The 117760-nt window shown below is 41.7% G+C and overlaps 1 protein-coding gene and 2 pseudogenes across 2 annotated transcripts; all 3 read left to right on the forward strand.

The window, feature by feature from the left end:
• Positions 1 to 113, forward strand: part of LOC130841010 (spindle and kinetochore-associated protein 1-like) — a 586-nt pseudogene extending 473 nt beyond the window's left edge.
• A 13667-nt stretch (positions 114 to 13780) lies between these two features.
• ABCA6 (ATP binding cassette subfamily A member 6) lies at positions 13781 to 79416 on the forward strand. 2 transcript variants are annotated; one of them, XM_057716163.1, is made up of 39 exons: positions 13781 to 13965; positions 15251 to 15351; positions 16806 to 17010; positions 18437 to 18598; positions 19872 to 19975; positions 20382 to 20608; positions 24454 to 24595; positions 25381 to 25566; positions 28353 to 28500; positions 29874 to 30042; positions 33841 to 33899; positions 36873 to 36983; positions 37369 to 37544; positions 37734 to 37853; positions 40414 to 40552; positions 41256 to 41346; positions 42207 to 42346; positions 47073 to 47189; positions 48398 to 48581; positions 49443 to 49609; positions 53817 to 53950; positions 55496 to 55633; positions 57882 to 57989; positions 58817 to 58990; positions 59212 to 59325; positions 62328 to 62447; positions 62740 to 62817; positions 64221 to 64312; positions 64997 to 65114; positions 65708 to 65825; positions 66942 to 67033; positions 67284 to 67462; positions 68284 to 68359; positions 68464 to 68558; positions 69726 to 69845; positions 70025 to 70165; positions 71990 to 72069; positions 77409 to 77464; positions 77597 to 79416. In XM_057716163.1, the coding sequence occupies exons 2-39, from the start codon at positions 15256 to 15258 to the stop codon at positions 77696 to 77698; spliced, it is 4878 nt and encodes a 1625-aa protein (XP_057572146.1). In that variant the 5' UTR covers positions 13781 to 13965; positions 15251 to 15255; the 3' UTR covers positions 77699 to 79416. The 2 variants fall into 2 exon arrangements, with proteins under 2 accessions (XP_057572146.1, XP_057572147.1); XM_057716164.1 differs by lacking the exons at positions 70025 to 70165; positions 71990 to 72069; positions 77409 to 77464; positions 77597 to 79416 and having other exon boundaries at positions 69730 to 69802.
• Positions 79417 to 96045: 16629 nt separating this feature from the next.
• Positions 96046 to 98382, forward strand: LOC130839654 (ATP-binding cassette sub-family A member 9-like; annotated as a pseudogene).
• Positions 98383 to 117760: the final 19378 nt, after the last annotated feature.

The following is a 117760-nucleotide window of genomic DNA, read 5'->3' on the forward strand; positions in this document are numbered from 1 at the left end:
ATTAATGCTGTTATTAAAGAAATCAGCAAGGCAGTAGTTAGTAGACATAAGAGCCTATATCAACCAAAAAAATCTATGAGTTCCTTGGCCAGAAATCTCTATCACAGATTTAGTGATAAAGAAAGGATACCAAAGGTCTTATTTTATAGTGGAAGCTGACACACAGGACTTCACAGCTTTGAAAATCGACAAGAGGTTTCCTGTTTTAGTGAATATTTCATGACACTGACAGAGGCTGTGAGAGATCTGGGGGTGGGGGGAGGACTTACCTATTACGTCATATCCTGAAGCCCTTGTGAGCTTCTGAACTGATCAGTAGTAGAGTTTAAAGGCTGTTCCTACCATTTCCTTATGCATACAACATTTTAGGATTTTTTTTCTTGTTTCTTATAAAAAATAGAACACTTTTTGATGAAGCAGCTATATTCTAAAGTTCACTTCATTTCACCATGTATTTAACCACCTACCCTGTGAGCCTCCGTGCCAGGCACGTCATGCAGCTGAAAACGTTCCTGTCTAGCTTTTGTGCTTAGTGGCGATGCCGCAGACTTCAGGGAGATGGGTGTGACAGTAGTGCTGGAAGAGAAAGATCAAAACGTGAAGGTCAAGGATACCCAGGCCCTTTGTAGTTAAAGGTCGCTAGTGTCTAACTTCCATCAATGACATTTCAGCGCGCAGGCCAGCCCTAGAAGTTGGACCTGGACGCAGTTTATCCATCTGATGATTCTGCTTTTCCATATGTCACTAGGGAAGAATTTACATGAAATGCATTCAGTCTAAAGCAGACGGTAGGGGCTTCCCTGGTGGCGCAGAGGTTAAGAATCCGCCTGCCAATGCAGGGGCCATGGGTTCGATCCCTGGTCCAGGAAGATCCCACATGCGGCGGTGCAACTAAGCCCATGCACCACAATTACTGAGCCTGTGCTCTAGAGCCCACGAACCACAACTATTGAGCTCATGTACTGTAGCTAATGAAGCCCGCGTGCCTAGGGCCTGTGATCTGCAACAAGAGAAGCCACCACAATGAAGAGTAGCCCCCGTTCGCTGCAACTAGAGAAAGCCCGTGTGCAGCAATGAAGATTCAACACAGCCAATAAATAAATGATACATTAAAAAAAAAGTTAAAAAAAAATCAGACTCTAAACTTCAACCTGTAACGAAGCCATAATGAAAGTACTGAGATGAAAATGGTAACGTGTGAACAGTTGCTAGTAGTCATGGAAAATGGGTGGTTGGATTGTTGGAACTTAGCTAGGTTTCTCTTCTGTGCCCGGGGAGACTGGTCTATCTATGCTACATCATCTGCTTGGCCGGGTTTATCTAGCAGAGAGAAAAAGTGTCTCACCAGTGAACACCCTCACTGTGATGACCACAGAGAACATTATGGACGCTGGGAAAATAAAAAAGGAAGAAAGAAAAAAGAAAAGTAACGTCGCCCTAATCAGTTGTCAAGAGCGTCCATGATGACTTACTGTCATGCTGGGCGATCCAGACCTTGGTACTACGTACAGGCCATTAGTGGAAAGCCCTTACTGGTCAGGTGAGGAGAATTCAACTATAGGACGATTGAACCTTGCTAGAATAATCAGCAAAGTTCTCTAAAGAAAGTAACACAGTTAGCTCCAGAAACAGGGAAATTCATAAAAAGTTCTGTTTAGAATCTGTATGAGTCACATCTGGAAGTGCTTGCTGAGCTTACAACAATTTCCCCTTTTCTGGAGACAGCTTTATCTCCTTTTGGCAGGCGCGCAGGGTGGGCCTCTAACAGCTGTACCTACATCATGTGACTCCAGACCAAGGATAACACCAGACTGGAGCTGGAACGGCGCCAAACCCAGACGAGATCGTTCGTGCTCTGCCCTGAGGTCTGAGTGAGCGCTGACGTGCTGGCAGCTGGGCTAGCTCTATAGAGACATCTACAAACCCCTGGTGCTGAAATGTTGCTCTAGGGCAATCCTGATATCTGATCCTAGTCATTCTGGCCACAGATTGATGTCTGTACATGTTCTTCATAAAGCAGATAAGCAAAATATAGAAGCTTGTAAAAGAAAAGCACGCAAAAGGGGAAGAAATAGATGGTTAAAATTACTGCTGCAGCTAAAACCCCAGAAAACTTGTGGCCAGGTCTAATATACGGCCAAGCTCTGAAGTTCTGGTTTACTTGAAAGTTTCTTTATTTAAAAAGTGAATCATGACCACATATTTTGTTTTACCTCATTAAAGCTTGGATATAATCTTGGACAGCCAAGCTACCCAAAGTTCACCATCTTTCTGGACACAGTGAGAACACACTCTACCATGGACTTGAAAGCATAACCTAGGAGCCAGTGGAATAAATCAAGTTGGCAAAAACGAAGGGGTATCTTCCATCTCCACCTAGGGGTCATCATCCAGGAGCCCCTCCCTCATGTATCCCTTCAATGCTTGACCTTCTCACCCTTCATCATAATTGCCTGGCAAAACCCCCATCTTGGTTAAACTTGTGTAGGGAGCGCAGCATCGGTAGAAGACACACATGCAAAATGAACAAAAAGTCTCACTTTATGTGAGTGAACACTGGCTTCAGGTGGAGCTATAGTTCTGCCTGACAGCTCCACTGCACCCCCCCCCCCAATATGTTCACTCTTTTGCTGAGTTGGGTAATTAATTAAATGACTTAGCCAAGTACATTGCTTCTCAGACCCGAACACCTCATTCTTTTTCTTTCACTCTCAGGAGAAGACCTCGCTTTCCAATTGACTGTGAAATGGAAGCAATGAAAAGAGAATGTCTTCAGGAGCTTTCACAACCTCAGCAACCAGCCAAGTTTCACCGGACCCATACACTCTGACTTTCTTCCCATGAATGTGAACTTCGTTCCCATTAGTGTGAATGGATAACATTCCTCTCTATAAGGCCAAGATCCACACCTGTGCTCTTGATCCCACCACCATGCCCTCCCCCTTATTCAAGAACATTCTCTGCCAAATGCCTGCCCTCCCACAAGGGTTCATGGGGGCTGCTTTTTAGGTGAGATGGGAGATTTCTAGTGACAAATGGATGAGGACAGTAATTCAGATAACTTTGGGCCCCCACAACAAACTCTGGGGTAAACAGTGGCATAATACACATGTGAAAAGCCTAACATCCATTCCCATGCCAAGTCCATCTATGTTCTCAACTAGCAATTAAAGCTCTACAAAATTATAGAAATCTCTAAGACTTCATCAGCAGAGACTGAAGAAATGTGTAGGTTGATGGGAAGTTCTGCTTTCTCTTTCACAAAATTATTTACATTAAATGAATACTTAGTTTTGACAATTTACTTGCCAAACCCTCCTGACACTCAGCTCTTTCTCTCTGAGCTCAATTTACTTTTAAAAAAACTTATTATTTTATTTTAAACTACACTACATCCTTTAGTATTCTTTCAGCCTGCTGTGTAGGATAAGTGAGCTCTAAAGATATCATTATTTCATGCACATTTATCTGGGTATAGAATTTGAGGTTAACAGTTCATTTTCTCTCTGCTCTTTGAGGGTATTATTCCATTGTTTTATGACATCTTTTGGCTGTTGATCCTGGGTTGATAATCTGTCTTTTCTATTTTATTATTTTTTAATATTTCCCTTTCTCCTCTTTCTTTCTATCCCATGTTTTGAAAGCTCACTGCAAAAATAGTTGTTGTATTTTTGTTTGTTTTTAACTCTGCACAGGATACATTGATTTTCTAATCCAAGGACTCATGTCTTCAATTGTGCAAAAATCTCATACCTTTTATCTTTGAACATTCCTCTTATTTATTCCCTTTATTTTCTTACTATAAAATGCCTACTAGATGTGCTGGACACCCTCATTCCGTCTTTCATGTCTTGTAATCTCTCTTCAATATTTTTCCATCTTGTCCTGTCTTTGCACTAAATTTCATATGATTTCATCAGAGGTATTTCTGGTTTGTTAATTTTCTCTTTAGCTGTGCCTAATCTGCTGTAAAACTTATCTAGTAAGTTTTTGATCTTAACTATTATTAATCCTTATAAGAGTCTAAAATTATAATGGGTTATTTTCCTGTTAGTCTTCCTTTTAACCGTCTCCTGTTTTAACTAACTTATATTACTCCTCTAACCTTTTAGTTTTGTATTTTACAATCTGTCATAATTTTTATTATCTTCAGTATTTGAGATTGCTAATAGTCCCCTCCCCCCCCCTTTTTTGGTCTGCTGATTCTCTTTCATGGTGGACTTTTGATAATGAGTTTGTCTTCCAGGAGGAATATTTACTTTTAACTCTGCTGCTTTGTGCCCTGGATTCTGGACATATTTTTACAGAATTGTTTGCATCTTCTCTGTGGGGCTCCAGGATAATAGGAGGAGGAAGAAGGGAAAGAATGTCAACAGCAAGTAACATTTTTTTGAGCTTTTACAATTTTCCAGGCATTATTCTTTATCGTTGTTGTTGTTTGTTTTATTGTTTAGGTTCCACATACAAGTGATAACATACAGTATTTGCCTTTCTCTGTCTGACTTATTTCACTTCACATAATGCCCTTTAAGTCCATCCATGTTGCTGCAGATGGTATTATTTCATTCCTTTTTATGGCTGAGTAATATTCCATTGTGTATATACCACATCTTCTTTATCCATTCATCTGTCGATGACAAAGATTGCTTCCATATCTTGGCTATTGTGAACAATGGTGCTTTAAACATTGGGGTGCACATATCTTTTTGAATTAGTGTTTTTGTTTCCTTTGAATGTAAACTGAAGAATGGAATTGATGAATCAGGCATTGTTGTATAAACTTTTCTTATATTAATGAATAAATTCCCCCAAAACTATATATCTGTAATATCAACTATATATATAATATTAACTATGTATAGTATTAATTATATATTATTAACTATTTATAATATTAACTATATACATTAACTATATACACACACGTACATACTGTATACACACACACACACACACAGCATTATCTCCATTTTTATGGATGAAAAAGGCTGATGGAGAGGGATGTTAAATATGAAGGTGTCAAAAATTATCTGCACTCTGGTTGTAAAATTTACTTTAATTAACATTTAGAAGAGACAAATACATCATTTTCTACATAATCACCTTGCTTCTCAATACACTTTATCCATCTGTCAAAAAGATTTCATATTCCCTCATTAAAAAATGTTTTAGGCTGAGCTGCGAGCCATGAATGCATGCTGTCTTCACTTCTTCATTAGAAGTGAATCTGGCTCCTTTTTTTTTTTTTTAAGCTCTTTATTGGAATATAGTTGCTTTACACTCTTGTACCAGTTTTTGAGGTACACCAAAGTCAATCAGCTGTATTTATACATATAACCCCATATTCCTTCCCTCCCGTGACTCCCCCCCCACCCTCCCTGTCCTGGCCCTCTAAGGCATCACCCATCATAGAGTTGATCTCCCTTTGTTATACAGCAACTTCCCACTGGCTATTTTACAGTTGGTAGTGTATCTATGTCTATGCTACTCTCTCACTTCATCCCAGCTTCCCCTTCGCCCCCCGCCCCCCCAACCTCGTGTCCTCCAGTCCATTCTCTGCATCTGCATCTTTATTCTTTTCTTGTCACTGGGTTCATCAGTACCATTTTTTTTTTTTTGTTAGATTCCGTATATATGAGTTAGCATACAATATTTGTTTTTCTCTTTCTGGCTTTCTTCACTCTGTACAACAGACTCTAGCTCTATTCACCTCATTACATATAGCTCCATTTCATTCCTTTTTATAGCTGAGTAATATTGCATTGTATATATATACCACATCTTCTTTATTCATTCATTTGTTGATGGGCATTTAGGTTGCTTCCATGTCCTGGCTTTTGTAAACAGTGCTGCAAAATAAACATTACGGTACATGTTTCTTTTTGGATTATGGTGTTCTCTGGGTATATGCCCAGTAGTGGGATTACTGGATCATATGGTAGTTCTATTTTTAGTTTTTTAAGGAACCTCCAAACTGTTTTCCATAGTGGCTGTACCAACTTACATTCCCACCAACAGTGCAGGAGAGTTCCCTTTTCTCCACACCCTCTCCAACATTCATTGTTTCTAGATTTTTTGGTGATGGCCATTCTGACCAGTGTGAGGTGATATCTCGTGGCTTTGACTTGCATTTCCCTAATGATTAGTGGTGTTGAGCATCTTTTCATGTGTGTGTTGGCCATCTGTATATCTTCTTTGGAGAAATGTCTATTTAGGTCTTCCGCCCATTTTTGGATTGGGTTATTTGCCCGCCCACTTTTGGATTGGGTTATTTGCTTTTTTGGTATTAAGCTGCATGAGTTGCTTGTATATTTTGGAGATAAATCCTTTGTCTGTTGCTTCGTTGGCAAGTATTTTCTCCCATTCTGAGGGTTGTCTTGCTTATGGTTTCTTTCGCTGTGCAAAAGCTTTTAAGTTTCATGAGGTCCCATTTGTTTATTCTTGATTTTATTTCCATTATTCAAGGAGGTGGGTCAAAAAGGATCTTGCTTTGATGGATGTCATAGAGTGTTCTGCCTATGTTTTCCTCTAGGAGTTTTATAGTGTCTGGCCATCCATTTAGGTCTTTAATCCATTTTGAGTTTACTTTTGTGTATGGTGTTAGGAAGTGTTCTAATTTCATTCTTTTACATGTTGCTGTCCAATTTTCGCAGCACCACTTATTGAAGAGACTGTCTTTTTTCCATTGTATATTCCTGTCTCCTTTGTCAAAGATAAGGTGCCCATATGTGCTTGGGTTTACCTCTGGATTCTCTATTCTGTTCCATTGATCTTCCTTTCTATTTTTGTGCCAGTACCATACTGTCTTGATCACTGTGGCCTTGTAGTATAGTTTGAAGTCAGGAAGCCTAATTCCACCAGCTCCATCTTTCCTTCTCAAGATTGCTTTGGCTATTCAGGGTCTTTTGCGTTTCCATACAAATCGTAAGATTTCTTGTTCTAGTTCTGTGAAAAATGCCATTGGTAATTTGATCGGGATTGCATTGAATCTGTAAATTGCTTTGGGTAGTACAGTCATTTTCACAATGTTGATTCTTCCAATCCAAGAACATGGTATGTCCCTCCATCTGTTTGTATCATCTTTGATTTCTTTCATCAGTGTCTTATAGTTTTCTGCCTACAGGTCTTTTGCCTCCTTAGGCAGGTTTATTCCTAGGTATTTTATTCTTTTTGTTGCAGTGGTGAATGGGAGAGTTTCCTTAATTCCTCTTTCTGCTTTTTCATTGTTAGTGTATAGGAATGCAAGAGATTTCTGCGCATTAATTTTGTATCCTGCTACTTTAATAAATTCATCGATTAGTGCTAGCAGTTTTCTGATAGTCTTTAGGGTTTTCTATGTATAATATCATGTCATCTGGAAAGAGTGACAATTTTACTTCTTCTTTTCCAATTTGGATTCCTTTTATTTCATTTTCTTCTCTGATTGCTGTGGCTAAAACTTCCAAAACTATGTTGAATAATAATGGTGAGAGTGGGCACCCTTTTCTTGTTCCTGTTCTTGGAATGCTTTCAGTTTTTCACCATTTAGAATGATGTTGTCTTTTGGTTTCTCATATATGGCTTTTATTATGTTGAGATAATTTCCTTCTATGCCCATTTTCTGGAGAGTTTTTATCCTAAATGGATGTTGAATTTTGTCAAAAAGCTTTTTCTGCATCTATTGAGATGATCATATGGTTTTTATTCTTCAACTGGTTGATATGAGGTATGACATTAGTTGCCTTGCGTATATTGAAGAATCCTTGCATCCCAGGGATAAACCCCACTTGATCATGGTGTATGATCTTTTTAATGTGCTGTTGGAGTCTGTTAGCTAGTATTTTGTTGAGGATTTTTGCATCTATATTCATCAGTGATATTGGCCTGCAATGTTCTTTTTTTGTGACATCTTTGCCTGGTTTTGGTATCAGGGTGATGGTGGCCTTGTAGAATGAGTTTGGGAGTGTCCCTCCTTCTGCTATATTTTGGAAGAGTTTGAGAAGGATAGCTGTTAGCTCTGCTCTAAATGTTTGATAGAATTCTCCTGTGAATCTATCTGGCCCTGGGCTTTTGTTTGTTGGGAGATTTTTAATCAGTCTTAATTTCTGTACTTGTGATTGGTCTGTTCATATTTTCTATTTCTTCCTGTTTCAGTCTTGGAAGATTGTATTTTTCTAAGAATTTATCCATTTCTTCCAGTTTATCCAATTTATTGGCAATAGTTGTTTGTAGTAGTCTCTCATGATCTTTTGTATTTCTGCAGTGTCCGTCATTACTTCTCCTTTTTCATTTCTAATTCTGTTGATTTGCGTTTTCTCCCTTTTTCTCCTGATGAGTCTGGCTAATGGTTTATCAATTTTGTTTATCTTCTCAAAGAACTAGCTTTTAGTTTCATTGATCTTCGCTATTGTTTCCTTCAATTCTTTTTCATTTATTTCTGATCTGATCTTTATGATTTCTTTCCTCTGCTCACTTTGGGGTTTTTTTGTTCTTGTTTCTCTCATTGTTTTAGGTGTAAGGTTAGGTTGTTTATTTGATATTTTTCTTGTTTCTTGAGGTAGGACTGCATTGCTATAAACTTCCCTAGAACTGCTTTTGCTGCATCCCATAGGTTTTGGGTTGTTGTGTTTTCATTGGCATTTATTTCTAGATATTTTTTGATTTCCACTTTGATTTCTTTAGTGGTTTCTTGGTTGTTTATTAGGCTATTGTTTAGCCTCCATGTGTTTGTATTTTTACAGTTTTTTTCCTGTAATTGATATCTAGCCTCATGGCGTTGTGGTCTGAGAAGATGCTTGATATGATTTCAATTTTCTTGAATTTACGGAGGCTTGATATGTGACCCAAGATGTGATCTATCCTGGAAAATGTTCTGTGTGCGTTTGAGAAGAAAGTGTATTCTGTCATTTTTGGATGGAATGTCCTATAAATATCAATTAAGTTGAGATGGTCTAATGTGTCATTTAAAGCTTGTGTGTCCTTATTTATTTTCTGTTTGGATGATCTGTTCATTGATGTAAGTGGGGTGTTAGAGTCTCCTGCTATCATTGTGTTACTGTCGATTTCCCCTTTTATGGCTGTTAGCATTTGCCTTATGTATTGAGGTGCTCCTATGTTGGGGGCATAGATATTTACAATTGTTATATCTTCTTCTTGGGTTGATCCCTTGGTCATTATGTAGTGTCCTTCCTTGTCTCTTGTAATAGTCTTTACTTTAAAGTCTAATTTGTCTGATATGAGTATTGCTACTCCAGCTTTCTTATGACTTCCATTTGCATGGAATAACTTTTTCCATCCCTTTACTTTCAGCCTATAGGTGTCACTTGGTCTGAAGTGGGTTTCTTGTAGGCAGCATATAGAAGGGTCTTGTTTTTGTCTCCATTCATCCAGTCTGTGTCTTTTGGTTGGAGCATTTAATCCATTTACATTTAAGGTGATTATTGACATGTTTGTTCTTATTACCATTTTCTTAATTGTTTTTTTGTTGTTGTTGTTGCTGTTGTTGTTGATCTTTTCCTTCTCTTGTTTTTCCTACTTAGAAAAGTTCCTTTAGCAATTGTTGTAAGGCTGGTTTGGTGGTGCTGAATTCTCTTCACTTTTGCTTGTCTGTAAAGCTTTTGATTTCTCCTTTGAATCTGAATGAGATTCTTGCTAGGTAGAGTATTCTTGGCTGTAGGTTTTTCTCTTTCAGGACTTTCAGTATATCCTGCCACTCCCTTCTGGTCTGCAGAGTTTCTGCAGAGAGAGCAGGTGTTATCCTTATGGGTTTTCCCTTATATGTTATTTGTTGCTTTTCTCTTGCTGCTTTTAATATTTTTTCTTTGTGTTTAATTTTCATTAATTTGATTAATATGTACCTTGGTGTATTTCTCCTTGGGTTTATTCTGTATGGGACTCTCTGTGCTTCTTGGACTTGATTAATTATTTCCTTTCCCATGTTTGGGAAGTTTTCCACTATAACCTCTTCAAATATTTTCTCAGACCCTTTCTTTTTTTCTTCTTCTTCTGGGATGCCTATGATTCGAATGTTGGTGTGCTTAATGTTGTCACCAAGGTCTCTGAGACTGTCTTCCATTCTTTTTATTCTTTTTTCTCTTTTCTGCTCTGTGGCAGTTATTTCCCCAATTCTATCTTACAACTCACTTATTTGTCCTTCTGCCTCAGTTATTCTGATGTTTATACCATCTAGAGCATTTTTAATTCTGGTTATTTTGTTGTCCATTACTGTTTGTTTGCTCTTTAGTTCTTCTGAGTCCTTATTAACTGTTTCTTGTATTTTCTGTATTTTCTTACTGAGATTTTGGATCATCTTTACTCTCATTACTCTGAATTCTTTTTCAGGCAATTTTCCTATTTCCTCTTCATTTATTTGGTCTTGTGGGTTTTTTTTCCTGCTCCTTTGCCTGCATGGAGTTTCTTTGTTTTCTCATTTTGTCTAATTTATAGGATTTGCTGTCTCCTTTCCCTGTGCTGCCTAGTAGTAATTCCTCTTGTTTCTGCCTTCTGCCGCCTGTGGTGGGGTTTGTCCAGTGTCTTGAGTAGGCTTCCTGTTGGGGGGTCTGGTGCCTGTTTTCTGGTGTGTGGCTCTGTGTCTTTTCTCTCTGATAAGCAGGGCTGTGTCAGGAGGTGTGTTTTAGGGTATCTGTGAGGTTAATATGACTTTAGGTAGGGTGTGTGCTGATGGGTGTGTCTGTGTTCCTCTCTTGTTTGTGGTTTGGTGTGAGGTGTCCAGCAGTGGCAGTCGCAGACAGTCGGATGAAGCCGGGTCTTAGACTCTGATACAGGGCTCTGTGAGAGTTCTCTGCAGTTACTCTTCTCTGTGTCTGAGGACTCCCTAGTAGTCTAGCATCCTGGATTCAGTGCTCCCTCCCCAGAGCCTCCTACTTGACTTCTGATGGAGTAGTCCAGACTTCAGAGGTTGCTTGTCCCAGTTGTGTTGGGATCTTTGCAGTCCTTTCTGGTGTCCGAGGTTGTTTGCTGATGATGCACTGGTTCTCTGTGGGAATTATTGCGTCTTTTGGTGTATTCCTGATGCATCTGTGGAGAGGGATGCATTCCACGTCCTTATACTTCGCTGCCATCTTTCTTCTTTCCTCTCTTTTTTGCATTTGTTCAAGTTGTGTACAAACTCTGGAGGTCCAACTGTAGGGGATTCCTTATATGCTGATCAAAGCTACAAGAGCAATGTTGGAACTAGACTGACAAGAAGGGCCAGGTCATCAACGTTATTTTAAATAGCGTACTTGGCCCATGAAGCACCAGTCCCAAGCAGCAAAGTCCTCAGATAGGGCTGTTTTACTCACAAGCCTCCCTTGGCAAATATGTAAATGAAGAGGCAGCAGGAGCTTGTTCTTCAGCAGCTCACGTGACTGTCTGCTCACGTGACTGTCTTCTCACGGAATCGAGCCCAAGATACTGCCGCCTGCTCTTCCCAGAGGAAGCCCGATCTCTCCGGCTCCTTCGTGACCGCTAACACTTGTGCGACCTTCCCTGAACTTCTCTATCCATACACACTTCTTCACAGCAAAACACTTTCTCCATACTGTGCACAGAGTCTTCGATAAATAATGGCACCAGGTACCACAAAAAACGAATCACTGCACGCTACTCTTCTTTCGTGCAAATCACAAGTAGTGCATTCAATTTTGCTTGCACCGTAGGTACAAAGGAACCGATGTAACATGTTCACACCTGCACGGCAGTGACTGGGGAGACAGTAGCCTTGAATGGAAAGTGCTGATAAGACCATGCGGCCAACAGAAGTTTTAAAATAACAGGAGTGCGGTAATTTTTGACTCACCCTTGTAGATTGTGCAAGGTCACACAGCTAAGGCAGAGCCAGAATTCAAACCGGAGCTTGACTCCAGAGTGCTTAGTACCAACTGCTATGATGTTCTTAGACATACAGCAGTGCAGGGAGAATAAATTCAGATTTCTCTCCTGTGTCCTGTACCTGATATGTGCTTCATACACTTGGGATTCTCATTTTTTTGCGGGGGGGGGGGGGCGGAATTCTCATTTTCTATGGAGAAAACTTTTTTTTTTTCAACCCAGAGATTGGGCAAAGAATATGTATCCTTACCTTTCCTTGGGGCAGTAGATGAGGTTTTTCTGGTCTCTCTTTCTAGCACTGAACAGTCCTGTGAAGCTTCTGGATTCAAGCAGACGTATGAAGCCCAGCTTTATAGCCTGTCAAGGACCGAGTCCAGGTCACAGGGTATTGAAACACCTGTTTGCACTGTTGTGTTTCTGACGTAGCACTCATCGTTCTGGCTTTAATTTCTCTTTTCATTTTTAGCCTCTGGCAGTGTGCCTTCATTTCTCTTTGTTTCTTCCATTGATTCTTCCTTTTTTTCCTTTATTTTTTCTTCTTCCTTTTAAAAGTTTGGTTGTACATCCAAACATCTGTGTTAGATATATTTTACTCACTGTTATTCAACGTGCTCCTAGCTGGAGGGCAGGGCTGGCATTTCCTCATCATATTAGGTCACATTTGTGGGGAAACCCTCAGGTTTAAGTAAAGAAAATAGCCACCAAAGTAAAAATAAATCAGAGTAAAGAAGTCAAGAAAGAGGAACAGAAAGAATACACAAGAAACAAGGATAAGAAGTGAAACTAGGAAAATATACTTAACTAATTATTGATACTGTAATTGTGAATCTTAATGCAATTATAAGAAAGGCAAAGTGGAAATGATTCCTAAATAGAGTCTAAATAGGGTCTAAACCAAGTGTAACAACAAAATTCATAAAAACCTGAACTATATTTCAGGTGATTTAAAAGAAACTTGGAATTTTCATTTGGGCCATGGACCTTTAGTTGATATAAAACTTTAACAGTGTGTATGACCTTCCACTCTCCCCCCTTTCCGTAAGACATGTAGAACACCTTTTTTACTCTGCTTTTTGCCAATTTTTAATGTAAAAGACATGCATTATTTCGCTGTTAACTATTTTTAAAAACAGAACTATTTACCAAGGAGAGAGACGTCTGTACAAAACATCACGACTTTGAGTGTTTGTTTTAAAATTGTCCCTCTCTTCTGCAGAGCGTCTCTCAGCTTCATGATTATCAACATCTGGGGACTGGGAGTCCTGTCAAATATTTGAGATTTCCCCATTCACGGACTTTGGTTTCTTGTTTCGCAATTGACTTTGGCAGGTCAAGAGACGTTTGTAACTCTTTACAGAGATAGACGATGGGATGGGAATTGCACACATTTCAGCTCTTTCCTAGTCTTCATGTATGAAAAATGATCTGAATCCTTTCTTGTGTTGTTTTCAGTCCTTCGCCATCGACTTCCTTTTGTTTTGTTCGGATGCCTCGTGAAAGCCTGCGTGCACAGGGAACGGAGCGGGAGACAGGAATTCGCTGGTGACTCTTCACGTGTCCGGCGTGGGTGTTTCTCCCAGGCAGGCTGTGGATTGCTTAGCTTTTTTAGGCAAAACCCAAAAACAAACAAAAGCCTCAGCTCCAGCACATTCCGGAGCGCCTCTGAGTTCGTCGTGTATGTCAGTGGTAGTTGTGTTTAGGCGTTAGTAGTGACAAAAGACAGCTAAAGGTTTCTCATACGAATTTACCCGCTTTGTGTGGTTCGTCACTCTCTTACTGCCCTTCACCCCATCTTGGTCGCATCACGTCTGAAGAGCTGATTCCATTTTCCTTGTTTACTGTTTCTCCCCGTATCCCTGGAGTTGAAAGGCCAAGTGAACAAACACAGGGTTTGTTTTATTCCTGACCAACCACGAAACAGTCATTTCCCTGCAGAATAATTGGCTTAGGGAAGAGAGAACAGAAAGCTCATCATGCGCGGCTTGCTCTGGCTGCAGCCCTTCTCAGAAACCAGCCTGGGTAAGACCTCTTGCGAGTGAGCATTCAAAGAACATGTGAAGACGTGGCCATGAAGGCACTTTAAGTATTGCCTTCGACAAAAAGAACTGTGCTTTGACAGTGTTTCCAGCGTGCCTCTTCCTTATCATCCTGACAGTGAGTAAAGCTGTGTGTTTTTCTCTGCTGTGCCGAAGACGGGTGGATGCTGCTGAAATCAGTCTAGCTTCCAGCTGTTTCCAAGTGTGCATGTGTTTTCTGTTGAAGACCTAATGAGAACATGTTTCTGTGCGTTCCTAACCAGCTTTCCTTGTGTAGATACAGCAGTAGAATATAGGACAATGGTAAAACTTGCTTCTGTACTGGCTGAGGGAGAATTGTCTCCATATTTTGATATGCAAATCTAAAAGAATTTAATTTTGAGATTGTAAACGCTGAAAAAAGTTTCTTCTGTTCGAGTCCAAACATTTGGGCAAACTTACTTTCCTGTGTGATTTCTTTCCTTCCTTCCTTCCTTCCTTTCTTTCTTTCTTTCTTTCTTTCTTTCTTTCTTTCTTTCTTTCTTTCTTTCTTTCTTTCTTTCTTTCTTTCTTTCTTTCTTTCTTTCTTTCTTTCCCTTCCTCCCTCCCTCCCTTCCTTCCTCCCTTCCTTCCTTCCTTCCTTCTTTCTCTTTCTTTCTTTCTTTCTTTCTTTCTTTCTTTCTTTCTTTTCTTTCTTTCTCTCCTTACTTTGTAGTTTGTTTCCTCAGTTTTTCAGGAACTTGTGAATTCAGCAAATCAAGATACATCATTTTATTCTTCCTGTGAATCAGGATTAAGTTTCAGGTTGTTTGAGTCTGGGCTGTTACCCGTGGCCTCAATCTTTTGATAAAAGTTGTCCCATTCAATCTGGAAGGTAAATACTGAAAGAAAGTACTTCCTTGGGATTGCTTCTAATGGACATAATTAGTTATTGAGATGAATTTAAATTATGTTAATTTTATGTTAATTTGATTAGCTCTGGGATTTCTATTCAAATTTAAAGAACAAAAATTGTATCTCATTCAGATGAGATACAATTCAGTTACTCTATTCACGTAGTTGAATTTCTATTATTAAATGTCAAAAATGGGAAGTATCTTACAGGTTCTGAATACAGTTATATCTTTTCCACTGTAACTGTAATTGTTATTGTAAAATCGTGGAAGTGGTTCACTCTAATTCCCTATCATTACTCCTCTCCCAGATAGCTTACAGTGAGCATATTTGATGTAAAATTTTACAATCATGATTATCGAAATAATATTTTAAATCCTTTTCTTTTCTTTCTTTCTTTTTTTTTTTTTTTTTTACATTTCTTAAAGGTAGGAAATATTTCCCCCAAAATATGATCAAGGATTTTCCTACTACACTTATTTTTCTAGTTTATACTCCACCATGTTCAATTCTCTTTGTTTAATGAACAGGCTGAATGCATATGAAACAGAAAAGTGTGTACCAGCAAACTCAAGCACTTCTGTGCAAGAATTTTCTGCAGAAATGGAGGATGAAAAGAGAGGGCTTGTTGGTATGTTTGACTGTTTGCCTCTTTCTAAAGGTAGCACTCTAGCTTTCATTGCCTCACGAGTCTCTTGTTTTATATTTTAAGCAGCAGACTGCATTTATTTTATTTTATGTTTTTAAGGAGCTGTAAGGATGTACTTTCCTTATTTTTCTGTTGAATGAGAAATTCTTTACATTCTGTAGAGCTTTACAATTTTCAGAAGTTTCCCACACATAATTTCATATAATCCTATAATAACCCTTTTTTCCCTCCTCCCCCTACACTGCCCCTCCCCTCCTCCCTCTCCCCCCTGGAGACCACCCGTTTGTTCTCTATCTGTGCAGACTGCGTTATGGACCTTGAATTTGTCTCTAGTTATACCTGTTGAATTGAGAGACTCACAGCAGTCTCTGAAAAGTAATGTACAATTGGAAGGAAAAACTACTGCTCATATGTTTTTAAACAGGAGAGTACCTGAAGGTCTAAGCGTGTGGTCAGTTACAGCAACTATCAAAGCTGCTGTGATGAGTCATCGATTTAGAGTTCAGGAATAGGAAACCTAGTGTCTCGTGGAAACAGAGGAATTTACTATAAATTGGGGGGACCTGTTTCAAGAGACTATTTCCAAAAATTCCGGCCGAGGGACACCACTGCTTGCCAGGGTGCCTGAAAGCGCCCCATTTCAGTGCTTAACCTGGCAAAGATGTCTGTTCCGCCGTCCTCGCAGCGCAAGCGAGGCGGGCAGGGGAGGCACGAGGGCGGGCGGCTGGGGGAGCCTTCCCCACACGGTCGCTCAGGGACCCAGGCTCCTTCATCGAGCGACGCTGCCGACGCCCTGGACGCGGGGGACGGTCACGGGGTCCTCTGCGCCCTCAGGTCGGGAGGCAGAAGGACTGAGACAGAGAGAATCAGGCAGGCCGTGCGGGGTTCCGCCAGCCGGGCCTGGCGACGGTGCACAGCATCTCTGCCCACCCCCCGCTGGTGCCACTTAACTCCCAGAGGCTGGGAGTGTAGCCCGGCGTCGTGCCAAGCAGGAAGAGGGGACTGACGTTGAGGAACCGCTGGACGGTCTCCGCCTCTCCCTCCTTTCTCCTTTGCTTTGACTTCCAATTCAAGGGACCAAACTGTCGCTCTCGGCCGTCATGAGCTCTGTCTGGGATGCTCTGTTTCTCACAGACCCTAGAATCACCTCCCCGCGCCCATCACCGTTGTCGTCCTCTTGGTGGTCCTGTTAGGCTCGAGGATGGCTTCTGCCGGAGTTCATCATTTAATGCACGAGTTTTGTTCTCGTGTTGGAGAATGACCTGTGTGACAGCTCTCTCGGTGTAGATCTTTCACTGGCTTCCCTTTGCTCTGAAGGGTGAGAGCAAGGAGAAGCCAGCTATATGGTGAAGCTGGAATTTGTCTTCAGTTGTTGTCTGGTGTTGACGGAGCTCCTTAAAGGAATACAGTCTAAATCTGTTCTCTTTTTCTTATAGGAATGGGGGTTCCCAATACTTTTGGGATTTTATATGGGCATATTTTCATATTTAAAAGAAAATATACACTTTCCTGAAATGCCTCCTCAGGACCTGGGAAGGGTGGATAAATTTAATAGCTCCGCTATGGACGTGGTGTACACACCCGTCTCCAACATAACCCAGGAGATAATGAATAAGACGGCCTTTGCTCCCTTTCTGAAAGGTAGGTGTGCTGACGGCAAAAGAGTATTACTGATTTTATTTGAGATCTTCTTCAAAAATTTATCCAGTTTTAACTTGCAGTCACCGTTATCCATTATGCTAATGATCTAGGTATCAAGATGGCACACGACTCTGGTCAGTTTTTCCTTCCTCTCATGGCAATTAACCTTTTAAACCCTTTCAGTCTGATGAGGGCCCCCCTTAGGTAGGCCTACATTTCTACTGGAATTTAAATAAAACAGTAGATTTGTAATTTCAGATTTGCAGAACAATACCTAGGAGGAATATGCTATTGATGTGTGGGTGTTTTAAACATGGAAATGTGATGATTACGATTTATAATTCAGGAAAAAACATATAAATAATGGAAATTAGGTCATGGTTCTTATACACTAGTTTCAGAACCATGAAAATTAAGGATGGATGATCTAAAGATATTCTGTCTGCATAGGGTATACTTTGTAAACATCTTGAAAGGGCTTCATTCTGAATGAGGTCTCTATGTAACTGGTATAACCAAAATGTGCATTTCACTCATGGGCAAGTTGGGTGCATTCTGGCTGTCTACTCTTTTTTTTTTAAATTAATTAATTAATTTGTTTATTTATTTATTTATTTATTTATTTTATTGGCTGCGTTGGGTCTTTTTTGCTGTGCACGGGCTTTAGTTGCGGTGAGTGGGGGCTATTCTTCGTTGTGGTGTGCGGGCTCCTCATTGCCGTGGCTTCTCTTGTTGTGGAGCACGGGATCTAGGCACATGGGCTTCAGTAGTTGCAGCACATGGGCTCAATAGTTGTGGCTCACAGGCACTAAAGCGCAGGCTCAGTAGTTGTGGCGCACGGGCTTAGCTGCTCCGCGGCACGTGGGATCTTCCTGGAGCAGGGCTCGAACCCACGTCCCCTGCATTGGCAGGTGGATTCTTAACCACTGCGCCAGCTAGGAAGCCCTGGCTATCTACTCTTTAATCCCCAATTTCTAACAGGTAAAATTGCTGGCTGTTAGAAGTCGAGGCACTTTGTGCTCTTGTTCCTGTATAAGGCAAGGACCACGTGAAGTACCTTTGCTTTAGTAAATCTAAAATCTGGAGCCCTCTGCCCACATAATAAGTGCTGCAGTGGCCTCTGTTCTTGTGCCCCGATTCTCATTTGCACACTTAACCTTGGCATGGTAGCTTTATATACCTAAAACTCTCCCTAATGGCTATCGCTATTAAAAGAAAACATTTAATGCTCATGCACGTCTCCTGATTCTAGCATCTAAAACAACAAAAAAATTCCCCGTTTGCCTTTTGGGATAAGTTTAATTTACAGTGAAAATGATTTTAGTTAATTCCAATGGAAACTATGTGATGACCAAGTTGGACATCATGTTCTATTTTGGTGAAACTAACAATCCTCTATGTCTGCTTTTTACCATACTGTTCACAGGGAGAAGAGTCATCGGGGCACCAGATCAAAAATACATGGATAAAATACTTCTAGACAATTTCCCATATGCAGTGGGAGTCATCTTTACTGACACTTTCTCTTATAAGTTAAAATTTTATCAGGGATATTACATTCCAATTTTGAAGGAAGATCTTTTCACAGGTGACTTTCCATATAAAATATCGTTATAGCATTTTTCATGTTTTTAACATAAGGAGTAGGATGGGATGGGCGGCCAAGATACTTTCGATGGTACAGGAGGAAATACACAAAACACATTTTATTGTTGAACTTGTTCCAAGGTCAGTCATGTTTTCCACTAGAGGACAGCCCTCAAAAAACCATTGAGTCATCCAACGGATACCTAGTGATTCCCCAAGCGCATATTGGAAAGGCTCAGAGGTGACCAAGATGGATAGGTCCCGCCTCAGGTGGGAGTCCAGGTTAGCACAAAGGCAGCCAGTGAACAGTTGATGACCAGTGCAAGGAAAGGTGCTTGGAGGACTTAGACCAGGTGTTCTTAAGAAGCTGTGGGGTTAGAGAAATTCTCCCTGGAGAAGTAATGTTTCACCTCTTGGGATGAGAAATTCTGTAAGAAAATATATAAGGGAGAAGAGATGTTTCAGTGAACACTAGAGGGAATGGTACGTGTGGGGTGCTGAGCACATTGCATTCCAGATAGAAGAGGGGGCTGTAGGGGGGGCCCTGGGCTGGGAAAGAGCATCTGTTTGTTGATATGGGAGAGGAGCAGTCCTGCAGAGCTGGACAGAGCGCACAAAAAGGAAGGCAATGGAGAGAAGGGAGGCTGAAGTTCCTCGAGGGCTGGATCCGGTGCCGTCTTGTAAACCTGTCCGTGGAGAGACACCGAGGTGCTTTAATCAGGGCAGACATGATTAGATTTCCAAGCCTAAGGGAGCGCTCTGGTCTTAGCCCAGAGAACAGGTTGCAGAAGAGTCAGGGAGAATCCAGTGAAACGTTACCAGTGAGCTGATGGTGGCTTAGACCAGAGTAGAGATTTTTTAAACTATGGTGACCAGGAAAGTCCTCTGTGGTGAGTTTACTTTTGAAAAGAGAGGAGGATGGAGGGAAGGAGTGAGCCATGGATCCATCCGGAGGGAGAGCATGGGAGCACAAAACTCTTCCAGTAGTTCTAGGACTGAGGGGCGTTTGGTGTTCTGGGGCACAACAGGGAGTTCCAGGATGGTTCAAGCAGAGTGTTCTCTTTCATCTTCTTTTTGTTTTCTAAGACTTTCTGTGCATGCCGTGTTTTGCATGAGTCAAATTGCTGTATTAAGGACTTGCAGTTGCTCCTTTTTGCTACGTGATTAAAAGTGCTGCCCAGTGAAGCCTCCTCTAGGTTGTTTACTCTTGTTTATTATTTTACAATGGCCTTCATCCCATAATGTTAGTTATGCTTTTTTCTTTGTGCTCATAGCTCATTGCTGGGGTGAAGGTGATGAATTTTCCTGTTCACTGGCTAAATACTGGAATAAAGGATTCGTGACTTTACAAACTGCAATTAATGCTGCTATTATACAAGTAAGAGAAGTCCTAATAATTAATGTGAACTAATTCTAGAGGCATCAAGGTTTTGATAAAAGATTCTGACTACTCAGGTTTGCATGTGTTTATATAATGAAGCAGTCATGCAAATGGTGAAATTGAATTTTAGGCAAAGGAGCACATTACATTTGTTTTTCGGTTTCTTTTTTTTTTTAACCTTTAAATTTTCCAGTAGTTATAGAATGGCAGAAAATTTCAACAACGGTGTACAGGGAGGCCCCTGCGCCCTTCATCTAGTTTCTCCTGAAAGTAGCATCTTGCATAACCACGGAACAGTATTAAAACCAGGAAATATACATTGGTACAATCCCCATACCTTACTCAGATGTCACCAGTTTCTATACTTGAAATAATACTTTTGTTCGTTTCAACCCTTGTTCAGATCACGACAAATCACTATGTAGTGGAGGAGTTGATGTCAGTGACTGCTGTAAACATGAAGACCTTACCGTTCATTTTCAAAGAGAACCTTCAAGATGAGATGTTTATTTTTTACTGTTTGCTTTACTTCTCCCCATTTATCTATTTTTTATCACTCAATGTTACAAAAGAGAGAAAAAAGTACAAGGACTTGATGAAAATGATGGGTCTACAAGACTCAGCCTTCTGGTAAGTGACTGACTCAATAGTGTAAATGAGTAAACAGAAATTCCGGAGCACTGGAAAAGTGTTAGTGTTTCAGAACACTGTGAGTTAAACTTGATAACGTTGCCTACTTTGTTGTTACTGCTGTTCTGACTTTTTGATTCAGTAGCTGTTACATTTTGCAATGGAAGATAGTGGTTATAATTCGGGGGGCACTTTTTCTGTGCTCTAAGTATCTTAAGCCAGGGCTAGGATAGAGGTACTGTTAAGGTCACAGAGAGTGAGAAAGAGTTGCCCAGTGTCAGGTGGATGCTGTGTGCAGAGTGGAGATTCACACCCAGGTGCCCTCATTTTTTTTTTTTTTTTTATTGGAGTGTAGTGGATTTACAACGTTGTGTCGGTTTCAGGTGTACAGCAAAGTGAATCAGTTATCCATACGCATGTATCCACTCTTTTTTAGATTCTTTTCCCACATAGGCCATTACAGGGTATTGAGCAGAGTTCCCTGTGCTGTACAGTAGATCCTTACTGGTTGTCTAGTTTATATGTAGTAGTGTGTATATGTCAATCCCAATCTCCCAATATATCCTTCCCCCCCACAAACCCCCGTTTCCCCCCTTGGTAACCGTTTGTTTTCTACATCTGTGACTCTATTTCTGTTTTGTAAATACGTTCATTTATGTTGTATTTTTAGATTCCACATATAAGTGATATCATATGATATTCGTCTTTCTCTGTCTGACTTACTTCCCTCAGTATGACAATCTCTAGGTCCACCCACGTTGCTGCAAATGGCATTATATTTCGTTCTTTTCTATGGCTGAATAATATTCCATTGTGTACATGTACCACATCTTTTTTATCCATTCACCTGTTGATGGACATTTAGGTGGCTTCCGTGTCCTGACTATTGTAAATAGTGCTGCTGTGACCATTGGGGTGCATGTATCATTCTGGATTATGATTTCGTCTGCTTATATGCCCAGGAGTGGGATTGCAGGATCAGATGGCAATTCTGTTTTTAGTTTTCTAAGGAACCGTCATACTGTTCTCCATCATGGCTGCACCCAGTTTTTGTTCCCAACAGTGTAGGAGGGCTCCCTTTTCTCCACACCCTCTCCAGCATTTATTTTTTGTAGACTTTTTGATGATGGCCATTCTGACTGGTATGAGGTGGTACCCCTTCGTAGTTCTGATTTGCGTTCCTCTAATAATTAGTGGTGTGGAGCATCTTTTCATGTGCTTAGGCACCCTAATGTCAACTGTCCTGCTTGGTCCATCCGTAGTTATCACTTGATATCTCCACACTTCCTCCTGGTGGAGAAAGTATGATCCTCAGAGATTGGGTAACCAAGGATATATTTTTTGGAGCGACTAAATACTGTATGTTGAAGTTGAGATGACCTATAAAGGTGTCCAGCACATAGGCTGGCATATAGGAAACTTAATAAGAGCATTTGCTTCGTATATTGATATATTTATATCATATCTTGCCCCATCCCACAAATGATTGAAAGTGATTGTAAAATATATATGTCAACATGTTTACCATGTATGTGTGTATCAATATCTATGTATGTATTTATATTATAATAAAGACAAATAATTGAGGATAGAAACAAAGATATAGGAAAATAATAAATACATAAGATTAACAGATAAATATGCAAATCATATAAGCTCTAAGCTCCTAAGAGGCCAAGGCAGAGAATTCTGCAATATCATCAGTTACAAAATTCATACTGTCTAGGAAAAGGAAGAAAAGAAAAATAACCTGTTTGCTTTACCCAAAAACAAACCTAGTGTTTTTCAATGTTGAATCCTGGGAGATATCTCTCCATCTACTCTCCATATCAAGAAAATACTCTTTATGGATGTAGTACTATCTGGAATGGATGAGCGACCATTTATTGAACAATTCTTTGCAAGGCACACGTTCCCTGAAATAAAGTTAAGGTCTAGGAAATTAAAAATTTTCTCTAAAGTATGTTTTATTAAGAGAGAGCTTTAATTCTAATATAACTGAATTGTGAAGTAGGGAAATAGGAAACTGGGTCTTGCAATAAAAAAAAGAAAGGAGAAGAGTGTTTTTGCAGTGAAATCTTGGGAAACACGAAGGAATGGATGGAGTTTTTTAGGAGGGAAGGGAGAGAGGAACTATGTAAAGATGACCATCTTTCAGCCCAGGGTTTGTCCTGTGGGACAGCATCCCTGCAGCCACCTTAGAACAGGTAGGCACAAGCCAACTCTGGACTGAAATCAGAAAGGTACTGGCTATGTAGATGAGGATTCATTCTCAGGACAAATGCTTCTTAGTATGCATGTAAGCTAAAATTTAGCAAAATGAGTATATGTCCTTAAAACTAAGAAGGAAAAAAATTCTGAAACCTTTTTATTAAGTACAAAGTGTCTACTGGAAATAAGTTTTACTCCCACCCTCTTTTTTTTCACTGATGCAATAAATGTGAAATGTAGTCAATATATATTCTATAAAGGTGATGTCTGAAATTGCTCTGTTTTATCCTGAAGATTTTCATAGATTTATTAGCGTCCCCCAACTCCACCCACAGCTGCCTGCAAGAAGGTCCCTTTTCTAGGTGATGTTTTAAATTCCTCCGTTTGTAGTTCCCTGACCCTGTGGTTTCTCAGTTCCTGCCTATGGCGGTTCCCTTCTGTACACAGGACGTGGATTCTGCAGAACGTGGTGCGCCTTCCCAAGAAGGCGGATGTTCTAACACAGTCTGAATCATTGTAATGACATAAACTTCTCAAAAGAACTCAAATAAGCAATAGTTAAACACATCCTGTTGGGACATAGTAACGCATGTGCCTGGTTTTAATACTTTTGCTGTTTTCTCCAGCTACTGAATTCTTATTAGGCAGTTTTATGTAGAAGAAAGAGCTCTGGACTGAACGAAAGCCTGCAGTTGCTCTCTTAGCTTTGTTCTTGATTTACCTTGTGGACCGTGAGTACGCCCACTAACTAGGAATAGGGACTGCAGTTCACTCATCTGTAAAATGAGAAGCTTGGACTACAGCATACTCTAGGCTTCTTAGATTGACTGCTGTTTCTAATAACCGCCTCCTAAAGATGTGAACACTAGCACATTTAAAGCAAAACAGTGTGAACACTTAAGGGTGTACCATAATCTAGATCATGAATGGGGATAGGAATGGGTTTACTGCAGTTATGAAATTTCGGTGTTCTACCGTTAGGGAGAGTGGGGGTGCTGCTGGCCGAGGTCCTTGAGAATCAGCGACCTGTCACCTGCCCCCAGTACATCCGTGGCTACGTGATGGGTCAGAAGCTGTTACGTTTCCTTCCAATTTTATAATATATATAATTATATATAAATTTATAATTTATAATAATACTGGGAATATACAATAGAGCCAAAGATACAAAAATGCTAATCTCCTTTAATTCAGCAATTTCACCCTAAAGAAATTTTTGTGCACTTTCCACAAAAAGGCAAATACAAGAATATTTCCAGCAATGTTGCATTGGGAATAAAAATTGGAAACAACCTAAATGTCCGTGGGAGATTTAGGAGAACACGGAGATACACTCACACCACGAAATATACAGCAGAGTGTCATACTGCGTGTGTTGTGGAGAACGGCGCGTTGCAGGAGAGTACAGACAGGATGGTGCTGTTCACGCGTGTTCCTAGTGTTCATGTCATGCGTGAGCACAGACCGGATACCTGGCCGTGGCCCCGGCGCTGCCGCTGTAATATTAGTCATATTTCAGTCATTAATCTAGGTGGCAGGTGCAAAGGGAATCGTTGTATTTCCATTTAGATATTTTTGTGTGTTTTAAATATTGCGTCATAAAGTTGAAACAACTAATGTTTGCCTTTATTTAGGCTCTCCTGGGGTCTAATCTACACCGGCTGCATCTTCATCACCTCCATCATCATCGCAGCTATCATAACATCTACCCAAATTATAGTCATGACGGGCTTCATGGTTATATTTACTCTCTTTTTCTTATATGGCGTATCTTTGGTAAGTTCATAATTTATTACCATTTTCTCTGCTTTCGGTCTTAGTTATATGTGGCAAAAATTAATGCCTCAGCAGGCTACTGTAGCAACTTCTTTCATGTCCTGTGTGTGTGTGTGTGTGTGTGTGTGTGTGTGTGTGTGTGTGTGTGTGTTTGCTTGAGAAAGTCTTTCTGAGTATGAGACCATGATGTAACCTAAATAAAATTGGACGCTTTTTTGCATAAAAGTCTGAATTAATGAAACAATGCATCAAAAAGAAAAAAAATTATTGTGACGATAAACCTATCTAGGACTTCTCTAGATGATTTATGGGGACGCTCTGAAGGGCTGGACCCATCTTTTTTCCCCAACGGTTCCCCATCACATGGTAGTTTTTCACATCTCTTTTCCCTCTCATACCCCACCCTGCTCTGACTTCCCACGCAACCGCCTCTTCCTTCTCTGAACAAGTCACTAATTCCTCCCACCCTCCAGGGTGTCTTCTGCAGAGCGTTTGTTACTATGTTAGTTTAGCTTCTGTCCATCTTTCCAAGTCTGCATTTCTACCCTTTCCTCAGCTCTGCCTGTAGCTTTTGCCCCACGCTTTCCTTGGCGACAAAAGCCCAGCATCTGCATAGGGTGGATGAGGATGCTCTTTAAAAAGAGGTTGAGAGAAGGACTGGCATCATTATACCTCAGTGTTGTTCATCCCTGTCTCTGTGATAAATATTTATGATGTGAAGACCCTTATTTTAAGGTGCTGCTAGTGACTGTTAGTCTCTGTAACGTCTCCTCTCTCTCTTTCAGATAGCTCTGGCGTTCCTGGTGAGTGTGCTGCTGAAGAAGACCGTCCTCACCAGCATGGTTGTGTTTCTCCTCACTCTCTTTTGGGGGGGTGTGGGGTTCACTGCATTTTACAGACAACTCCCATCACCTCTGGAGTGGCTTTTCAGCATCTGTAGCCCCTTTGCCTTCACTGCTGGAATTACCCAGGTGGGATCATAGTTAATTGGTTTATTATTGAATTTTCGAAAGAACTAGACACTTCGTGATCTTCATAATCATCACTTTCAAATTAGCAGCTTTCATTCTAAACAATTCTGCTCTAAAGCTAAATTTGAAAATGTGATTATTACATGGCAGAAAAACTGTCATCTCACAAGGAAACGTGGAGAAAAAATTCTTCCAGATTTTCCTGTCTCAGATGTGTTCTCATTTTGCAGCACTTTCTTCCAGTGTTTCTTCCTGTGTGCAAATATTTACCTTTCTTCTCTTGTCACCTAATGAAAGCATTCTGCTAGTTTATTAAGCATTGCATCAACCTCTTTTTGAAACCTCAAATATGAAAAACTTTCAAGACATAAATTTACAGTTTAACACATCATTTAAAGTGAATCGAAGGGCTCATGAACTAGATCAAGGAACAGAACGTGGACAAGACCCCGGAGCATTTCTAAACACTTCTTGCTCCGAAAGGTGAAAAGCATCATCAGAATCACCTCCTTGCTTTTCATTGCTGTCTAAGTGTGTGTTCCTAAACACACGTTTTTGTCTTGCCTATTTTTCACTTTACATAGGTGATGTTGTACAAAGTGTATTTTTGAGGATCTGGCTTTTTTCACTCAGCGTTATGTTTTTACATGTATATACAATGTGCGTGTAGCTGTAATATGGTTTTTATAGTAGCCTATTGTGTGAATACACTGTTTTCTTTTGATGGACAAAGACATTTTCTAGCTTTCGACCATTATTAACAACTCGCCAAGAAATTCTTACACATGTTTCCTAGTAAATACGGGTATTCAGTTCTGTTTGGTGTATGTCTAGGAGTTGAACAGTGTGTGTATATCTAGCCCTGAAGTGGGAGTCTCTTAATTTTCATGATTACTATCAAGTATTTTTCCAAAGTGATTGCATTTCTTTACTTTTGCACCAACAGTGTTTTAGAGTGTCATTTGCTCCAAATTCTCACCAACGTTTGGTATTGTTAGCCTGGAGAATTTTCGCCATTCTGGTGGATGAGTAATGACATGTCATTGTGGTGTTCATTTGCATTTTCCTGATTATTGATGAAGTTGCATGATCTGCAGTATTTCCTCTGTCACAGCTGAACCAGTCATGTCCTGACCCATGTCTTTATCCTTGCACTGATACACATTGTCTCCATTGTTTTGCTTTATAATATGTCTTGATATCTGGTAGTAACGATTTTACTTTCTTTTCTTTTTAAAGGAAAAGCTTATTTTCTTTTCCAAGAGGGTCTCTTCTATTCTAGGTTCTTAGAAATGATGGAAATTTTAGAATGAACTTCCCGAGTTTAATACACACACACACACACACGCACATGAGTATAATGTGGTCAAAGCCGTTGAGATTTTGGTGCACTTGAATTTTTCAATCACTTTGAGGAAAACTGACACTTGATTTTGGTCATGAACACAGTTTATCTTCACAATCATTTCTCTTTAGTAACTGTTTCAGTTTTCTGTATAGATTCTGGCACACTTTTGTTTGATTTATTCCAAAGGTTTTTTTGATAGTTTTGATGCCTTTTGATGCATCTATGTTTAAATTCTTATTTTTAAACCTTTGTGGCTAATGTAGAGAGATGCGACTGATGTCTGTATATTGGGTTGTGTCCACTGTCATTGGTATATTCTTTTGTTAAATCTAGCATTTTTCTGGGTTTTATCGTGGGATTTCCTTATGTATAATCACATTGTCTACAAAGAATGATGGTTTACTTTTTCCTTTGCGGTCCTCGTGCCACTTATTTATTTTTCTTGCCGTACTGCACAGATCGGGACCTTTTTTATACACAATGTTGAACAGAAATGCAGGGGGAAAAAAGATTTCAACATTTCACAATTAAGCATGATTTTTGGTGTTGGTCTTCCTACATTGAATTCACCAGGTTAAGGAAGACTCTTATCTTCTCAGTTTGTAAAGAGACTTTATTATAAGTGGACACTGAACTTAATTGCTTTTTCTGCAGTTATTAGATTAATTACATTATTTCTGCTTCACTCTGTTTTCTTTTGAATTACATTGATGGATCTTCAAATGTGGACCCAGCCTTGCATTCCTAGAATAAACTCAACTTTGTCATGAAATGTGAACATTTTTAACGTAAATTGAGAAGTCGTAGCGTATCTAGAGTGAGGAACTGGCCTCGGGAACTGGACTTCCTGTATTCTGAGTCCAGCTCTGTCGCTCCTTATTGTGTGATTCTGGCTTCACCTGGCTATGCTACCCAACTTCTCTGTGCCTCAGTTTCATCATATGTAAAATGCAGACGAGAAATAATAAGTCCTGTCTTACCTGGTTATAATGAAGATTAAATGGGATAATATAAAAAGCACTTAGTGCCTAAAACATGGTAGTTATTATTACATGGCAAAATATACAAATCTTTATAATAATACCTAGATAAAGAGTTAAGTTCTCTTATGTCATCCTAATAAGAAACTTCAAAGAATTCTTCATATGCATTCTAAAACTCATATTTCTTCGCTGCATGGAGTCGATATTTTGCAATATTGTGATAACCTTATGGAAAAAACAAAGGAATTATAATTTAAATTCCTGTTACTAAAATACTATATTTTAAAAAATAAGTATTTCCTTCTAATATTCCTTTGCTGTAAAATAGAAATAGTGTCACTAATAGCTTCATTATGAGGGCTTCTTGAAAAAGCTACTTAACAAAATGATAATTCTTGCCGCTCTGCTGAGTTATTTGAATTTAAATATCTATTATTATTTTGTTTGAATCTTAGATCATCTACCTGGATTATAATGCGAATGGTGTAGTTTTTCCTGACACTTCAGGAGACTCATATATAATGATAGCAGCTTTTTGCATGTTGGCTTTCGATGCTCTGTTGTACTTGGCGTTGGCATTATACTTTGACAAAATCTTACCCTGTAAGTAATAATGGGTTTTTCTCTGAGATCCTCAGATATCAAGTACATTGAATTTTTTTTCTTAAGGTTACATAAATATGTTTTTAAGAAATGAAGAATGACAAACATTTCCTGTCATAGGTGGAATGAGTTCTTTCTTTCTGCTTCTTAGTTTCAATGGTCTGAAGGAATTGTTATGTAAAAATAATTCTTCTGAATGTGATACATATTATAAGTATACAACAGTGATCACTTTCGTGCGTATTATAATTACATAGCGTTAAACAACCTTACTCTTTTCAAGGATCCCTGAAAGTGTTTTCAAAGAATGATATTTAGGATTTGTATCAGAACAAGTGAGGATAAATTCATTCCCAAGATGGTTTTGGTCAGCGTGGGGCCACTGTGCCGTGAAACTGATTCCCAGGAAGTATGTGTCCTTCTTACGAGGAGAGGGATAGATGGGACACTAAACGCGGCTGGACAGGACCTAAAGTGAGACGTAACACGTGTTTTCCTCACACCTCTCTGTTTACGGGAGGACCATTTGAGATGTGCATCATTTGAGGAGATAACAAATGAAAATTGCAGAGGACGATTTCATCGTTATTCTGAAAACTTTCCATATATTGCTTGTTTTTACAGAAGCATGTTACCCAGTTAGGTTTTCTTTATCTTAAAAACAACTGAAAATTCCACATAAGCCTAGAATTCCTGCATGCATACTAGATCAGCATGCTTTTTTCCCTTGCACAATCTTATTTATATGTCCTATTTTTTATGTTCCTTCCACTTTAACTGTATTTAAGTTTGTTGTATACATTCCTATGTATTTATTTGTATGTCTTTCTGTCACTTCTGGTTAATATCTAACGACCCTTAATAACAAATACTGTTTCATTTTTTAAAATCTAGAGGATGACCATATATTCATCCTGAACAAGTTAACTTCTCCATGTACTTTTCATTCATGTACCATGTAGATTTCAGTATTCTGTTCAGTCATATTGTGGGGTCAAGTGATTTCTTAAGTTCACAAGCATATTTAAAATGACTTTCATGCGCCATACGAAGGCTCCCCGCCACCCTGGCCAATATTTGATTTAATCATTCTTCTAAACACCTTTTAACACATTTTACTCACACCTTTGATTTATCCTTCATCAAAACCTCTATTATATTGTTTAACTTTTGTAGTAATATCTTATTTCTTTTAAATTTTCATTATTTTCTTCCCTCTCAAGCTTTCTTCTGAATGATAGGAAGCTAGAAAGCAAAAGATTTCTTTATGATGCGTAAAAGTCCAAGACCTCCTGCACTGCTCTGAACAAGGCTTCTTTGCCCGTTGGTTTCATGGTACTGAACAAACCTTTTGTTGCCTCTTGATTAAATAGATGGAAATGAGCACCGTTACCCTCCATTATTTTTCCTGAACTCAACACCTTGTTTCCAACACAAAAGGACTGAGAATGAGGTCACTGAGAAAGAGATAGATCCTGGGCACTCCTCTGATGGTTATTTTGAACCGGTAGCTCCAGAATTCCAAGGGAAGGAAGCTATCAGGTAATCGCACGGGTACGAATGCATGGCTGCAAGGTGAATGACGTTTTCAGACCTTTCATTGAAGCCTAGTTAACTTACAGTGCTGTGTTCATCTCTGCTGCACAGCACAGTGATTCAGTCATACGTGTGTATTCATCCTTTTTCACGTTCTTTGCCACTGTGGTTTTTCCCGGGATACTGAATGCAGTTCCCTGTCACCGCATCTTGTCTCCCCGTTTCTGTCTCTTGTCCCCCACCTCTGTCTCATTGCTGGTCTTTTCTTTCTCTGGATCCCTCCTCCATAGTTTCGTCTGGCTTTTATGGGCTAATGGAAGAAGTAAGACATTGGGAATCAGCATTTCTTAGAGCTTAATACCCCGCTGCCCTCTCACCCGTGCCCTCTGGGAAACAAGAGCAACATCTACTTTGCAGGGCTGTTTGTTACAGACCTAGATGAGGAGCTTTTCAAATACCTTTGCTCTCAGACCCCACCTCCAGGGACTCTAATTCAGGGGGGGTGGGCTTGAACCCAGTGTCTGTGGATTTTAACGAGCCCTGTCGATTTTCCTAATGTGCTCTGAAGTTACAGAATGAGCGTTTTAAACAGGAAGCATTTAGCAGGTGTTCACACAGTGCTTACTGTGTACTAGACACGCATTTAATTCTCACAAAAAGCTTATAAGGCAGACACTTTCGTTTTGTCCATTTTACAAACGAGAGAAGTGAAGCCCTGAGCGGTTATCTCTTGCCCAGTGTCACACGCTCGTAACAGGGCAGCTGAGGCTGGAATCCAGTCTGGCTCCGGAGTCCATACCCGTAACTTCCAGCTGCTAAGAAGGTGTCTGGAGGCAAAGGAAGATGAAAAACACAGAGCTATAGCCAGGAAGTGAGATAGTTCTAAGAGAGCACAGGTTGAACCTATGTACCTAAGCTTCATCCTTCTCATCCTGACCCTATTGTTTGTTCAGTTTTCTGAGGGGCTACAGCCCCTCCCAGTCCAGCCTCCATAAAAAGCATCCACCCAAAAGAGGAGAGCCAAGTGAGGAGAGCAGTCTCCCCAGACTCAGTGTCATCAGTCCCTCTTTACCCGTGGCGAGCACAAGATGTAAAATTATATTACTATTCAAATTGTAATACCTTTCAGATTCAGTCTCCTAAGAGAGTCTTAAGGTTAGTTTACGCAGATCCAAAGACGCTTGTTCTTCGACCTCTGAGACGGAGAGGGAAGTGACGTGTCCTCGGCCACCCGCCCCGGTCCATCCCCCTCACCCGCAGCCCTGACCAGCCTGTGCGGTGCTGATTCTGGACCTCCCGCTCTTTGCTGGATTCTTCACTAACGTGGAGTCTGGGGCCACTGACCAACAGGAGAGGGAAGTCGTCTGATCAAGGCCTGGTCACTCAAGCTTTACGCTCCGGTGGGGGCTCCTCGCCCCAGATCCACACCAAAGCAGCAGAGTCGTTTCGGTGCCGGACGGGATAGGTCTTCCGTGACGAGTGCGGCATCTTCAGTCCCTCCCAAAGCCGCGTCTGGGGCTGCAGACGGCCTGCGGTTGACCGTTACCACCCAGTATTAGATGCAGCTCCCAACCCACAGGTCTCATCGTTTCTTTCTTCACAGAACTCTGTCTTAGGAAAATCACTGCCCTTCCCACCGATGGCCAGGTGCCGAGTCTATCGCGGTCCACCCCAACATGTGAATCTGATTTTGCACGGGTACAGAAGGGACTCAGATATTAATTCCCTTTTCCCTGGGCGGTGTCTTCCTCTTTCCCAAGTAGCCCTTCAGCTCCGTGTATCTGGAAGGATGGACGAAAGCTTGCAGGGTAAACCAAAATCAAGAACTTGATTCTGTACGAAAAATAAGAATCTGTTTTTCGTTCCCCAGTGGCGCCCTCTCACCCCCGGCCCCCTCCCAGTTCTTCCTCTCTGGGGGCCTGTTTGCACGTTTGTCCATTCCTACAACTTTACACCATTCTTGCGACATTCCCAGAACGTGGGCAGGGTGTCGACCCCAAACACAAACGGCTGTCGTCATCTCTGAAGTCCAAGACAACCAGCCGCACCCAGATAGATGTTTATTTACTAAAATAAAATATTAAAGCCCCACTTCAATGGGTATCCCACTACACAAGTAAAGGCAGAAGTAAAATACCCTGTCAGATTCAGCAGCTTTAAGCCTTTTTCTTTTTTTAATGTCTTTTTAAAAAATTAGTTTATTTTATTTATTGGCTGCTTTGGGTCTTTGTTGCTGCAGGTGGGCTTTCTGTAGTTGCGGAGAGCGGGGGCTCCTCTTCTCTGTGGCGAGTGGGCTTCTCATTTCAGTGGCTTCTTTTGTTGCAGAGCGTGGGCAGCAGGTGCGCAGGCTTCAGTAGTTGTGGCATGTGGGCTCCTTTGTTGTAGCTCACAGGCTCTAGAGCGCAGGCTCAGCAGTTGTGGCACATGGGCTTAGTTGCTCCTCGGTATGTGGGATCTTCCTGGACCAGGGATCGAACCCGTGTCCTCTGCGTTGGCAGGCAGATTCTTAACCACTGCGCCACCAGGGAAGCCGTTAAGCCTTTTTCTTTTAAATCTCCAGACTCTTTGCTGTGACCCTGCCCACCGCCAGCATCCTGATTGAGTAAATGTCCTTACCTATTCTGATTCCAGTCAAAAGAGAGGGTGACTAAACTCTGTTTACCTTTGAACTCACAGACGTTGAGATGCAGCTCATAAGATGCAACGTATATGATCTTATGTAGCTGTGACATCGCTAATCTGTCTGAGCCTGGTTCCTGATTCATCCTGAATCAGTTTCCTTTGAAATTCCAATGTGCATTCAAATTTGGTAACCATTGATTTAGAGAGGTGTGTGTGTGTGTGTGTGATATTTGGATGAAGCAAACCTTTAGATGTGTGAGTCTAAAGCCCAGGGAAAAGGATGGTGTCAGCTTTAGGTTGGTTTTGAAACTGTGAGAACCAATGAAATAGCCCATCGACAGAGTCGAGAATGAGAAAACTCATAATGTTCACAGAGAACCCTGTGGAGCAGCAAGATGGTGTCGGGTGAAGGAAGAGAACTCTGCAGGGAAACAGAGAAGGAACATTTAGAAAAATCGGGGGAGCAAAAGTAAAGTTGAACGTTACCTTGAAAGCAGGCGCTTTCGACGAGGCACTTTCCTCAGTAGCGACTCTGCTCCAATAAGTAAGGATGGAAACGTTTTTGTCGCGTCTGGGAACTAGAAGGACAGGAATGGTTTCAGTAGGAAGAGGTTTGCCAGGGGAGGGGGTCAGGAGCGAGCGCGACTGAGGAGGAAGTGATGCTGAGGAAGAGGAGGTGGCAAGTTTACATTTTATCCTGAAAACAATTTTAAGGGGAGGTGAGGGAGCTGCTTGTATCTAAAGCAGAGTTAGAAGCCAAAGAGCAGCGCTCAGGGAGGAAACTACGGAAAACGCCCGTGACAGAGGGTCTGATTAATGAACAAGATGGAAGGCGATGGGAGGTGGTGATGAGAGTGCAGATAAAGGAGCTCATCTTGCACGGTGGGGGGAACACACCAAACGTGCTAAGACTAGAGGGAGAAAGTGCGAGTATTTACAGCGCATTCTACCGTTCCAAGCAAAACGCTGGGAATTTAGCTGTACCTTTCTAAAGGGACTCTTTTAATTTTCTCCCTCTGGGAAGTGTTTGATCAGAAGTAAGACTTGGTCTTTCTGAGTAGACTGTGATGTCGTCCCTTACTTCACATAAAGTTGGCTGCATCTCTCTAACTTGGGGGATTCACGATCTGTCCTAGTTTCACTCATCTGTTGGCTACACAAGCGCCCCTTTTCTCATTTCAGAATCAGAAATGTTAAAAAAGAATATGAAGAAAAGACTGGAAAAGTGGAAGTATTGAAAGGTAAGGAAAAACATGTCACTGACTTCTTTGTTATAAAAAAAATGGAGAAAATTCAGTGTGAAAAGTTAGAGAACATAGAGAAGCAAAACAGAAACAAGACAAAACCAAGCTAACCCCATCACCTGGAAATTAACCATGGTTAAGAACTGAATGTAAAATCCTTCCAGGAGTTTCATGGATCTATTAATCTACAAAAATGGAATCATACAATGAAAAATGGCACTTCACTTCGTTTTTAAAGACCAATTTGCTATAAACAATATTTTATTGTATTTGCACTATGAGGAAAGAATGTCTAGACTTAAAATGGATAAATTTTTTATACTAGCCAGGGAATTTACATAGTTTACACGTACTGGTGAGATTAACTAAAACAAGATGAGTAGCATCTTTGGCCATGGACAATAACGTGACAATATCCTACAGCAAACATAGTTTATAATTTCTAGTGAACCAACATATTTGATGTGGAGTGTTCTCACAAATGTAGTTTTCTATGACAAACATTTAAGCAAGCATCAAAGTTAGTGGTTACATTTCACAGAGGACAGGATTTTTAGGAGGAATGTAAAGTATGTTTAGAAGAGACAGAAGCCTTAAAAGTCAAAAAGGAAGATCCACGGACCTTCCCAAAAGTTGAGAGTTCTCGGTCCATTTTGTGCACGTTGCGTTTATTTTCTAACAAATGCAGATCTCTTAACTCAATTTTACTTATTCCTTTGAGACTACGTCTTTACTTTGAGAATTTAATGTGCTCGTGTAAGCAAGTTGGTTTTTTGTTTTTTTCTAGTTGATAAACATTTTTATTATTATTCACATTGCCTTCTGCATCTTTTAAAAATCTCTCCTTATATTACGTATCAGAGATGGATAAGTGGGAAGACTCCCACACGTGATTCTTTCTGGCAGTTTAAATTTAAGTTTACTCTTGTTAAATACCATCTAGATCTGTGGTTTCTTTTTTTACTTTTAGCCAAATATGTCTAAACAGTTTCAACTTCTGCAAGGATTTCTTCTATTTTTAAAAGTAACAGAATACCTTAAAAAAAATTAAAAACATTGAACATCAATAGATGTAAAAACGTATGAACCAACCAGTTGGAGTTGCTCTTTGGGAAGTGAGGATGGGAGTTGCCTCCCTCATCTTTCTCCAGCCACCCCCCCCCCCCACCAACCCTGTGATGGTTGTTCCTGTGGCCACTTGGAACATCTTTGAAAATATGCCTTTGAAGTCCCTTGTCTGCACCCTATTAGCTGAACAGCATTCCACTGTATAGATACCGCAATTTGCTCAACTAACACACTAGTGTATGAAGTTCAGCTTGTTTCCAGTGTTTTTACTCTCATAAGAAGTGCTAGAACACACATTTTTGCTCAGTCTTTGTAAAGAACGTTAATTATTTCCTGAATAAAAATTTCTAGAAGCAGAATTATTCAAATGGGGCCATATTTTTAAGGTTCTTGGTTCATATATCATTTCCTTCCAAGGCTGTAAAAACGTACACTCCCACAGCAGTAATTAACAGACACAATAAGAGCAGCAACAAACACGCAATGTTTACCGAGTGCTTTGTGCACTGGGAACGATGCTGAATGGCATACGTGGGCTCCTCCCCCTTTCCTTCCTTTAATCCTTTGAAAGCCGTAACATCTCTCCCACTTTGCACGTAAGGAGACTGAGGCTTTTATTTCCTGTTTCAGTTAATACGTGTCATTTCCAGGAGAGCTAGTGTCACTTTTCTCTTATTCTTGAAAACGCTTTTCTTTCCCGTTTCAAAACCGCAGACGTAACCTTTGTTAATGTGCTTGTTTCGTTGTCTCAGTATGGTTTAACTCATCTTTTTGATGAATTTGGGAGGTTGTTTCGTTAATCTTTATTTCTCATCTTTACTTTGTCCGTTTTCGGTTTCTGTTCTGTTCAATCGGTAAGTGTATCCGGGACCAGTAATATATTATTTTAATTATTACATTTGCTCCGCTGGTATAACTGTATTACTAATATTTTAATTATTATGATTCCCCAATATATTTTAATATCTTATAGCCAAGACAGATTTCTTACCATTCTTTATTTTTTCTTAATTATTTGAGTTTATTCTTCTGATGATCTTCAGAATCTTTTAGTCAAATTGTAAGGGAGGGTTTTAATGGATTGGATTGCAACAGGAAGCATTCCCTGTTTGCTTATAATTATTTTTGCTAGTATGTGTAATAGCTGAGTAAACCAAACATTAGAGCGTTTCATTTATCCAGGCTCATCCAGATTGAAAATAGATGAACTGAAATTTCAGATCAGTCGTTAATTAATTTCAGTAATATTAGCAAGTAGGGCACCTAACTTGAGTGAAAGGACTTCATTGTTAGATGTGATATGTTATAAAATTGTTAAGACTTTCATCTTATTCTGTTCACCAACTTTCCGTAACAAATTTGATTTCCACTTGGTGGTAAGGCAAACAAATGAAAAATAATACCTCAAAGGATTCTTAGCTAAGTGATTTTTCTATTGACATGTAAATGCAAAACATTTATAACAAAGGAACAGAAAAATGGGCTCAGGGAGAAATATAAATTTTGGGTGAATATATTTTAGAAGTAATTAATGCCATGGAAAATGTTTATGATTTAATATTTGAAAAGGCAGGCTGGGAAAAAATAGAATGTGACCAAAGTTTATAAATATGTATCTACGTGTTCATATACGCGGATGTATACAGGCTGATGCAAGCTTATGACAATGTTAATACTTGGAATTATCCTTGATTTTATCTTCTAAAGTGATTGTACTTATTTCTCAAATTTTCTACAGTAAGCATGTTATTTTAGCAACCAGGATAATATTGAATATTCCATATTTTCAACGATTGAAATGCTTCAGAATACACCATTAAAATAAATTGTCTGGTTCTGTTTTTAGAAACAGCCGTCTATCGCCCTCTTGTTTATAATGTTAATATTTTATTCTAAAAACAGGCTTATTCTTTGACGTATATGAAGGTCAGATCACAGCGATTCTGGGTCACAGCGGAGCTGGCAAGTCTTCGCTGCTGAAGATCCTCAGTGGGCTGTCTGTTCCGACAGAAGGTGGGAAAACTATTTCCCGAGGGCAGGACGCCTGAGAGCAGAATGAGGTCACATGTGTGCCTTTCTCATGTCAAGGTTTAACTGCTTAAGAGGAAATAATGTTTGTTTATCTAAATTTGTTAATCAGAAGTATATGATTTTGTATATATTTTATATTTGCTAAATATTCGTGAAAACTCATTACCTGTGTGATATTCCAGGGGAAATATACACTATTCTGAGCTTCTACTTATGTAAAGACTGATTACTAGTTGTTAGTAAATTATGAAGTCATCATTTTAGATATTTGTAAATATATGCCAATATATTCCTGAATAAGATTTCCAAACATTAATAAAACGTGCTATCTTGCCAATTTTAAATTATTTTTAACTTCTGTTCCTAGGATCAGTTACCATCTATAATAAAAATCTCTCTGAAATGCAAGACTTGGAGGAAATCCAAAAGATAACCGGTGTTTGTCCTCAATTCAATGTTCAGTTTGACACGCTCACTGTGAAGGAGAACCTCAGGCTGTTTGCTAAAATAAAAGGGATTCGGCCACAGGAAGTGGAACAAGAGGTAGACGCATGTGCTCGGATTCACTGAACTGCCAGCCACTTGCCAAGTTACATCAGTGAATTGTCGCCCTGTTATGAATAACAGTTAGGCAGTGAGGTCCTTTAAAATACACACACTGCTCCAACGAGCGGCCACAATGGCGCAGTATACATCATCTTGGATTTCCAGCTTTGTGTCTTTCTCGTCTAGGTGCAAAGAATTTTATTGGAATTGGACATACAGAACATTCAGGATAATCTTGCTGCACATCTCAGTGAAGGTCAGAAAAGAAAGCTGACCATTGGGATCGCCATTTTAGGAGACCCTGAAGTAAGTGAGATTGTACACGTGCAGGAACGCAAACTGAGCACCAGGAAAAAGTCCAGCTCTTCTGTGTGTGTGTGTGTGTGTATGTGTATGTGATAAAAACATTCTGTTGTATACACAGTACGCAGGTGATGAAAGTACACGCCCTTTTATTATTATGATTGTTATTATTATTGAAATCTAATCGACCTGCAACACTACGTGAGTTCCAGGCGCACAGCACAGTGCGTTACAGAATGATCGCCATGGTAAGTCTGGTCACCATCTGTCGTGGTACACAGTAATTACACTGTTATCAACTATATTCTCCAAGCTGGACATTTTATCCCCAAGGCTCATGTATTCTGTAGCTGGAGGTTCGTACCTCTTAATCTCCCTCACCTGTTTCACTCATCCTCCCACCCCCTGCCTTCTGGCAACCACTTGTTTGTTCTCCGTATCTGTGAGTTTGTTTCTATTTTGTTTTCTTTGTTCATTTGTTTTGTTTTTTTTTTAGATTCCACATGTACATGAGATCATACAGTGCTTGTCTTTCTTTGTCTGACTTATTTCACTGAGCATAATATCCTTTAGGTCTATCCTTGCTGTCACAAATGGCGAGAGTTCATTCTTTGTTCTGGCTGAGTAATATCCCATTGTGTATACGCACCACATCTTCTTCATCCATTCCTCTGTCGATGGACGCTTAGGTGGCTTCCATACCCTGGCAATTGTAAATAGAGCTACTGTGAATATAGGGGTGCCTGTATCTTTTTGAATTAGTGTTTGGGTTTTTTTTTTTTTTGAAAAATATCCAGAAGTGAAATTGCTGGATTGTGTGGTAGTTCTGTGTTTAATTTAAGTGTTTGAGGAAACACCACACTGTTTCCTGTAGTGGCTGTACCAGTTTATATTCCACCAACAGTGCACAAGGGCTCTGTTTTTCCCGCGTCCTCGCCAACACTTGTTATTGGTTGTCTTTTCAATAATAGGCATTCTGACAGGTGTGAGGTGGTATCTCACTGACTTTGATGTGCATTTCCCTGATGATGAGCGATGTTGGGCATCTGCTCATTGGTCTGTTGGCCATAAGTAAGTCTTCTTTAAACAATGTCTATTCAGATCCCTTGACCGTTTTGTAATCAGATTTTTTTGATGTCGAGGGGTGTGCATTCTTTGTATATTTTGGATATTAACTCCTTATCGGTCATATTATTTGCAAATATCTTCTCCCATTCACTAGGCAGTCTTTTGGTTTTGTTGATAATTTCCTTCCCTCTGCAAAAGCTTTTTAGTTTGATGCAGTCCCGTTTGTTTATTTTTGCTTTTGTTTCCCTTGCCTGAGGGGACATATCCAAAAAATATTGCTAAGATTAATGTCAAAGAAGTGAGGCTCTTCTTTTATCACTGAAAGTATTGTAGTAGCATTTTCATTATTATGTATCAAGAGAGAACCAACTATGTTTAACCTTGAGTGTAAATACAAGGGTGAGTCAAAAATTATTCGCACTCTGGTTCTATTAAAACATCTATTGGCCTCGTGGTCTTGTCAGCGCTTTCTGTTCAAGGCTACTGTCTCCCCAGTCACTGCTGTGCAGGTGTGAACGTGTTACATCAGTTCCTTTGTAACTGCGGTGTGAGCAAAAATGGATGCCCCACTTGGGCACGAAAGAAGAGCAGTGTGCAGGGATTTGATTTTTGTGGTCTGAGGGTGTGCACGTCCACACACTTCTGCCCACACTGTCAACACTCTGCAAAAACTTGGTTTTGAGGTGTTAGAGCATCCTCCCTATAGTCCTGATCTCGCTCCATCGGACTTTCACCTGTTTGGTCCCCTGAAAGCAGCCCTACGAGGACAAAGATTCACTTCTTTGTGTGTGTGTGTGTGTGTGTGTGTGTGTGTGTGATTTATTTCGTATTAGATTCTTTTTTAAATTTATTTTTATTTTTATTTTTTAGAACTTTTATACAGTTAACATACAATAAACTGCATATATTTAGAGTGTACAATTTGGTATCCCAGTCTCCCAATTCATCCCCCCCCCCAACCCTTCCTGCTTTCCCCACTTGGTGTCCATGTGTTTGTTCTCTACACCTGTGTCTCTATTTCTGCCTTGCAAACAGGTTGATTTGTACCATTTTTCTATAGTCCGTATATATGTGTTAATATACGATATTTGTTTTTCTATTTCTGACTCACTTCACCCTGTGTGACAGTCTCTAGGTCCATCCACGACAAAGAATCACTTCTGATGAAGAAGTGAAGACAGCGGTGCATTCGTGGCTTGCAGCTCAGCCTAAAATATTTTTTAATGAGGAAATACGAAAGCTTGTTGATAGGTGGATGATGTGTATTGAAAAGAAAGGAGATCATGTCAAAAAATGATGTATTTGTCTTTTCTAAAAGTTAATCAAAGTAAATTCTACAGCCAGAGTGCGGATAATTTTTGACTCACCCTCGTGTGTTGGATATGTGTGGTTGGATACTTAGTGTTTTGCTTGGTTTCAATGGTTTCCCATGCTCTAGTGTGGAAACAGTTGACATGGAAGAGAGACACAGTTTACGCACCTTCATTCTCTGTAGGTTTTGCTGTTAGATGAGCCAACCGTGGGATTGGATCCCTTCTCCAGGTACCGAGTGTGGAGCTTCCTCAAGGAGCACAAAGCAGACCGCGTGATCCTCTTGAGTACCAACTTCATGGATGAAGCTGACATCCTGGCTGGTGATTGTTGGTTTCATCTCAGTATGAGAGTGAAGAGTTTTTTGGGAAACACTTACTCCCGGGGCAAGACCCCTGCTCTTGTTTCCTTGGTGGGTCTACACTGCAGAGGAATCTGGGGGGTGAGAGGTGTCTAGTCCCACTGTAGAATTGCTCACTAGCTGGACATATGCCGCGCTGTGAGCGCTAACAAAAAACTGTGATTTTTTTCAGATCAGCTTTTGATTAATTTCAACATCCCAATCTTTCATTTGTGTTTGGTGAAAAATATCTGCTTACCCTTTAGCATCCAGAGTAGAAAATATGCCCATGGAATTTATGGGGTTTTGTTTCAAGTATCGGAGGGCACTGAAGTGGACTGGGAGACATAAGCTCTTTTTTTTTTTTTTTAATTTTTAAACAAATTTTAGCTGCACCACGTGGCATGTGGGATCTTAGTTCCCTGACCAAGGGTTGAACCCATGCCCCTTGCAGTGGAAGCATGGAGTCTTAAATACTGGACCACCAGGGAAGTCCCACATAAGCTCATTTTAAATGCATCCATTTTAATGCATGTTTGAAGTGGTTAAATGCCCGTTAGATGGAGTTATGCTCCCATAGGACATGTCCACACTTTGGAAGTCTGAGCTCTGGCACCTGCCCCATATTTTCTGGAGAGGGACGAAATGACTCCTCTCGTCTTTTCTCCCTCGCTTCTTTTCCTCAGATAGAAAAGTGATCCTGTCCAGAGGGAGACTGAAGTGTGCCGGCTCCTCTGTCTTTTTGAAGAGAAGATGGGGTCTTGGGTATCGCTTAAGGTAACGGCGTCCGGGGCGGATGGGGTGTCTAGGTGTGTTTTCAGTGCTGGAGTGTCACAAGGGTAGACGGCTCTGAGAGAGACCTGGCCCTCGGCTTCACCTCTGCTCAACCGGTTGGTCCATGTTTCCCGAACCCTGTTCCTGTCTTCCTGCCTCCCACACCTTCCCTCGCTCTGATGAGGGGCCAGGTTTCAGAAGAAGCCCTGGCTGACTGATGCCAGCAGGGCTGACTGATGCCAGCAGGGCCGCCCTGGACCGCTGTGCAGGTGGCGGCCTTGACCTTGCCCACCTGGCGCTTCCTCAGCTGATGCGTGCAGTCCTGCGGTAGATTGTCATCCTTTCAGAGGACACGAAGGCAAATGCTTTCAGAAGCTACTAGCAACAGGGAGTAAACCTGGCAGCTAAGAGTGAAGAGGACTGTGTCTAACAGGAAAGTGTATCCAGGCCAAAAGAGTTGTGTGAGAAAACTTGGATGGCCACACAAAACACACAGGAAGGGCAGATTTCCCTGTTAGACACTGGCTTCCGATACCTATGCAGTCTGGTGTAATTATTTTCCCTAAGAAATTTCTCTTCTGCCTGATATTCTCACCTCCCTCTGTTTATCTTCATACTCGGTATATAGTTTTAATGACGTTATTCGTTTGTGTGTCTGTAGTTGTTTTGACTGATACGTGTTCTCGGTATAGACCCTAAGATTTTTCAAACCAATGGCATCATCATTATTATTGTTAATATTTACTCATTTTGTTTGTTCCCTAAAGCCGAGTAAAGTCATGCACAGATCCAATAAAAGCTCTGTTTTTTAGTGGCAGCAGTAGAGAAAAGACAACTAAATTGTCTTTCCTTTTACGTATTAGTTTGTACAGAAATGAAACTTGTGATCCAGAAAAAATAACATCCCTCATTACTCATCACATCCCTGATGCCAAGCTGGAAACAGAAAGCGAGGAGAAGCTTGTGTATTCTTTGCCTGTGGAAAGGACAGAGAAATTTCCAGGTAATTGAAATACGAATGCAGCGGAATGAAACTTGGGAACAGGTGTTGGGGTCATTTTTGCAGTTTTCATTGTTTCCTGGATGTGGATTTTGTTTCGGGCTGGGGTCTTAAGAAGCTGAACTTGAGATGAGGAGTTTTGTGCAGCTCGTTCGTTTGGTAACTGATGTCTAGAAGCATCCCCGGGGAAGAGGGGCCTGGGGGGGAGGGGAGGAGGCCAGGGGCCTGGGCGTCATCATTACCCGGCGGGTCGTTGCAGTGAGCAGCTGAGGTGTGAAACCAGTGGGAGAAGGACATGCATCAGTAAGAAGGGCTCAGAGCTGCCCCGGGGGGTGGGAGAGCGGGCTGTTTGCTCACCACTTCTTGTCCGTCATGGGCTGAGAGATGCTTCCAGGGGCCTTACTGTCCTGACCCTTCTGGCTGGCGCTCCCTGTGAACTCCGCGGAGCCCAGAAAAATGCCCTCAGGCAGGTGTTCTTTTATTTTTCTCTCTCTCTTTAATGAGGTGTAGTTGATTTACAATGTTATGTTAGCTTCTGCTGTACAGCAAAGTGATTCCATTACACATATATACGTTCTTTTTTTTTTTGTAATATATTCTTTTCCATGATGGTGTATCACAGGATAATGGATATAGTTCCCTGTGCTCTACAGGAGGCCCTTGGTGTCTATCCATCCTATATTTAATAGTTTGAATCTGCTTATCCCACACTCCCAGTCCATCCCTCCCCGACCCTTCTCCCCCTTGGCAACCACAAGTCTCTTCTCTGTGTCCATGAGTTTGTTTCCGTTTTGTAGTTAGGTTCGTTTCTGTCGTATTTTAGATTCCACATATAAGTGATGTCATGTGGTGTTGTCTTTCTCTGTCTGACTGATTTCACTCAGCATGATCCTCTCTAGGTCCATCCCTGTTGCTGCAAATGGCATTACTTCATTCCTTTTTATGGCTGAGTAGTATTCCATTGTACAGATGTACCACATCTTCTTTATCCGTTCCTCTGGTAACGGACATTCAGGTTGCTTCCATGTCTTGGCTGTTGTAAATAGGGCTGCTGTGAACACAGGGGTGCGTGTGTCTTTTTGAATTAAACTTTTGTCTGGGTGTATCAGGCAGGTGTTCTTACTAAGCGGATTTGTTGTGCACAGGTGAGTGCAGAAGAGATGGGGCGGGGCCTCGAGGCCTCTGATACAGGTTCCCTTTCGTTATTTTGATATAAGTGCATATGGAGTTATTTTGCAGAGAAAAACATAATCTATTTATTCCACAAAAGTATTTGCCGTGGGCTCCCAGTCTCTGGGTAGCACTGCCCCCCTAGGATGTGTTTGACAAGTCGCTCTCATCTTCACCACCCTTCGTGCAGCGTTTACCGAGTCAGGCGCTGCTCCAATGGCTGCCTATGTATCAACTCACTTATCCCTCACAGCTGTTCCGTGAGGTCAGTGCTATCACTTCCCATCTTACAAATGAGGAAATGTATCTCAGTCTTTTCTGATGTAAACAGCTTTTTTGTTGTTGTTGTTAAAACATTTGTTTATTGGGGAGAAAAGGGAACTCTTGCACTGTTGATGGGAATGTAAATTGATACAGCCACTATGGAGAACAGTATAGAGGTTCCTTGACAAACTAAAAATAGAGCTACCCTATGACCCAGCAATCCCACTCCTGGGCATATACCCAGAGAACACCGTCATTCAAAAAGACACATGCACCCCAATGTTCATTGCAGCACTATTTACAATAGCCAGGACATGGAAGCAACCTAAATGTCCATCAACAGATGAATGGATAAAGAAGATGTGGTACATACCTACAATGGAATAGTACTCAGCTATAAAAAGCAATGAAACTGGGACATTTGTAGAGACATGGATGGACCTAGAGACTGTCATACAGAGTGAAGTGAGTCAGAAGGAGAAAAACAAATATCGAATATTAACACATATATGCAGACCATAGAAAAATGGTACAAATCAACCTGTTTGCAAGGCAGAAATAGAGACACAGATGTAGAGAACAAACATATGGATGCCAAGTGGGGAAAGCAGGGAGGACTGGGGGGGAATGAACTGGGAGATCGGGATTGCCATATAGACATTACTAATAAGAAAAAAAAATACCAGATTGTACACTCTAAATATATGCAGTTTATTGTACGTCACATGTATCTCAATAGAACTTCTTAAACAAAAAAAACACAAACATTTGTTTTATTAAAGGCTTAACTCGCTCAAGGCCTAATTTAAACAGGCTTATTTGGATACCCAGTGTCTCTAGGCAGATACTCAGAAATTCACATTTAGTCCCGACGTGCACACACAGCAGCTCTCCACGTCCTTGTGGGCGCAGGGAAGAGGTGTCCTCAGGTGCATGGGCCGTACGAGGCTCTTCTGTTCCTGGACTATCGTCCGGGAGATGCAGCTAGCTTACCTTCTTTTCTGGTTCAGTAAGGGGAGTGGTGAGGTAGATGCTGATACCACCACCAGTGTGTGTCACTTAGCCAGAGTCCCTGGTGTAGGGGTGTCAGCCCATGGCAGCCTCGAGTGCAGACCCCAGGCCTCTGCCGGTCCAGTGATGTACGTATGTCCTTGCTGGGACATAAGGGGCCTCCCAGGTCCCCTGCGTGCTACGCGCAGGCCAGAGGGAAATGCAGCGCCTCTGCAGCCCCAGGGCTCCCCTGCTTCCTCCCAGCAAGGCTGCTGGCCTGTCACACACCCACTGTAGAAAGTGGCAGGTGAGAGGCTTCTCCAGGAAGCTTGCCTCCTCACCCACATCCCCACCATGAGAGAGATGCACAAGCAGTGTCTATCAGGAACTTGTTACGTAAAAGGCACTGCTCAAAGTACAAGGGATTAAGTAAGACATATGCATGCCTACTCTCAAGGAGCCTACAGGCCACTGGGTGAAGAGGGGACATACACGGTAAACCAGATTGTATTACAGTTGTATCATAGAGTAATAAACATATGGGTTTGATGGGCGTCAGCCTGGGGTTTATATAGAGTTGTCACTGAAAACCACAAGAAGGAAATCGTCACAGCATTCCAAGCAGAGGGGGAATGGGGTGTCTGGACTGCAGTGAGGGAGGGGAGAGAGTGGCCGGTCGGGATGGGTACTGTCGTGGGGTTAGAGACTTGCTCATGTGGAGCTTTGCAAGCTGCTGTGTGCTCTGTGAATTTTATTTTAAATGCATTGAGAAATCACTGAATGTCATTAAATGGGGCACTGATGTGATGTGACTTACAATTTCATACTCTGAATATAGAAGAGCACACTGGGTAGAGAGGAACAAGCATGGACACTGGGAGACCAGCCATGGTGCCATGTCAGAGGTAGAGGTGGTTGGGTACCACGGTGCCAGCAGGAAGATGAGTGGAAGTGGGTGGATTTGAAATATATTTGGAGATAAAGCCAGAGAATCTGGCTGGTGACCAGTCTGAAGAGCACAAGGAGAAGTGAAAAATCAAGTGGGACTTTGGCTTAAATCACTGGGTGGAAGGGGTGTCCTTTCTTGTAAAAATGATGGGAGGGACACTTGGGTAGGGTGGAGAAAAGGGAATTAATTTCTATTTTGGAAATGTTTACTTTCAGATGTGTTTAGACTTCCAAGTGGAGATGTCAAATGGCCAAGTACCTAGTTGGATTATGAGCTATTGGAAATCAGAGACCAAAGTGAGAATTGAATTTGGGAATCATTGGCATATAGATGGGTTTAATGCAAAGGAATAGGATTAATGAGAAGGTATGCTAGGACTGAACCCTCAGGAGAAAGTAGAGGAAGCATCAGGGGGTGGTGGATATCAGCAGCCCCCGAGGAAGCTGAAGGAAAAACAAGAGCATGTGTTCTCATCAACTCAAGGGAGAAAATGTTCCTAGAAGGAGGGGAGAGTCAACAGCTTTGAATGTCCCTGAGTTAAAAAAAAAAAAAAAAGAGAGAGACAGACAGACATACCAAGTTAAAAGAACAAAAACAAACAAAACCCCCTAAACCTACTCACTGAATTAAGAAATCTGGAATCACCGATGACCTTGAAAACAGTAGCTTCTCACAGAAGCATCTGGATTTGTGTAGGTTAAGTGTGAATAGAATGTGACTGATGAAAGACAGCAAAATAGACAACTCTGGGGAAACGAGTGCATGTTTGTGGGGAAGGAGTAGGTTTTTTGGTTTTGTTTTTGCTGTTGCTTGTCTTTGTTCAGTGGGTGACCCTACAGCATTTTTGCCTGTGGTTTGGGATGACCTGGTACATGTAGGAGAAGTTGATGATGCAGGAGAGAAAAGGAGGAGACTATTCTGGGAAGTCCTGGAGATGCCCACAGAGGATGGAATTCAGGACACAAGTCAGAGGTGGGCTTTGCAGGGAGCAGCTACAAATCACACAGAGGGAAAGTCAGAAGTAGGGATAGACATGATGTTGGTTTGTGGTGTGAGGATGAGAAGACGATGCTCTTTCTCATCGCTCATCTTCCCTTGGAGAAGTTTGCAGGCAGTTCCTGAGCTGTGGACAGAAGATGGAGTGCAGAGGGTTTGAGGATACAGGGAGAGACCTAGCGTGTTCATTTCAGGGAGGGAGAACATCCTCCTGAAATTTTGCTTTCGTTTACCGTGACGTTCCAAAGACATCAACTTTCTGCACAATACTTTGCACCATCTTTCAGATGAGTGTTTCTTTCCCAGGTTTAGTTGTTGACGTGGTTCTTCAAATGCATCTGTTCTCTTCTGTTCCCTTAGACCTCTTCAGTGATCTCGATGGAGGTTCCGGCCCAGGTGTGATGAGCTATGAGATTTCCATGTCAACTCTGAATGAAGTTTTCATGAAACTGGAAGGAACATCAACTGCTGAACAAGGTAAAAATCCATTTGTACACTTCATGGAAGATCACTTTCCATGTATCACCCTCGTGTTTATAATGTCTTGTGCGTGACTTACACTAAGGAATCTGACAAATTCCAAATCTGACTCCGCTGTTTGGGAAGGGCTGTCACCGTTTCTTAACATTGTTGCCGAGACTGAACACAGATCCCTTCTTGGAATATCCCAAACTTCCCTTTGGAAACAATTCGCTTCCTATTTCAGCAGCTTTCTCCTACCCCCCAGATGCTCATTGCTTCTTGGACACTTTGAGGATGTCAGAGGCTCTCGATCAGGGTCATGAAGTCTGAGCAGATATTTCTTATAAAAATTGCCCTTAGCTTGTTGGTATACAGAATTCCCCTAAGGTCTTAATGGGGAAAAAAATTAAATAATCTCCTAAGGTTTATTTTACTTTAGTTTACTTTTACTTGACTTTACTTCTCTATTCTATTCTATTCTATTCTATTCTAATTTTTTACTGATTTTTTTTTTACCACCCTGCACGGCATGTGGGATCTTAGTTCCCCTACCAAGGATCAGACCTGCACCCCCTGGAGTGGAAGTGCAGAGTCTCAACCACTGGACCACCAGGGAAGTCCCTTCTGAGGTGTATTTTACTGGGCTATAATAATAAGAATTGTCATTTTGCAGTCTCTGGGCTAGACATTTTGATCGATGTGTGGCTATGTTGCAGTTACCTTCCTGTAATAACAGATGCCATTGGCATGCTTTTACATATAAGAACATCAGACCAAATCACAGTTAAGTGATTTGCCTCACATCATGCTGCTTGTAAGGCATATACTTTGGAATCTGGTACAGATCTGGTGGTTTCAGAGTGGATGATCTTTCACGTATACGTCTAAATTATTGAGAGCTTAATAGTGGCTGTTGAGGCACCCACGACTGGCTGTTCCTATGGAGGAGATTTCTTGAAATCCCTCAGAATATTGTCACATGTGGGACCTTCTCTGCCTTTTCAAAGACGGGGCGTAGTGAGACCATCCTTTCCTGAGTTCCATGTTCGGTGTGAATTCAGCATATTTTTCTCCACTGAGTTTATTGAATGGGGACCTCATACACATCCTTTGCTTCCTATATTCTTTGCTTAGTAACCACAAACATCCTAGAACAATTTTTCATATTGCTGAAAAGAGAAAACTGGGATGCAGTAATACTGTGTGTGCGTGCACGCGTGCAGGTCCTGAGCAAGCAGAGGCGGCGGGGGACGCGGGACGCCCACCGGAAGTGGGTGCACCTTGCTCTGCCTTCCCTGAGATGCAGACGGCGCCCAGCGCCACGGGCCTCTGGAGGATGCAGCTGTGTGCAGTGGCACGGCTGCGCTTCTTGAAGCTAAAACGGGGGAAGAAAGCCCTCCTGACCCTGTGAGTATCAGAGCACGTGGTTTCTTGGATCGTGAGTGTCAAGAGAAGGTTAAAGCAGGAGCACACTTAAAATGAGAATAAAATGGAATATTACTCAGCCGTGAAAAAGAGAGACATGAGGCTGTTCTCAGCAACATGGGTGGACCTAGAGATGATCACACGATGTGAAGTCAGTCAGACACAGAAAGACGGAAATATGATATCACTTATATGTGGAATCTTAAGAAATGATACAAATGAACTTATTTATAAAACAGAAATAGACTCCCAGGCTTAGAAAACAAACATATGGTTACCAGAGGGGAAAGGTGGAGGGGAGGGATAAATCGGGAGTTTGGAATGAACACATATACACACGGCTGGATATAAAGGAATCAACAAGGACCTGCTGTAGAGCACAGAGAGCTCTACTCCATACTCTGTAATGACCTATATGGGAAAAGAATCTAAAAGAGAAGAAAAAATTGTTATCCTGGATCTAAAGAAACCCAAAACCAACCAACCAAACAAAAACTAGAACACAATAGCTAACCAACATTCCTGCCAGAGGATGGGTAGGTGTTGCATTTGATTTTCCCAGTGGTGGGGATGCGCGTGTGTTAGGACTGTTTAATTCCCATAGTTTGACAGCCTTGTGTTTTATTGAAATGCCTTTGCTTGCGTTTTATTGAAATGCCTTTGAGTACTGGGTGGCGTGCGAAGCTGTGACTTTCAAAACTTGAGTACTGGGTGGCGTGTGAAGGTGTGACTTTGAAAACTCTAGCATCTGTTACAGATGGCACTGCGCAGATGTTGGTGAGATGTCTGGCGGAATGAAGAGCCTTGCTGTAGACTCACGTGGTAATTTTTCTGTATCGGTAGACTGTTTGTGTTTGGACTTGCACTCTTCCCTCTGACTGTGGAAAGAATACTCCATGCTGTGTTAAATCAAAACACTGATTGGGAATTTAAACCCGACCTGTATTTCCTCTCTCCTGGACAACTTCCCCAAGACGCTCGTACCAGCTTGTTGGTCATCAATAACACAGGTAAACAAGAGAACGAGATTCAGACCCGGAAACCGGTCATGTTTATGGTTAAGCAGCACGTGTAGAGTGGGGCAAAGCAAGGTATGAGGGGATAAAGTGTGTGTTTAAACCTCACAGAGAAAACCACTTACGAGAAATGGTGCACGTCTGCTGTGACTTTGGAGATGGTGGGACAAGACGGAGGAGCCTGAGTCTCTACGTAACCTGCCTGCCTGTCAGCCTGTCTCCCTGATTATCCTAAGCTCTTCTGTGAGAGGGAAATGGATTCTGTACTCACAGAACCACTTTGTTTTTAGATCTCTTTGTTACAGCAGCCTAACCTATACCGTAAATATTATACCCAGTGACTGATATGTAAAGGTGGCATTTTTAATACCCTATGCCCCTCCAATAAGATCTAGGAAGATTCTTTAAGACCGTTTGTAACCTGTGACCTTGTTATCCTAAATGATGGGTAACTGGTTTTGCCTAACGCTTATTTCACTGTAAAGAAGAAGCTTTTGTTTTTCTCCCTAAGATGTTAAAAAACAGATTCAGAGTACAAGTTCTCTCGACGACATCCCCCGTGTGTTTCAATTTTTACATCCATTCGTGACCCAGAGGTCTAGATGTCTCCCCTTTAAACCGAGGTGGTCTTTTCGTTTCGGTTTCTCATTCTTCTTGTTCTTTTCCATTTGGGTTCTAGAAAGCAATTTTATTCACTCTGCTACCTTAAAACTGGAAGCCTTGCTAAGTGTATATTGGATTTCCACCATCTGGACTTGTTCCTTTACCTCTCAGTCTGTTGTCTCACGGATGTGTTTTCGTCTCTAGTTACTCTGAGATCCGTTTGCTTGTGGTATGTTACGCATCGTGTGCTTTCCTGTGCTCAGCTGTCAGCTGTTTCGTGATTGAAGTGGGGAGCTTCTGTGCCATCTTGTTCCTCTTTCCTCAGAGTCTGATGACTATTGGTCAGATGTTCCTCTTTAGGTTGGAGCATCCCCGCTTGCCTAGGACACCACGAAGGCGTCCTACTCAAGTGACTGTGGAGACGGACGTGTGGATGCCCCAGGATGTGTGGGAAGCTTATTTTCTGTGTGTGCATCCCTTTCCCACCCGGTGGGAATCCTCTCATCCCGGGCTTGGCCCTATCTCTGCGGTCCTAGTATGAATTCCCACTTCAAGTTCAAATGAACCAAGAAACACAAGTTCTTCTTTTTCCTTTTCCACTCCATCCTGTCCTTTGAACTGTCTGGAGTTACTTTAGGTCTTGCCCTAAAGTAACTTCCCCAGAGAATGTCTCTTAGAAAGTAAATTTGGGGACTCGTATCCTAGGGACCACAGCAACACTGCCTCTTCTGTGTGGAGCACGAGGAGGGGTCGCCTTGCTCAGGGGTCGTTAACCAGTTAGTGAGCCCGACCGCGGCTTCAGAGCCCAGTTTGCCCCTTGAATTTGTCCACTCTGAGTTTAGACATTCTGGAAATTGGTTTTGCTCCTGTAGCTGTTGGCTCCTGGGTGCTTTAGGCTGCAGGGTTTCCTCAGCTCTTATCTCTGTCAAACCATCCCATCTGCTTTCTTCTCTAGGGGCGTATCAAATGCTCTGATTGGATGGTGGCACTCTTCATTTCTCACCTCTGAAGGGAAAATATATTTATGTCATATATATGTAAACATGTAAAATATGTGTACCTGATATACATACACATACATATATTTAGTTTTCTGTTATTTCAGAGAACGAGGAAGAGAGGGGAGGTTATTATTGGCCATTTTAGGATGGCCAATCTAAAGTACTTCTCACACAATTATTATATTTCCACAAATTATTGAGTTCAAATGTATTTTTTAAGCTCTTTATTGGAATATAATTGCTTTACACTCTTGTACCAGTTTTTGAGGTACAACAAAGTGAATCAGCTGTATTTATACATATATCCCCATATCCCCTCCCTCCCGCAGGCGCGACTCCCTCCCACCCTCCCTGTCCTGGCCCTCCAAGGCATCACCCATCATCGAGTTGATCTCCCTTTGTTATACAGCAACTTCCCACTAGCTATCTATTTCACAGTTGGTAGTGTATCTATGTCTATGCTACTCTCTCACTTCGTTCCAGCTTCCCCTTCGCCCCCGCCCCCCAACCCCGTGTCCTCCAATCCATTCTCTGCATCTGCATCCTTATTCTTGCCTTGTCACTGGGTTCATCAGTACCTCTTTTTTAGATTCCGTATATATGAGTTAGCATACGGTATTTGTCTTTCTCTTTCTGACTTACTTTGCCCTGTATGACAGACTCTAGGTCTATCCACCTCATTACATATAGCTCCATTTCATTCCTTTTTATGGCTGAGTAATATTCCATTGTATATATGTGCCACATCTTCTTTATCCATTCATCTGTTAATGGGCATTTAGGTTGCTTCCATGTCCTGGCTAATGTAAATAGTGCTACAATGAACATTACGGTACATGTTTCTTTTGGGATTATGGTTTTCTCTGGGTATATGTCCAGGAGTGGGATTATTGGATCATATGGTAGTTCTATTTGTAGTTTTTTAAGGAACCTCCAAACTGTCTTCCATAGTGGCTTTACTAACTTACATTCCTACCAATAGTGCAGGAGGGTTCTCTTTTCTCCACACCCTCTCCAGCATTTATTGTTTCTAGATTTTTTGATGATGGCTATTCTGACCGGTGTGAGGTGATACCTCATCATGGTTTTGACTTGCATTTCCCTAATGATTAGTGATGTTGAGCATCTTTTCATCTGTTTGTTGGCCATCTGTATGTCTTCTTTGGAGAAATGTCTATTTAGGTCTTCCACCCATTTATGGATTGGGCTATTTGATTTTTTGGTATTAAGCTGCATGAGCTGCTTGTATATTTTGGAGATTAATCCTTTGTCCATTGCTTCATTGGCAAGTATTTTCTCCCATTCTGAGGGTTGTTTTCTTGTCTTGTTTATGGCTTCTTTCACTGTGCAAAAGCTTTGAAGTTTCATTAGGTCCCACTTGTTTATTCTTGATTTTATTTCCATTATTCTAGGAGGCGGGTCAAAAAGGATTTGGTTTATATGATAGAGTGTTCTGCCTATGTTTTCCTCTAGGGGTTTTATAGTGTCTGGCCATCCATTTAGGTCTTTCATCCATTTTGAGTTTATTTTTGTGTATAGTGTTAGGGAGTGTTCTAATTTCATTCTTTTACATGTAGCGGTCCAATTTTCCCAGCACCACTTATTGAAGAGGCTACATTTTCTCCATTGTATATCCTTGGCTCCTTTGTCATAGATTAGCTGACCATAGCTTATCCCTGGGCTCTCTATTGTGTTCCATTGATCTTCCTTTCTATTTTTGTGCCAGTACCATACTATCTTGATCACTGTGGCCTTGTAGTATAGTTTGAAGTCAGGAAGCCTAATTCCACCAACTCCATCTTTCCTTCTCAAGATTGCTTTGGCTATTTGGGGTCTTTTGCATTTCCATACAAATCGTAAGATTTCTTGTTCTAGTTCTGTGAAAAATGCCATTAGTAATTTGATAGGGATTGCGTTGAATCTGTAAGTTGCTTTGGGTAGTACAGTCATTTTCACAATGTTGATTCTTCCAATCCAAGAACATGGTATGTCTCGCCATCTGTTTGTATCATCTTTGATTTCTTTCATCAGTGTCATAGTTTTCTGCATACAGGTCTTTTGCCTCCTTAGGCAGGTTTATTCCTAGATATTTTATTCTTTTTGTTGCAATGGTGAATGGGAGAGTTTCCTTAATTTCTCTTTCTGCTTTTTCGTTGTTAGTGTATAGGAATGCAAGAGATTTCTGCGCATTAATTTTGTATCCTTCTACTTTACTAAATTCATCGATTAGTGCTAGTGGTTTTCTGATAGAGTCTTTAGGGTTTTCTGTGTATAATATCGTGTCATCTGCAAAGAGTGACAATTTTACAAATGTATTCTTTAACTGAAAGTCAGAAAATAGAGTTGTGTTTTAATGGTCATGTATTAGCTTGCATTAAATAGAATTATAAAGCTAGCTCATCACAGCATCAGGTTTGGTAAATAGAAGATAGTAGAATGGGTTCTCTTTCATGGGTGAATATTATTATTTTGATGCCCAAAGAGACATGCTTTTACATGATATTCTATAAATATTGACTTTGTGTACGTGGTTTATTTTTACAAATTGTCACATATGTTCTTCTTTATATGGCCTTCTGTTACTGATTTCATACTAGAATCAAATATTGAAGATTTTATACAGTCACTGAAGCATCAGAACATACTTTTGGAAGTAGATGACTTTGAAAATAGAAACGGCACGGAAGACCCATCTTACAATGGAGCCATCATAGTTGCTGGTAAAAAAAAGGTAGGCTTGCCACTTGCCTCTTGTTTTGGCTTCTATGAAACAAATTAAATGAAAGTGCTAACATTTTAACTGTTTTAAGAACTGCAGAAAGTCAATCCAGCTAGTATACAGCGGCTTGGCTTAAAAACGCATGTGGTTATTATTGAATAAACTGTGAGGTTTAAATAAGTTGTTGTAAAACATTTTTATCTTAAATTTTGAATTAGATGACTTTTTTACATTGGAAAGTAACTACATGTCATTGCATTATTCAGACTCAATAATATATTAGACCTTAAAAGTACCAACCCATGTAATTGTGAATTTAAGAAATCCTATTTAATGATTAACTACCCACGTAGTTATATATTGAGAAAATTCATTAAATACCACAGTAGCCAGATGAAATCTCTGAGAGAAAAGTGTTCTCCATTTATTATTTCATATGTTTCAATTTGGGTAAAAGTGTATAAGCAATAGAGATCCTTTCACAGGAATAAAACTGTTGAAAACACATCCCAATCTTGAGTAAAACTCGGAGTCTTATTTACACTCCGATGGAAATCTGGGGGCCAGATTAAGGGAAGCTACCTTCTTGCTGCCAGAGAAATAAAAGCAAAAGGAAGAGGCTTTGAAGATGTATCGCTGGATTCAGTTCTGTCTGAAGCAGGCACATCGTTCCAAATGCAGCCTCTTTGTGCCGACTCTGGGGAACTGCGTTGCTTGACATTTGCTTTACTCGTTACTGATCTGTGGCCTTTCTTGCGTGACCCATTGGTGATACTGAGCAATGCTGAGCCCTTGACCAGGCACGAACATTTCTATAAACACGAAGAACATAGACACTGTCTTAGAAAGTGTGGAAAGGCGTCACTGGCAGCGTAGCCGTGAATATTGGGTTAATCCCCTGCTTATCTCCTACCCAGAAAATCGGGGGTCCTCTGCTTGCTCACCGTAAGCCTGGTGTCTCCTTTTCAGGGCCACTTTTAAATCCTTAGAGGACTGGGAGGGGGAGGATGGGGGGCACTCGAGGGAGAGTGGTGGGGGAGTCGAGGGAGGGAGGGAATACGGGGATATGTATATAAAAACAGATGATTGAACTTGGTGTACCCCCCCAAAAAAAAAATAATTAAAAAAAATAATAATAAATAAATAAATAAATCCCGTTAGATGAAATTTCCTCATAGGCAAAATGAGGAATTAGTAATACTAAAAATTAGTATTATGAAATTATACACCTACTAATTTTATAATTACGAATAATTTTATTCTATAATATATTAGTATAATTAACATAATAGTCGTTTTAAAATTACTAATGAGTAATCTTAATGAAAATTCATTTGCCAGCTGTGCTGTCCACTCTGCCATGGCCTGATGTACGTTATCTCATTTATTCTCCCCTCTCACAGGAGAGGACGGTGGAGCTCAGAAAGGCCAGTTCACGTAAACGTGGTCACACAGCTAGAAAGTGGCATCGTTAAGCTCTTGTATACAAAACCTTTTTCTTTGTTCGTTCATGATTTGGGATTAACATTATTTTATCTGCCTCTGCTTTGTTTGAAGGAGTATAGGTTTTCGGTTGTATGCAATACGAAGAGGCTGCACTGTTTCCCGACCCTTGTGAATATCGTCAGCAATGGGTTACTTCGAATGCTTAATCATACGCAGTATATTCGAACTGAGAGGAGCTCATTACCTTCTGTAAGTATTGGATTTACTCATTTTCCCTCTTTAGCTGTTAAATATTCATAATGGGATTGTTAATCCTAAAAATTATTTTGTCCAAACTTTTCAAACAGACTAGGTCTAACCAAATGTGATTTTTTCCCCACGTTATCCGTAGAGAATTTGCACAGGGGACTGTTTTTCAATACGCTGTCATAGTCTCCTAGGGAACCTTCTGAAAAAATACATGATTGCAGAAGTGCGTTGGCGGGGGGCGGGGGTGGGGTGGGGAGTTTGTACAACGAATTGGAAATCAGGAGCCCTCGTAACCCAGCTTTAGAATCTTATAAATCCAACGTAATTTGTTGGTGGACGCTTCATTGACTGAAGTGAAGGAGAATTTGCCAGCTCTCAGGCTCTCTGCTGTCTGATTAATCCCTTTACTTACCCATCCTGGCTCTGCACTGCGAGGGTGTCTGGTACCCACAGGCTAGTTTCCGGGGTCCTTTGTCCGCTGGCTCTAGGCTAGAGGTAGACCACAGGGAGCAGTGACAGGAGCTGGGACGGCGGGCGCGTCCCACACCCTGGGCTGCAGTCACATCACCTCCTTCCTTGGTCTTCTAATGCAGGGGGCAGTGGCTTCTGGCTGCATCACCCCTGTCAGGTCCTCCACTCTTCCCACCCATGAAGCCGTCGCGTGGTTAACCTCTCTCTACTTTAAGTACGGAAGGTGGTTGAGAGTTTCTGGTTAGACCCTGACTAATGCCCGAGAGGGATCTCTCGAAGCTGACTCTGACGGTCCCAGGCCAGGACGTGGAAGAGCAAGAAGCATGGTTAGAAAAGGCTCCATGGGAAAGGGCAGCCCATTTCGTGACGAAGGGTTGGATCCAGGCGGGGGCTTCGTGGCCTTGGCGGGGCCGGGCGTGCCGGCGAGCGCAGGTGGACGGGAGACGCGTGAGCTGATGGGGATATCTGCTCACTGACCGTGAGAGCGGGGATGGTGCCAGGGTGCTGGGCTCTGACAGGGACTCTCCAGGGAGTAGAGAGAGGCAGAGGCTCCCCTCCCGGCCCTTTAGTTTCCTCGTTTTATAGCTTGTTTGTTCAGGATCAGAATGAACCGAGATCCACGGTTATTCTCCTAGGAATCCCAGGTCACACGTGCTTGTAAAGACGGCAATGCATTTTCCCACCTGGTGAAAAACCAGAACGGTAGAGGTAGCCTCCAAAGCCTTCAGGGAAGTCGCAGAATTGTAGAATTATGTTGGGACAGGCTGCTGCCCTGGGCTCCTGTAACTAAATCCAGGAGGCAGCCGTGTACCCGACCTGAGCGTACGCCCAGCTGCAGACAGACACTGCCTTGAGAAAGACGTGTTGCTGTGGCCTGAGGAATCTGTTTATCTCGGATGATAACTCCTGAATTATTATTGTTTGTATTGTGGTAAAAAGAAGCACACATAACATAAAACTTACCATCTAGTTGTGTTTAAGGGTACACTTAAGTGCATTCACATTCTAATTCTGGAGAATCAGATCTCCAGAACTTTCTGTCTTGCAGAATTAACACTCTGCACGCATTAAACAAGATTCCCCACCCCACCCCCCACGCCCCTGGCAACCACCATTCTCCTTGTTTTTTCTGTGAACTTGACTCGTGTGAGCGGGGTCGCCTACCAGCATCTCTTGTGACTGCCTTATTTCCCGTTTCCTCGGTGTCCTCCCAGCTCATCCGCACTGTGGCGTGTGACAGGATTTCCTTCCTTTTAAGGTGAATAACATTCCATCACACGTGCAGACCACATTTTGTGTGTCCATCAGTCCGTCTGCGGACGTGTGGTTGCTTCCGTCTCGGCTGCTGTGAGTAGCACCGCTGTGAACACGTGTGCGCGGGTATCTCTCTGAGACCCTGCTTTCAGTTCTTTCTGATATATACCCTGAAATGGGTCCTGAGTTACTTTTCACTTCTCTTTTGTCCTAGGAGTTGAAGCCTCACGTTAAATGATCAGACACTACTTTCCCTCCCACCTCCATGTGTAGTTCTTGATGAACTAGATGTACATTTTTGATTTTTCAGTATTTCAAAAAGCGCGTACTTTCATGATGAACAGTATTTTTCATTTTTTTAAAAAATTCACTGGTTTAGAGTACTTTAATGTATCGGATATCTTTAATTAATTCATTACTTTTGTTGAGGTAACATTGATCTATCCTATATGAGTTCTCTGGGCATGACATTATACTTCTACTTCTGTGCACCCTGCAAAGTAGAGCACCTTTGTCCTTGCAGAACTACGTGCTCCTCTGGACCGGGCTGCCGGAGGGCTCCTACTTCTTCTTCTTCATCGTGTGCAGTGTCTCTCCCTACATCTCCATGAGCAGTGTCAGCGATTACAAAGTAAGGAAGGGGGGAGAAAAGAGAAGAAACTCAGGGGCTTCGGTCGTTGTATTTTAAATGCTACGCGTTTTCGCACAGGAAGACATTCTAACGTATGTTTAAATTAAGTAGTGTAGTTAAACATTATTTCTATCAAGTCAGAAGTTTTGCTTCTAAAAACACAGAGTACTCGTTACTTCAAAAGGACAGGAAAAGTGCAGTCATCTGGCAGGGACTCAACCTAATCTAAACCTTCAAAGGGGTGTATTGTACAGCTCTCAACTACGTCATTTCCCATCTACGAGGAAGAAGTCACGGATGCCGACATTGAGTCCACTCCCTGCTCGCAGGACACGAGGGTCTGGTTGTGTTTGTGTGGAGTGATGCTGGTTACCCAGGAGAAACAGTTACATCACGTTCAGATGAGTCGTGTCTTACCACCCTGCGTCAGTCACTCCCAGAGCCATGTGGATAATGGAGAATGTGTTGTTCTTCGGATCACAAAACAGCATTTCTTGTCAAGGAGATTCGTGCCTTGATCATTAGGAGGTCTACCGTTTTATTCCTTCCTCAAAACTACGAAATAAAACAATACTCATTTTCAAAATGTCCACCTTGATACAACTGGCTCTTTAGACCTCGGCTTCCTAAACAGTGTGCACAGAATTAAAATTATTAAAATTAAAATTAAAAAACGTTAGATTTTTAGAACTAGATTTTAAAAATATTCTATTAAATTTTTAAGTATTAGAATATTAGGTTACATTTATCTTTAAAAATCTTCCAGTGTGTTCGTTTTGGTTTTGGACGTCAACTGAATCGATGTATATCCTGTGTTTTTCCATCAGAAGAGAACCAAGTCCCAGCTGTGGATTTCAGGACTCTTCCCTTCTGCTTACTGGTGTGGCCAGGCCCTGGTGGATGTTAACCTCTACAACTTCATTCTCCTTTCGATGTATTTAATTTTCTACATAACAAACATGGTACCCATTTATCTCACAAGTCTAGTTGTGTTTGCTTTGGTAAGTAACACATGACATAGACAATATCTTATACAGTAATTCACAATAAATTTTATTATTGGTATAATTTTATATAATCGTGATGTTTTGGTTTTTATTTTGTCATAAACCCAAACAAAAATCATAAAGTACATGTGTGATGAGAAACATAAAAAATATGTGTGACCTTTCCCTCAGTTACTATTTTAGTTTTTGACTTTGACATTTATTTGTATCTTCAGGCTGTCTTTACGTTTGGCTACACAGTTTCTCTTGTCTTCCTGACATATGTGATATCATTTATTTTTCGTAAGAGGAGAAAAAATAGTGGCCTTTGGTCATTTTGCTTCTATATGGTAAGTACTTACACAGAGTTCTTTTTTAAACTTTTAATGTAACATTAAATATAGTCACGTTGACCTTGAGCAATGGAGAAAATTAATACCTTAAAATTACACCCTAGAAAGGGGAGGGGATGTAACATGTTGCTGATGCTTCTGGAGAATTCATGTACAGCCTTGGCTAGAATTTATGGAGACCCTAACAGAGGACCTGACACATAAGATGCTATCATTGAGTTCCTGGATCCTTCAGAACACAGGGCTTCCTGGCAGCACTAGAACCAAAGTTGGCTTTATAATATTTGACGGTACAATCCATTTTTATAATCTTCAGGAAAGTCTCTCTTAACCTCAGACGCTAATAATTTCAGGGATCAAAGGTGTTTTTATACCTATGCCAGAGGACTTATTCGTAAATATAAATGAAAGACAGCTGAAGTCCAGAATGACTGACAACTTGGATGGAAATGTTTACCAAGACTCTGAAGGTGCCTACTCTCAGCACTTCAGGTGCCTTTTAGCTGAAATTCCCAGCCGGTGGTTGAATGTCTGTCTGGCAAACACAGCTCTCAACTCTTGGAGTGGGAGGCCTGAAATCATGAGAGGAACCCAACCAAAGTCCACCTGCTAAGAAAATATGTATGACATCATCTGCTGATTTCTGTAAGAAATTAGCCTTGGGCTGTTCTGGTCAGCAGTTAGCTGTTGACCTGTCCCTTCTCAGCGGACAGTATTCTGATCTGGTGTCTCTAGATTGTATTTCTCGGTATTCAGCAGTGGTGTCTGTAGAGATACCTCGCTTGGAAGACTGGCTTTGAGGCACTTGTGAAGATTTGGTGCACTAAACGTCTTTCCACTCATACTTTGCACTGGGAACTTTTTTTTTTAAAGCTCTTTATTGGAATATAATTACTTTACACTGCTGTGCCAATTTTTGAGGTACACCAGAGTAAGTCAGCTGTGTTTATACATATATCCCCACGCTCCCGTGACTCCCTCCCACCCTCCCTGTCCTGGCCCTCTAAGGCATCACCCATCATCCAGTTTATCTCCTTATGTTATGCAGGAACTTCCCTCGAGCTATCTATTTTACATTCAGTAGTGTATATACGTCAGTGCTACTCTCTCACGTCGTCCCAGCTTCCCCTTTGCCCCCCCCCCCCCCGCCGTATCCCCAAGTCCATTCTCTACATCTGCATCTTTATGGGAACTTTTTTATTCAGTCAACAGACAATACTTTTGTTCAATGTAAACCCAGATGCTGGGTAAGCAGAACAAGATGCCTGTCTGACTCATAGTTGATGTTCTTCAGTCCGTACTCTTGTATACGTCCAGAAAAAGTGGACAAAGAATTCGTGCCCACACGGTGTGTTTTCTGGTAGTTTCAACTCTGCACAAAGTCTCTCCTGGAGCCGATGTTCAAGAAGCGTCAGGGTTACTGCTGGTCGGCTGTTGACAGGTCTGCCTCTCTCAGGACGAGTGAGGGATGACGTGTCCTAGTGACCGACCTCTTGGAGCTTGTTGGTCTTCAGTCCTAAGTCATCAGCAGCCTGGAGTCACAGTTCCTTTTTCCCTACGTCTTTTCCCACTCTTTGTGTTGGCCCTCCTTAAGCAGAAACCACTCCGGACTGAGATAAGCGCGTGTCTAGCGGAATGCCTTTTTGCTGTGTGTCAGGCGAGATGTCAGCCCCTGGTTTACCACACACTCACCGTTCACCCTGGTTTGCACAGGTGTGACAGTCTCTCAGATGAGGGCGCAGTGGACATCAGCAGTAGAACCACACCTTCTTAGCCCCTTATCCTTCAGCTTTCGTGAAGAAGCGGAGTAGGGATGCAGCTTTCCTCATGGACCCAGGCTCTGGAGTGATGTCTGGGTTGGGAAAAATGGGAAAGAATTTTCTCAGCCAGATTTCAAAGTGCGTCAGCTTCGACAGGATATGACAGACCCTCCAGGACTTGATACACCGGAATCTGCCAGAGCAGTGGCTTTCGTCTCGTGGCTTAGAGAGCAGAGACCATTTCCCCCTAATTCTTTACATAATAAGGAACGAAAGACAAATGAGGGCAAAGTTCCTTCAACACATGGCAGAAGGCAGGATCGAATCTGTACCATCTTACCGTGACTTCCTCTCACGTGATTCTGCAGCTGCCAGTGAACAAATGAGCACGTGAAGAAATGGGACTTTGTGGCTTCTAAGGAAAGTCGTGATAATATAGACACCTTTTCTATTAGGTTTGTGTAATAATGTGATAATTAAGATCTTCTTACTGTGATATGAACAAGCTTTAGCAAGTAAAGGACCGCAGCAGAGAACTGAACATTTGACTCTGAAAAACTCTCATCTTCCAAATTGAAATATATCTACAAATGATCGGATACTTTTTTTCCTTTACTGCTAATTATTTTTGAATTATTATAGATTAAAATAAGACAAAGCAGTATTGCAAAACTAAAGTAAATTTTGTAAAATAAAAATTTCTTTGTTCAAAATGTAGAAAATCTACCATAGTGTGACAGTATAATATTTATAATTTCTGATTATTTTCCCTTTTCCTTTCTCATCTTTATCTATTCCAGCATACTTGTCTATTTCATCTTTTATAGCATTGAAAAGAAGCTACATAGTTATGGAATACTGAAATGTCAGATTTGGAAAAAAGTCAGATTATCTAGTATAGTTCACCTCATCTTACGGAGGGAAAAAATTAAGAAACCTGTTTAAAGTCACACAAAAATTAGTGACAGACTCAGGAAGAAAACTGAGGTCTCAGGAAGTCCATTTGGTCATTTTAGCGTTCACCTTAGTCTCCGGATGGATTTTCTGTCGGGGAGCTGAAGGGCATATATGTTCTCATTCACAAAAGCTTCTCTCTTCCCTTCTCCCTTTGAAAAGGGTGTATCTGCATATGGAAAAATTCTCATGCATTTGATGAGAACACCTACATCTTAAATATTTTCTCTGATATCAACGGACTGAGTACGTATGACGTGTAATATGTTGCAACTTGTCTTGTAGGCCACGGTCATCACGTTTGGCATCATTATAATAAATCACTTAAGCTTCCATGTCCTGATGGTCTGCATGGCATTAGTTCCCTCAGTGACCTTGGGTGGATTTATAAGATTTTTGGAAGAGGTAAGAAATGTTACCAACTGTCATTAATTTTGAATGTGCAGCCTATTAAAGCGCACTGCCGAAATCTACAGACAGAAGGGAGGCCGGTGTTTTCCTGGGGCTGCGGTGGGAATGGGGGGGTGTAGCCCTTCGGGGTGATGGGAGTGTTCTTAAGTTGGATTGCGGTGATGCTCTTGCAACTCTGTAAACTTGCTAAACATCCTCGAATCGAACACTTAAAATGAGTGAATTTTATGGCATGAAAATTCAACCTCAACGAAGCTATTTAAGAAGCTTTTTTTGGTCTTTGCAGAGAACCTATGAATACCAAATACAATATCAAGACCCAAATTATGACCTGCGTGCAGCTGACCTCCTAGTCTGCCTAATAGTAAGGAGGCTTTTCTATCTCATCACCTACTTTTCTGGGTAGTTATCATGTACTGTTATAACTCTTTGATCTTGTCTGAGGTTTGCCAATTTTGAAAGTGTTTTTAATAGTCTTAGATAAAGCAATTACATTCAGACACAATTCTAAATCCTAGTTACTTTTTATAGAACTCCAGAATTCAGTATAAAATTAGTTTTTCATGTTTATTTATCCTGTCTACAGTCCCCTCCAAATTTGAGAGTGCTGGTACACACACACACACACACGCGCGCGCACACACACACACATGCACACACACACACGCGCAATATAACTTAGATCCTTTGCATTAGAGACAAAAAGCAAAGTCAAAAAAGGAATGAGGGCTTCCTAGGTGACGCAGTAGTTAAGAATCCGCCTGCCAATGCAGAGGACATGGGTTCGATCCCTGCTCCAGGAAGATCCCACATGCCACGGAGCAACTAAGCCCGTGTGCCAAAAAAAAAAAAAAAAAGGAATGAAAGGGCGGAATGATTATACTAGTATATTTAGGCTGAAGAAAGATACTGTCTTTGCGTACGTGTCAGTATCTGTCTAGGCATAAAGCAAAAACAGAAGTCCTTGCCCTTGTGGGGCTTAAATTCTGGTGGAAGGAGGCAGGTAATAAACTAAATAAATAACGCATGCTGGGTCAGACGGGTGGTCCGGAAAGGACGGACTCTGAAAATAAAGACCTGAAAGAGGCAAGGAAGCAAGCTCTAGGGATATCACGGGGAGGAACATTCCAGTAGGAGGGGGGAGAGTGACCTGGCTTGTTTCAGGTTTACCCAGGAAGCCAGGGTGGCTGTGGCCGAGTAACCACAGGGGAGCGTGTTTCGAGAGAAGGTCACAGAAGTAACAGAGCCAGGTGCGGGGTGGACAGAGGGCTTACCCGGAGATTCTGAGTCACGTGAAGGACTTCGATTTTACTTTGCACAATCAAGGAGTCATCAGAGGGTTTCACGTGGAGCGATCTGATGTGACACGCTTTGAAGGAAGAGCGGTAGTTACTGTGCTGAGAAAAGATGTTTGGGGGAAGAGGGAGACCGGCTAGGAAGGGGCTGGAACATCCATATTGAACACGTACCGCGACCTGGGCTGGGGTGGGGGCAGCATGAGGAGGGGTGCGGAGCCCTTGGGTCCTGGATGATTTTGAAAGTAGGAGCATATACAGTCCGCTGACAGCCTGGATGCAGGTTGTATAAGAGGAAGGAAGAAGGCAGGTTCCAAGCTGGATTGGTACTGTGTACCTGGACTCCTCCCCGATTTGTAAGAATGATTCATATCTATTTTATCCGAAAAGGAAAGACAGCAAACTTGATTCGAATGTTTCAATAATATCTGTGAACTTAGGCCTAAATGTAACAGTGTTTCTTTGCTCCTAGCCGTACTTTCAGGCTTTGCTTTTCATTTTTGTCCTACGATGCTTGGAACTAAAGTGCGGAAAGAAAATAATGCAGAAGGATCCTGTTTTCAGGTTGGGATAAAACTTAATTTCATACTTCATATCATATTTTCACATTCCTAGACAGTGCTTGCACCTTCAAGCTGTTCCTCCTGATTTATGTTGATAATGTAAAGAGCATGCTGATTTTCGTGGTGGTCAGCGGATTTCTGGCTGAACGGCCAAGAAATAGGACACCCTGGCACCGTTCCGCCACTAATCAGCTGAAGGGAGCTTTCAGCCTCTCAAAAATGTAATGAGTACTCACACGCACCGTTCTCCCATTCAGGAGGATGGCACGTGCGTGACCAGAGGAGATAGGACGGAGCTGGTTTAGCAGCGTAGCTCAGAGTGCTTTACCAGTGGAGCGACTCTAGGTAGAAGGTACTAGGGAAATATTGGGTGTGAGTAACATGGGCTCAGAGTCTACAGAGAAAATGCAGGTGACCTGATTGTTGAAGAAGCAGCACTGACTGCTTTGCTGACACATTTGAAAGCATCACAGATGCTCATTAGGAGAATGGCAGCATCACTGAGAAAGGGATTTGGCTGCTGGGACAGACGTCCTTGGCAAAAGCGGCAGCCGTATTCCTAGGGCCGTCATCACGACCAGTTGATTGAAAGAAAGGACCCTGGTGAGATCACAGACAAGCTGACTTTTCATGCATCTTTGACACCCAGAAAAATCACATGCTATGTATTTCATTTTCTCTGCAGAATTTCCCCTAAAAGTAGAGATGCTCGTCCAAATCCAGAAGAACCTGTAGATGAAGATGAAGATGTTCAGGCAGAAAGAATGAGAACGGCAACCGCCCTGACCACCTCAATAGAGGAGGTAGAGAAGCATGCGACAAGATGCAGTTGACAGAGCTGGTCGAGAGTGGTTCAGAACAGAGGGTGATGGGCTGGCGTTTGTTGCGAAAGTTTGCAGTCTGGCGTATTTATGCAGTTCTTAAACGTGCAGGCACTTCTTTCGAGGGTCTTGGATGCTCGGAGAAGAACACAGATCGCACTGGTTTTATTTATTTATTTTTTGAGAAAAATGGGCTTGGGTATGTAGAGCTGTAATTTCAAAACCAAAAATTTCATGAGTTGAAGAATTTATGTGATATTTGTGAAAAAATGCCAGGTAGAGATTAAGATTTCAAGGGTTACTCTTTGATTTGATTTTGATGTGGCGGCGTTTCCGTGAGCTTAGATACTTTTGTTCTGGGAAGGCAAGGAGCTGGCATGAAATCATGCTGTTTATTCAGTCCATTTAGTAGCAAGAAATATTGTCGACATTCATGACTGCATGTTACGTTTGAAATGAGCGGTACGGGCTGCTGTCACCTCAAATATGGTCTATGACATAGGGCGAGAGAGGTCCCTGCAGGGAGAACACAGAAATCTAAAGTCCCTGAAGTTTCATGCTGTCATCTATTCCAGAAACCAGTCATAATTGCTAGCTGTCTACACAAAGAATATGCAGGCCAGAAGAAAAGGTGCTTTTCAAGGAGGAAGAAGAAAATAGCAGCAAGAAATATCTCCTTCTGCGTTAAAAAAGGTTTGGGAGAGTCATTTTTTTAATTCACCATTATTTTTAGAAACACCCCCTGACCGTCTAGGTTTCAGGCACCATTTCACTTGCTGAAGCGTCTGTTCATGCACTCACTCAACATATATTTTTTGAGTGTGTCGGGGGCCGTTTAGGATCTGGGAATATAATTATGAAACAAACAGGCAAGTTCCTGACCTCATGGCTTTTACATCCTCGAGGAGTCAATAAACAAAAATGACTTATCAAGAGAAGTTTCAGGTGTCCCGTCGGCAAGTTCCGTGCGGTGCTTTCAGATACATGAGATGATGTGAGTGACTCGGGCTGCATTCACGTAGGGTTGGGGGACTTTTCTTGAGCAGAGACATTGAAGCCAAGGTCTAGGTGATAACAGGTGCCAGCTACGTAAGCATGAAGAGAGAAGGGAACCCCAGGCGGAGGAAACAGCCAGGACAGGGGCTGAGACACAGGGACGCCTTTGGAGTGGTTAAGGCACAACAGAGGTCAGTGGATGCCTCTGTGAACGGAAGGGATGCGGCCAAAGAGGTGGGCAGGGCCTGATGAGGTGCAGCTTTGTGAAAAACAGCAGAGTTAGATTTCATACCAAGTTAGCCGGATGCCACCGGAGGGTCTTTAGAGGCTTTTTGCTGCCATTTACTTTGTACTTTGAAAAATCTTACTCTCTGGCTATTGTTTGCTCATGAATTTGGGTGGTGGACAAGTTAAGAGGCTTTCATGTTGTTTCAGATGAAAGATGATGGTGACTCAGACCCAGGTGGTGGAATTCGGGGTGGAGAAAATGTCCCGATTCCCACGTTTAGGAATGTACTTAGGTACTCAGCACATCAGCCATCTGCTATTAAAAAAAATATACACGGGCACATTTTTCACTGCAAAAGTAACTTGGAAAAAAAAAGACCCATGTATCAATAACAAATATCAATCGCTAAGCTTTTTCAAAAATGTTTTATATAATTACAGGGGTTTTGGTGACATGGATTACATATATGTTATAAATTTCAAAATGGTACTGAGGGATGCAACATAGCTCAGAAAGTTCTTGAAAAAAACAGGTTTATGTTATTATTTTATTTCCAATATTGATAGTGGGTGATTCTCTTTCAGGTGAAATTTTGGGATTGCTGGGACCTAATGGCGCTGGTAAAAGCTCATCTATGAGAATGGTGTCTGGGGTGATGAAGCCAACAGCTGGAGAGGTACTGAAAATGAAGACATGGTTTCCATTCCCCAAATAGACATGTTATGATACATATAGGTTATATCCTTGTAAGATTGTACTTTTAGTAGTTTAAATAGTTTTTTATAATAAGCTTATGAAGTAATTTCTGTAATATTTTGTTGATACTCAAAAAAATGTAGGTGTTTATTAGCGCCAAGTCAGTTTCTTGGGTAATCATGTGACTGGAGAAAAGCTTGCACGTTTCTAAAGCCAGTTCACTTTCTCAGGTGGAACTGACGGGATACGGTTCGGTGTCGGATCATCAGGGGGACGGTAGCATCCGGTTCCTGGGGTACTGTCCCCAGGAGAACGTGCTGTGGCCCATCCTGACAGCACGCGAGCATCTGGAGGTGTTCGCCGCGGTGAAAGGGCTGCGGAAAGCGGCCGCCCGTGTTGCCATTTCACGGTACGGCGCGGTCCTGGGGTTCCTTTGTGCCAAGAGGCAGGGAGGCTGTATCCCGGAGAGCAAGTTCCCTGATGAAGGGTGGAGAGTAGGAATGACAGCTGAGCCTTTCAGGGGCGTCGGGGGGAGAGCAGGGATGGAGGACAGGGTCTATTTCCTGCATCCCTGACTGAGGGATCTTTAAAAAGAGTAATTGCATAGAATAACTGTCCGTGTGAAATGATACCGTATGATATCACTTATATGTGGAATGTATCAATAAAATGTGACATAAATGAACTTACCCATGAAACTTAGAAGCAGACTCACAGACAGAAGAGAACAGACTTGTGGTTGCCAAGGGGGAGGAGAGGAAGGCAGGGATGGACTGGGAGGTCAGCATTAGCAGAAGCAAACTATCATATATAGGATGCATAAACAACAAGGTCCTACTTTCTAGCACAGGGAACTATATTCCATATCCTGAGATAAATCATAATGGAAAATAACATGAAGAAGAATGTACGCATATGTATAACTGAACCACTTTGCTGTGCAGCAGAAGTTAACACAACATTGTACATCAACGATCCTTCGATAAAATAAATTTTGAAAATGTTGAATGAGTAATCACAAGTAATCCCCCATTTCCGTTAGAATTCTAGTTAGTTTTCAAATCTTTTTATGAGATGGAAATCTTTCATGTTCAAAATAAGCTCTTTTCTTCAATCATTGGTTTTTAGAATCATAGTGCCGAGGAGGGAATTCCAGTGCTGCTCCTCTTCATGTAATCACCTTCCCCAGAGCCTCTCTTGATCTCATAGTCGCATCCTGTCTCCCGACAGATTGGTGGATGCCTTCCAGCTGCAGGAACAGCTGAACGTTCCGGTGCAGAAACTGACAGCAGGGGCCGCGAGGAAGGTCTGTGTGGTGCGGGGGGGGGGGGGGGGGGGGGTGGCGCGGGGGATTATCCTGAGGGCTGACGGCTTGGTGGCGGCAAACCGCGCTGTTCCTCTGCATTTCAGCTGTGCTTCGTGCTGAGCATCCTGGGAGAGCCGCCGGTCCTGCTTCTGGACGAACCGTCTACCGGCTTGGACCCCGTAGAGCAGCAGCAAATGTGGTGAGAAGTCATCACCTGCAGAGCCAGGAGGACAAACCTTGCGTGAAAGTAGCATTTTTAAACTGAGCTTGGAGACGCGGATCCACTGGTTCCTGAGTAGAGACAATCCGTGTTATTAGGAAAACAAATCTTTACCCAGTAGATTCTCTAAGAGTGCATCATATTCGTGTGGTACGCACACAGAGGAGAAAACCTATCGGTATTTTGTTGGAGTTTTAGGTCTTGCAATTTGGACTATATTTTAATTTTACCAACTATTGAGATGTCTGTAACTGTTTCCTTAGAAACTATTAACTTGCTGATATAGTTTCCTCATTTCCTTTTTTTCCTGCTTTTACCAAATCTGTCAAATTTGTTGATCCAGGTTTTCTCAGTTTTTAAATTCTTTTTGCTTTCCTATCTACGACGTTCTATTTGGAATTATGAAATCTCCAATCCACTTTCATATTTGTGAGTGTCCAATATTTTCCCAACTTTTTTTTAAAGATCAAATTTTATGTATTTATTTTTTGGCCATGCCGTGTGGCATGACGGATCTTAGTTCCCCAACGAGGGATTGAACCCGTGCCCCCTGCAGTGGGAACTCGGAGCCCTAACCACTGGACCACCAGAGAAGTCCCTCCCAACTTTTTTTTCCCGATCTTTATTGGAGCATAATTGCTTTACACTGTTGTGCCAGTTTCTGCTGTACAACAAAGGAATCAGCTGTATTTATACATAGATCCCTGTATCCTCCCAACTTTTTAAAAGAACTTTGTTATGGAAATTTTATGCAAATGGATAGAGAATTATTTACAAATCTGCTAAACCAGGAGTTATTCATCTAAGTCCAATCCTTTTTCATCTTTACCGTCTCCCACGTCATTTCCCTCCAGTTATTCTGAAGCAAATGCCACGCAGCGTATCCTTCAAATATAAACATTTCAGTTCGTTTCTCCAAAAGAAATGGACTTCTCTTTCTTTTTTTTAACTTAACCAGAATACCATTAAGCACACCTAAAAATATTTTAAAACTTTTATCAAAACCTCAGTATTCACATGTCCCTGTTTTTTTAAAATTAGGATTTAAATATGATTCATAAATTGTATTTTATCTATAAAATGTCCCTCTGTCTCTTTTTTCCTACCCTTTTCTTAAAAATGGTTGTGAACACTGGGCTTGTTCAGGCAGACGATACAGACCGCTGTTAAGAACACGGAGCGGGGCGCCCTCCTGACCACCCACCACCTGGCCGAGGCCGAGGCCGTGTGCGACCGCGTGGCCATCATGGTGTCCGGAAGGCTGAGGTGGGTGTCTTTCCAGTCTGCCCTTGACTTTCAAAACGAGGTTTGCTATGAGAAGGGCAAAGTCCGTGTCATCAGCTGGAGCTCTTCTTTCCTCCCTTTCCCTACATTTGGAATTGAAGAATAAGAGGAAGAACTTTCAGGGGCAAGATCTCCCAGCGTGTTTTCCTTCTTGCTCACAGATGCATTGGCTCCATCCAGCACCTGAAGGAAAACCTTGGCAAGGACTACATCCTCCAACTAAAAGTGAAGGAAGCGTCTCAGGCGACGCTGGTCCACACCGAGGTTCTGAAGCTTTTCCCGCAGGCCGCGCAGCAGGAAAGGTGAGAGGAGCTTCCGACTGTGGAGGAAGATGTTGGCTTTTCCCATCAGCGGTTGTTTTTTGTTTTGTTTTGTTTTGTTTTTTTGCTGCTCTGTGAGGATTTCAGGGTGACTTGACTTCACAGTCAAGTGAGGGAGCTCAGAAACGGATTTCAGTCTCCCAGATTATGAGATTTGGGAGCTTCCCCAGAAAGCTTCCCCCCCCCGCCCCAGGGACGCCTGGGGACACCCAGCCTGGGCCTCCTTGGCCGTCCAAGACTGGTCCCCTGCTCAGGAGGGGGACTTGGAAAAAAAGGGGCAAGGGACTTCTGATGACTTGGATCTACACAAGACTGCAGCTGGTCCTCTGACACTTTCCCTAGGCTTCTCTAAAAGACGAAAATATGTACAGTTTTAAAGGTGCAACTATTTAGGTTAAATCATCCTCATGGAAACAAACAGCAACTGAGATCGTCAAAGAGTGTCCTTTCGTGGAGTTTTCATGCCTCAAAGTGAAGACTAGAAAGGCGTATGTGTGTGAGCACAGAGGTGATGGGTGTTGCTTGTTCAAGGGGAAGGCAGGGAGGTGGAGCAGGAACTGAGTTTGAAACTCCTCGGAGAGGCAGCACACCAGAGAAGCAGGATGCAACCACGGCTGTTTTCCTGTTGGCGCAGTTCAAGGGCAATGGAATTATCTAAGGGCTACGCCAGGGCACGTGACTCAGTCCTGTTCCCAGACTCTCAGGGTCACAAATCCAAGAAGCCGTTTTGATGAATAGACAGGAAGGTCATGAGAGCAGGGGCTGGGCTGAAGGGAGCCCGTGCTGGAGGTCTGGGCCACGTTCGGGCTGCCTGGGAGCATCAGGGTTCTGTCTGGGAACGAGCTGAGCATAGGGCACGTGGAGACGATGGCAGAAACCGGCTCCGGCTCTTCCTCTCCCTCGAGGTGTCAACTACAGACCGGCTCGTGCCGTCCGCCTCTGCAAGGGTTAAATCAGGAGCTGCTGCAGCTGTGGACCTGCAACACCCCCTGAAAGGAGCTCAGGGTGGAGATCAGAAGGAGGCACATTGTGTTCTGGGAGAAACTGGCAGAACCGGTCTTCCGTTAGATATTTTCAGGAGAAGATTTTATGAGCCAAATTCTTGCATCTCCTCGCACCTAGAAAAGCACTAAAATCCTTCACGGTGATGACTGCTCCTCAGGACGAGCGGCCACCGTCTGCAAAAAATATCTGCCCGATTGCGTGGACTCCCCCTTCACCAAAATCACATATACACTGACTTTCCCGCACTACCTCTTTGGAGCAGTTTCTCAGAGCTGTCTGGGATGCTGTCTCCTGGGCTGCAGTCCTCATTTTGCCCCAGATAAAACCTAACTCACACCTCTCACGCTGTGCACAGCAGAGGTCAGGAGAGCTTTGTTTAAAGCTCTGTGTGTCCCTCCACTGTCACGACTCTCACTCTCGACTCTGTATCTCTCTTTCCTTCGCTTGTGGTGACAAAGATGAAATATTAAGTTGGGATTCGTTCCAACCCAGTTTGAACTGATCAAAGGGATTCGTCCAGCATATCTGTGTTCCGCAAGGAAAAGGTTTGCATAAACCGAGCATAATTATAATACGAATACTGGATCATTTCCAGGACAATCATCTCCAACAGCCGCCACCAAAGCCGCTGCAGGAGTTGGCCAATGATACATTGTTTTATCTGTTTCCTATTGAAGCCATATGTTAATCTGAACTAATTTTGTTTTGAAAAGGAAATTGCTGTTAATATCAACATTTATTTTGATGGTCATCTTTTGCCCTTGAAACTCAAGGTCAAGTATGACATTTTTCTACTTCTAGGTATTCCTCCTTCTTGGCCTATAAACTGCCCGTGGAGGAAGTCCACCCTCTGTCTCAGGCCTTTCACAAATTAGAGGCAGGTAAGAATGACCATTTTTAAATAAAACTTTTGAAGAATTAATCCAGAATTAGATAATAGTTTTTGTATTTAACTTTATTTTTTTCATTTTTAATTGATGTACAGTTGATTTACGATATTATATTATTGATACTTTCAGGTATACAGAATAATGATTCAAAATTTTTATAGATTATACCCCATTTAAAATTATTACAAAATGTTGGCTGTATTCCCCGTGCTGTGTAAGGTATCCTTAGAGCGTATTTACTTTACGCAGAGTAGTTTGTACCTCTTAATCCCCTGCCTTTGTCTTGCCCCTCCCCCTTTCCCTTTCCTCACTGGTAACCACTAGATTTTTCTCTAGCGAGTCTATTACTCACTATCTGTGAGTCTATGACTGTTTTTTATATTTATTTATTTATTTATTGGCTGTGTTGGTTCTTTGTTGCTGCACGCAGGCTTTCTCTAGTTGTGGTGCGTGGGCTTCTCATTGCAGTGGCTTCTCTTGTTGTGGAGCACAGGCTCTAGCAGCACGGGCTTCAGTAGTTGTGGCACATGGGCTCAATAGCTGTGGCTCGTGGGCACTACAGCACAGGCTCAGTAGTTGTGGCGCACGGGCTTTGTGGCTCCATGGCATGTGGGATCTTCTGGGACCAGGGATCAAACCCATGTCTCCTGCATTGGCAGGCAAATTCTTAATCACTGTGCCACCAGGGAAGTCCTGCTGTTTTTCATTATCTGTTATTATCTGTGAGTCTGTTACTATTTTGTTATATTCTTTTTTTTGTTGTATTTTTTAGATTCCATATGTAAGTGATAACATACAGTATTTGTCTTTGTCTGACCTATTTTACTAAGAATGATATCCTCCAGTAGGTCCATCTATGTTTACATGTTGTTGCAAATGGCAAAATTTCTTTCTTTCTTTTTTTTTTTGTAACTGAGTAGTATTCTATTGTAGATATATACCACACTTTCTTTATCCATTCATCTGTTGATGGACATTTAGGTTGCTTCCATATCTTGGCTATTGTAAATAATGCTGTTATGAACATTGGGGTACATGTGTCTTTTTTTTTTTTTTTTAATTATTATTTTATTTTATTTTTTTGGGGGGTACACCAGGTTCAATCAACTGTTTTTATACACATATCCCCATATTCCCTCCCTTCCTTGACGCCCCCCCCTCGATTCCCCCCCACCCTCCCTGCCCCAGTCCTCTAAGGCATCTTCCATCCTCGAGTTGGACTCCCTTTGTTATACAACAACTTCCCACTGACTATTTTACAGTTGGTAGTATATATATGTCTGTACTACTCTCCCGCTTCTTCTCAGTTTCCCCTTCACCCCCCGCCCCCTCCCATACCTCGAGTTCTCCAGTCCATTCCCTGTATCTACTTCCCTGTTCTTGTCACTGAGTTCATCAGTACCATTTTTAGATTCCGTATATGTGAGTTAGCATACAATATTTGTCTTTCTCTTTCTGACTTACTTCACTCTGTATGACAGATTGTAGTTCTATCCACCTCATTACATATAGCTCCATCTCATCCCTTTTTATAGCTGAGTAATATTCCATTGTATATATATGCCACATCTTCTGTATCCATTCATTTGTTGATGGGCATTTAGGTTGCTTCCATGTCCTGGCTATTGTAAAGAGTGCTGCAATAAACATGATGGTACAAGTTTCTTTTGGGATTATGGTTTTCTTTGGGTATATGCCCAGGAGTGGGATGACTGGATCATATGGTAGTTCTATTTGTAGTTTTTTAAGGAACCTCCAAATTGTTTTCCATAGTGGCTGTACCAACTTACAGTCCCACCAACAGTGCAGGAGAGTTCCCTTTTCTCCACACCCTCTCCAACATTTGTTGTTTCCAGACTTTGTGATGATGGCCATTCTGATTGGTGTGAGGTGATACCTCATTGTGGCTTTGACTTGCATTTCTCTGATGATGAGTGATGTTGAGCATCTTTTCATGTGTTTGTTGGCCATCTGTATGTCTTCTTTGGAGAAATGTCTATTGAGGTCTTCTGCCCATTTGTGGATTGGGTTATTTGCTTTTTTGGTATGAAGCTGCATGAGCTGCTTGTATATTTTGGAGGTTAATCCTTTGTCCGTTGTTTCATAGGCAATTATTTTTTCCCATTCTGAGGGTTGCCTTTTAGTCTTGTTTATGGTTTCTTTTGCTGTGCAAAAGCTTTTAAGTTTCATGAGGTCCCATTCGTTTATTCTTGATTTTATTTCCATGATTCTAGGAGGTGGGTCAAAAAGGATGTTGCTTTGATGTATGTCAAAGAGTGTTCTGCCTATGTTTTCCTCTAGGAGTTTGATAGTGTCTGGCCTTATATGTAGGTCTTTAATCCATTTGGAGTTTATTTTTGTGTATGGTGTTAGGAAGTGTTCTAATTTCATTCTTTTACATGTTGCTGTCCAATTTTCCCAGCACCACTTATTGAAGAGGCTGTCTTTTTTCCATTGTATACTCGTGCCTCCTTTGTCAAAGATAAGGTGCCCATATGTGTTTGGGCTTACTTGTGAGTTCTCTATTCTGTTCCATTGATCTTCCTTTCTATTTTTGTGCCAGTACCATACTGTCTTGATCACTATGGCCTTGTAGTATAGTTTGAAGTCAGGAAGCCTGATTCCACCAACTCCATTTTTCCTTCTCAAGATTGCTTTGGCTATTCGGGGTCTTTTGCGTTTCCATACAAATCGTAAGATTTCTTGCTCTAGTTCTGTGAAAAATGCCATTGGTAATCTGATCGGGATTGCATTAAATCTGTAAATTGCTTTGGGTAGTACAGTCATTTTCACGATGTTGATTCTTCCAATCCAGGAACATGGTATATCCCTCCATCTGTTTATGTCATCTTTGATTTCTTTCATCAATGTCTTAAAGTTTTCTGCATACAGATCTTTTGCCTCCTTAGGCAGGTTTATTCCTAGGTATTTTATTCTTTTGGTTGCAATGGTGAATGGGAGAGTTTCCTTAATTTCTCTTTCTGCTCTTCCGTTGTTAGTGTATAGGAATGCAAGAGATTTCTGTGCATTAATTTTGTATCCTGCTACTTTACTAAACTCATCAATGAGTGCTAGCCATGTGTCTTTTTGAATTGGTGTTTTCATTTTTTGGGGGGTATAGACCCAAGAGTGGGATTGCTGGGTCATATGCTAGCTCTAATTTTAGTTTTTTGAGGAACCTCCATACTGTTTTCCATAGTGGCTACACCACTTTACGTTCCCACCAATAGTTTACCAGGGTTCCCTTTTCTCCACATCCTCACCAACATTTGGTATTTGTTTTTGTTTTTCTCGTGATAGCCATTCTGACAGGTGTGAGGTGATACCACATTGTGGTTCTGATTCGCATTTCCCTGATGATTAGTGATGGTGAACATCTTTTCATGTGCCTGTGGCCATCTGTATGTCTTCTTTGGAAAACTGTCTATTCAGATCCTCTGCCCATTTTTTAATCAAGTTGTTTGGGTTTTTTTGATGGTGAGTTATATGAGATGTTTATATACTTTAGATTTTAACCCCTTTTCAGTCATATCAAAAAGACCCCAAATAGCCAAAGCAATCTTGAGAAAGAAGAATGGAGCTGGAGGGATCAGGCTCCCTGACTTCAGACTATACTACAAAGCTACAGTAATCAAGATAGTATGGTACTGGCACAAAAACAGAAATATAGATCAGAGGAACAGGGTAGAAAGCCCAGAGATTAAACCCATGCCCCTGTGGCCACCTAATCTATGACAAGAGAGGCAAGGATATACAGTGAAGAAAAGACAGTTTCTTCACCAAGTGGTGCCAGGAAAACTGGACAGTTACATGTAAAAGAATGAAATTAGAACACTCCCTAACACCATACACAAAAATAAACTCAAAATGGATTAGAGATGTAAATGTAAGACCAGACACTATAGAGCTCTTAGAGGAAAACATAGGCAGAAGACTCTATGACATACATCACAGCAAAAATTTTTTTGATCCACCTCCTAGAGTAATGAAAACAAAAACAAAAATAAACAAATGGGACCTAATTAAACTTAAAAGCTTATGCACAGCAAAGGAAACCATTACGAGATGAAAAGACAACCCTCAGAATGGGAGAAAATATTTGCAAACAGAGCAACTGACAGGGATTACTCTCTAAAATATACAAACAGTTCATGCATCTCAATATCAAAAAAAAACAAACAACCCAATTAAAAAATGGGCAGAAGAACTAAATAGACATTTCTCCAAGGAAGAAATATAGATGGCCAAGAGGCACATGAAAAGCTGCTCAACATCACTAGTTATTAAAGAAATACAGATCAAAACTACAATGAGGTATCACCTCACACCGGTTAAAATGGGCATCATCAAAAAATCTACAAACAGTAAATGCTGGAGAGGGTGTGAAGGAAAGGGAACCCTCTTGCCCTAGTGGTGGGAATGTAAATTGATACAGCCACTATGGAGAACAGTATGGAGGTTCCTTTAAAAACTAAAAATAGAACTACCATATGACCCAGCAATCCCACTCCTGGGCATATACCCAGAGAAATCCATAATTCAAAAAGACACATGCACCCCAGCATTCATCGCAGCACTATTTACGAGAGCCAGGATGTGGAAGCAACATAAATGTCCATCGACAGATGAATGGATAGAGAAGATGTGGCACATATATACAATAGAATATTACTCAGACATTAGAAGGAATGAAATTGGGACATTTTAGAGACATGGATGGACCTACAGTCTGTCATCCAGAGTGAAGGAAGTCAGAAAGAGAAAAACAAATACCATATGAATCTAGAAAAATGGTACAGATGACCTATTTGCAGGGCAGGAATAGAGGTGCAGATGTAAAGAATGGACATGTGGACATGGGGGTGGGGGAAGAGGAAATGGGATGAATTGGGAGATTGGGATTGACATATATACACTACCACGTGTGAATAGATAGCTAGTGGGAACCTGCTGTACAGCACAGGGAGCTCAGCTCGGTGCTCCGTGGTGACCTAGAGGGGTGGGGTGGGAAGAGGGAGGGAGGGAGGCTTAAGAGGGAGGGGATATATGTATACGTATAGCTGATTCACCTCATTGTACAGAAGAAACTAACACAACATTGTAAAGCAACTATACCCCAATAAAAACAATAAATAATTATAATATCAGCAAAAAATATGTATTTATATTGATGCTATGACTTTTCACTATTTCCTTCTCTAACCAAGCATTTGTTCTTTCAGCTCTGTATTCCATTTATATTGATATTGGCAGTTTTATTTCAGATGACTTTGAAAAATGGTAATCAATAAATTGTAAGCGTCTACCACTAGTCTTTTTTTTTTTTTCAGTGAAACATAACTTTAACCTGGAAGAATACAACCTCTCTCAGTGCACCTTGGAAAAGGTGAGTCCACCTGTGTGATGTGGTATCATCTCTGTAAATTTCATATGAAAGTAGCATGTGTGCTTCCTGTTTATTTAGAAGACAGCCAACAGCTTGCTAACTCCTTTTCCTTCTTCTTTGTCGCCTGTTTAGGTGTTCTTAGAGCTTTCTAAGGAGCAGGACCTGGGAAATTCTGATGAAGAGGTTGATACAACCATGAGATGGAAACTCCTCCCTCATTCAGAGGACCCTTGAAACCTCAAGTCTAATCATTCTTTGTTGATGTCATATAAGCTTATGTCATATGTAATAATTAGCAGTGTGTATAGTTAAAAAATTTAACATCAATATTAGGTATATTTTGTATATTTAGTCAGTAAATGAATAAATTAAAAAAAATTATTCTTCCCTTTAAATTTTGGAGTGATAGAAAATCTATGATAAAGACAATGCAAAGTATTAGTAAAGATACCTGAAGAGCCAGGCATAGACAGCTGTGAAAATAAAGCCACACATCTGGAATGTTTTGAAATACGACTTTTTGAGAAATATGAGGGCTTTCTAAAATTCCCTTGCTGACATAGGTGGGGGACATATTCAACAGCTAGAAACTGCATGGCTGTTGCAGGCTGGTTTGGATACACTGGGTGTGCAAGTTTGCTTTAACACACAAATACAACCCAGGGTCTCCCTCCGAAACCTCTTCAGAAATTGTTTTAAAAGTCACAGGATCAGGAGTTCCCTTATTCACAAATGAACAAGCACGTGCATTTGGAAAGTAATTCAAATACACCTTTTGAAAACAATGGGAGTCACAGCAGTATTTGTTCAGATTTTTAAAGATTTGACTCTGTTCTTATGATTGTGGGGGCACTGATTTCCCTTATCACCTGATCAATAGTTTTCTGTGTATTTACTGCTGTTTTAAGAAGATATATGCACACACGTGCACATAGCTTTTGTATTACTTAAAAAAAAAATCTGTGCCAGCTTTACATATTATTTTATTTTTTTCCTTAAACAATAGCTATTTCATTTTGAATATCACCAGAAATTTTTTTGAAGACAAAGTAGTATTCTTGCTGCTTTCTGGGGGTGATGTGTTACATAACTTTAAAAAAAATTGTTATGCTTATAGAAGAAAATGTGTATAATAGAGAAAAATACAGAAGTTGAATGTATTGAAAAGAAGAGTCACCACCATTTCTCCCTACCCCCCAATCAACTATTTCCCTTTTTCTCTAGCGCATTGTTTTACATGGTTGGAATCATGATTAGTACATGTAATTTCCTGCTTAAATATATATGCATATTTGCTGATATAACATGGAAATTATTTTAATTTACTTTTAAACTAATGATGAGGCTGCAGCTTTGTATGTTTGCATTGTATTTTGTGCTAATTGTGTTTATTCTTTGTTCATTTATCATTGTACTTTAATCTTTCTCTTATCCCTTTTATAAACTTTTTACATGGTTAAATATTTTATCTGTATATTTTACATATATCATAATTATGTCGGGAACATTATATTTCCAAATCTATGATAAATGATGTATAGTTTACTGTTTATTCAGGGGCCCTTAGTGCCCTATAAAAGTAAACCCACATCACAATGAGAGCTGAATTTAAATTATTTCTAAAACTGAAGCAATAAATAATCCTGTCTTGTTTAATTGTACAACATCACAACATATACAATCATTTTACATAACAATATGATGAACTCTTTACTTATACTCCTTATAAATTATACATTTTCTTAACTGTTATACAGACAAGTCTACAAAGTACTGAATAAACAATATCAGATGTAGTACTATGAATAGTTTAAAAGGTTGATCTGGACATAGTTTGGTAAAACCATCATAACACGGTTGTTTTTGAAGATGTTAACTTGTGTTTTATTGGGATTGCGTTCAAGGGCGGGTGAATGGCTTCCAAAAGAGAAGGTGATGAGAGTGAAACAAAGGGAGGGATTTTGTTTTAAAGGATAAAGAGCTTGTACCATCTCTGATGCTGTTGCGGACAGATCTTGTACTGGGTGTGTTCTCTCCTTTCCTAACACCCCCTTCCAGAGGAGGCTGACCTCCCCGATTTGCAGCACAAACCCCAACTGGCTTCCAGCTGGGTTTGACCAACCCAATAGAGAGTAGCAGCAAGAGTTGGGAGAGTGGAAGAGAAAGGTCCGAGGATCTCTCTCCTCCTCGCCCGCTTTAGTTTCAGATCTCAAGCAGCAGACGCGTCTTTCCAGGCCTGTATTCTTTGTCCCCCTCCGGGTCCACCCACCGGCTTCTGCCCCCGCCTCCATACTCTTGACCCCAGGAGTGTCCTCTCTCACCTGCTCCACACTCAGCCTCAAGCAATTCATCACAATCACTGTTCGCGCGCTTGCTCCGGTGGCTTCTGCTCCAGGTAAGCTGATCGTGGCTGTGATTCTCTGTGTTTGCTTGTGTAAAAGAATAAGAAAATACGTACCTTGCTTGCTCTCTGCCCTTGGTTTCTGCTAATGTTTGGTCTTTGAGCTTCTAAACCCTCATAATTTCCTGAGCAATAGGAGTGTCTGACACAGAGCTCCTAAATTCCTGGGAATGTCCTGGGGGATGAGTGCATCTTTTATTCTACTGAGGCAGTTCTTAGTGGGCTCCTGGAGGGAGCTGGTCACCAGAAGGACCAAGCTATGGCCCCAAACCTGGTACTCTCAGCCTCGCCTCCCATTCTGTGGAGAGGGGAGAGGGGCTGTACATCGGGTGAGTGGTCGATCGTGCCTAGCTGGTGAGGCTTCCATCAAAATCCCAAAGGTCCTGGGTTCAGGGAGCTTCTGGGTTGGTGAGCACATGCACGTGCCGGGAGGGCGGTGCACCCCAGCTCCACAGGGACCCCAGCTCCCATGCCCGGGACCCTTCCGGACCTCACTCGCACCCTGTGGTTCCCTTCAGCTGGCTACTTATCTGAATCCTTTATCGCATCCTGTTTATATAACTAACCTGTGAACATAAGTAAGACTTTCCTTGAGCTCTGTGCTGAGTGCTGAGCCCGAGGAGGGAGTGCTGAGCCCAAGGAGGGACCCACGGGAGGACCAACTTACGGCTGGTTGGTCAGAAGCACAGGTGACCACCTGGGGACGTGCCCTTAGCATCCGTAGTGGGAGTCGTTTTCTGGGACTGAGCCTTAACCTGTGGGATCTGACCTAACCAGAGAGCTAGTGCTAGAACCAAATTGAATTGAACTGAATTCTCCAGCTCCCAGCTGGTGTTGGAGAATTGGTTAGTACGGCCAAAACCCCACACATGTGGGGGCCAGAATTGAAGTGTGGGAAGAAAAGAAAACACAGTGTATTTTTCCTAGACACTTGTGTCAGAGAAGTGGAATGTGCTAGAACAGCTGTGGCTCACGGAAACGTGTGGGTCGGGAAGAGAACGTATGCAGGGGTGGGGGATGGGGAACCTTTGGTCCCTGATGGCCACCCCGTCACCCGAGGTACAAACATCAGCTACTAAAGGTAACACTTACCTGTGGAATCAGAGATGAGAGTAGACACAGTGGTTCACTGGACACGCAAGGAAATGCAGACCGGTATGTGTGCTAAACGCACAGCCCCTACGTGATTGGTGTCTGCAGTGGCCGAAGTGCGAGAACGTGCTGAGCTGGACCTTGATGCTGGGGCAGGCTCAGCTTTGGCTCAGTCTTAGCTTCGGCCACTAACGTCACAGCTGCCGGCAAAGGGAGAACTCATGCCAGGAAGTTATTACCCCTGAGGCTTCTGGTCTCCGAAAAGGGAGGCAGGGCGGTGGAGAGAAAAACCAAGAAACCACGGAGGCGCGGGTGCAGCAGGAAGGCGTCTCGTTTCGGAGACTGGTATCGCCAGCTTCCTGAAGGGCCTTGACTGCAGTGGAGAGTGAGGCTGGCTAATCGGGGGGCTGGGTCTTGGTTTTGAGGGCTGCCGAGGGGAGGGGCACGGGAGGCTCTTCCAGGACCTGCAGCTCACCGCTGAACAGCCACAGATGGCCCCACGTGACCCTGACTCACAGAAGGTTATTCCTGAGGGAATGGCCAGCCCGGGGGACGGCGTAACAGCCACCAGAAAAGGCATTCAGTCTGAGAAGGGCGACTGCCCAGCTGCCCCTAGAGGTGCCTGCTGGAGCCTCCGATGAAGCGGCCGATACGCCTCACATGCCAGTGAGACTGGCGTCGCGATGCCCCGGACACTCGCCCGCGGAACGTGCCTGTGACCGGGTGATGGTAAACGCTGTGATGAAGGCGGTGTCCTCTACGGGGGCACCCGTGTGACATTGCTCTTGCAAAATTCAACAGTCTGAGAAGCTGTATCAGATTTGCTGTCTCATTTTTCCAAGGTCACTAAAGAGAAAATGAGGAGAGACTGAAAGGAGCGGCGAGGAACTTGACCTAGTGGGGGCAGGTCTTCAGAGGGGGCAGGTCTTCAGAAGGTTCAGGAGAAGCGGGATGGATGTGGTGGACGTTGGTGGTGCAGACGCAGTGCTGCGGAAGGTTGGGTGGGCCGGTGGGACTCCCTGCTGCTCCCCAACAGCCGAAGGCCCCAAACAAGGCCTCCATTTACCCCAGTTTGGGAGAATGCAAAAAACCAGAAGGCAAACGTGATGCGATCCGCTCCCCTGCCCCGCCCCAGAATGGCCTGGGCTGTTGGCTAAGCAGATTAATTAGTGTAAAGATTGAAGGAGAGGCCAGAGTCTTCGGGTCCTACCTGGTGGGGACCCAAGGCCCTGTGCACCTGTGTGGGTAGCGTGGGAGGGGGAGGGGGAGAGAGTTTCTGGGGCTCCTGGACACAGAAGCCCTGTGCGCTGTGATTTGAAACCTGTTGGTGAAGTCTTACTGGCAGCTAAATTTAGATAGGGAGGATAAGAAGATGCAAAGGCCATTGGGATTAAGGTGAAAAGGTAGGCAAAAACTAAATTTTTGAGCAAAGTTTATGTGAAGTGATCACGTCTCCTTTCCCTGAATGTATCAGTATTACTGGGATGGAAATTGTTGGGATGGAAATTATGTCTGACTGGAGGCTGCTTTATCTACCTAATATTCTACACAGAAAGCGTGAACGTCCACCCTCAGGCCTGTCTTAATTGGATGCACTAAATGGGAACCAAAAGAACTGCTTGAACCCACACAGGTAGGTAATTTAAAACAATATAGAGTAGTTGGTGGCCAAAAAGAGATTACCACTGTAACTAATGACATGCTAGAAGCTGGAGTGCTGCTACCAACGAATTCTCTGTCCCGTGACAAAGGCTGGTAGCTCATGGAGACTAACAGCAGAGGCGGTTCAAAGTAAAGTTGCATGGCCACAGCCTCAGCGGTTCTGGACGTGGTTTCAACCACACACAAAAATACAACAAGCCATATGAGACTGGTACCCAGTAACTGGTTTTGCAAACACTTTCTTCTCCATCCCAGTCTTGGAAAAGAGCCAGTTGTAGTTCAGGTTCACAGAAGGATCCCAATCTGTTTACTGTGGTCTCGTGGGTTATGTAAACTCACCAGCTTCCTGTCATAATGTGATCAGAAGGGATTTGGACTTGATGAGGGTTTCCAGTGTAATAAGACACCATATTGATGATGTCATGATAATACTGGAAATTGAAGACACCATATTGGATGTCATGATAATATTGGAAATTGAAGACACCATATTGATATGAAAATATTGGAAATTGAAGACACCATATTGATGACGTCATGATAACTGAAATAATTTCAACATAATGGTAACTCGTATAACCAACCAAGGCTGGATTAACACAGCCAGCGAAAGTTCTTGTCTTATTTCTGGCATCTTGATATTTATTTTTCTTTGAATTTGATTTCTATTTTGTTATATTTTCTTCATCCATTTAAAAATGGGACAGAGGAAAACACACCAAAAATAGTCCAACCATTGACAGAAATCTTGCTATTGTCTTTAAAATTACCCTGTGTGATATCTTAGTGCAAATGATCAATTAAAAGGTAACTGGTCCAACATTTCCTTCAACATTTTAAAGTTTTACACTAAGTAAACCAGAAAACTTGCAAAGAAGAATACTGGCAGTAGGTTTAGAAAAGTAATGATTGTATATTATAAATGATACTTTTAGATGACTGAATACATTTTTGCTTGAAGTTCTCATTCAATATACAAACAGGTAATAGGCAGTAATAATTTCTGTGAAGAAAAAAAGCTCCCGCAAAATTAAAGATAAATGGAGTCAAATATCTGAGGAACGAAGATAGGAAGGATTAACAGCCAGAAATGTTTTGGGACGAGGCTGGGATTTCCTAGTGATGGAGAGGAGCTGACGTCTCCCAGGCTCTGTTCAGGCACCCTGCGCTGGACTGGCGTCTTCCATCACTTTTTGCATTCTGCCCTGAGATGTCAGCCCACTGACAGCCGATGTGAAGGAGAACTCGGTGGCAATATTGCTTGGTTCTTTCAAACCCAATGAGCTGTGTGCAGCTTTTGTTAAATCTACCTAGAGCTTGTAGTGATGTACTCATGATTGATGGTGATGTCAGAGGAGCCCAAGCATAACAGTTAGGCGTATGTAAACAAGGAGGGTGAAGGTGGGAGGGAGTCGTGGGAGGGAGGGGATGTGGGGATCTATGTATAAATACCGCTGAGTCACTTTGGTGCACACCAGACACTGGCACAACAGAGTAAAGCAATTATATTCCAATAAAGAGCTTAAAAAACATTGCAAAATTCAACAATAGTGTGTCAGCTCACATACGTTCGCATTGCTGTTTTAGTCACCGAGGTACTAGTGCTGCAGCTAGTGTCCTTAGTTTGAGCAGCTCAGTTTGTTCCATAGTTATGTTTTTTTCCTTCTTGCTCATTTTAAACATTTGCTTTTCAAGTCCTTCACGATTTATCAGTTTCTGTAGCCGCTGGTGCCTTTCTTGGTTCACCAGGGATTTCAGTCAACAGCAGAAGCCTTTTGAAAATGTGTTATTTTCAGTCATTGGTTCAAAGGCCAACGTCACGCTTTTTCCTTTTGTTTTGAGGAGTTCTGCCTCGACAGGGCTCTCAGCGTGACTGGAGAATCCCCATCACGTAAGGTAAGTGTCTTCCGTTCTCCTGAGAGCTCTCTCTTTGCAGATCAGGTTCTTGTGCTTTTACATGACACAGTTTTGACGGCCGCACACAAGTCCCGCGTAGCCAGGTACTCTGTACAACTGGCCAGGAAAGAACCCAAGAGGCACATTTTAGCTTCATGCAAAGGACATCGTTTGACATCTACAAGGCTTCTGGCACTGAAGACTATTGCTGCAAAATGTATGAGGCAAAAGTCAGGCAGCATTGTAAAGTGTGTGCACCTCAAGTGAGAATCATCGAGGGAACAGAAACACACCCAAATCTGACCGCGCAGCATTTGTTATCTGAGCTCACGGATTGAAGATGGGGGTTAGCCCAGGTTCTCTTATCCACCAGCTGTTCGAATTTGGGCAAGGGACCAAACTCAGGGACCCACTTTTCTCATCTGCAAAATGGGAGTGGTTATAGTAATGCCTACCACATGAGATTATTATGTGGGTTAAGTGTGTTAATATTTCAGTGTGCCGTGCATGTGATAAGTACCACACGTGGTTGCTTAGGAAGGACATTATGCTATAAAATCAGTGCTATCCCACTTTTGAAACCCCAATAGGACTAATTTTTTAAATTGGCAAGATGATACCAGAGCTTATTTAGAAGAGTGCAAACATGTGACTTGATCAAGAAAATGTTGAAAAAGATCGGTGGGGGCGGGCTTGCTCTGTTACAATGCTGCGGAGGTTACCACGTGGTCAAGGAAGAAGCCAACATATTGGAAGAAAAGAAAACTGTCCAGAAGCTGAGTAGGGCCAGAAGGCATAGCTCTCTCCTGGATATGAAATTCTTCTAAAAAAATTCTTCCTCCTACATTGTATTCTCTGGCAGTGTTATTAAATATGATAATTTTGTATCTTCTACAGAAGATGGCAGACATACAGAAACAATCAGAGGTCTTTTTTTTTTCAAGTTTGACAGTCTCATATATTAATGGGTTCAATCTGCCTCTATTTTGTGAGTTGAGCAATTTCTGGATTCATACAATTAGGAAAAGAATAAATATTGAGAAAAGAGAGGTAGGTAAGGAAGATTTCATGGGATTATCGTGGCCCATGGGACACAGGTGAGTCTGGCTTGAGAACTGCGTGCATAGCACATCGCTCGTCGTGTGTTTGGGAAATAATTATAGCGCAGAGGTATTTAACAGACTGACTGACAGCATGCAAAAAGACGCTGGTCCCTTTCACCTTTCTTCTTCATGAATTGCAGGAAGGTTTGGAACTGCCTTGTCTCTGACTTAGCTGAAATGCTCAAAAAAGATAGAATGGCAGCTCTTACCTGTTAAAAATGTTTCTTGAATAATATGGAACAGGACATGCTTTTAAAAACCAGTGGTTGCTTACAGAGAAAGTAGTTTGTTTTCTGGCACTTGTTGTAGAAATAACAAGTCTGTAGGTCTTGGGATGGCAGGTATTTTTAGGTGATATTGTTCTAAGGATGCTCTCATTTTCCACTCCAGGAAAGATGCTGCAGGTAGCTTGCATGCAATGCAACTGAGATGCAGATGAAAACCAGAGTTCATTTGGTTAGCCTGAAAAAATATTTACATTACTTCGTTTCTAGATATTTTTGTATCCAGGTTTTAGGAAGTAAATTTCAGTGGAAGCTTTTGAGTTATTTTCTGGCCTGTTTGTATATTTGTAATTGTCATTATTTATTTTTTTCTTTTCTGCTTTGCTCTGCTCTGAACTGTTTCTTCACTTATGTTTCTTTAAAAGACTGTATTGGGGGTCAGCTCTCCCATGAGGGCCTTGTATGAAAAAGCTAATTGGAAAAGACGAGGTTCTCTTTGATTTGATAGTTGCTAATGGTTTGCTGTGTCCAGCCAGCCATCTGCAGCTACGAACTCCCTGCTGAGGAACTGGCAGGGAGACAACGACATGGAAAACTGTAAAGAACTCGCCCTGTGATGTGAGCGGAGAGCTTTGGCAGCCAGGCTGAATTAAGACCGTAATCTTTGTTGGAAATCATTCTAAACGGAACTGTTCACAGTAAACATGAAACTAAAAGCATGTCGTAGTCGTGACCCGAAAGGACCGTGAATTCTTGGCCAGGACATGCAGAGACCGGGGATGAACTGTTTCTAGAGTCTTGCTCCAGCTTTCCTGAGAGTAAGTTAACCTCTAAACTTGTGGGTGTTTTGCATATGAAAATATAACATGCGACTTCAAACAGGGAATGCCAAACATTTGGATGGAAACTATTAAATGCAGCACATTGTTAGCAAGTTGTTTTGATTTTTCAAATCATCTGAGTATTTTATACTGTATGGCTAAATGACCAGTTGGAGAACTGAGATTTTTTTTTTTCATTTTTATCCCATGACTAAAGCATGTTTGGACAGATAGCACATGTTACCTAATAGACTATCGGATAACCGAAAGGAATGTGACCTTATGTCGCCTCTTTACGAGTATAAACTATTTCCCAAGTTATAGGAATTACTTATTCTTTTTTGTTCATTTTCAGTTTTGCTGCCAGAGGATTTGTAAGCATTGGAGGATACACGATATTCTGAATTTTTAATTTGATTTAACTGGCTTGGGAACATTTTCATCAAGAAATCTTAAGGCAATATGGACTTTGTTTATCACCCTAACTTTTTAAGAATTTTGATCTGATTTGTTGCGTGATGTATTCAGTCTCTGAACACTGGGAATTCTATCTGACTACGAAGTGATTGGCTTCTTATAGCCAAGTTATTATTTCTAGATCATACGACTTCCTATTCAGAGCAATTTCAGCTAATTAGATGTCTTGTGCCACTAGAGTGAAGAGCTTTTTTTTTTTCTTTTCTGATCTTTTTTCCCGCACAGGATGTGCAATGGGAAAAAATCACTCTTAACAGTCAGAAACAAGCAGCCCCAATCCTGACAATTAGATCATGTTAATTATTCTTTACGCATAAATACTTTCCAGCACATGCATTCATCCACAGAAGGGAGAAGTAGACCCTGGGCGGTATGTTTAACCCTTTCAGATGCCATGGTTCAGCGCGGCACGGAGTTCCTAACTGGAAACGTTTCGGTTTGGATTTAGTCGGGGCCTCCAGCTGTCACAGTCAGCTCTGATGACACTGTGATCAGGAACTCATCCACGTAGCTTCTAAGTCCCTTCCTTCATTCCTGGACGCGCTTTAAACCTGAATCCATGCCCTTTTGCATTCCATGAAATGAGGCCACATCGTAAAAGGAACCTCCAGCAAATATTTTTGTCTCCAGATCCTTATCCTAGACCGACTTTAGGATTTCTTCTGTCTTGTTCTCCGACCTCATGCTCTCGGACTCCTCTTTTGCTCCTTGGGTTAGTTATTATTGCTGCTGTGACCACACGGCCACACACTAAATGCCGTCACACAAAAGAGATGTGTCCTCGTACCACTCGGGAGGTAGGAAGCGGGACCTGAGTCTCCCTGGACTAACATCAGGGTATCGGCAGAGGCGAGCTCCTCTCTGGAGGACGTGGGAGAGGATGCTGTTTCCTTGCCCGTCTCCGCTTCCAGAGGCATCCATGTTCCCTGGCTCACGCCCTTCTCTCCCCCCATCTTCGAAGCCAGCAACAGGCTGAGTCTCGATAAGCTGGCTTTCCTCTGACCTCCCTTCTGCTCCCTTTTCCACAGTTCAGGACCCCTATGATTACACTGGTCTGCCCCGATAATCCAACCTAAAGTCGGTTGGTTACCAACCTTAGGACCAGCTTAATTCTCCTTCGCCTTGTAATGTCACAAGTGTCAGGATCAAACTGGACCATTTTTTTCTGCCGACCACGTCCCTCTTCAATTATTCCTGGCCTTTCAGACTTAGTTGCAGCACAGCGTTCCCTGAAATAAACTGTGGTTAGACTCCACCCCAGAGCTGCCCCCCAACCCCGCGCACGGACCAGGTGGTTTTCCCACGGGAGCTGCCCCGAGAACACCCGCTGGGCCGGCATGTGCGTGGCTTTGCGCCCGCCCCTGGGGGTCAGATTAGGATTTCAGGCCGAGAACCTGGTACCCGGAAGCAACCTCATCGGTCAAACGACGGGAGAGACAATAGCAACCCTATGACTTCCATCCTCTTCCACGTGAGTCCATCTCTGGCTGGACCTCAGAATCCAGCCATCGTAGGCATGCACAGAGCTCCCAGCGGTCTCTATTTTCAGGCCCTTTTTCACGGTTGCTTTTTTGGGGGGATCACAGGGAAGGGAATCTAACACGGCTATTGGGTGAAGGAAACATTGTTTAGGCGACTTTTTTTTTTTCCTTTGCATTTGTACTCTTCTAGGGTCTACTTTTCCCATCTAGCCCATACCGGCATCTATAAGTTGAATTTTTTCTCTTCATTCTTGCAAGTACTCTTTCTAGCAGACGCACCTTCTCTGTCTGCCCACAGCCAGATGAGATGCTTGCAGCCCACAAGCGTGGCTCTCTTTCCACCTGTCATGGGCTTGTTTCTCTTGGGAATTCAATTCATCAGGGGTTCCTTGCATATACCGTTTTTAGCCAGTGCCATGGAAAATGGGATTTTAATTTTGTTTGGGTTATTGTTGTTTATACCATTGGCGTAAAGGTGTTTCACATTCTATATCCCAGCCTCGGAATGAAGAAAACAGAAGTATTGTCTCCATGCAGATTTTGCTTCCCCTGAAAACTCACTGACCTTCCGTGATGTGGAATCAGACCCCATGGGTCTGTCTTGACCTTTGACGCTACAGGTCATTTCAAGTGAAGGAATATTGTGTGAATTTCAGCGCTTTCTCAATAGTTGTAGGTTAAATTAATTTTCTCGATTAATATGCACATTTCAGTCAGGAGAGCTGAAAAGCTCCTTTGTGTATTTTCCTTAATTAGAGGCAGATTTTACTAATTTGGCTGATATTGGAGAGGGGAGTGGGGGAGAGTTTATGTGGTTTTAAGGTTAAATCATAGCCTAGTTTTATTACGTGTGGATGTTTCTTCAGAATTCTTTATTTTTGCCCATTTTGGTAAATTTTTCAAAGGAAATTGAGGAAATCAACTTTTTCATTTCCACTTTCAAGATATCAGGCTAGTTTTTTTTTCCCCATTATAAACCGTTCACTCCCTCCATTCTGAACTACCCCACCCCTACTCCATCAACTTGATTCTTATAGACTTTTCCCTTTATCCTTTAACTTCAAAAATAGAATTTTTATCCTTATATTTGGTCCTGAAAAAGACTTTCTGGCATATATACATGTCCTCCCACCATCCTGAAAAAGTTAATTTCCATTGTACTTTTTACAATGAGTTTTCTTCAATGTATTTTCTTGCAACTATATTTTCTTCTTTTCCAGTATCTCTTTATTAAATACTTTACTTTTGATAGTTTTTTCTCCCTTTCATGTTTTTTTTTTTCTCTCTCTCTCTCATTGTTTTCAAATGCATTTTAATTTTCTTTCAATATTTGGGAGGATGACAAAATTTTTCTCTGTATCACGGAAGATTTTATGTTCTTTACTGACTTCAGTGGGGATTTTAAACATGTTTGCTTTTCATTTCTATTTCATTTCTTTTTTCCTTCCTGAATTTTATTGTAGTTAGCAAGTGGAAGATTTAAAAACTTTTCTTCTGTTTACTACAATAAAGTTTTCTCTTAAAGATGATGTATTTTCTCTGCCTCTGGAGGGAAGTCCAGCTTCCCTCATGTTCTGGCATTTGGAGGCTCCTGGAAACAACAGCACAAAATGAAGCCTGTGAATAAAGAGCCAAGTGGATCCCTCCCAGGTCTCCTTCCTGCCGGCTGGAGGCTGGTAGGATCTCTGATCTTGCACGGAAGGGAGACGATCCCTGGGTGCCCTGGCTGACAGTGAGGTCTCCAGAACCGGCTACCTGGGTTAAACCCTGGCTGTGCCGCCATGAGCTGTGTTTGATGAGTCAGTTTGCCTCTTTCTGCCTCAATTTCCTCATCTGTCAAATGGGGAGAATAATATCCCAAAGGTTTATTGGAAGGATTAAACTAATTGTTATAAAACCCTTGGAACTACCTGAAGCATAGAAAAGCATCATTAACTATAGTTATTATTATTTTCTTTCTAATACCTTGTGTTCAAGCAGCTGCCAGTCTCTCTTTGTTTCAGCTGTAGTGAACAATATGAAATTCTCTAAAATTTCATGAGATTTTTTAATCTACTTGCCTTTGAGTTTTGTTGCTTTTGGGCTTATTGTTTGTTTTTTGTTTTAAATGGTTGACTTGGGACTTTCTTGGATTTTATGTATAAAAGGTTGACAAAGATTGAGTTACTCATACTTTCGATTTCTTGGCAAATGAAATGATTGGTTCCAACAAAGCTCCCGTCTTGTTTTGGTTATTTATTTTCTCAAGCTTACAAACCCCATTTCATACTCCCCCTCCCCTCCCATTCCCACGGCCACGGGTCGCCTTTTATTGTTTTTAATTGAATGAAAGATTCTTTTTTCCCCCTACCTACTCCTATATCCACCCCACCTACTCCTATATCCCCCCCAACTGGTAACCACTACTTTGTATTTGTGAGTCTGCTTCTTTTTTGTTTTGTTCACTAGTTTGTCATATTTTTTAGATTCTGCATATGTGATATCATATAGTATTTGCCTTTCTCTGTCTGACTTATTTTACTCAGCATAATGCCCTCCAAGTCCATCCATGTTGCTGCAAATGGCAAAATTTCAATTTTTATGGCTAATATTCCATTGTCTATATGTACCACATCTTCTTTATCCATTCATCTGTCAATGGACACTTAGGTGGCTTCCATACCCTGGAAATTGTAAACAGAGCTGCTGTGAACATTGGGGTGCACGTACCTTTCCAAATTAGTGTTTTTGTTTTTTCCAGATATATACCCAGGAGTGGAATTGCTGGGTCATATGGTAGCTCTGTTTTTAGTATTTTGAGAAACCTCCACACAGCTTTCCTCAGTGGCTGCAGCAATTTACATTCCCACCAACAGTGTACGAGGGTTCCTTTTTCTCCACACCCTCTCCAGCATTTGCTGTTTGTGTTCTTTTAGACAGTTGCCATTCTGACAGGTGTGAGGTGATGTCTCACTGCGGTTTTGATTTGCATTTCCCTGATGATTAGAGATATTAAGCATCTTTTCATGTGTCTGTTGGCCACCTGCACTTCCTTTTTGGGACAATGTTTATCCAGTTCTTCTGCCCATTTTTTAATGTAGTTGTTTATTTTTTAGTGTTGAGTTGTAGGAGCTGTTTATGTATGGATAGCCACGGGTCACCTTTTCATTGTACCTGATGGAAATCCTTTACTTCCTGGGTGTTCTTGAAAATGGTGTATTGCATGCAGTATTAATTAATATAAATGATATTGTGGTATCACTCTCAACCTTCTTTTGTTGTTTTCCAGTTGGCACTATGCCTTAGATCTCTTCCCCTTGATGGGTGGGGACCAAACCATGGCTTCTGAATCCTACCCAGCACTCTGCAGACTGTGTCCGTGAGAGTTTGTTGGACGACACGGTGCCACAATAGTCTGCATTGTGAAGAGCATCCTGGTACAGGGCCCCATGGACACGTGTGGGAGTTTCCTCGGCAAACACACCCAGGAGCAGAACTGACTGACGGCAGGAGATTGCCAAGTAGCAGTGAGTTGGTGGTGCATCACCAAGATGGCTGTGCAGTCTACCCCCACGGGCAGTAACGTTCCTTTATCCCCATTAGAAAATCGAACACCTGACTCTGTGAAATTCTCTGATTTTCTCAGTCTGACGAGGAATCAATATAAAGTACATACATCTCATAACTGTGTTCATTTTTATTTCTTTTGGTACCGAGCTCGAACATCCCTTCATGTGTCTTTCAGCTCTTTGGCTCCCCTCTTTGCTACCCATGCAATTGGAAACAGCTGTTGTGATGTTTCTTTTTGGTTGGATTGTATGTTTTCTATATTGGACCTTCACAGCTGCTTCCTTCACTTTCTGCTTTTAAAATAAACAGGTCGGAATGGGCAAGAGGCACACCCGCGTGGGTTGGCAAACGTGGGCCCTTCTTGGCAAGAATTTTCTTAAAAAATGGAGGATGCAAAGAGAGACCTTGTTGGTACGGTGGGGAGTCTATGTCTTCTCATATTTAAAAGAGGGAAGAGTAATTTCTTGGGCAGCACAAACACTTTATCTTCATCCTTTAATGTTTCATAGATTTTCTATTTCTAACTAGCAGGTTGGATTTTTTTTTTCAAATTGTGGGAGTTGCTATTATTTCAAATAAGATTCCTTTAAAATATATCATTTTGACATGTCTTACCGGAGGCATTTTGTAAAGAATTCATATTCAGAAACTCCCTGAAAAATAAAGCCACATCTTTATGCTACCAACGTAGCAATTACACCTGAACTCATTTGAACCTCATAAAGGAGTAAGTAAAGCACTACAGTCAAAGCAAGTGGCAGAACTTAATCCAGAAAGTAATCCAAAATTTAAAAAAGCACTCAAGGGACAAATTATAGCACTTCTACACCGCCATACTGCGGATAGAGATGATGTCAGTTTGAAAGGAATCGTGAGCCTATAGACACACAGGAAAAGAAAATGGCATTTTGAACTTTTCCTTCTAGTAAGCTTCTTCTGACCAAGAGAGTGATTACATGTTATTTGTGTAGAAAATGTAGTAAATTCAGAAAAACGTGATAATTTAAAATCAATTGTAAAATACCCATAATTCAAGGGTTGATATACTAACATTTCATCTTCTGGACATTGTGACTCTGTGTGTGTGTGTGCGTGTGTGTGTCCTTTCAACAATTATGCATGGACTGCTTAGATTGGCAGTGAGTAAAGGATACAAAAATCCCTGTATGGAGCAAGGATTCTATAAATATAAATATAAATGTAAAGTTGGAGTCCACTCTATATGGATGTGTTACTTCTAACCTTTTATCTCTTCTCTATATAAATATTATATCTGTCAAATTTATGTACCTAGATAGATATAGGTGTAAAAATAGACCAACAAATAGAGCGAAAATAAGATCATCTGATGAATAAGATATATACCTCTTTTAAAGGCCATGTGTTTAGAATTACAGCTAAACACTAAAGTGTGTTCTTATCACGAGATTTCAAATGCACCTGTTGCAGTTCCAATTCCAGAACTTTATCACAATGACAAAGGCTTTAAAAATTCCTTATGTGAAGCAATATTTTGGCGCTATCTTCCTTTGCACGCAGGCAGCAGGCGATGAGTACACGGCCTTGCTCCTGCTTCTGGAAGCGGGTTGTCTGTTTCATTCCCCTTTCTCACTTTCTCTATTATTTTCTCTATCATTCTCACTCAGGTGTCAACACGACCATTCATGAAGCGATCCAGCCTCTAACACTTGCCCTAAAGCTCGATAAACTTAGATTCTTAGTTATCATTGCGATGGGTACTGCAGCTCTGTCTTGACGGACGATGTACGTATTTCAAAATGTGCAGGTCAAAGGACAAAAGAAAATCGAGACTTTAAAAAACCGGGAGAGAGGAGAAAACAGTGTCCAAGCAACGTGGCAGAATCGAGTGTTTTAAACTAAATGATTAACCTGTGGTTCAGCAACTATTGCCTTGCTTCTTTTTTCTCTCACTGCTGTGTAGGAATGGTTTTTCTCATTTCTTCTAGTACTGTTTGCATACCTGTTTTCCTCCAATTTACACCAAGTTAATGACATTCCTCAACTGCCTACAATGGACCTGGGACGCGTAGATAGTTTTAATGATTCTAATTATGTTATTGCGTTTGCACCTGAATCCAAGGCCACCCAGGCAGTAATGCACAAAGTGGCTTCCGCCCCACTCATGACAGGTATGGTCTCTGGCAGTTCAAAGTAATCTCCTTATTTGCAAAATACGCAAATTCATTTTGGGATTTCCTTGATAAACTGCGTTCAGTGTTGAAGTCCCTAGATTTAAGCAACAGCATTAATGCCTATTCCTTTTGAGTGTCAAGGAGATCTCCTTGCTCTATTCGCTAGTCTCTTATTTAAGAAATTTTACATTAAAAGGGTTACCTTCATCGTAGTCCATATCAAAGTGAGACAGCCCAGGATCGTTCAAGTGGATGTTTATGAGAAGATTCTGGGAAGACTGGACGGTGGTGACAGCATGGCTTTTTTAATCTCTTCAAATACTCATCTAAAAATTGAGAGAGAAACTCGACAGCAAAACCAAAAAATGGTGAGCAATGTTTACGACAAAACTAGGTGACAAGGTGCTTCCCTGAACCTCAAAATGTGAGGGATGGGCAGTGAGCAAAGGGGAGCCGCAGGGTATCACGGACCTGAGAGAGGACAAGGGACCGCTAAGAGGGAGCCAGCTGCCGCTGCAAAGCGGAGAGGCCAGTCTGAGGACAGTGAAGCCAGTGAAGCCAAGCAGTATTGGTAGTGCAGGGCTGGCATGTTATTCCGAGGCTGTTATGCATGTAAAGTGGGAAACACCCAATCAGTAATTAACAACTTGACGAGATGCCCACTGGCCAGAGCTGGCTTAGGTTGAACTTCAACAAGAATAAGTGCAATGATTTGAAGCTCATTTAAATGTCCATTTAAATCCATGGTTTCATAATACTATTAAAAGAAAAAAATGGTTCGCCTTTGAAGGAGGATAGGAAATCCGTTCTTATGAATGAAAATTTGTAAATCAAGGCAAAACACCAGCATTTATCCCATAGGAGCTGTAGTATCAGATAACCAAAGGGGTGATGGAAAGTACTGTTTTATAAACATTTTCTCCTAATACATGGAAAACAAGTGATGGAAAGAGAACGAATGGATCAAGGCACTGAGCATTCATGGATGTTAACGTCTCAGAAAGACAGACGCACGGTCCGAAACTACGGCCCTCTGAAGAGCGCGCCCACCACCGCCGATGGTCTCGCCAAGAGGATTAGACCCGAGTTTGCTTAAACTCTGGCTCCAGCTGCCAGATTGCAGGAAATAGAGAGGACAGAGGAACACGCCTGCCACAGAATCCAGATTGCGGGGTTATATACGCGGGTTAAATGGTCCGCGAATGGTCAGTAACAGCCAGTCATTTACATGACATATTTTAGAATAAGCAAGGTCTCTTGAGGAAACACTCTCCAAATTTAACAATTTTATGCTGCCTTTGGAAGTTTGGCAACATTAATGGAAATACATACTCTAATTATAGCATAAGCTTGTAGCACATTTCCCAACTTTAGAGAGGTCTGCGTGTAGAGGAGTTAAAAGGTACACATCAGCATTGCTGTTATTCCAGATTCCCTGTGCTTTACATTATTGGTTTAATAATTTATTTGGAAAGGCATCATCTATTTGTGATAAAAGTGATTGCCACGCAACACTTCGGATTTTATCTAGAATGTTAAAATTTCCCCCACCTACCCCCTCTACGTGTGAGTCTCTTATTTAGGACCAGCGCTGCCTACAGTGAAGAAATAACTTTAGCGTAAAGTAGCTTTACCATAATTGAACGTGGCACGCTGTCTTTGGACCACATAGAAATCTTCTTCCTTACTGTCCTTGTCTTTCGCTCAGCAAGAAGAGTTATCATGGGATGGCCTGATGAAAAGAGCATGGAAGAATTGGAGGTAAACTATTCTATAGATGCAATGAGAGTCATCTTTAATGATACCTTCTCATATCATTTGAAGTTTTCCTGGAGGGGGGGGGGGCGGGCAGAATCCCCAAGATGAAGGAGCATAGAGACCATTCAGGTAATATTCCTCTAAGAAAAAAAAATTATTTTTTGCTATTATGTCATCAGCCACAAGGATGCATATGTGATTGCAGATGTCTACACAAACATACGCAACAAACTTTTAATTTCTGAACATAAATGAAATTCATTCTTCTTATTATTTTGGCTGCGTTGGGTCTTCGTTGCTGCACACAAGGGCTCTAGGTGCTCAGGTTTCAGTAGGGACGTGTGGGCTCAGTAGTTACAGTGCAGTCCCTAGAATGCAGGTTCAGTAGTTGTGGCTCACGGGCTCTAAAGTGCAGGCTCAATAGTTGTGGCGCATGGGCTTAGTTGCTCCACGGCATGTGGGATCTTCCTGGACCAGGGATCGAACCCGTGTCTGCTGCGTTGGCAGGCAGATTCTTAACCACTGCACCACCAGGGAAGTCCTCATTCTTATTAAATAAAACATATGTTTTTAAGTGTATGGTTTTATTAAGAAATTATATTGTTATCATTCCTATGTTACTCCTAAATAAAACCTTAAGAAAAGGCTCTTGGGGGCTTCCTATGTGGCACAGTGTTTGAGAATCAGCTTGCCAATGCAGGGGACATGGGTTCGAGCCCTGGTCCAGGAAGATCCCACATGTCACGGAGCAACTGAGCCCGTGTGTCACAACTATTGAGCCTGCGCTTTAGAGCCCGTGAGCCACAACTACTGAGCCCATGTGCTCAACTACTGAAGCCCACACACCTAGAGCCCGTGCTCTGCAACAAGAGAAGCCACAGCAATGAGGAGCCCACTCACCACAATGAAGAGTAGCCCCCACTCACCGCAATTAAAAAAAAAAAAGAAAGCCTGCACACGGTAAAAAAGACCCAACACAGCCAATAAAATAAATACATTTATTAAAAAAAAAAAAGAAAAGGTTCTTGCTCAATCATTCCCAATCATTTAAAAAAAATAGTACTTTCTTAGCACAAGCAACAGAAGGGCAAAACTCAACAAAACATTCTTGACTAATGGAGAAAATTATAAGATTTAATGAAAAATTATTGCGAGCTGGTCTTAAGAACATTAGTAAAGCAATTCTGCTGTAGTCTCCCTGGGTGAACTCTGTAAATCTCACCTGAGAACTCTTACCATCCATTTTCTTATTATGGACCTGAAGTACACTTTGGAACACTTGAAATTCTGATTTTTCCTATAACCAAGACTGTCCCATCCCATCATAATGGGCATTTTCTTCTTTTCCTAAAGCTCACTGTCAAGTAATGGATGAAAAAATCATACGTGAAAGTTCAGTCTTCTGGGAGAAAGGCTTTCTAGCTTTTCAAGCTGCTACTAATGCTGCCATCATAGAAGTGAGTATTGGGTTAAAGGAAACATTGCATTGTAAATCCCATTTTCATGGATGGTGATAGGATGGATCTATCATTTAATTAATTTATTCACTTAATTTGGCACAATACACTGAGAAGCCACTCCATCTAAACCTTCCACTAAGCACTGAGGATCAGGAAGTGAGTAGAACGTAAACACTTCTCTCCAGGGGTACTGGGTAGTGAGGGGTAGAAATATGAATAAATAGTTACAGTGGGAGTTTATGTTGTATCATGGAATTGTAAATGATGTGCTGGGCAAACCACAAGGCAGAAGATACGCTGGTGAGAGATACCAGAGAAGACTTACTAACTGAAGTGACATTTCACGTCAAGTGACTTCAAGCATCCATAGAATTTTGTCCACTGAAGATGCTAAGTAGGGATGTTCTAAAGGATCAAGACAAAAGCTGGCGTGTGCCAGGAACTACGGGGGGACAGATCCTGAGGGCATGTAGAGTTAAATGTGGAGTGCACATAACTTCTTATAATTGAGAGAAAATGCACGAGGTTATAATTAGCTTGATGACAACAGTGTGTTCGCTGATGTCTTTCTTCAGATCAAAACAAACCATTCAGTGATGGAAAAACTCAGGTCAGTTACTGGAATAAACATGAAGATACTACCTTTTGTTGCCCAAGCAGGTGTTGCGACGGATTTTTTCATTTTTCTTCTGCATTATTTCTTTTTCTGCATTTACATACTGCGTGTCAATCAATGTTGCACAAGAAAGACAACGCATTGTCCCTGATGAGGATGATGGGACTTCGAGCGTCAGCGTTCTGGCAGATCCCGTGGCTACAACCCCTCCTGCAACATAAGTAAAGAGAACAAGTCAGCTTGGGCCCCTCGACCTACAAAGCATCCTATGAACCCGGTGCTTTCATAAAGTAGTGTATTGTGAAGGGATGGAGAGGAGGAACCTGTAGGCTTGGTGAACGAAACCTCTTTGAATCAGAGAAAGTGGGATCCTGTGGACTGCTGAGACCCAGGTCCCTGACCAACACAAAGGATGATGACTGGTCATCTGGGTACCATCTGGGTGCCAAGTTCTGAATCCCTAAGAACTTGACGTTTCTGAGGTTCAATGAAATATGTCTTTCAGATATTTCGTTAGAAAGGGTGAGTGGTTTTGCCCCCACGGTGAACGAATCAACACTTTTACGATACCAAAGGAAATAACCTGGTATGATTTTTTAAGCACAGAGCATTCCTCAGTGGACGTAATAAGCCTGGGTGGTAATACCACAAGCCTGGGAGGTAGGAAGCTGTCTACTTCCTAAAGTATTAAGCCACAATGTCTGAGCATTTGGTACCTACCACCTTGACCAAGTTATTTCATCTCTTTAAGCCTCAGTTTTCTTTTCTGTGAAACATGGTGATAATACCTCTCGTTGGTCACAGAGATTAAAGATGGGAACGTGTATAAGGTGTGTTACGTAGAGCTTAACGAAAATTAAACAGTTGATATTAGATAGCAGTTGATAGAACTTCAGGACATATTATGGCCTGAGAGGACAGTAGATGCAAGTTAAGAAACCAAGGATCGAACCTCCAGTTAGCAACAAAAAATTTATTGAGTTTAGTGAAGGGATGTTTGTGAGACATATAGTAGTAAAAGCATAAGTTCTGGAGTCAGAAAGCAGTGGACTGAGTTTGCCTTTTACACACTGTGTTAATATTCTCAATGTTAAACAAGATTTGTAGAATATATAGAATAGCTCTAGATTTATCCCCTATAGTCTTTTAAAAAATTCTAGATACTGTTGAGTAGGAAGACCCTACATTTTTCATATTGCCAATTTATACCAAATTTATTTCTTTTTCCTTCAGAAATGTGCAATAAACTGAGTATGAAAGTGGAGAAAATGGATTGCTGGTTTGGTCTAGAATGGGAATTTCTTTGGTGTTTATTTTTGTATTGAAATTGTGTAACTCAATACTGAAGGAAATTTTGGTCACTGTATTTTTAAAAATAATGCAAATGTACAGTCAGAGAAAAGTAACCTATATGATAATTTTTTTAAAAAAGAAACCAAATAGATTCAATGAGAAAGGGTTAAAAAATATCAGCAATTTTCCCCCTGAAAAAAAGGCTGTGACACTCTGTTCATAGAGCACATGAGTGAACTTACAGAGAGGCTGATAGAACGAAGAGAGATGGACAGTTTCAGATGGACAGGAGTATATTGTGCAGAAAATCATTACAATCAGGCAAGATGTCCTGAAACATTATGATATTTTCTACTTTAAATAAAAGAAAACTAAGTGTTCATTGTGGATCCATTATAAACCAGTGGCCGCATTAAACTCATAAAATACAACATTTCCCGCAACTATCTTAGTATTTTTCAGCAGAGGATAAGGAAGTTTAAAGAGAGTAAGTAACTACCTCTCAAGATCACATAGTTACAAGGTAGCAGAGAAGCTTGAACCCAAGTATGATTGCAGAGTTTATTCTCTTTCCCCTATCAAACAGAACTTTCTTCCTGGTTCTTTGGAATCAATTGCTCCTTTCCATCTAAGTATGTGTATCTATCTATATCCCATGCCTATGTGTGTATCTGTATCCATATCTAATCTATATCTAATCATCCGTGTCAGGGGTTGGCAAACCTGTGGCCCATTTTTTTTTTTTTTTTTTACAACCTGAAACTAGGAATGGCTTTTATAACGGTTTGTAAAAAATCAGAACAATAATATGTTATGGCACTCAACATTTTATATGAAATTCAAATTTCAGTGTCTACAAATGCGTTTTTACGGGAACATGGCCGTATCGAACCTGTTCACGGTGTCTGCGACCGCTCTTGCATTACCAAGGTGGCGATGAGCAGGTCAGCAAAGACTATGGTCTGAAAAGCCTAAAACATGTGCTGCCTGGCTCCTCAGAGGAGACCTTTGCTTCATCATCTTCTTTTTTTGGGTGAGGCCTCCGTGATGTTTGCCTAATTACCCAAAGAGGAAGTCCAGATCAATTGTCGTAAATGTCTTCCCTGGAAACCTCTCCCAGTTACTCTCATTGTCTTACCCAGTTCATTTCTATTTTCTTTTGAAATTCACCACCTATTTTACTTGTTCTTTATTGCCTACCATCTCCAGTAGAACATGAGCCTCAGAGGCAGAGAAGTTTTCTGATTTATCAGCTGTTGTTTTCCCTTTACTCTTGATAGATGGCAAACATCACAAGATATCTGCTGAAAAAATGGGTGAATCAAGTGATGCAGTGACCACACTTTGAATCGATGCTTTGTTCCTGCGGCAGGCTCTGCGGTGGCTTGATGCACGCCGGCTTCATCCTTGTTGCGGCCGCGTTGACAGCTCTTCTTGTAAAGTCTCCCTGGGTTGTCCTCCTAACTGGCTCCCGGGTGCTCTTCACCATCCTTCTCCTCTACGGCCTGTCTTTAATCTCTCCCTCTCGCTCTCTCTCTCTGAATTCTTTCTCAGAGAAACATACCAGCCATTTCTCCCTGATTCTGCTCACATCCCTTCTGTTCTGTTTGCAATATTTGGGTATTTGCATGAGACAGTTATCTAGAGTTTGCGGGGGAATGATGAAATATACTTTTTTATTAGGAAACTCTTTTTTATTATGTTACTGATGGTTCTCAGAGGATTATACACTATCTGAAGTTTTTCTCTCCTCTCAGATAACATTAGCTTTCCTGATGAGCCTGTTGGTGAAGAACCCTTTCCTTACTGGGCTGGCTGTCTTTCTCCTTGCTGGCTTTTGAGGGAGCCTGGGATTCACAGCTTCGTCCAGACATCTGCCTGTGTTTTGGGAATGGACCTTATGTCTTCTTAGCCCTTTTGCTTTCCCTGCTGGAATCGTCCAGGTAAGAGTTCACGGAACCATTTTATTTTTGACAAAGCATTTAAAAGCAGATTCCTCTACATAACTCATGCTACACGCGCTAAACGTTAAAATTCCCATTCACTTTTGTAAAGATGCACATTGAAGAGACAGGAGAGGTTTCTCCTCTTTCTCTCTGAGCATAATTAGTTTTCTTTTAAGTCTGATAAATGTAGGCTGATACTCCATTCTAGATGTGGGTCAGCTTTTACAGTTATTGGGTGGTCCCAACAAACATTTATCTAATTTAATGCTCAGGAAACATGACCCTTCATCTTATCGCAGGTATTTGAAAGCCAGGAATTCTCTAGAAACAAATTTTAATCTTTTGATTGGCCACTTCTATATGAAACTGAACCTCCTCTCAGCAAATTTAATTCTAGTTATGACATCATAACTGTAAAATCCTAAACAAGAGACTTCCCTGGCGGTCCAGTGGTAAAGAATCTGCCTTCCAATGCAGGGGACGTGGGTTTGATCCCTGGTTGCGGAAGTAAGATCCCACATGCCGTGAAGCAACTAATCCCGTGCACCACAACTACAGCGTCCATATGCCCTGGAGCCTGCATGCCACAACTGAAGAGAAGCCCCGTGCTGCAACGAAAGATCTCGCCTGCCTCAACTAAGACCCAACACAGCCAAATAAATTTTAAAAAATAAAATAAATATGTAAAAAGTGCTAAAGGAAAGGTTATGTTACAGATAAACTCGTTGTATCTTACTACGCTAAAGGATGATTCTTCTGGCTTCTGCTCGACTACAGAAGTACTCGCACGCCTCCACTTGGAAAGTTTTTACTTTCAAATGGTGTCCTCCAGCTAGAATCCTCTCCTTTCCCCCATCGTCAGCCTGGTGATGTCTTATAGGCAGCCCAGCTCAAACATCACCCTCCTTGTTTTCACCTCTGCCTGGAGGGCTCACCTGCCTCAGCCTGTGGGTTTCTAAACCCTCCGTGCCCACATTCACTAACTCCCCAAATTGCTTTGTAGTTAGATGGTTTCATTGCTGTATCTTCCAACAGGTTAGAGCTCTGGAAAGACAGCAGTCATGTTTCATTTACCTTTTCAATCCCCGTGTCTAGCAGAAATAAGACTATAATAATTCTTTTTTTTAAGGACTTTTATTGAGATACAGTTAACAGACAATAAACTGCATATATTTAGAGTGTACAATTTGGTATCCCAATCTCCCAGTTCATTCCCCCACAACCCTCCCCGCTTTCCCCACTTGGTGTCCATACGTTTGTTCTCTACACCTGTGTCTCTATTTCTGCCTTGCAAACCGGTTGATTTGTACCATTTTTCTATATTCTGCATATATGTGTTAATATTCGATATTTATTTTTCTCTTTCTGACTCACTTCACTCTGTATGACAGTCTCTAGGTCCATCCTTGTCTCTAAAAATGTCCCCGTTTCATTGCTTTTTACAGCTGAGTAATATCCATTGTATATATGTACCACAACTTCTTTATCCATTCATCTGTTGATGGACATTTAGGTTGCTTCCATGTCCTGGCTATTGTAAATAGTGCTGCAATGAACATTGTGGTGCATGTGTCTTTTTGAATTATGGTGTTCTCTGGGTATATGCCCAGGAGTGGGATTGCTGGGTCATGTGGTAACTCTGTTTTTAGTTTTGCAAGGAACCTCCATACTGTTCTCCATAGTGGCTCTATCAGTTTCCATTCCCACCAACAGTGTAAGAGTGTTCCCTTTTCTCCACACCCTCGCCAGCATTTACTGTTTGTAGATTTTCTGATGATGCCCATTCTGACTGGTGTGAGGTGATACCTCATTGTAGTTTTGATTTGCATTTCTCTAATAATTAGTGATGTTGAGCAGGTTTTCATGTGCCTCTTGGCCATCCGTGTGTCTTCTTGGGAGAAATGCCTATTTAGGTCTTCTGCCCATTTTTTGATTGGGTTATTTGGTTTCTTGATATTGAGTTGGATGAACTGTTTATATATTTTGGAGATTAATCCTTTGTCTGTTGATTCATTTGCAAATGTTTTCTCCCATTCTGAGGGTTGTCTTTTCGTCTTGCTTATAGTGTCCTTTGCTGTGCAGAAGCTTTGAAGTTTCATTAGGTCCCACTTATTTATTTTTGTTTATATTTCCATTACTCTAAGGGGTGGATCAAAAAAGATCTTGCTGTGATTTATGTCAAACAGTGTTCTTCCTATGTTTTCCTCTAGGAGTTTTATAGTGTGTGGCCTTACATTTAGGTCTTTAATCCATTTTGAGTTTATTTTTGTGTATGGCGTTAGGAAGTGTTCTAATTTCATCCTTTTATATGTAGCTGTCCAGTTTTCCCAGCACCACTTATTGAACAGGCTGCTTTTTCTCCATTGTATATCCTTGCCTCCTTTGTCATAGATTAGTTGACCATAGTTTATCTCTGGGCTTTCTATCCTGTCCCATTGATCTATATTTCTGCTTTTGTGCCAGTACCATACTGTCTTGACCACTGTAGCCTTGTAGTATAGCCTGAAGTCAGGAAGCCTGATTCCACCAACTCCATCTTTCCTTCTCAAGATTACTTTGGCTATTTGGGGTCTTTTGCATTTCTATACAAATCGTAAAATTTCTTGTTCTAATTCTGTGAAAAATGCCATTGGTAATTTGATATGGATTGCATCGAATCTGTAAATTCTTTTGGGTAGTGCAGTCATTTTCACAATGTTGATTCTTCCAATCCAAGAACATGGTATGTCCCTCCATCTGTTTGTGTCATCTTTGGTTTCTTTCATTAGTGTCTTATAGTTTTGTGAGTACAGTCTTTTATCTCCTTGGTTAGGTTTATTCCTAGGTATTTTATTCTTTTTGTTGCAATGGTGAATGAGATTGTTTCCTAATTTCTCTTTCTGATCTTTCATTGTTAGTGTATAGAAATGCGAGAGATTTCTGTGTGTTAATTTTGAATCTTGCAACTTTACCAAATTCATCGATTAGCTCAAGTGATTTTCTGGTGGCATCTTTAGGATTTTCTATGCATAGTATCATGTCATCTGCAAACAGTGACACTTTTACTTCTTCTTTTCCAATTTGGATTCCTTTTATTTCTTTCTTCTCTGATTGCTGTGGCAAGGACTTCCAAAACTATGTTGAATAGTAGTGGGGAGAGTGGACATCCTTGTCTTGTTCCTGATCTTAGAGGGAATGCTTTCAGTTTTTCACTATTGACAATGATGTTTTCTGTGGGTTTGTCATATATGGCCTTTATTATGTTGAGGTAGGTTCCCTCTATGCCCACCATTTGGAGAGTTTTTATCATAAATGGGTGTTGAATTTTGTCAAAAGCTTTTTCTACATCTATTGAGATGATCATGTGGTTTTTATCCTTCAGTTTGTTAATATGGTGTATCACATTGATTGATTTGCATATATTGAAGAATCCTTGCATTCCAGGGGTAAACCCCACTTGATCATGGTGTTTGATCCTTTTAATGTGTGGTTGGATTCTGTTAGCTAGTATTTTGTTGAGGACTTTTGCATCTAAATTCATCAGTGATATTGGTCTGTAATTTTCTTTTTTTGTAGTATCTTTGTCTGGTTTTGGTATCAGGGTGATGGTGGCCTCATAAAATGAGTTTGGGAGTGTTCCTTCCTCTGCAATTTTTTGGAAGAGCTTGAGAAGGATGGGTTTTAGCTCGTCTCTAAATGTTTGACAAAATTCACCTGTGGATCCATCTGGTCCTGGACTTTTGTTTGTTGGGAGATTTTTAATCACATTTTAAATTTCATGACTTGTGATTGGTCTGTTCATATTTTCTATTTCTTCCTGATTCAGTCTTGGAAGGTTATACCTTTCTAAGACTCTGTCTATTTCATCCAGGTTATCCATTTTATTGGCATATAGTTGCTTGTAGTAGTCTCTTACGGTGCTTTTTATTTCTGCAGTATCTGTTGTAACTTCTATTTCATTTCTAATTTTATTGATTTGAGTCCTCTCCCTCTTTTTGTTTATGAGTCTTGCTAGAGGTTTATCAATTTTATTTATCTTCTCAAAGAACCAGCTTTTAGTTTTATTGGTTTTTGCTATTGCTTTCTTTGTCTCTATTTCATTTATTTCTGCTCTGATCTTTATGATTTCTCTCCATCTACTAACTTTGGGTTTTGTTTGCTCTTCTTTCTCTAGTTTCTTTAGGTGTAAGGTTAGATTATTTCTTTGGGATTTTTCCTGTTTCTTGAGGTAGGATTGCATTGCTAAAAACGTCCCTCTTAGAACTGCCTTTGCTGCATCCCATTGGTTTTGGATTGTTGTGTTTTCATTGTCATTTGTCTCTAGGTAATTTTTGATTTCCTTTTTAATTTCTTCAGTGATCTCTTGGTTATTTAGTAGCGTATTGTTTAGCCTCCATGTGTTTGTGTTTTTTACAGTTTTTTCCTGTAATTGATTTCTAATCTTATGAGATTAGAAATTGTGGTTGGAAAAGATGCTTGATATGATTTCAACTTTCTTAAGCTTACCAAGGCTTGATTTATGACCCAAAATGTGATCTCTCCTGGAGAATGTTCCAGGTGCACTTGAGAAGAACGTGTAATCCGCTGTTTTTAGATGTAATGTCCTATAGATATCTATTAAATCAAGCTGATTTATTGTATCATTTAAAGCTTGTGTTTCCTTATTAATTTTCTGTGTGGATGATCTGTCCATTGGTGTAAGTGGGGTGTTGAAGTCCCCCACTATTATTGTGTTACTGTCGATTTTCTCTTTTATAGCTGTTAGCATTTGCCTTATGTATTGAGGTGCTCCTATAATGGGTGCATATATATTTATAATTGTTATCTCCTCTTCTTGGATGGATCCCTTGATCTTTATGTAGTGTCCTTTCTTGTCTCTTGTAACATTTTTTATTTTAAAGTCTATTTTATCTGATATGAGTATCGCTACTCCAGCTTTCTTTTGATTTCCATTTGCATGGAATATCTTTTTCCATCCCCTCACTTTCTGTCTGTATGTGTCCCTAGGTCTGAAGTGGGTCTCGTGTAGACAGCATATATATGGGTCTTGTTTTTGTATCCATTCAGCCAGTCTGTGTCTTTTGGTTGGTGCATTTAGTCCATTTACATTCAAGGTAATTATAGAGATGTATGTTCCTATTACCATTTTCTTAATTGTTTTGTTTTTGTTTCTGTAGGTCCTTTTCTTCTCTTATGTTTCCCACTTAGAGAAGTTCCTTTAGCATTTGTTGTAGGGCTGGTTCGGTGGTACTGAATTCTCTTAGCTGTTGCTTTTCTGTAAAGCTTTTGATTTCTCTGTTGAATCTGAATGAGATCCTTGCTGGGTAGAGTATTCTTGGTTGTAGGTTCTTCCCTTCCATCACTTTAAATATATCGTGCGACCCCCTTCTGGCTTGCAGAGTTTCTGCTGAGAAATCAGCTCTTATCCTTATGGGAGGGCCCTTGTATGTTATTTCTCGTTTTTCCCTTGTTGCTTTTAATAACTTTTCTCTGTCTTTAATTTTTTGTCAATTTGACTGCTATGTGTCTTGGCATGATTCTCCTTGGGTTTACCCTGCCTGGAACTCTCTGTGCTTCCTGGACTTGGGTGGCTATTTCCTTTCCCATGTTAGGGAATTTTTCAACTGTAATCTCTTCCAATATTTTCTCGGGTCCTTTCTCTCTCTCTTCTCCTTCTGGGACCCCTATAATGCGAATGTTGGTGCGTTTAACATTGTCCCAGAGGTCTCTTAGGCTGTCTTCAGTTCTTTTCATTCTTTTTTCTTTATTCTTTTCCACATCAGTGATTTTCAGCATTGTGTCTTCCAGGCCACTTATTCACCCTTCTGCCTCAGTTAATCTGCTATTGGTTACTTCTAGTGTATTTTCATTTCAGTTATTGTGTTGTATATGTCTGTTTGCTTGTTCTTTAATTCTTCTAGGTCTTTGGTAAACTTTTCTTGCAACTTTTTGATCTTTGCACCCAGTCTTTTTTCAAAGTCCTGGATCATCTTCACCATCATTATTCTGAATTCTTTTTCTGAAAGGGTGCCTATCTTCTCTTCATTTAGTTGTTTTTCTGGGGTTTTATCCTGTCCCTTCATCTGATACAAAGTCCTCTGCTTTTTCATTTTCTCTATCTTTCTGTGACTGTGATTTTCAGTTCCACAAGACAAAATACTGCTGATACTGCTTGATACTGCTGTCTGCCCTCTTGTGGAGGAAGCTATATAGGAGGCTCATGGGTGCTTCCTGATGGGAGGGACTGATGGTAGGTAGGGCTGGGTGGACGGAGCTCAGTAAGACTTTAATCTGCTTGTCTGACAATGGGTGGGGCTGTGTTCCCACCTTGTTGGTTGTTTGTCCTGAGGCTACCCAGCACTGGAGCTTACAGGCTCTTTGGTTGGGCTAATGGTGGGCTCCAGGAGGGCTCACACCAATGAGCACTTCCCAGAACCCCTACCACCAGTGCCCCTGTCTCCTCAGTGAGCCACAGCCACCCCCCACCTCCACAGGCAACCCTCCAACACCGGAAGGTAGGTCTGGTTCAGTCTCTAGTGGGGTCACTGCTCCTTCCCCCTGGGTCCTGGTGAGCACACTCTTTTGTGTGCCCTCCAAGAGTGGAGGGTTTCCCCCAGTCCCTTGGAGGTCCTGCAATCAAATCCCGCTGACTTTCAATGTCTGATTCTCTGGGGATTCCTTCTCCCTTTGCCAGACCCCCAGGTTGGGAAGCCTGACGTGGGGCTCAGAACCCTCACTTTAGTGGGTAGACTTCTGCAGTATAACAGTTCTCCAGTTTGTGAGTCACCCACCCAGCATTTATGGGATTTGATTTTAACACGATTGCGCCCCTCCTACCATCTCATTGGGGCTTCTCCTTTGTCTCTGGATGTGGGGTGTCTTTTTTGGTGAGTTCCAGGGTCTTTCTGTCAATGATCATTCAGCAGTTAGTTGTAATTCTGGTGCTCTTGCAAGAGGGAGTGAGTGCACATCCTCCTACTCTGCCATCTTGTTGTGTCCTAAGACAATAATAGTTCTTAATGCTCTATTTATATATTTTTTTCAGCTTATACATTTGAACTATGACCTGAATTCCAACATCCACTTGGGTTCCTCAGACGACCAGTACCTAATAACAGTTTCTCTTTTCATGTTGGTGTTTGATGCTCTTCTCTATTTTGTATTGACATTGTATTTGGACAAAAATTTTACCCAGTAAGTAGTACATGATGTGATTCAACACAATTTCCTTCATTGTATTTCTTTAAGATAACTGTCTACATCATACTGAATGTAAATTATCAAGTATTTTCCCCCAAAGTTTCTAAAATAAGCCTAGCAATATTCTGCACTTTGTTTATAGAATCTCTTTCTAAAATATTGCTCTACTTTAACACTTTAGATGGTTTCTGTTTTTAAAAAAGACAATTGTAAGAGATTAAGGATAATTATACTGTCAGTGCTTGTATCAGAACTATATAAAGAATGCTAGCACTTGATACTGGGTCTGAGGAGTTTCTAAATGCTTCCCAAATGAGTTGCATTGACGTGCTGTCTCATGGTGACTCTAATCCTTGGAGTGGTGACTGACTCAATATTTAATTACCTCCTGTTCATGTAGCTGAATACAGATGTCAGCTACAAGGGCAGGGTTTCTGATCAGGGTGTGTGCAGGGCCTGCACTCCTTTAACCTGGCCTCGGGTGGTCTCCTGCTGAGGTTACCAAACTGGGACCTTCTCTCTGGAACATCTTCCATTTGGTGGGGGTTTTAGTTCTTAAAGATGTTGTTCTGTGTATCCCTTGACGGGCACCAGAACCTGTCCCGAGGCTGCACTGCTGTGTCTTGGCAGCTCCTCCCTTGTCTCTGCCTCCCCTCCCTTCCCTGATTAGTAACTGTTCAAATCTGACTTTTGGAACCCAGGGAAGGTCATGGAGGCTGGAGTCTGTTACTTACAAACAAGAAGTGGGAGACACAGAAAGGCTTCCATGTCCAGGAGCCCCACAGGGTCCTGCTCGGTATCAAGGGCACAGTGAGAAGGTGGCCGTCTGCAGACCAGGAAGAGACACCTCACCAGCAACCAGATTCTCTGGCACCAGGATCATGGGCTTTTGGCTTCCAGAACGGTGAGAAAATAAATTTCTGTAGTTTAAGCCCTCTCGTTTCCAATGGACCTTTCCTTTATTTCATTTCCATCACTGCTCCTCCCTTCACCAAAGGATGATTTAGCCCAAAATATCAATAGTATTGACGTTGAGAAACTTTGAGATACAGGTAAGTGCTTCGCAGAAATGAAGTAAGGTGATCAGGTAACAGAAAAGGTGGAAGGAAACCCTGGGGACGTTAGTCAGAAAAGACTTCTTTGGTGGATGGTGGTTAAGCTGAGGGTTCAGTGACATGAAGTGGCAGTGGCAGTGATGTTGAAAACCAGGGAGAGATGGACAGGCCGAGAGAAGAGCACATACAATGGCCGAAGATCTGGAACAGACTAGAATGTTTAGAGATGATGCTAGAGCAGCACAGAGGGACCTGGTGGGATGAGGAGACTGACATGGATTTTAAACTAAGCGCAACAGGAAGTCTTTGGAGGGAGCTCAGAGGGAGCGTTACACTATGAGATGCACACTTTAGGAAAGATGACACTGGCCTCGGGGTGGAGAATGGATCCTATGGTATCAACAGTGGGGCGTGGGGCGGGAAGGGAGGGTTCATTAGGAGGCTATCACAGTGCTCAGAATCGAGAGGTGATACAGGCTTGCAGTGGGGCGGTGACAGCAGATGTGGAGACTGTGAATGGATTGGCATATACTTGGGAACTAAAGTTGATGCTAAGACTTGCTGATGGAGTGCGTGTGAGGGGGATGTCAGGGGAGTGAGGAAAGGGCAGTCCAGGAGATTCCCTATGTTTTATCTTGAGCGAGTAGAAGGTGATGCTATTTCCTGAGATATGGATGGACCTAGAGACGGTCATACAGAGTGAAGTGAGTCAGAAAGAGAAAAACAAATATCATATATTAACACATATGTGTGAACTATAGAAAAATGGTAGAAATCAACCGGTTTGCAAGGCAGAAATGGAGACACAGATGTAGAGAACAAACATATGGACACCAAGTGGGGAAAGCGGGGAGGGTTGTGGGGGAATGAATTGGGAGATTGGGATACCAAATTGTACACTTTAAATATATGCAGTTTATTGTCTGTTAACTGTATCTCAATAAAAGTTCTTAAAAAAAGAAAAAAAAGAAAATAGGGAAGATGTGATTTGGGAAGAGGAGAGGATTCAAGAATTTGCTTTTCAAAATGTTCAAACCTTGATTAGATTACCCAGGTCAACACGTCACTCAGAAGGCCCAGAGCTCATGAAGAAATGTCAGGAAAACCAAGAGTTGGAATTTTCAGGACCACCCCCTGACCTATGGGGAGGGGAGAGGGCCCGGAGGCTGAATCGATCACCAGTGATTTGATGAATCATGCTTTTATAATGAAGCCACCATAAAACCCCCAACGGTGGGGTTTCCAAGAGCTTCCGGGTTGGTGAGCACGCGGGTATTTGGGGAGGGGGAGCACGGCCGCCTGGAGGGGACATAAGGGCTCTGAGCCCTCCCCACGTACCTCGCCCTGTGGACCTCGTCCACCTGGCTGTTCCTGAATTACACACTTTTCTAATCAACTGTGACATAGTCAGTGAAATGTTTCCCGAGTCCTGTGAGCCACTCTAGCAAACAGATCAACCTCAAGGAAGAAGGGGTTACGGGAAGCTCTGATTTGTAGTCAGTCTGTCAGAAGCACAGGTGACCATCTGGGCTTGAGGCTGGCCTCCGAAGTGGGAGATGAGGCGGCAGGAGTCTTGCAGGGCCGAACCCTTAACCTGTGGGATCTGACTCCATCTCTGAGGAGACAATGCCAGATTTGAGTTAAATTGTGGGAAACGCAGCTGACAGCTGACATCCAGAGAATCGCTTGGTGGTTTTGGGTGGAAACTCTCCCCCCGAATATTGGAACTGGTGACCAGGACAGCCGTCTACTGCTGCAACAAAACGTGTGCGTGAATCACCCTGGCGTGATGGTTGATTTTGTGCGTCAGCTCGGCTAGGCAGTGGGGCCCAGCTGTTTGGTCAAACACCAGCCTAGATATTGGCGTGAGGTGGTTTTTAGATGTAGTAACGTTGAAATTGCTAGACTTCAAGTAAAGCAGGTTAGCTTCCATATGTGGGCCTGCTGCATTCAATCAAGGCCTTGACAACACAACCGAGGTTTCCTGAAGAATAAGGAATTCTCTTAAAGACTGTAACACGGAACCACCGCCTGAATTGCCAGCCTGCTGCCCTCTGGAATTCGGGCTCAAGTCTGCGACATCAGCTCTTGCCTGAATTGCCAGCCTGCCAGGCTTCTCTACAGGTTTAGGAATTGTCTGCCCTGGCAATTGTGTGAGCCAGCTCCTTAAATTCTCTCCCTCTCTCCTGTCTGTCTGTCTATCTACCTATCTATCTATCTGTCTATCTATCCATCCATCTATTCCATCTATTCCATCTGTCTGTCATCTATCATCTATCTATCTATCATCTATCATCTACCTATCATCTCTCTATCTTCTATCTACCTATTATCTAATCTATGTATCTATCTGTCTATCTATCTATATATCTATCTATCATCTATCTATATCTATCTATCATCTATCTATCTATATATCTATCTATCATCTATCTTCTATCATCTATCATCTATCTATCTATCTATCTAATCATTTTTCCTACTGTTCTGTTTCTAGGGAGAATCCTGACTCATACACCCACCAAATTATAAGGAGCCCCACCCTCCCCAAGTGCAGCAAACGCTCCTTTTGCTGCAGGTGGGAGGTGCTAAGGCTGTGAGTTGCAGCTTCTGCCAGAGGAGGGGGCTTCTCCACTGCTGTTCTTCTGCTTCGGGTCCCGAGGGCGTGAATTCACGGGGTACGGCCCCTGCATCTCTGCACTGTCCTCTCCCTCACCAGCAGCGTCTGCCTCCCGCCCACGTACCCACACACACCGTGCAGGCACAGGCACACACGTCGACGCAAACGTAAAGACAGAAGCAGCGCTCGTATCCCACTCTTGGAAATTACAGCTGTTGCTCTGTCCCTTTGGGGCAGAGGGACAGGACCCGCCAAAGGCCGGTCGATCCACCACAAGTCCACCTGCACCTCTGTTCACCACACCCCCTTCACAAGAATCTCTAAGTCTCTGTTTCAACAGCCCAGCAGGCTGTCAACGTCTGGGAAAAAATCTTAACCTCCCAGGACATGTTACAGCAGTATCTCTCAAACCATCCAGGGTAAAGGACCATTTCATTTCTAATTTGCAGTCCAGTATTTTTTTAAAAATACAGAAACTTGTACCATGTGGTTGAAGAAATGTTGAATAGCTATAAAAGCTTCTAAAGCATATTCTCACTTTTTTTTTTTTAACTATGTCTTCGCTGGCCAGAAACCAACCACGCCTCGGGCAGTCCTGCCTAAGTGTATGGCATACAGTGGCAGCAGACACCCCTCATCAGGAGAGAGGGTGCCGGAGGATGTAGATCCTGGTCTGGCTCATGTTTTACTACATCAACATCCCCAACCTTGATAGTAACCAAGCCCCCAAAATATTAAATACCATTTCCCCCACCCCCCATCCCTCCTACCCAAACTTGCCCACTTTTCTTCAATAGACAGACACACGCAACCCCAGTTATCATCACTCATGTTACAATTCACAACATTTTTATTCTCCCAGATGCTCACTGACAGAAAGTGAAAGAAGACAGGTCAGCAGGTCCTAGGTTTTTTTTTTTTTTTTTTTTTTTTTTTTTTTTTTTTTTTTTACCAGCGAAAGCTTCTCCGAATCTCTGTTTCATGGGGAGACTCTTCCCATCCCCTTCAGAGTATCAGGACCTTCCCATGGTAACCAGTGAGACCCACCCATGCATCTAATCAACTCACGGTTGTAATAAGACATCTACTCTTGCATATTGTAGACAGAGAAGGTGGAACTAAAATTGTATACAGCAATAACAAGGGTGATACTGACTGGAAATTCTGCAAAGAGTTAAGGTATGTTGAGGTTTCTTTCTTGTAAGCCAAGAGGATACAGAAAGTAAATGACGTCAGGCTGTGACAGACTAAGTGATGGTTGAAGTGATGTCCAAAATGTGAGGATTAAACACTGAAAGAATACAACTCATTACTGAAATGTTTCTAAAATGTTTCTCATCAAAACGTTTCTAAAATGTTAAGATTTGCAAGCATTCCAACATTCCAAAAAATCTCCATACTGTTTTCTGTAGCGGCTGCACTAGTTTACGTTCCCAACAACAGTGCACAAGGTTTCCCTTTTCTCCACATCCTCGCCAACACTTGTTATTTGTGGTCTTCTTGGTGATGGCCATTCTGACGGGTGTGAGGTTATATCTCATTGTAGTTTTGATTTGCATTTCCCTGTCGGGTATTTATCCAAAGAAAATGAAAACACAAATTAGAAAGGATACATGCACCCTTATGTTCATTACAGCATTATTTACAATAGTCAAGACATGAAAGCAACCTGAATGCCCATCAGTAGATGAATGGATAAAGGTGAATGGGTATACACACACACACACACACACACACACACACACACTATGGAATATTACTCACCCTTAAAAAATAGTGAAATCTTGCCATTTGAAACAACATGGGTGGACCTAGAAGGTATTATGCTAAGTGAAATAAGTCAGACAGAAACAAATAATATATATGATTTCACTTATACGTGGAATCTCAAAAACAAAACAAACATAACAAAATAGAAACAGAGTTATAGAAACAGAGAACACACATGTGGTCGCCAGAGGGTAGGGGGTCCGGGGAGAAGGAGAGAAATAGGTGTGTGAGAGTAAGAGGTACACACCCCTGCTCACGTTCCCTTGTCAAGATCTTAGTTTCTTGGCCACACCTGACTACAAAGAAACCGTGAAATGGGCTATAGGTGTGTCCTCGGGAAAGCAAAGGGGAAAAAACAATAAACACGAAAGAAATGCCTTAGTGATGAGCTAACATTGTCAGCACAGAGGGTAGAGTCCCAGAGGAGCCAGGGTAATGTTTAAAGAAAAGAGTGAAGGAATCACGTAACAAGACTTCTTATGAAGCTCTGTGATTAAGGCAGAATGGAAGGGGTACATGAAGAAGTCAGTAGTAAGACGAGAAAGCCAGAAAATGAGGACAAGGCACAAAAAACCCATGAGGAAAGAAAGAACCACAGCGCTGTGACAATCAGCTTGACAAATATAAAAGAAAAATTCAGACCCGCCTGTGCCTTACACAAAGGAGCGCTAGGCGAGTTGACAAAATAGTGTGACCAAATAAACCTTCAGCAATGATGGAGGAAAATACAGAAGAGTGTATTTTGACTTCCAGAAAAGAAAATGTGTCTAAAACAGAACACACACACACAATCGTAGAGTAAAAATTAGAATGCTCGATGATAACAAAATTAAAACCTCAGTACAACAAAAGAAATGATAAAGTTAAGATGAAGAAAGTTAAAGAGTTAGCAAACGTCGAAAGTGTCCGAAACAAAACAGAAAAAGGGATATCCGGAATAAACAACTCTGACAAACATATGAGTTTTAGAAGTCAGATAGAAAAGTGGGCAGAGCATACAAAAAGACAAATCAGGAAAGGAGACATCTCAGTGAGAAGATCCTCGACTCTTTGGGAAGCAAGGGGATACAGGCTCACGGGGCGATGAAACACTGTCCAGCCTTGTCATATAGGCAGAGAGGGGAGCCTCCATCGCGCCCTGGGGTGAACGCAGAACAAATTCTCGTCCAGTCCAGGTGGGACATACACAGAGAAGATGGTTTGGATTTCCTAGCTATGTCATCTAGACATATTCTCACACATGGGCATGAGGGGCTCATGTTTTTCTTGACATAAATCCTCTTTATGTGGTCAGAAAGCACAGGAGCATCCTGGTCCAAAATTCTGCTAAGTTTTCTATTTCAACTCTGCAGTGTATTTAAGGAAAGAAAATGAAGATTATGTTTTCCTCACAGGGAAAAGGGAATTTGGTAGTCTCTCCATATCAAAAAAGTGTAAAAGAAGTGACTTCAGTGATAGTTAACCAAATACCCCTTAAACTGTGTTACAGAAATCAATTTCTGGGACTTCCCTGGTGGCGCAGTGGTTAAGAATCCACCTGCCAATGCAGGGGACATGGGTTCGATTCCTGGTCCGGGAAGATCCCTCATGCTTCAGAGCAGTGAAGCCCATGCACCACAACTACTGAGCCTACGTGCCACAACTACTGAAGCCCATGCACCTAGAGCCCATGCTCCGCAACAAGAGAAGCCACCGCAATGAGGAGCCGACACACCACAATGAAGAGTAGCCCTTGCTCGCCTCAACTAGAGAAAGCCCACGCATAGCAACAAAGACCAAACACAGCCAAAAATAAACAAGTAAATAAATATTTGTTTTTAAAAAGAAATCAATTCTGAAGGTTAGTATTTATGAGTGTGCTTAAATGGCCAAATTTTATAGAGAATCTAAGTTAGAATACAAAGATATTAAAATGTATTTATGGAAACAAGAGAAGTACTCATTTTAAAAAGTAGACTATTGAGACAGTCTGGGTGTGAGGGGAGGAGAGATTTGGGCCTCAGAGAAGTAGCTAGGTGCTAAATTTGGAATTCACAGGTTCTAAGCACTTCACTGGAAATGTGAAGTAGCTCTGATTTGTTGGCGGGGCATTTCTACTTATTAAGATGCTAAATTTATTTTCCCTTCTCTCTTTTTTTATTAAGCAGAGGAAATGGTCGAGAGAGACATGGGTATCAAAAACACATGGAACTGATTATGGAAGAACTTTCTTAATAAAAAGGGAAAGAAATGAAACACTGCCACGGTACGACTCCGTATCCGCGTTGCTTCATGTTTATGTTAGCAAAATGGACTCCCCCTCTGTACCAAGTGTCTTTTGTATACGTTCCCTGAAAAATAAAGCCACAGCTTTATAAACAGAAGCTGGAGGCTGTAAAACAAAGGCTAAAAGTAACAAGGTAGGGTAGAAACCGAGAATTCAACAAATATGTGAAAAGCCTTTGTAGGCACTTTCTGAAAACTGTTTCCACTCCTTAGCCCTGAGATTAAGATCGTGACAATTTGAAGAAACAATGAGCATATTAAGCGATAGATAGAGGTAACAGATGTTCACTTTTGAATCTTTTTCCGTTAAAAAAAAAAAGCATTTGGACTGTTGAGAAAATAGTAGAGACTTGGGAAATCCGATCAAGTGTCGAGGAGAAAAATCTCCAGTAATTCTTAACACCTTGCTACGTAAGCATCCGATAGGTGTAGCTGGGTAGCCTTGCTAACTAAACTGGGACTGTACTGAGTATACATTGTGGGTGTCTTCTTAAGGCGGAGCATCTTGGAAATTTAGAGGAAGTGAGGTGGAGCTCCCTGGCTGTGCTGTTCTCATTGTCACTGCTTAGTGACACCTTCGCGTGCTTGTCACCTGCCCGAAGGAAAAGACTTGGGTCTCCCGCTTACGGAAGCCTCTTCTAACTCCCGTGGACGGCATCCCTGGTCACAGTGCCACATCTTCGCATGCTTCGATCAAGCTGAGCTCCCCGACCAACTACGTGGCTCATACGGTCATTTGTCACTCTCCCCAAAGTGGCACTGCGGCCAGTACTGGCCCGGTGCTGCTGGCGGTGTGTTTTCAGTCTGCTGGCCTCCTCTCTGGGCTCTGACTGGCCTCCCCAGTCTATTTTGGTCAGTAAGAAGGGTGTTGAACCCAGTTAGGGGCAAGCCGCAGTGGTTTTCGGAAGGAGACCCATGAGGATATCTGCTTCCTGGGAAACTGGACATTTTTCTCTAAAATCTGATGTTTCTTCTCCCTCCCCCAGCTTTCTGCTGCTGGACGGAATGTGCTAAGACACTGGCTCACAGGCAGGGAAACATCTCAGCATTTTTCTCCTTCCTTTTAGTTTCAGATGTCATGAACTATGCACTATGTAAGCACGTTTTGTTTTCTCAAATGTAAGCAAACGCATTGGTATGTTTTAACCCTCAGTCCATGAATGTTTATGACCTTACCTTGTTCATTTAAGATACTTTTACTTGTACTTTATGTCAGTTTTTTAGACTGTCTGGATATAAAAATATATGAATCCTTAGAGATCAATTCAATGATGGGTGATGCCTTAGAGGGCCTGGATGGGGAGGGTGGGGGGGAGTCGCGGGAGGGAGGGAATATGGGGATATGTGTATAAATACAGCTGATTGACTTTGGTGTACCTCAAAAACTGGTACAAGAGTGGAAAGCAATTATATTCCAATAAAGAGCCTAAATATATATATATATATGAACCCTTAAAATAATGTCATCCTTTGGC

This window comes from Hippopotamus amphibius, chromosome 17 (genome assembly GCF_030028045.1).
Source record: "Hippopotamus amphibius kiboko isolate mHipAmp2 chromosome 17, mHipAmp2.hap2, whole genome shotgun sequence".
Taxonomy (NCBI): domain Eukaryota; kingdom Metazoa; phylum Chordata; class Mammalia; order Artiodactyla; family Hippopotamidae; genus Hippopotamus; species Hippopotamus amphibius.

Excerpts from the sequence above, each read along its gene's own strand:
- ABCA6 (XM_057716163.1), top strand. The coding sequence starts at position 15,256 with ATGCATATGAAACAGAAAAGTGTGTACCAGCAAACTCAAGCACTTCTG. Across the intron at positions 37,854-40,413 it reads CCATTTTAGGAGACCCTGAA|GTTTTGCTGTTAGATGAGCC; the intron begins GTAAGTGAGATT and ends CATTCTCTGTAG. Across the intron at positions 65,826-66,941 it reads CTCCTTCTGCGTTAAAAAAG|GTGAAATTTTGGGATTGCTG; the intron begins GTTTGGGAGAGT and ends ATTCTCTTTCAG.